This window comes from Cynocephalus volans, chromosome 8 (assembly GCF_027409185.1).
Source record: "Cynocephalus volans isolate mCynVol1 chromosome 8, mCynVol1.pri, whole genome shotgun sequence".
NCBI classification, from domain to species: Eukaryota; Metazoa; Chordata; class Mammalia; order Dermoptera; family Cynocephalidae; genus Cynocephalus; species Cynocephalus volans.
The window spans coordinates 125,281,422-125,425,600 of NC_084467.1; the positions used below are offsets into that span (position 1 = coordinate 125,281,422).

Genomic DNA, 144,179 nt, shown 5'->3' on the forward strand with positions numbered 1-144,179 from the left:
ACTGGCCAAAAATCCCTTTGGGCTTTCAGCAGAGGGAGGGAAAAAGAAACCATTTTGAAATATGCCAAAGCATTCTGTTCTTAATGGAGGCCTGCCCTTAAGAGAAACTATTTTACTAGAGCCTAATCTATTGGCGTTTTTTCAGAGCCTGACTGACCTGGGGGCAGGAAATACCCAACTTCAGCCCACTTTAACTATCCTGTCCCACTAAAGGTGGAGAGGGAGATACTGAGAAGCACCCGTGAAATTCTCAGTCTAGAGGTACAGGCTCATCAAAAGACTGAGACCTAATCATAGGACTACAGTACCCTTTCTCTTTCCCTACATCTTACCGCCATGTAACTAAAGACCCATCGACTGGCCAGTTAACTCACCTGCTTAGAGCATGGTGCTGAGAATACCAAGGTTAAGGGTTCAGATCCCTTACTGGAAAGCCACCAAAAAAATTTTTTTTGAAAAATAAATAAAGGCCTATTTACTGTAGTTTCTTTTACCTGATTCATCACATCCAGCTATCAAGAAAAAAAAATTACAAAGCAAAATAAAAGGTTAGAAAAACACAATTTGAGGAGAAAGCAAGTATCAGAGCTAGACTCAGATATGACAGGGATGTTGAAATTATCAGACCAGGAATTTAAAACAACTGTGATTAAAATGCTAAGGGCTCTAATAGATAAAGTAGACAGCATGCAAAAGCAGATGGACAATGTTAGCAAATAGATGGAAATTCTAAGAATAAAAAAAATGCTAGGGATAAAAAATACTAACACAAATGAAGAATGCTTCTGATGGGCTTATTAGTAGACTGGACATGGCTGAGTAAAGAATCTCTGAACTTGAGGGGATTTCAACAGAATCCTTCAAAACAGGCCCAGCCCATGGCTCACTTGGGAGAGTGCGGTGCTGATAACACCAAGGCCACGGGTTCAGATCCCTATATAGGGCTGGCCGGTTAGCTCACTAGGGAGAGCAAGGTGCTGACAACACCAAGTCAAGGGTTAAGATCCCCTTACCCGTCATCTTTTTTTTTTTTTTAAAGAAAGAAACCTTCAAAACAAAAGCAAAGAGAAAAAAAAAAAAAAAGACTGAAAAAACAAATCCAACAGAATATTCAAAAATGGTGGGATAACTACATGAGGTATAAAATGAGCATAATGGGAATGATTACCAGAAGAAGAAATAAATAAAGGAACAGAAGAAATGTCTGAAAAAATAACGACTGAGAATTTCCACAAACTGATGTGAGATGTCAAATCACAGATCCAGGAAGCTCAGAGAGAACCGTGCAGGATAAAAGCCAAAAAAACTATACCTAGGCACGTCATAAAAAGTATTGAAAGAAGTCAGAGGAGAAAGACACCTTACCTACAGAGGAACAAAGATAAAAATTACATCTGACTTCTCAGTGACCATGAAAGCAAGGAATGCAGCGAAATATTTAATGTTGAGAGAACAAAACTACCAACCTGGAATTCTGTGCCCTTTGAAATTATCCTTCAAAAGTGAGGGAGAAATACACTTTCTCAGGCAAATAAAAATTGGGAGGGGGGGGTGTTGCCAGTATACCTGCTTTTCAAGAAATGTTAAAAGATCTTCAGAGAGAAGAAAAACGATATAAGTCAGAAATTTGGAGCTACATAAAGAAAGAGCATGTCTATATACGTGTATGCATGTATCTACCTACCTACCTATATATCTAAAGAGATTTATCGTAAGGAATTGGCTCACGTGATTATGAAGGCTGAGAAGCCCTCAGATCTGCAGTTGGCAAGCTGGAGACCAAGAAGTGCCTATGGTGTAGTTCTAGTACAGTCTGAAGGTCTGGGAAGCAGGACAGCTGATGGTATGAGTTCCAGTCCAAAAGCTGGCAGGCTGAAGACCAGAGAAGAGCCAATGTTTCAGTTCCAGTCCAAAGGCAGGAAAAGACTGATGTCCTAGCTCAAGTCAGTCAGGCAGGAGGAGCCCTTTTACTCAACCTTTTTGTTGTTTTCAGGTCTTCAATTGATTGGATGAGGCCCAACCACACCAGGGAGGGCAATTTTTTTTCACTCAGTCTACCAGTTCAAATGTTCATCTTATCCAGGATCATTCTCACTTGTACACCCAGAACAGTGTTTGACCAAATGTTTACTTGTGACCCAATCAAGCTGACACATAAACTTAACCATCACAATAGCATTCTAGAAAAGGCAAAACGATTGGGCAGAAGAGTAGATCAAGGGTTGCAAACTTGTGGGAGGTGATGGAATATAAAAGGGTATGAGAGAAATTTTGTGTGGGAGGCACTACGCTATATTTTTATTACGGTGGTGGTTACATAACCATATATATTTGTCAGATTTCATTGAATGATATACCTAAAAAGGATGAATTTCTTGATATGTAATTATACCTCAATAAACATGAATTTAAAATACAAAAAAAAAGAATTTGAGGAACAATTTTAAAAAGAAGAGGTAGTCTTCTGAGGACATGTTATGTAAGCTGAAACCTGCAGGATGAAAATAACTTAGGCATGTGATGTATTTGCTGTGAGAAAAGCTTTGCAAGAGAGGAAACAATGGAGAAAAGTCCTCGAGGTAGGAAAGACTGGCCTATGCCTGGAAGTGGATGTTTTCTTTATGTGTTGCTTGAGCACAAGATGAAATTGAAAGACTGGCTGAGGTCAGACTGCAGCATTTTGTAGACTGTGTTTAAGAAGGATAGATTTTATTCCGATGCCATGAGAAACAATGAAAAGTTCAGCGTGAGGGCAAGAGATCTGACATATTTTAAATTCCCTTTAGCTGCTATGTGGGGGATGGATTGCAGGTGTTAGGAGCAGAAGCAGACGATCGATTTAGGAGGCTGCTGCGTAGGCAGGTGAGTAATGCTGCTATTGAAGGTTGTGGCAATAGGTATGAGGAAAGGTGGACTCAAAATACGCTTTGAAGGTTGAATTTACTGGATTTTCTGATGAATCCAACATCAGGAATGAAGGAAATGGAATAATGAAGGAAGATGTTTAATTGGATTTTTTTTTTTTTTGGTGGCTGGCAGTGCAGGGAGCTGAACCCTTGACCTTAGTGTTACAACACTGCACTGTAACCAACTGAGCTAACTGGCCAGCTATAGGTTTTTTGTCTTGACCAGTTAGGGAAATACTGCTGCTATGTAATGTGATGAGGACAGAAAGGAGGGACAAGTGTAGAGGAATCAAAGTATTGTTTGAACATGTTAGGTTTGGAATGACTATGAGACATCCAAATGCAAACGCTGAATGTGTAGTTTAATGAGTGACTGCATCAGTAGCTCAAGAGATGTCTGAGCTAAAGCAAGAAATGGAAGATTATCATCAATATAGATGGGATTTAGCCATACAAATGAATGAGATCACTTAGAGAATGTTGATAAAGAAATGAAGGAGAACTTTGAGGGAGCCCTGAACAACGCTTAGAGAGATCAGAAAGAGGAGGAAGAATAGCCCATGAGTAGGTAGACACCAGGAGAGTACAGCATCACAGAAGCTGAGGGAAGAGTAGAAGGTTTCAAGGAAATATCTGTTGAATGGTGTTAAGGGAACTAGTAAGATGACAAGTTTCTATTGGCAGCATGGAGGCATTTCTGATTTTGATACCTTTTTGGGGGAGTGGTGATGGCAGAAGCCAAACTGGACTGTGAGAATCAAAGATGAAGATAGGTTTTCGAACAAAACTGCTTTAAAAAAATAGGCCGGTAGCTGGGGGGTTGTGGGGACAGCCATGTCTATGGGAATGGCCCAGAAATCAGACTGTGATCCAGGAGAGGGGATAACCAGTGGAGCAATCAGTGCTATGGAAATAAGGCAAATTAAAGACTCATATTTTATAATCATTTATTAGTCATTTCTCACAGTAACTTTGTAAAGAATCGTTAGTAAGACCAAGGTTCGTGGTTTGATCCCTGTACATGTCAGCCACCAAAAAAAAAAAAAAAAAAAAGACTATCAAAAAAGGTTCCAGATGATCCTGGTTCCTGAAACGATTAATAATCTAGTTTCTTTCCTTATGAGCTTAACCACTTAGCTTCCCTCAGTGATTCACAAAATACTAAACTCTTTCTCCTACAAGCACACACTTAGCTGTCCCTAGGACACAATACTCCTTGTAAATGTGAGGCCTGTTCTTGCTGTAGGGCCTTATTGAGTTGCATTGTAACTATTGGGTAAGGTAGTGCTGTGGAAAACCTGCCTGTACTGGTATCCTCCCCAGTAAAAATCTTTTGATATGTGTGTTTTCCTACCTATGATGTACTTAGGGCACTGGCAGAGAAAATACCCATGTGGATTTTAAGGCTAGACTAGTGTTACAGAGACAGGCCTTTCTCTGAGTATGAGACCTGAATCTGTCTGAAATAGAAATAAAAGCTCATTCCAGCAAATACCACCCCTGTCTTGGTTTGAGTTTTCTCCAAAGCATACCTTGAGACAAGTACTAGGAGGCAGGTGGTTGTTGAGGGGCGCTCTTAGGAAGAACAGGGGAGAAAGTGGGGAAAGTGAGATAAGGGGGAAAAGGAAAAAAAGGCGTGGTAATGAATGAGCGGGTTAGGAATGTGGTCAGGTGGGGCTTAATCTTGCTGGAGACTTCTGAAAAAACTTGTGGAACAGGCTTCAGATTGTCCTACCAGAGGAAGGGGAGGCTGGGCCATTTATATCTCATCCCACTGGTTGGGGGTTGGCTCTAGGGTAGAAAGGGCTTGAGGAGAGAAGCTGTCTGCATGGCAAGATGTCTACTGCTGTGCAGGTGAATTCAGGTGGGAGAGGGAATGTGAGATGGGGCATCAGCGGACCTTGTTACAAACCCCAAAATTCCATGCTTTGCAAAGGGACTTCTCTCCAGTGATGATTAGAAGACTCTTGTACTTATTATCCCCAATTCAGTATGCTCCTAGATTTAAATGGTTTCCTCCATCTGTTAAATAAAAATTATAGGAGGCCATGGTTTTGGACTAAGTTCCTGCACTAAACCCCGAAAGACTAGGCTAAAAATGAAAATGGAGTCAGTCACCCCTGTTAATTTCCACACCACCAAATCTAAATTAAGTTGTGGTCTGACCTTCTGAGAAATCAGGAGAGAGAAATAAAAGCCAATTTCCCAAACAGGCCAGTTTAAATCTTCAATAGGCATGATCATAAAGTTCCCTCTGCTTTAATTCTTACACAAAAAGGATGCCTGAAGGAACCTGATGTTAAATAATCCGTTATTTTTCTATTGTTCTGTCTTTCTGTCCCCACTTTACAAAGAAAGTAACTTTGAAATGACCAATCCACGTTTTGTTCTTCATTTCTGCTTTCTTCAACCTTTTCTGTCTGTAAAACCAATCTCCTTGGCTGGGTTCATTGGGACAGTTATTCTATCCTATGGAATGAAGTGTTGCCCGATTCTACAATTGCAATAAAGCCAATTGAGATCTTTAAATGTGTTGTAATTTTGTCCTTTGACACATTCCTGTCTGTATAACTGTTCCTTTATTAGCTAGCTGTATTGTAATTGGTGAATGGGTCACGGGGCGGTAAAAATAGTGAAGAGCGACCATTAGACATCAAACAATTACTCTCCAACTCCCTCTCCTGCCTTTAAATGATCATGCCTTTCCCCAAAGGGACTTTGGAAAAATTATCTAAACTCTCACCCCACCACTAAAATCAAGTGAACACATAAAGCAATCTAGGGATTAGAAAAAAAGAAAGCTGGTGAATGTTTGTCTGAAAGTTTTCCTCTAAGCCTGGGGTTCTCAACCAGGGATCTGTAATTGATCGCTAAACTTTTCTGCATATGGGCTTATAGAGGCTCTATGACAATCATACTCTCAAAAGGGTTGTGAAACCAAAATAGAAAAAGAACCATTATCCTGATTGGTTCAGCGAGGGCCCTGTCTTAGTCCATTTCTGTTGCTTATAACAGAATACCAGAAACTGGGTAATTTATAAAGAAGTAAGGGGCTGGCTAGTCAGCTCAGTTGGTCAGGCCTGGTGCTAGTAACACCAAGGTCCAGGGTTCAATCCCTGTACCAGCCAGCCAGCCACAAAAAAAGAAAAAAAAAAAAGTTATAGGGCTGGCTGGTTAGAGTGTGGTGTTGGTAACACCAACATCAGGGTTTCAGATCCCCCTACTAGCGAGCCACGGAAAAAAAGAAATGAAATTTATTGCTTAGTTTCGAAGGCTGGTAAGTCTAAAGTCAGGGAACACATCTGGTGAGGGCCTTCTTGTCCTTGGTGGTGGCTCTACAGCAACGCAGAGTATCACGTGGAGAAATAACCAGAAATAGCACAGTAGAGCAGCATATTGAAGGAAGCAAGAGCAAATTCACTATAACTACCCACTGTCGGGATGGCAGCCTGGGGGTTGGTTGAAGAGGGCCTTAGGAGTTAGTTAGATTGCTTAATTTTGAACCTCAAAAACCCCAAGGAAGTTATTTAACCTTTCCCAATTTTCCTCATCTGTAAAAGCTGGATTATCATAATAGTATCTACCCTTCGAGGTTGCTGAGAAGATAAATTGAATATAGTCCATGAAAGGTGATTGGCATATGAATAATAGCACTGCTCTGATTCCAACAGGTGTTCTGGAGTCAGACTCTGGGCAAGGATGACTGGAAAACCATGAGATGGAGCACATTTCACCCACTGGCCTCTGAGCTGCTTGTTGAATCAGTCAACTAAAAGATAGTCATTGTCTGTGCACAGCACCAAAAGAATTCCTGGTTCTTCGTAGGATGTTTTAGCGATATGCCAATGCAGAGATCACCTAAAAGTAATGTTCTTTTAGACTACCAGAGCCTGCCAATTACATGAGACCCTAAATTTGATAAATATTTAGAAGAAATAATGCATCTTAAAATTTTAATTGTATAGTGTTTAAACTCATTTAGTAAATGTTAGTCAAGCAATTACATGCAGAGCATGAAGCTTAAATCATTGTACCTGAAGAAGAGACTGGACAGTCAGCTTAGGGCCATTGAAAGGGGTGTTGAGTTCCTGGTAAGGCCTTCAGGCTTGATGGTGAAGGCAGTAGGGAGCTGTTGAAGGCTTTGGAGTAAAGGGTGTGAGCTATGAAAGTGGCACATGAAGGTGATTAAACCTGTGGTAGTGGCAGGGTGGATCTGAGGTAGAAACAGGAAAAGAGCAGGGGTCCGTTTAGGAAGCTACTGCAGTTTTTCACATGTGAGGTGACTAGGGACTGGGCTGGGAAGGAAGCAGGGGGATGGAGGGGAGAGGAAAGTGGGAAGAGAACTGTACTAAGAAAATTGAGTGTTTGGTATGGATAGGTTCTAATGAGAGGTGATAGAATAATAACAGTACAGTGGTAGAGAGAGAGACGAGTAGGTGGGCAGAGAGTGACAAGTGTGCAGCTGGAGCCACTGGAGATTTTTTATTGCTCTAATGGTCGAGGTGTCAGAGCAGCCTCTCTGGCCTTTGGAAGAGAGAATTACCACTTAGGAGTGACAGAATGAGGCTGTGGAGAATGAAGTTCTGGGAGTCCCTGGAGGGGATCGGGCTCTACACCCACTGTCCTGGAAGTGTAATTGGCCTTTTGTGTTAAATTTTAAAAGGAGAAGCTATTTGGCTATTATGGGGGCCACAGAGCCATCTAGGCAACCAGATGGGAGTGGACCCACATGTGGGAGGGAGGTAGCTGAGCAGTTGAGGCCTTCTGAGAGTGGCTCTGAAGAGGAGTCGAGAGAGGGAGCAGGAGCAACTGTGCTGTAGGTCCTTCCAACAGTGGGTAGTGGAGGCTGGAGCTCATTCCAGTTGGTATGCCAGAGTTAGGGATATACCGTGAGCATCACAGTGGAGAGCCCAGTAGCCAGAGGGAAGCATGACTGGTCGGCTCCAGAGTGTCCTCTTGGGGCCGAGCCCGTGGCGCACTCGGGAGAGTGCAGCGCTGGGAGCGCAAGGCCACTCCCGCTGCGGGTTCGGATCCTATATAGGGATGGCCGGTGCACTCACTGGCTGAGTGCCGGTCACGAAAAAAAAAAAAAGACAAAAACAAACAAACAAAAAAACAAACAGAGTGTCCTCTTGTGCTGCTCCCAGGCCGAGGCCCCTGGCTAGTACCTCCCTGGTCCCTGTGCCAATTGTTTTCTCCCTCATTTCCTTTCTTAGCTCAGGCCACTCTGTGCAAAGCTGTTTGCTCAAAAACCCTCCAGGCCAGCTGCTGCTTTACACTGCGCTGCTGCATCCTCCCTCGCTTCCTCCTTCCCTCCCACCTCTTTCTTTCCTTTTAAATATAATTTATTGAGGTGAAATTTGCATAACCTAAAACTAACCACTTTTTTTTTTGTGGCTGGCCGGTAAGGGGATGCAAACCCTTGACCTTGGTGTTACAAGGTTCCACTCTAACCAGCTGAGCTAACCAGCCAGCCCAAAGCTATCCCTTTCAAAGTCAACAATTCAGCACAGCCTTACAACACCAAGGTCATAGGTTCAGATCCCCACAACCTCTGTCTAGTTCCAAAACATTTCCATCACTCCAAGGTAAAATCCCTTATCCACTTCTATAGCCCAAATGTTTGTGTCCACCTCAAATTCATGTTGAAACCTACTCCCCAATGTGATGATATCTGAAGGTAGGGCCTTTGGGAGGTGATTAGGTCATGAGTGTGGAGCCCTTATCCTCACGTGATTAGTGCCTTTATAACAGAGACTCCTGAGAGATCCCTCTATCATTTCACCATGTGAGAACACAGCAAGAAGGCTGTTTATGAACCAGGAATTGGTCTTCACCAGATGCTGACTCTGCTGATGCCTTGATCTTGGACTTCCCAGCCTCCAGAAATACATTTCTGTTGTTTATAAGCCACCCAGTCTATGGTATTTCTTTTTTTATAAAGCTGAACGGACTAAGACACACATTAACCATTTTCTCCCCATCCCCTCTTCTCCTACTCTCAAGCAATCACCTATCTGCTTTATGTCTGTACGGATTTATCTATTCTGTATATTTTATATAAATGCAATAATACAATATGTGACCTTTTGTATCTCCACTTATTTTAGAATAACAGATACGTTCACAAGGTTCAAAATCAAAGAGTCACAAAAAGGTATACAGTGAATAGTTTTCTGCCCCACTAATTTCTCGCCCTAGAGGTAAAGGACAACCTCAATATTTTTTAGGGGTTATTGTTTTCATTTTGCTATCCTTCCAGATATATAAGCAAATATGCATATACAGACATATGTCTGTCTGTCTGTCTGTCTGTCTGTCTGTCTGTCTATCTATCTATCTATCTATCTATCTATCTACCTATCTATCTATCTATCTATCAATCATCTATCTAATCTTTCCTACAGTGTTTTGCACCTGCTATGGGTTGAATGTGTCCCCCAAAGGTTCACGTGTCAGAAACTTAATTCCCACTGTAACAGTGGGGAAATAGGAAAACTTATTATGGTAATTGAAAGGTGGGGTCTTGAAGAGGTGATTAGATTGTGAGGACATTCCCTCGTGAATGGATTGATCCATTCATGAAGTAATAAGTTGATGGTTTAATGGGTGGTAATGTGCATTGTTCTGATGGCTTTAAAAGGAGAGCAAGTGAGAGATTAACTCTCTTGCTCAGCCCATTTGCCATGCGATACTCTGGTCACCTGGACTCTGTAGAGAGTTCCGTCCAAGAAGAAGGGCCTCACCAGATGTGTTTGGACTTCAAACTGTAAGAAATAAATTTAGTTTTCTTATAAATTACCCAGTTTCAGGTATTCTGTTATAAGAAACAGAAATGGATTAATATAGCACCTGAATCTTTTCTCCCAACAATACATCTCAGAGGTATTTTCATATCAATACATAAAGAGCTTCCTCATTCTTCTCTTTTTAATAACAGTTTAGAATTCTTGTGAATGGATGTGTCATAATTTATTCAAGCATTTCCCTCATTCATGGACTTTTAGGTTGTTTCTAATTTTTTTCTATTATAAATAATGCTACAATGAATCACCTTATACATTGCCCAATTACACAATGTGCAAATGTATCTGTAGATAAATTAGGAGTCCAGTATTCTGGCTTCAGACTGGAGTACATTTAGAGAAAGAAAAGAATGAATGCCTGTTACATTTTACAATAGATAACATTCATGGATTCAGAACTATGTATTTAGCACTGTGCTAAGCATTTTTTTTGGGAGGGGGGAGATTCAAACCCGTGACCTTGGTGTTACAAGACTGTGCCCTAATCAACTGAGCCATCCAGCCAGCCTGTGCTAACCACTTTAAAAATGGCTTTATTGCAATAGAATTCATATTCTATACAATTAACTCGAAGTGTACAATTCAATGGTTTTTAGTATATTTGGAGTTGTGCAAGCAACCATTACCACCACCTAATTCCAAAACATTTAAATTACCCCCTCAGTCACTCATTACCACTCCCCTCTTCTCCAGCCCTAGGCTACCACTAATCTACTTTCTGTTTCAATGGACTTGCCTATCCTGGAGATTTCATGTCAATGAAATCGTACAATATGTGTTCTTTCATGACTAGCTTCTTTCACTTAATGCAAAGTTTTTTTTTCTTTTCTTTTCTTTTTTAAAGGATGACTGGTAAGGGGATCTTAACCCTTGACTTGGTGTTGTCAGCACCACGCTCTCCCAAGTGAGCCACAGTCCGGCCCTAATGCAAACTTTTCAAGTTTCTTCTGTGTTGTGACATGTGTTAGTACTCCATTCCTTTTCATTGTGGAATAATATTCCATTCTATGGAAGTAACATCTTATTTATCCATTCATCAGTTGATGGCTATTTGGATTGTTTCCACTTTTTGGTTATTATAAATAACCCTGCTGTGAACATTTGTGTGCAATTTTTTTTTTTTTTTTTGTCTTTTTTGTGATGGGCAAGGGGATCGCAACCCTTGGCTTGGTGTCGCCTGCACTGCGCTCAACCAGTGAGCGCACAGGCCATTCCTATATAGGATCCAAACCCGTGGTGGGAGCATCGCTGTGCTCCCAGCTCTGCACTCTCCCAAGTGCGCCACGGGGTCAGCCCTGTGCAAGTTTTTATGTATATGTGTGGTTTCGTTTCTCTAAGAGTAGAATTGCTGCATCATTGTAACTCTGTTTTCAAACTTTTGAGGAACTGCCAAACCGTTTTCCAAAGTGGATTCCCCATTTTACATTCCTACCAGCAGTGTTATGAGGGTTCCAATTTCTCCACACCTTCAACAACACATATTATCATCTGTCTTTCTCATCATAGATATGTTAGTGGGTGTGGTTTCGATTTGCATTTCCCTGATGACTGATGACGTTGAGCATTTTTTCATGTGCTTATCGGCCACGTGTGTATCTTCTTTAGAGAAATGTCTATACAGAGCCTTTGTCCATTTGAAAAATTGGGTGGTCTTTTTATTATTGCATTGTAAGAGTTCTTCACACGTTCTAGATATAAGTCCCTTATTAGATAGATGATGTGCAAATGTTTTCTTTGATTCTGTAGCTTGTTTTTTCACTTTTTTGGTGTCCTTTGGGAACAAAACGTTTTAATTTTGATGAAGTTCAAATGCACTATTATTATTTTTGTGTGTGTGTGTGTGTTGAGACCTGCATGATTTATTCAGATTATTTAATATACAATGACACAATTGTGACCCAAGGTGTGCCAAGTTAAAGCCTTTAACTGCTGCTGAGAGGAGAGGGCAGGAATGGTACACGTGGGGCTGGTGGTGAGTCAGGAAGGATGAGCAGGTGGCTGTGATCAGAGTAGCCTCCTCCTCAGGGCTAGGGTGGGGGGAGTGGCCTGAGAAGCAGGGCCCAAGGGTAACTCAGGGCCAGCAGAAGGGGGCAGAGGTCTCCCCCTGGCCTAAGTCAGAGGCCCAGAAGTGTCACATGGCTAAAGGGGCAGCAGCCCGGGAAGGGGCCACAGGCAGGGCTAGGAGGCCACCATTTCTTGGGGTGGGGAGTAGGGAGGGAGGTGCCCTACAGGAGAAGCCAGGAGGTGCCACATGCCCAGGGGTGGGAGACCCATGGGAGCAGGCTGCAGAGAGAAAGACATGAGGCAGGCACCGGGCCTGAGAACCTGGGTTGGCTGGGCACGGGGGTGAAGAAGGGAGAACCAGGGGGCTCTCGGGGCTGCAGGGGATACCCAGGGAGGGGCCACAGACCTATCAGGACCTCCCCTCCTCTTTCCCTGGAAAGGAGCTGGAGAACCCACAGTGCAAATGACTGCTCAGCTGTGGAGAGTAGCTATGCATGAATCGGGACCCTGGGGTGCACCCCCTCCACCTTCTTGGGCTTCACTGCTGTCCTCAGTTCAACTGGTTCTTGTAAAAGTGCAGGCCATGGATGCCAACTCCGATCTGGGCTGACATAGTCTGCTTCTTAAACTTGAGCTCTCTGGAGTACATCATGCACTCAAATGTATTATTTTTTTCTTTTGTCACTTGTGCTTTTGGTGTCACATCTAAAAAGCTTTGAGCTCACTTGGTTAGGGTATGGTGTTGATAACACCAAGATCAAGGGTTTGGATCCCTGAACTGACCAGCCACCAAAAAAATAATAAATAAATTTATTTTATATTTTTTAAAAGTTTATTTATTAATATTATTTTTTTACATTCTATGATATTGTGGAGCAGTTGCAGGGAGAGGAAAGGGGAAGGAAATAGGGTGGGAGAAGGAGGCAGGAGGAGGAGTGGGGTTATAAATAAATTTAAAAACTAAAAAGTAAATAAAATGAAAAGGTTTTGCCTAATCCAAGTTCATGAAGACTTAATCCTATATGTTCTCTTAAGAATTTTATAGTTTTACCTCTTACAATTAGGTCTATGATAGACCTTGACTTAAGTTTTGCTCATGGCGTGAGGAAGGAGTCCATCTTCATTCTTTTGTGTGTGGATATCTGGTTGTACGAGCATCATTTATTGAAAACATGTGCTAAACATTTTACACTGATAATTTCACACACTCCTCATAAAACTCTATGAGTAGGTATTGTTATTGTTTCCCTTTTACAAAAACTAAGTCTTAGAAAGATTTAATAACTTGCCCATGGTCACAAAACTAGTAAGTGGAAGAGCCGAGATTTGAACTCATATCCATATGACACCAGGCATTAATTTGTGCTGTTAAAGAATTTTATAAACTGTAAATCACTATAGAAACGTGTTGTTGAAATCGTGAAAGGAATAAGCTTTCCAAAGGTGAATGTGTAGGGCTGGCTGGTTAGAGTGTGGTGCTGATAACACTGAGGTCAAGGGGTCAGATCCCCATACCCACCAACCACACACACAAAATAATAAATAAAAAATAAAAAACAAAGGTGAATGTGTAAAGAGAGAAAACAGAGGGTAGACAACCCAGGCTTGAGAAACACCCACTTTACCAGTGGAAAAAAGAAAGGTGGAGAAGAACCAGTTACAGGTGTGGATCCATGAGACCAGTACTTCTCAGGCTGTGTAGATTTCATAGACATGGTTTTCACAGTATGAAAACTGATATCTTGACCACTTGGTCAATGTTATGTATATAACTCACATAAACACCCCATGAAGTTACTGTGAATGGAGAAGTTGTGGAAGATCAAAAATATTTAATCTTGCTAAGAATATTTTAAAAACCTATGTTTTTCTATCATCATCACTTCAGAAAATCATCAGTAACTACTGATGGATTTGGGACGTGACTGGCACCATTGTGCACACAATGAGCACAACCATTGTGCACACAATGAGCACAAAATAGCTGCCGGCCTCGTCTTCCACTCCAGCACCAAGCCCCTCCCCGCTTTACGAGAAGCCTCCTGACTTAAACAGAAACCCTTTTGCTTCCACAAGGACACAGTTCTCCACCCCATCCACATTAGCATAATGACCCTCCTTGATGGTATCAGCCAGCCCTTGGCACACTATACAAGCTCTACCACCCACACACTTGGTGCTGTCCCCCATTTTAACGGCAGCCCCCGGCTGCCTGCCACTTTGAGCACAGCCTGGCAGATTTTCTTCCTTTATTAAAGCTTGATTGGTACCCGGCATCTTGGCTCACTTTCTTACAACTACAGAAAAAAGAACAGTCCTTCCCAAGGAGTGTTTATATTATACCATTGTAACAGCCTGAACAGAAGTGACTCCATTTTGTTAAACTTCTAAATTAAAAAGTTTTTTTTCTTACTCTTGTAACCCAAACCGCATAGCTTGCAGCTGGATATTAGAATACAATGATTCTTATTCACATGATTGCTAGGACATAATGACTTTTGCTCATACTGTACACAGAATAATTATAGAAGAAATTATTAGCCCAGATGGCCATTCTTTACTAGCTTACTAACTAGATCTTTTTGAGGTAACAGGAACTGAATCCGTGACTTGACTTCATGGAGGATGGTCACCATGAATCAGTCCCATCTGAGAAGTTCTTTGATGTTTATCTACGATTTTATTATTATGCCTGCACGTTCCTGCTTAGGTCACCATGAAATCAGCCCCTTACTACCTGTTCCTATAAAACCCTTTGGCAAGTCTGGGAAAATGGTCTTTGAGACATAAGTCCGCCATTTCCCCAGGCTGCTGGCTTCCTGATTAAAGGCCACCTTTCCTTACACCAACACTTGTCTCTCAATTACTGGCTGTTGAGTGGAGAAAAAACGGACCTTTGGGGTTTTGGTAACACCACCATACATTACACATTGTCAGATACTGCATGTTAAATATTTCTTAAGCACCTACATATGACATGTAGTTAGCGTTTTGCTGTTTTGGTCTTTTTCTCATCTCCCTGCTAAAACGGTCAAAACCTTATCACAGACTGGCATTTGTAACATTATCCACTTTGGAAACAGAAACTGAATATATATATATTTAACCAGCATACAGCACTCAAATGTTTTCCAAATGAATAACAGATTGATTAAAATCATGAATCAGCAAGCAACCCTGAGAACAACGGGAGAAAAAGTTTTAAGATATGCATGTATGTTTCTCAAATATTACATAAGTACTTGAATAGTGGTAAACTAGTAAAATTGGGCTCCAGTGAAAATTCTAATATTCTGCCTCCCACCTTCTTTCTTCTGAGCCCCGCATCAAACTCAAAGTGTTTCCCTCTTTTTTCCAGCCCGACAGCAGGTTGGTCTCTAAAGTTCTTTGAAGGCAGGGATAATGTCTGTTTAGTTCTGCATTTGTATGTCACGCACCTAGTATAGTGCATGGTAAATAGTAGGAGCTCAAAAATGCAGAAGGAATGAATGACTATGTAAGGATAACGGGACAGGGAGGTGGCCTCCGAAAAGGTAGAGAGGTCAGTTGAAAAGACAGCAGTGTTGCTTTTTTTTTTTTTAATGTTTCTTCAAAGTTTTTCCACAAAGCTTGTGACAGACTGAACTCATTCCAGTTGGCCTCGAACGGTTTTTAAAACAATCTTTTCCAGTGTAGTGCACTCACAGTGTGGACTAGCCCAGCCTCTGTAGAGTGTGCGCCCAGCGTCACCGTCTTTGTTCCTCCGGAGCCTTGCACGTGGTAGGTGCTCAGCATCCTTGGGCTGAATCAGTGAGGGCCTGAGAGGAGGCCGGCTGGCCTCTGGAACACACGTCGCGCTCGCTCGACCATAATCCCAGCTCTTCCGGCCGGTCCAGCCTCCCTTGACCAAAACCAGGCGGTGCAAGCGCGCGGGGCGGAGAGGGCAGTGGGCGGGGGGGCGGCGGGGGGGGCGGCGGCGGGCGGGGCGGAGAGGGCGGTGGGCGGGGCGGGGAGGGGGGCACGCGGGGCACGCCGGGTGCCGCCAGGGGGGCAGGTACCTGGGCGGGGCGCGCCCTGGTTGGCGGCGGGCGGCGGCCGCGGGGACGAGCACCCGGAAGAGCCGTTGACTCAGCGAGCGCAACAGGCGGCCGCGGAGGGGCAGGAGGCGGTGGGGACGAGGCCGGGATGGACAAGCTGAAAAAGGTGCTGAGCGGGCAGGATGCCGAGGACCGGGGCGGCCTGTCCGAGGTGAGTGCGCCCCGGCGCTGGGCCGCGCCCCCGGCCCGGGCCTCGGATGCCCGCGGCGTCCGGGAGACTCCGGGCAGGACTTCCAGGATTTCTTGGAAAGCAGCTCTGCCCGGTCTCCTCTGTCCTCCCATGCAGGGCTCAGCGAACACCCCGCCACACTGGCCGGAGCCCGCGCACTTTGGTGCAGGGCCGTCGGCGCCTGTGTCCTTTTTTGTCCTGCGCCCCTTCAGCCCTCCCGTTCCATCCCCCACCTAAAGAGAGGGCGGTGCTGGAAGAAAACCCCAGAAACATCTGCGAGTGCGAAGGCGGGCTTCCAGGCTGTCGGCCCCATCCCTGCAGACCAGAGAAAGCACTTTAGGGCCAGGCAAGGCCGGGGTCCCGAGAGCCAGGCGCAGGGAGTCCTCGCTGGGTAGGTCGCCTGGGCCCGGGCCGGGGCGGCGGTGGCTTCCCCGGCTCGCTGCCCACCTCGCGGCTGGGCTTGTGGCCGCGCCCCTGTGCTCCGCGCTGGGTTACTGCTCGGTTTAGGTTGTGGGTGTGACACTGCCACCCGACCGTACGCCATCGCCCTGTGGTTGTAAAACTGTCACCCCCACGAAACCGTGAACTCCCCAAGGGCGAGGACCACATCTTGTTTCTGCGTCCACCTGTCCGCAGGTAGATTCTGTAGACACCCAGTGCCTCCGGAGACTGCCTGCATGTTTCTTTGCTTTGTTAGAAAGGTTTCGATCGAGCTGAAACCCGGTCACTAATGCCTGTATTTTAGAACCACACAGAATGATGTACTTCTATTCTGGGTGCTTTCAGCTTTTATTTTCATTTTCCTTTCTGGATGACAAAACAACATTTCTATTTACTTTTTGGTGTATTCCTTAGCCTCTGTTTCCTCATCTGTAAAATTGGGGTGGTGAACAAGATGGTATGGCCACTTTCAACAGGAAACCTGAGTTTTTCCTCTAACTTGAGTCTGTATTCCTCGTGGTTTTCTCTAAATGATGCTTTGACCCACCTTTGTGGTTGCTGATTTCATTCTGAGTTTTGTTTCGTATGATAATGGTATCTCCACCACTTCTGAAATCTCAGGATGTAAAACTTGCTCTCTGAATCTTCATCTTGAAGGAGTAACACTATAGGAATCAAGTTTTATATGAATTGAGGTTTAACTTTTTTTGACATTTCAGAACAACTGTGAGTTCTTTTTAATTTGTTGCCTTTATTAATTGGTCAAGGCTCAGGAGTAATTTCATGGGTTCTCCCTTCTTGATTTCTGTTCTCTATTATAAATTCATGTCGAACCTCAGACTGAACCTAGGTTCTGACACTTAGGTAGTTGACCCTCATTGTTACCTAGAGCTTTATTCTCCTTAGTCAAAAAGCTTTCATGAGCAGTGAGGCCTAAGAGGGAGACACTTTATTTTCATTAAGACTCTTGGGGAGGTGGGATATTGATAGTGGGATGATGCAGCTATTAGACATTTAGAAAATACTCATGAAGCAGTGGACAGATACTAAAAATCAATGATGTAGTACAATTTGAAAATATAAATGTGGAGTTTTTTATCTGAGATAGTGAATGCCTGTGTTGGGTACAGTGAGGTGCTTTATAACATGTAAACTCAGGCAGGCATTAAATCTATTTTAAGAAGAGTATGTGCTTCTCTCTTGTTCTACAATATTGCTGTCAGTTTTCTCTTTCTGAATGAGATTCCTGTTTATATGCAACATTGTAGGCACTTCCGGAGTCTTGAACTCCTGGGAAACATTCTGTAGCCGATGACTTCATTTTCATGGTTGTTTTAGCTTAGTTTTTACCTACTATGTTAGGGTCTCCTTTAAAATGTTTGTGCCGACTTGATCCTCTCACATTTTCCATGGTTTTGAGGCTGGCAAAGCTAGAGGATTCTGTGGTGAAATTTGTCTTTTCTTGTGGTTAGTTGGATTAGGTGGCCTAAAAATCTCTTCAAATTCAATTATATAACCTGTCTGAGGTCACCAGAAGTGAGTACTCTTAAAAATTTTTTGTTCTTTTAATGCAAACCATAAAAGTATAACTTTATGTTTCTCTCACCTCTCTTAGGTAGTTATAAACTTTGCATGGCATGTCTAATAGTAAATAGCCTCATGATGAGTGTTCTGATTGATACCTCATCTTCATAAATGCACCTTATGTCTTTAGTGAACTTCTTTCTGAAACTGTAGGTTTTATGTTTTCTATAAAGGATTCTAGGGACAAGGAGGGTATGATTGGTGCCCGATTTTAAAGTGCAGGGATGAAGCAGTATTCCTTTCTCACTCTGGTTACCAGTCCTGTTTCCCAGAACAATTCTCACTTTTACTTCTTGGCAAGAGTCCCTCTTCTCTCCACATTCTGGAGTCAAAGGGATCTTTCTTTGTGCATAACTGCCACTTAGCTTATGAGCACATTGCCTGTGAATTCTATCCAGGTACTATATTTTAGCTACTCTAATTTCCAAAAAAGTGCACTAGATTGGCTTCCAGCAACTGAATTTATAGAGACATTTTACATCAACTGAGTTTGTTTTCATAAATTGGCAAGAAGCAGTCTTTTGCTTTCACTGAGTCCAGTTAGAAGAAGTGGCACAACAGCTTCCTCTTTCCCTGACCAAGCGTGCATGTGAAAGAACTTGGAATTGTAGTGGAAAAATAGTGGAAAAACACAATGGTGAGATTCTCCCCCTGTTGCCAATTTTGGTTGAAAAAGGTAACATTTGGGTGTATTAAGCTTGAGAAATTTGCAGAACCAAAGTGTCACTTTCCTTTCTGAAAGTAGACATCAGGTACATGTTTTTGGTGGAACTGCTTCTCATTGCCAGTGATTTTGATTTTTATGAGGACTGGAATCTCACTGTCCTATTGAGACTGTTTAGCGTTATAAATGCCAAGGCCAATTCAAATTTTGTACTTAACCTATGGTTTATCTTCTTAAAAAAAAAAAAAGAAAAAGGTTGAATCTTTTTGAATATCCCTGTTGATGCCAAGTAGTGCTCAGACAACAAATCCAATCCAGTACTACTACCACTCTTTCTTCCTACTTGCGACTCCTTTTTTCTTTTTCCTCCCACCCTGGCAAAGTAAGTTCTTTGCATGGGTAGGAAGAGTTGTAGCTTTTCATTTTATTCTGTCCTTGAGGGGAGGTTAAAAATGTTAGTTAGAAGTGGTCTCATTGTCTGGGGCCCAGGAAAGCCTGATAACAGAGCATCACATAGCTCATTTTGAAGCCCAAGAGGGTTTAAGAAACCAGACTCCTCAAGGAGGAGAGGTTTTCCTCAGTATAGAACCAGATGGCTATCTGTCAGGTCCTTCCACCTGCTCCCTACTGCATGTTCCCATCCCGAAGTGTGCCTTCTATGCAGGGTCATGTTGCCACAAATTTATGCGAATTTTGTGCGTGCGCGCGCGCGTGTGTGGTATTGCAGTGTTATGAGCCCACTTTCAATATGTGTGAATATATGGGGGTAGGAAGAGAACCCTTTTTTACAACTTGACCTAAACACCTTTCTCCTGAGTGGAGATTAAGCCATTCTGTAGCAATACCTGCCACACCTGGGGGAGACTCTTGTCCTTCTCTTCAAGCTTCTGGTTTGACAGGTAGTATGGAGACAGGGTTGAAAACAGGTTCCTGAGCAGGAGGGAGTCAAGGCTGAGGGATTTTCTAGTCTTGCACCCTCTGTCACCACCTACCTTCCTCCATTAGACGAGTGGAAACGTGGCAGGCAACTTTGGCCAAATTGCCGAATGGAGACTGTGGTGGCCACACAAGGTGAGCCATGCATGGAATATACACAGGGCCTGGCTGCCTTGCCTTGGCTTTGGTCTTTCAGTGGCAACTATCTGTGTCCAGTATGGAGCAGCTGTGCTGACTTGCATCGGGTGGACAGATCGGGAAGGTCTGGTGCAGAGGCTTGGTTATCATCTTTGACATGGATAAAGAACCATTGGGAGATATTCATAGGTTCTCCTGTTTAGTAGAGTTTTTCAGAAGTCTTTGTTTCTCCTGAACTTTACTCTGGGGACGGATTATTCATGATGGCAGAGAGTCAGGATAAGCAGGGCAGTAATTAATTAACCAGGATCTGTCTCACACTTGGGTGAATTGGCTGATGTAAATACACCTGCACCAAGAGGGAATAACATGGTTGAGAGTCCTGACAAGGATGAGAGCCTTAGCCCTCTGAGGACCCAGAAATGCTGCAGGAGCAGCAATTGCTGCAGCTTGGCTGGTTGGCATAGGAGAGGATGACCAATTGTCCCAGCTGCTTGAGTATTGTCCCCTCATTTTTTTCCTTTTTCCTGGGACCCTGCCTGGTGGAGCTCATGCCTTTCCAGTTGTGGCCCTCATCCTGCCTGGGCTGTGGTGAGGCTCTGGGCTACTCTAGGGTCTATTGCTTGTGAAATGGATTGTGTTTGAGGCAGGGAGTCTCCACTTCTGGAGATGTTCATCCAGAGGCACAATAAGGTCTTAGCTGCTGGAGAGGAGATTCATGTCTGGATAAGCGCTCACAGTTCTGATAAGAACTCTGAGTGTGTAGGATTTCACGTTCCCTGCCTACGAATTAACACTGCTTCTAAGTTTAATTATGTGCTTCTTTTGGTTTTGGTAAATATACATATTTATATATGTAATCAGTTTGTTAAAATTTCAGGTTGTTGAGGCATCTTCACTAAGCTGGGGTACCAGAATAAAAGGCTTCATCGCGTGTTTTGCTATTGGAATTCTCTGCTCACTGCTGGTAAGATTTTCCTCTCTTCTCTATCATTTCCCCCTACGCTCCTTTGTTATATCTTTCCCCTCTCATTTACTTCCTGTTCTCTTGCTGTTCACTAAAATGCATGGATAAGGGGAGAGAGAGATGAGGGAAGATGGAAACAGGCTCCGTAGGGCATCTGTCCTCTGTGAGCTCCTGGGCATGTGGCTGTGGTAGGGTAGGTTGTACATGTGTAAATACTGTCCTTTAAATTCCAGGGTACTTTCCTGCTATGGGTGCCCAGGAAGGGCCTACACCTCTTTGCAGTGTTTTACACATTTGGTAACATCGCATCAATTGGGAGGTAACTTTTTCTTTTTATCTAACCTTTGCCAGTCATTAGATGGGAAAATGGATGTGGATTGTGCTTGAGGGAGGTGAAGGAGGATGCTCCAGTAGTTTTAAGGATTTAGAGAGAAAAGAGGGAGTTAGAATATATCACATTCATATCCAATTATTTCAAAACATTTTATATCTTAGTTTATCTTTGAGACACCCCTGGGAGAAAGTAGGAAATATATGATTGTTGTGATTTTACTTTTGAGGGAACTGTGGCACAGAGTGGTTGAATGATTTCTCCAAGGTTTACAAAACAGTGCTCTCCATTGCTGTAGTCTTACTGCTGTCTGACACTGAGCTGATGGCTTTAAAGGGGTTCACCAGGCCAGTGGCTGTAAGTAAAACTGGGATTAGTGTTAGACCATCCTGGACCAGAGTATCAGCTCATGTGGGCAGAGCAAATGATGGAGTGCTTCCCCCTCATGTGGGCAGCCCATTTCACATGCTGCAGGTGCACAAACATGCCAGGCCACGTTCATTCACTCTAATGCTTCCACCACACCTGTGCTGACAATGCCAAGCCAACCTTTCCAGCTGGGAGCACTGGTCTGGCCTCTACCTGAATGACCCGTAGATGTCTGAACTCAGTTAGCTTTCCTCAGCCTTCCCCCTTCCCTTATATCTCTGTAAACAGCTTCAGAGTCCTGGGGTTCCAAGTTCTCCGAACCCCATATTACTCACCAAGGATTGGTGTTGACCTCTCTTACCTGGGTCCTTTCTCTTTGTCCCCGTGGCTCTTTGTCCCTCACTGATTGACTTACAGGCCCAATGCATAAGCATTGATCACACTCTGTGCTGGACTCTGAGGATGCAAAGACAAATACAGTTTGGTCCCTGCTGCAGTGGAGCTCACTGGTCAGCCAGGCAGAAAGACATTTAAGTGGATGACACAGCAGGATATGGAAAGAGAGATGCTCAGGGAAAGGTAGCTGACCTGATCTGACCCAGAGAGGCAGGGAGGGCTTCCTGGAGAAGGTTATACCTGAGCTCGTCTTGGCTTTGGTCCGCATCACCTCTCCCCTGAACTTCTATAAGATGCCTCTGTTGGGCTTCTCTGCCTCCTTTCTTGGTCCTCTCTAGGCCATGTTCTGCTGAGCTCTGGGGCCATTTGTTTATAGTTCTGCCTAAGCCCCTCGAGTGGCTCCCTGTTCCTCTCCACAGGTGAAGCCCAGACTCCTCGGCATGTGTACAAGCCAGGTCCTTCGAGATCTGGCTTCACCCCAGTCTCATTCCCCAGCCAGGCTGAACTTCTCGTATTTCTCCAAACGTTTTTGTACTTTTGCTGGGGCTGTCTTCTCTGCCTGGAGTGTTGCCCCATCTTTTCCTCCCCCAGTTTGGTGGGTACTTGCTCATTTGTCAAGACCTGGCTCAAAAGTCACCTCTTCTGTGAAGCTCTTCCTGATTACCTCCTCTTCCCCAGAATTGATGACCTTTTCCTTTGGGGCTTTCTGTGTCCCATCTATATTTGTGTGACAGCACAGGCAGCATCTTACTACACCTTTTGAGTTCCATTCATATAGAAGGCATGCTAGGGATGTCTTTTGGAGCTTTGGAATTCAGTAGATGTGGGTTTGAATGCCAGTTCTTTGGATTCCTAGCTGTGAGATCTTGCATAAGTAACTTCTGAGCTTCACTTTCTCATCTCTAAAATAAGTGCAATAATACCTAACTCACAGTTGTTGAGGGGACGAAATGAGGTAGTTTATGTATTACCTGGCATTTAGCAAACATTCAACAAATAATAGATGATATAATAATCATCATTAGAATTATTCCCTGGAGATTATGAAAGAAAAAGAAATGTATTACTTTTTAACAATAAGCAACCTAAGCCTATAAGGTTTGGTTTTTCTTTTTTAGATTTCCTGAGCTTTTTGGTTCATTAGTTTGTTTTGATGGGTAGATTGTGAAGGAGGCAAGGTAGCACCTCTCAGAGAAGTCATCTAACCTAGTGGTATGAATGTGGTTCTAGAGTCAGACCCACATAGGTTTCCAGCCTAAATCTATCATTTGCTATTTGGATGGCCTTGGATAAGTAACCCTCTGGGCTTCAGTTTCCACATCTGTAAAATCCGTATGATAATTGTTCCTACCCTATAGGTTTTTGATGGATTAAATGAGAATAATGCACAGAAATCCCTTAAGCACAGTGCCTGCCACAGAGTAAGAGCTTTTCAAATGTTAGCTACTATTACTGCTGTTCCTGCTACAGGAAATCTTGGGGATGAGACCTGGTGCACCTACTGTGGTTCTGTTCTGGTTGAACAGCTTGTGTGTGTGTTTGCCTCTTAGTACGATCTTCCTCATGGGACCGATGAATCAGCTGAAGCGAATGTTTGAGCCTACGCGTTTGATTGCAACTATCCTGGTGCTGGTAAGTTCTGCTTTTTAGCTGGACTTCTCAAAAGGGAGCTGTTATTTCTGCCATATGGAATTTTTTTCCTCTTAAACCTAAGGACCTCTTTTTTTTTTTGGCTTTTCATCTTGACTTATTACCCAATTCCTATAACCACGTGGCAGAAGGGAGCATTCTGCTAATAGTTACCATGACCTCCTCCCCTACCTTTGTGGTTCAGTTGGTGTCAAGCTACTACCAGTTCTATAAAGCACCTCTAGAGGGTGCTGTTTGTCACATTAGCCCAGCTGATAATGGTAGTAAGAGAGCTCAGACACCTTCCTGGTGATGGTTGAAGCCAAACACAGGCAGAGCTTAGAGGGAATAACTCAGAAATGCAGAGTTCATTATCTAGAGTGGGTGTTCATCTCTAGGATGGGCTCTTTTTTCCCTCATCATTATCTGACGTTGGGATGGTACTCGATGGGATTATACGTCATTAGTCATTTTCATCAGTCTTCCTGAAGTGAGGGCGCTCTCCTTGTGATCTGTCATCCTTGTGCCCTGCTCTGACAACAGTGCCTTCAGTTTTGTCATGTCTTCCTGTCCCATCAACCCAGAATGCCTCTCCATTTTTTTGCTCATTCTTTTCCATGCATCCATCAAAGTCATTCCAGACCACTTTCTCTGGATTCTTATTATAATTACCGGAAAGCAACATTTGGAACTTGATCAACATACTTTTATTTTTAGTTTCATTTCTGTACATCTTATTTGTTCAAGTGGGAGAGTTAGGCAATGATCACATTTGCAGCTTATTTTGTGTCCTTTCAGAGCATTGGGCACAATACTGGATACAGAGGAAACATTTAGGACATACTTACTTAGTAGTTACTATTATAGAAGGATGGAAAGGAAAGGCATGGCTGGCAGCTCGAGCACCAGTTGTACTTGGCCAGCCCTGGATGTAGATGGCCTGGACATGTCTCTTGCACAAAGAACTTTCTATGAAAGGAGTTAGGGAAAGTGTTAGGTGATGTGTAAACAAATAACTGGCTTGCTGACTGTGAGACTGATATCTCATGTTGACCTTTGTCCTCCCACATCCTTTTTACTCCAGAGACTAGTGCCTGGCAAGAGTTAAAATACAGAGGTCTGTGTTAAGCTTATTTTAGTATGTTAGAATGAAAAGATGGATGGACGAATGCGTGGGCCAGAAATGTGATTTTGTTTGCTGGGTAGAGATTCTGAGGAACTTGAAAGTAGAAGAGGATCTTTTTTTAATCTACATGAATCTTTATTGTCAGTTTGATTTCATGGGGATTTTAACACTTCTGCCAAACAAGGGTGCTCACATGCGTTAAATGCTTTGAAGTGAAAATGATTTTGGTTTCTGTGATAATCACAGAATCTGATTACTGCAGCGTAATAAGTATTGTTGTGAGTTTGCTAAGAATAATAAGTCTTTAAAGTTTTAAAAATTTTTTAATATTTTGCTATCTTGTCATTGTGTTAATTAAAGAATGTTTCTCCCTCTAGTTGTGTTTTGCACTTACTCTGTGTTCTGCTTTTTGGGTAAGTGTATATTTTAATTTTCCTTAACCTTTTTGACTTAATGCCTCTTGTCACACACTTTGCTGGAACCATATTATTTTTCTTTCAGTGGCATAACAAGGGACTTGCGCTCATCTTCTGCATTTTGCAGTCTTTGGCCTTGACGTGGTAAGTAACCTTTTGAACAGTCCTCTCCCACATAGACTTCTGACTAATGCAGCTGAAGGAGGTAAAACCCACATGTTGTGAGTAGGAGGATTAGGAAAACACAGAAGCTCTTTAATTTAACAATTCTCAGTGATGCAAGTGAAGTCAGGCTACAGAGCAAAAGCCCATCGACTCGGTCCACTGCCAAAAGATGGCATTAGTGGCCTGAATGGTCATGGGAGGTTGTTTGCCTGCTGCAGTGTTTTTGCTGGGCTTATGGTTGATTTTGAGATGTTACAAATGTTATCAAACAACTCATTTCCGGTAAGTGCAGGCACAATGAAAGTATCATAAGGGTGGGTAAAAAGAGGCTTGTGAGTCAAATAGACATTAACAAAAAAGGAAAGTGGTAAGAAGAATAATGAGTGTTAATTTGTGATGGACTGAATCATTTGACAGAAGGACAAAGAGTGAATTGTCAGCAGGAGATGAGGAGCAGTGACTGATGAAATGGAAAACCATGTGGACGTGGGTTGTAGGATCAGCATATGCACTGGAGGCTGTGGGCTTTTGGTGATGCAGGTGAAGACAAGAAAATTATAACTCAAGGGCCAAGCTACGGAAAACATTTTTTGAGGCCATGGATGAGGCTGTATGTTCATGGCCCCTTCAAACCTGTACATCATTAAAGTGAGAAGGGTGGGGGCATGAATGGAATCTATAGCTTTTGAGACATTTCTGTAATGCTTTCAAAGTTTATCAAGAGAAGATATCTGCCAGAACAGTTTACTATAGATGTGAGTGATTTATTTTGGAAAGAAATGTTTGCTGTAATGCAAAGAAAAGAGAGGGCTATGGAAGTTTTAAAGCTCCTAAGGATCAATTCACTCCTATTTGGTAGAAATGGATTTTGAGACAGTAAGCTTAACACCCACCTCTCCCTTTAGTAATTTTGGACTCTTGAATAAATATACTTTCAAATTGCCTTTTGTAATTTACCATGTTCACAAATAAATGAGATTCTGTACATGGTAAATGTAAGATATGGAGAAGAATGATGGCCTGCTCTAATATGACACACATTTTGGTAGTAGATACTGAAAGGGCCTGGTTTGATGGCTAATGTTTATATTATGGTTTTCTTCTGGGGGCAGACATTAGTACCCGCATACACATGGCTTTCTTTTCTTATAGACTGATTTTGTAGCCAGTTTCAAAGATTCAGCATTCATATGGGTTCAGATGGGTGGTGATACTCCCTCCAGCACTGATGTATTCTGACTACTTTTTTTCTTTGGGCTGACCAGTTTATGCCCTGCCTGACACACAGTGCCTGGTTGTGTAGAGTTATGGAACCCCTTCCCTGTGTGGGTCCCTTCTAGGCGACGGGCTGAGCTAACTGAGATTCGCCAAGATACCTTTGGGCTTGGGTTTTTGAAGAATCATAGCTTTAAGTTTTCATCCATAGAGTAGTTGGTTGTGGTTTTTTCTTTTTCTTTTTTTCTGTTTTCTATTCTCTTTCCTCTTCTTTTAAAATTAATAGGAACGAAGCAGAAAATTTATCCCAATTGGGTAGAAGTTAAATTCTGTTGAGCATTTGTGAAATGTTAGAGGAAAACTGATTTGGATTTTACTTGGTATTTTTTCAGAATAGGATTATGTCATCTGGAAATCTGGAATCTGCCTATTTTAGGTGATTGTTGCTGGCTCACTTGGTTAAAGCAGAACCTCAGTATGGCTGAGGTCACTGGTTATCTCCACATGAGCCTTTTGCCCTCCTTCTGTGGCTAGTTGGCTGTACACATGGCACAGTGTGTGTGCGCACTTGCGCATAAGTGAGCCTTTGTGCGTGTGCAGCCCCAGGACGAGGAGGGGAGAGGGTTTCCATGAATCATGGCAGATGCTCTTACAGCTCAGAAGCCCGTTACTGTGTAATCTTCCACTCTCTTCATTCAATTTGATCTTCTGTTTTGTTTGTTTTTCATTGTAGGTACAGCCTTTCTTTCATACCATTTGCAAGGTAAGTCTAACTTTGTATTTAGAAGTATAATTTCTGTCATTTGTGGATAATGATATGTTTGCATAGGGCCTTTTAGTTTAGATAGTGCTTTCATAGCATACTTGTTTTATTTATCTTTATTAAAGTCCTTTGAGCCAAATAGGCAAACGTTCTATCTATTTTATATAATGGTAAGCTAAGGGTTACCCCTCTGCCCACTCTAATTATACAACTCATGATGGGTGTTAACCCAGGTCCACCAATTCCTTATGCTGTGAACATTCCAGTCTGATATATAGTGCATATATGTACATTATTACTCTTTTAACCTGTAGCTTTGAGTAGGTTTTTTTTTTTTTTTTTTTAAATATTACTTTAATATTATTGAGCAAGAGATGGAGGTATCTCAATTTATGCTTGTTTTCCACTGATGGGAAAGTTTCAGAAGAGTTTATAAAAAGGAAAGTAAAAAAGACCAGGACTGTGGAGGAACAAATTAGCAGTGTGACCTTGGGCAACTCTATTGACCCCTCTGGCCCCAGATGAGGCATCGATCAGTAGAGTGGGTTGAATTCTATCATTTCCAGAGACCCCTTCCAGCTCTGAGGTTCTGATGCTCCAAACCTCCTTAAATAAACACCTTCAATGACAGGCCTCTCAAAGTTAGCCTGGTGATCTTTGCCTCTGACTCTGTTCTAGTGCAACCATTTAATTTCCATTCTTCTCTTTTATTACCTGTTAACTAAAAACAAACTTTTCCTTAATTATGTTGAGGAAATGAAAAATTATACCTGAGCTGTGAGGAGAAAGAGCAAGTCTTATGTCTTATGCATTCCAGGTCTGTTGCTGACAGTGATTTGAAGGTGCTGGGGGAGTGATTGATTAGATGAGAAGTTAGCAAGCCCATCAAGTTAATGGCAGCTCGATGGCTTTGTGGATAGGATTTATGTGGATATAGCAGTTATAAAATACTCCCTGCAGACTTGGCCAGTTTTGGGGGGTCATCTGAAGAATTTGGGCAGGGATATCCTGGGAAACTAGGTTTTTATGTGACATAAGCCAGATCCTATCATATCTGAGCATTCAGTAAGATATTTATTAACCTGCTAACATTTTGAACATATCTTGGTGCCTGAACTGGCCACATAATTTGCAGGGCCCAGTGCAAAATGAAAATGTGGGCCCCTTGTTCAAAAATGATTAAGAATTTTGATATGGTGACATCAGAACATTGAATGAAATGTGGACCCTTCTGAATCTGGACCCAGAGCAGTTGTACAAGTCTCACCCATGCAGGTGGGCTTGCTTGGTGCCGTTCTTCAGGGCTTCAGGCTTGATCTGGCTTGGCATGTGTAGATCTTATCTACAGTGGATGGATGGAACGATGGAATTCTGTTTGAAATAGTGCATTTTGTGTATTGAGCAGATGAAAATTCCCGTATTAGGGAGAGATCACAAAGCTAGGTCCTACCCTTCTTTGTGTAGCTTCCCCTAGAATAGCTTTTCCCATAGTATTCCAAAGAAACATGTGGGAGAAAATGGTTCTATGATCAAGCAGGTTTGGGAAATAAGCAAAATTAGGTAAGTTTCTCATTGCCCAGCTTTCAAGGCCCTTTAATATGCTACATGTCAGTTGAGAGCTGCCATGACAGGGACTTATTTGGCCATAAAACTTCTTATGCAAAACATCTCCTGGGACTATAATGCAGAACATATATCAAGAAATGCTGTTGTAGAATTATCTTGATATTAAAATGTAGCGCCTGCTCATGCAAATGCATTCACTCACCTCCCCCTCCTTTATGTGACTCCCAGCGTCCTTAGTGCAACTGCAGCAGAGAACACAGAAGGAACAGAGCTGGGTCTGGGAAACCCAGTGCCATTTCCACAGTGATAGTGGTGGTGGAAATGGAGGTGCTTGCTTGGACAGAATAGTAATCCATTGAGCACCCACTCCTTCCTTGCACTCTGAATTCCAAAGAGTAAATACCTTTGATAGGGCTGATACAGCATGTTAATGAGTGCTCAGTACCTATAGAGAGCTCCCTGTGCTAGGGAGCTCATGAGACATGCTCATTTACAAGTTTCTGCTTTTTGCTTAAATGAAGAAAGGCCATTGTGACTATTTGACTTAATGCTTTCAGTGCATTTTGTGATTATGGCTGATATTGAAGTATGACAGTCCTGACTAATTTCTTAGTTTCTGATAGTCTGTACTTCCTTCCTATCTTTTCCTGATTATGATGACAGCTATCATTTATTAAATACCCATTCTGTGCAATACACTAATTCCCACAAGCGGTCTATAGGGAAAGTGGGGACATCTTCTCTTACAGATGAGGAATTTGAAACTCAAACAGGACGAGTAACTTGCCCAGGATAATACTACTAATAAATGTCAAAGCTGCGGTTTGATGCCAAGTAGGTCTGACCTCGCAGTCTAGATACTTTCCACTCTGCAGCGTGCTACTCTTGAGTGCCCAGGAAACTCTAAAGGAGGGTCTTTACCACTTGCAGGAGACTTTGGAGTCATGATGTCCCAGTAACCTTTGTGTTTTTTCCTTCCTAGGGATGCTGTGAAGAAGTGTTTTGCTGTGTGTCTTACATAATACACGGTCAGTTTTGCAAAGCTTTGGAAGGCACTATGGACAGAAGCTGGTGGACAGTTTTGTAAATATCTTCTAAACTTCTCTCTTACAGACATGTGCCTTTTATCTTGCAGCAATGTTGCTTGTGATTTGAACATTTGAGGGTTTCTTTTGGAAGCAACACCATGTCTCAAATCCAGATGTCTATAGCACACTGAGAGGTGGGTTCTATATCTTATGGAGTGGAACCTTCTTCATACACCCGTGTCCTCTTTGGATGGTGTCCCACTGAATTCTCATAAATGAAAACCTTGTTAGGTAGCAGCAGATAAGCCTGGGGAGTGAGTGATTCCACGGAGGTGAGAGGCAGCCCCACTGGAGATTGCAGAAGTGCAACAGTAAGAGACAGACTTTTGAGATCAACAGGGACTTTGCAGCTTGTCTCTCAGCATGGAGACCATCACCACTGCAACACACAGCATGGACACATTTTTATTCTGGTGTCTGAGAATGAGTGATTCTGCCCTACACAAGCCCGTGGAGCTCCTGGCCATGGAGTGAAGTAGAAAACAAGCACTTTTTGGTAATCGATGTTGTTTCTTAATCTGAACCTGGACATTCTTGCTGTTCTGATTCCACGCCTGACTATGGAATGTATTTTCTAACATTCAGTGCAGACTCTTTTGCTGTTTTTTTTTCTCCCTCATTTTTTATAAATGTTTACTTTTAAACTGACCTTATTTTTTGTTCTCCCCTGGAGCTGAGCCAGGGGAGAGCAGGTGGGAAGACAGAGCTTTGCTGTGTGAAGCAGGAAGTAAGCACGCCTGCCCAGTGACCTTTAAATAGTCCCAGCGTCTGCACTTCAGCCTGTGCTGGAGACATGGGAGGGGACACTACAGACTGCAGGTGGCCAGATCTCAGCCTCCTGCCTAACCACATAAAAAGTGCTTTTGTATCTGTAATCTTATCTGGTCCTCACGAGAGCCTTGTGACAAAGCAGGGATTGTTATTCCACTGTGCAGTCAAGGAAATTGAGGCCCAGAGTGGTTTCCAGATCCTCTCAAAGCCACAGCTGTGGCAGAGTCAAGCCCCGAGCCTGTGTGCCCCAGCTTTGGTCTCCTTCATGACCTAGTGTTTCCTGGTGTGTCTCTGGTCATGTCTCCTGTCACTGTTTTCCCTGTTGTCGTCACCCAAGGCTGTGCCTTTTCTGGTTCTGATCTCTTTATGTTATTTGTGCCATCTCCTACCCAGTCCTCTCCCACCATCTCCCTTTTTGGAAGCTTCCCCCTCGGTCTGTAGGATGTTCACTGATCCCTCGTGTTCCCTTTCAGCTTCTCCTTGTGCCTGACTATCACCAATGCCCGGTCAGCCAGAGTTCCTGCACTACAGGACTTCCAAAGTCACCCTACAAATGAAGTCTACCCGTTTGTCTTTCTCCTTTTTACCAAGAACCAGCTAGTCCACTAGGGCTCCTGCTCTGGCATCTCCAGACCAAAGGCAGTGGCCCAGTGGTTGTTTCCTTGCTTGTGGCTAGTGGTTTTCTTTATCTTGCTGTGGCTAAGGACTCAAACTGACTGGTCTTTTCTTCTGAGCATGGGAGGTATGAACAGGCCAGATGGGTGCCAGAGGGAAGGCCAGTCTTCCCAGGTCCTTTCTAGGCTGTTGAGGGCATCCTGTCTTATGCCGAGGTCCCTAACCTGCCTTCAGCCAGGAAGGGAAATTATATGGAACTCTCTGGCTTTTGTGGGGTTCTGTCACATCCCAGGTGCCCTTTGGAGACAGTTCAGATTTCAGAAGGGCAATGAGGGAAGTCAGGAGTGCTCATGCTTCCTCCTCTGTAGAGCTGATGTGAAGCTCAGCTGGTCACTACGAGCTCCAACCAGCCTGGAGTAATACACCTAAAAGGCTGACTCCTCTGTGCCCTTTTTAATATCTGGACTTGACTTTGTGGGACATGAGGCTCAGGTACCTTTTTAAGGTGTCACCAGGGGTGTATAGCATAGTGGTAGCGAAGGTAGGCTTTGAAGTCAAATGGATCTGGGTGTGGGCTGTGGCTAATCGCATACTGGTTGTGTCATGTCCAGCAAGTTACTTAACTTGTGGCTCCTTAGTTTGCTCACTTGTTTAAAAATAGTGGGGATAATAACAGTTTCTGCTGGACCATTGCAGGATGTCAGTGAGACGTGTCAAGTGCTTAGCACGGGGCCAGGAGAGGTAAAGTCTCAGTAAAGGGTAGGTGTTACTATTTAATCCCAGAAATAGCTGATGACCTTGGAAGGTGACAGGATGAACATCTCTGACTACTAATTTTCTAACAAATATTTATCTATTGCTATGTATCTGGCATTGTAGACACTGCCTTGGATTATCTCATTTAATATTCACAATGACTGCCAGGTCAGTGGTGGTTTCTCCATTATTATAGAGAAGGAACAGCCTCAGAGAGGGTAACGGGCCTGTACCAGATACCACGAGTAGGAGGAATCAGGGAGGGGGCGTTCTTGGCAGGAGATCAGTCTTTCATGAAGGCTTCTGCTTTGCCCTAACTCTCATGGCCTGTGGCCAGTCGGCTCAGACAGCTCTAGTCAGGACATTATCAGGAGCTTTCGTATGATCCTGCCTTCCAGGATCTTCCAAACACCTAAATTTTTCCGTCAGTTGCCTTATCTTTTGGTTGTTTCCCTACTTGTTTTTGTGTGGACTGTGGGAGGAAGAAATCCATTTCAAATCTGCTGAAATCTGTTACCAAGCAACAGCTCTGGTTAAAAGCAACCTAGTGGATGAGACAGAAGTTGAGAATTAGTGTTTTAGACCCCGCAGCTGGTAGTGGTCTCTGTTTCCCTCCTCCCCTGCCTTCCATCTTACCCTGATCACTGCTGGGTGAAGGAGGGCTCACTTTATTTTCGGAGTGAAGGGAATGGCTGTGGTGACTCTTGTGGATGGGAGTGTGGTTCTTAGCTGAGGGTGCACATCTGCCTGTGTGGAAGCACTACCCGAGTGCCCTCTTCCCTGGGCTGTTCGCTCTGCATGCACTGCATTGTGTGATGTTGGGAGGAGCACTGCCCTCCAGACCACCAGAGCCAGCTCCCAGTCCCCTTGGCCCTCTCGCCCTTCTTTCAAGCTCCAGAGACTGCTTATTTGATGTTGGGCAGGTCGTCTACTGACTCACTCCCATCTCCTGTCTCACTATCTCAAAGGTGTCCCCTTTTGCAGAACGTGCTCAGAGGGAGACTTCGCTTCTCCTGCCCTTCTGCGCGGCTGCTGCTCAGACCCCAGCTGGAGGTATCGTGTCCCTGGGAGGGGTGAAATGCTATCCCTAGCTTAGCATTTTCACTGGGTTGATTATCTCAGTGCTGGAGCGTCTATCCATTGCCCTCGTATGATGGCATTGAGGATATTTTCTCTGAGTGCCACCTCCCTTCCACCCTAATCACTGTATACTCAGGGAGCAAGAAATAACATCATGAAATGCATTCCAGATAAAATTAGTTTTTGATACTTCCATTAGGATAGATAAAAGTGGGCCATACCATAAAAAAGGTGTGGAGGATACTGGTTTGGCGTCTGCTTTTGATAGCCCTGTGAGAGTGACAGCTGTTGCAGTATAAAGCGGTGGGATTTGGAGTGAATTGGGAAATCGAAGCTCAGCCCTGTGGCTGTGGGTCCTCTTTGCTATGGGACAGCTTACGCCAGGCATTCCTTGTCTTCTCTTTTCTCAGATAACTTCTGATTGGAGTTGACTGCAGGATTATAAATACTTTGAAGTTCACAGCCTATCCTAAAACCTCATTTTCAGCAAGTAACAGCAACAAAAAAATCAGTGTTTAAAGGTTTGTGAGGCCATTTGCTAGATTTTTGTCATAGTTTTTTATTAATTTAAAAATCCAAGATTTTTTTTTTTTATGAATTAAGATGTACAGTTATTTGCGACAGCATTTTTTGAAAAGTTAACTGACCTCCAGTTGAAGTTAAGTACAGATTTATGTCAGTGTAAGTCTTGGTAAGATATCAGGAAACAAGAAGTCTAAATTTTTTTGGAAATTTTGTTTAAAAAGTTGGGATGTCAAATTATGTGACTTTGAAGTATGTTCTAATTCATAATTCTCTGAAATTCTGAGATCTTTTGTGTTTTTGAGTCAAGAGGAAAGTGCAATAAAATTGATCTGATCCCAGTTCACTCAAGATAGGGTATTTAGTTGTATTTTAGTTATTTCCAGTTCTACCCCACATACATAGGTGATACTCCCAAGTCTCTGATACTTAGCTTTGCTGTTGGTTTTATCAGATTTCTGTTGCAGGAGGCTAATGGGGAGTAACAGAGCCTTTGTTTATGTAAATCAACAAGATAAAATTACATCCTTTCTAGCAGGAGCTGAGAAACTGATAATGGGCTTAGAAATGTATGATTTTCGATAGACAGTGATCTGAAACCAGGAAAGAGTGAGTCCAGTAGATAGGAGAAAGTTTGCTATTTAAAATGAAATGTCCACAGCATTGTAACAATCAATAGCAATGTATATATTCACAAGTAAGTAATGCCATGACATTTAATAAACATCCTCAAAACAAACAAACAATAACAATAACAGCAGAAGGACAAACGATCCCTCATATAAGTAGGCTGGCTACCTGGACATAAATAACATCCTCACGAGGCATTCTAAAAGATCTAATTGAGGCTGGTATCTGGGCGAGTGTTGCTCTTTGCCTGTTGAATGTCCACACTACAAGAGGTGATGAGCCTTGTTCTAAGTACAAGTGAACTTGTATTTGTGTAATCTCCTGAAGGAGAGCTATAGTTTACATTCAATTTTGTGGTCTTTCTGCTATGAGAAGTGTTTATTTTGCCTTTTTCAAAGCATTCACTTGACTTAGCAACCTCGAATAAGGAAAGGAAAAATATAACCCTTTGAACTGATCTTTTGCTGCTTTTGTAAATTCTGATTGTGAATTTGGGAGTGAGGATGTTCAAAAGCCCATGTGAATTTATATGCCTTCCAAACATTGTGCCTGTTCTAATGTGATGAGCTTTTAAAACACTTTGTTAAAACATGAATCAATTTTTGTAATTATATAGATGCTCATAACTAATTTTGAATGCTGATTGCATAACTAAATTTTTATAACCAAAAATATATTCTTGAGTACTACTTTTCCTACCTTGGGAATCCATTTCATATAATAAATATTGTTTTCTTTTTTACTAACTTATTTCAAAGAGAAAGAACATTGCTGATAACTAAATTGTCTACCCCCAGACTGCACAATTTTTTTTGCTTTTTTTTCTTTTCCAATAAATGCTAGCCTTGTGATCTTTAATAAATCTAGTGTTGTCTCTTATTCATGTCTGTTTTTTCAGAAGTCAGCCAAATGAAGATTGTACACTATGAGAAAAGCCTGTATCTTTAATTTGAATTCTTAATGCATAGCACACATTATAGACACTTAAAGATGTTTTTGGGGGGTTAAATTGATATGTAGTTCTTTCTTTCAAATGGCTTAGGGTTTAACATGGATCTAAGGACTGTTTTGACAGTTTTTGAAAGGTAAGAAATTTCCTTAAGTGTTATTTTGGAATATTCCTGCACAACTAGCTGGTTTAGTTATTTTGTGTAAACTAAATTGTCAAATTAATTGGCATAAAATTGTTCATCATATTCTTTTATTCTTTTGATATCTGAAAGATTTGTACTTATGTCCCTTCTTTCATTGTTAGTAATTGGCAATTTGAGTCTTCTCTCTTTTTGCTTTGATCTGTGTAGCTAGAGGTTTATCAGGTTTTTTTTATTGATGTTTTCAAAGACAAATAACCTGGTTAAGAATATCTGAACACATGTTTAACAAAGGAAGATATGTGAATGGTCAACAAACACATGTAATACACATTGGATTATTGTTATATAAAGATTAAAAAACTCTGGACTTTATTTTTTGGGCGTGGCTGGCTGGTACAGGGATCTGAACCCTTGACCTTGGTGTTACAACACTGTGCTAGAGCACCGACTGAGCTAACCGGCCAGCCCAGACTTTAAAGATCTGTTCTTACGCAGTAAAATTATAATGAAAATCAAGGGTTAGGGAGAAATTAATTAAGGGTCCCAAAGATTGATTATGTTTGGTAAACACGAGTGTAATAATTATCCTGATTTGATCACCACATATTGTACATGTGTATTGATATTCAATTCTGTACCTCACAAATATAAAAAATCATCTTTCAATAAAAAAAAGTGACAAAAAAAAGTAAAGTTTGACCTTAAAAAAAAAAAGGAGGTCATTTGCTATTTGCATAAAAGTTAGCATAGTGATTACTTTAGGAGGGGTAAAGAAGATAGTGTCTGGGAGGGGGCATGATGTGAGGCTGCCTGTGGAATCTGGTCCTGTCTCCTTTCTTGATCAAGTGGTAGTGACATGGCATTTGATAAGTCATTTTGCTGTATTTTTGTTTGTATATTTTTCTGATGTGTTACATTTTATAATAAAAGAACCAGCTTGTTTCCATTGATTTTTCACTATTCATTGTTATTTGAATTTTTTGTCTTATCTTTTTTATTTTCTTCCTTATGCTTACTTTGAGTTTAATTTGCTCTCCAGCTATTTAAGATGGAAACCTAAGTAGTTGATTTAAGACCTTTTCTAATACAATTTAAGCTGTAAATTGCCCTCTAAGCACTGCTTTAACTACATCTCACAAATTTTGATATGTTGTATTTTTATTTTAATTCAAAATATTTTCTTATTTTTCTGTGATTTCTTTTTTGACTTATTGATTACTTAGAAGTGTATTAAACATTTGGGAATTTACCAGATGTCTATTGTTGTTTCGAATTTAATTTCATTGTAGTCAGAACACATTCCAAATGATTTTAATCCTTTTAAATTTATTGGGACTTGTTTTATGGCCCAGTTTCTTAGTCTATCTTGCTGAATATTTCATGTGTACTTCAAAAGAATGTGCATATTCTGTAGTTGTTAGGTGGATTGTTCTATAAATATCAATGTGGTCAAATTGGTTGATAGTGTCTAACCTTACTGATTTTCTGTCTACTGTCATTTGTTGAGAGAGAAGTGTCAATTATAATTCAGATTTAACTGTTTGTCTTTCCCATTCTATCAGTTTTGTCTTCATGTATTTGGAGTCTCTGTTTGTGTGCTATGGCACTCCACAGAAGTGGGATGGATCCCACACAAAATTTGGCTTGATATCAAAACTGATGATGCCACACACAAAGAGGATATGAGAAGTTTATTATATTATTCTGGGGAGAGGAGGGAAGGCTTCCCAAGCAGGTTTAAAAATGGCTTGAGAGAGCAAGGATTCCTGCATGCAGGGGCTCACCTGGTCTGAATCTCCTGTTGGCTCCAGTGGAAGGAGCATCCGGGTTTGCTTATCACTGTACAGTGTGGGGCAGCAGGGGAAAGGGGAAGGTGAGGCTTAAAAGATGTCAGCAGTCAAACATTAAAAAAGAAATGGAGTGAGACTCTATTACCAGGTGCATACACATTTACAATTGTCATGTCTTTTTGATGTGTTGATGTGTATGTAATGTCCCTCTTTATTACTCATAATATTCCTTATTCTGAAGTTTCCTTTGTCTGGAATGAATATAGCAACTCTAGCCTTCTTTATGATTGTTAGCATAGATATCCTTTCCATTCTCTTACTTTTAACCTATTTGTACCTTTCTATTTAAAATGGATTTCTTGTAGACAGTATACAGTTAAGTCTTGCTTTAAAAAAAATCCAGTTTAATGTAAATTATTGCTATGCTATTTATTTTCTATCCATTTATTCCTTTCCCCTCATTTTCTGTTTTCTTTTTGATTAATAGAGTTGTGGTTTTTAAAAAATTTTTATTTTTTTAATGATTTCATTTTATCTTCACTATTAGCTTATACCTCTGTTTTATTTTATTAGTGATCACTTTAGGGTCTACAATATGCATCTTTAATATACCACAGTCTTCCTTCATGTAATAGATTGTATATTATTAGAACTTCATAACAGGATATTTCCACATCTCCACTCTTGTCTTTTGTGAGATTGTCATACATTTTACTTCCACATGTTATATATCCCATAATACATTGTTATTTTGACTTTAAATAACTATCTGATAAAAAGATTAAGAAACAAGGAAGAACTTTTATATTTTCCCAGATATTTACCATTTTCTGTGCTTTTCATCATGTAGATCCAAAAGTATCATTTTCTAAATTATTTAAGAGAACTACCTTTAATAAGTTTTCAGTTTAGGTCTGATAGTGTTGAATCATCTCAGCTTTTGTTTGTCTGAAAAAAAATACTTGCCTTTATTTTTGAAAGTTGTTGAGTTTAAAATTCTATGTTGATAGCTTTTTTACTTTTCCAAAGGTAATGCTCTAATTTTTTAAATGCAATCTTATTTTTTAGGTTCACAGCAAAGGTGAATGGAAAAGACAGATTTTTCTTGCACATGCGTAGCCTCCCACATTTTCACCATCCCCCACCAGAGTGGTACATTTGCTACAATTGATGAACCTATGTGGACACATCAGTATCACCCAAAGACAATAGTTTACATAAGGGTTAACTCTTTGTGTTGTGCATTTTACGGGTTTGGACAAATTATAGTGACATGTATTCACTGTTTTAGTATACAGAGTTGTTTCACTGCCCTAAAACACATCTGTGCCCTGCTTATTCATCCTCTGCTCCTCAAACCCTGGCAACCACTGATCTTTTTACTGTGTCCATAGTTTTGCCTTTTCCAGTATGTTGTGTAATTGGAATCATACAGTATGTAGCCTTTTCAGACTGGCTTCTTTTATATGTAGTAATATGTATTTAAGGTCCCTCCATGTCTTCATGGCTTGATGGTTCATTTCTTTTTACCACTGAATAATATTCCATTGTCTGGATGTACTACAGTTTATTTATTCACCTACAGAAGGACATCTTGGTTGATTCCAAGTTTTGGCAATTATGAATAAAGCTGCTATAAACATCCATGTACAGGTTTTTGTTGGATATAAGTTTTCAACTGCTTCAGGTAGATACCAGGGCACACTGGATTGTATGGCAACATGTTTAGCTTTCTCAGAAGCTGCCAAACTGTATTAAAGTAGCTATACCATTTTGCATTTCTATCAACAATGAATGAGAGTTAATGTTGTTCCACATCCTTGCTGGCATCTGGTGTTGTCAGGATTTAGGCCATTCTAATAGGTATACAGTGATATCTCAGCATTTTAATTTGCAAAAGATATGGTATATCTTTTCTTTCTTTCTTTCTTTTTTTAGATAGCTGGCTGGTACAGGGATTGGAACTATTGACCTTGGTTTTGTAACACCACACTCTAACCAACTGAGCTTGGAACATCTTTTCATATGCTTATTTGCCATCAGTAAATCTTCTTTGGTGAGGTGCCTGTTATGATCTTAGGCCTATGTTCATGAGAGGTATTGGTCTGTAGTTTTCTTTTCTTGTATTGTCTTTGTCTGGCTTTGGAATTAGGGTAATGCTGATCTCACAGAATGAGAAAGTATTCCCTGTGCTTCTATTTTCTGAAGGAGATTGTAGAAAATTGATATAAGTTCTTCCTTAAATGGTTGGCATGATTCACAAGTGAACCCACCTAGGCCTGAAGCTCTGTGTTTTTTAAAGGCTATTAATTATTGATTCAATTTTTAAAATAGATATAGACCTATTGAATTGTCATTTCTTGTGTGAATTTTGATAGATCATATCTTTCAAGGAATTGGTTCCTTTCATCTAGGTTATCAAATTTATGGGCATAGAGTTATACATAGTATTCTTTTATTATACTTTTAATGTCCATGACATCTGTAGTGATACCCCCCTCTTTCATTTCTAATATTAGTAATTTGTGTCCTCTCTCTTTTATCTTAGTTAGCCTGGCTAGAGGCTTACTGATTTTATTGATCTTTTCAAAGTACTAACTTTTGGTTTTTTATTATTTGTTTTCTTCTGTTTACTTTGGGTTTAATTTGTTCTTCTTTTTCTTGTTTCCTAAGGTGAAAGATTATTGATTTTAGATCTTTATTTTCTAATATGTTCATTCAATGCTGTAAATCTCCCTCTAAGGACTACTTATGGGCATCCCACAAAATTTGCTAAGTTATATTTTCATTTTCATTTAGTTCAGAATAGTCATGCTATTTTGTCAGTCACATAACGTTTCTGTCAGTGATGGACCATATATACGATGGTGGATGGAACAATAGGCTGTACTGTATAGCGTAGGTATATATCATGCTATACCATCTAGGTGTGTGTAAGTATACTCTATATGTTCACACAGTGATGAAATCACCTAAAGACACTTTTCTCAGAACATATCCCTGTCCTTAAATGACCCATGACTGTATTTTAAAATTTCTCTTGAGATTTTCTTTGGCCCATAATTACTTAGGAGTGTGTTTAATCTCCAAGAATTTTGGGATTTCCAGCTATCTTTCTGTTACTGATTAGAGTAGACATTGTATGATTTCCATTATTTTAAATTTGTAAAGGGGTGTTTTGGGACCCAGAATGTGGTCTGTCTTGGTGAATATTCCTTGTAAACTTGAGAAGAATGTGTATTTTGCTATTTGGATAAAGTAGCTTATAGATGTCCATTAAGTCCAGTTGGTTGATGGTGGTGTTGAGTTCATGTACTTCCTTAATGAATTTCTACCTGCTGGATCTGTCCATTTCTGATAGAGGGGTTTTGAAGTCTCTACTACAATAGTGGGTTTGTCTATTTCTCTTTGTAGTTCTATCATTTTTCCCTCATGTTTGGATGTTCTGTTGTTAGTCATCTACACATTAAGGATTGTTATGTCTTCTTGGAGAAGTGACCTCTTTAGCATTATATAATACCCCTTCTTTATCCCTAATAATTTTCCTTGCTCTGAAATCTGCTCTGTCTGAAATTAGTATAGCTACTCCTGCTTTCTTTTTGATTAATGTTAGCATGGTATATCTTTCTTCATCCATTTACTTTTTAAAAATTTACAGTTTTATTTTTAATTGATAAATAATTGTATATTTGTGGGGTACAATATGATGCTTTTATATATGTATGCATTGTGGAATGATTATTTCAAGTTAATTGACACAACTATCACCTCACATACTTTACATTTTTTGAGAACATTTAAAAATCTATTATTTTAGCAATTAAAAAATATATAATACATTATTATTAACCATGATTGTTATGCCATGCATTAGATATCAAAAATGTATTCCTCCTGTCTAATTCAAACTTTGTACCTTTTGGTCAACCCCTCTTATTCCCCCTCCTCCCCATTTTTGATAGAGAAATCCAGACCCCCACCACCTCTGGTAACCATCATTCTACTGTCTATGTCTATAAGTTTGACTTTTTAGATTCCACATACAAGTGAGATCATGTGGTGTATTAGTCCATTTATGTTGCTTATAGAAAAATATGTGGAACTGGGTAATTTATAAAGAAAACAAAATTTATTGCTTATAGTTTCAGAGGCAGGGAAGTCCAAAGTCCAGGGAATACATCTGGTGAGGGTCTTGGTGGTGGCAACAGTGACCCAGTGGTCTCACATGGCAGAAGATGGCAGAGCAGAGAGAGCAAAAGACCAACCTCCTCATTCACTCTCTTTTTAAAGCCCTCAGAACCACACCTCTGACTACCATTATTAATCTATTCACTACTGCATGGTCCTACTAATCACCTTTTCAAGGCTCCACCTTTCAATTACCATAACAGGATTTCCTGCCCTTAACAGTTACAGTGGGGATTTAAACTTCAGTGAGGTTGGGGGCAGGGCATCCAGTCTACGGTATGTAGTATTTGTCTTTCCATGTCTAGCTTATTTTTCTTAGCATCAGCTTCATCCATATTGTTGCAAATAACAGAATTTCCTTCTTTTTAAGGCTGGATAGTATTCCATTGTGTATATATACCACATTTTCTTTAGCCATTTATTGCTGATGGACACTTAGTTTTATTCCATATCTTGGCTATTGTAGGTAATACTGCAGTGAACATGGGAGTGCAGATATCTCTTTAACATACTGATTTTAATTCTTTTGTATATACACCCAGAAGTGGTATTGCTGATCATATGGTGAGGTTAATTTACATTCCCACCAACAGTGTGTAAGAATTCCCCTTTGTCCCCATCCTTGCCAGCACTTATTATTTTCTGTGTTTTTGATAATAGCCATTCTAACAGATGTGAGGTGATATCTCATTGTGATTTTAATTTGCATTTCCCTAATGATTAGTGATGTTGAGTATTTTCCCATGAAACTGTTGTCAATTTGTATGTCTTCTTTTGAAAAATGTCTATTTAACTCCCTTGTCTATTTTAAAATCAGGTTAATTATTTTCTTGGTATTGAGTTATTTGAATTCCTTATATATTTTGGGTATTAACCCCTTATCAAATGTTTGGCTTGTAAATATTTTCTCCCACTCTGTGGATTGTCTCTTCTGTTCATTGTTTCCTTTGCTGTGTAGAAGCTTTTTAGTTTGTTGCAATCCCACTTGTCTGTTTTTGCTTTTGTTGCCTGTGTAATCAGGGTCATATCAAAAAAAATCATTGCCCAGACCAAACTTATGAAGCTTTCCCCCTAGGTTTTCTTCCACTGGTTCTATAGTTTCAGGTCTTACATTTAAGTCTTTAATCCATTTTGAGTTGGTGTTTGTGTATGGTGAGAGATAATGGTCCAGTTTTGTTGTTCTGCATTTGGTTATGGAGTGTTCCCAGCATCATTTGTTGAAGACACTGCTGTTTCCCCATTGTGTGTTATTGGCATCTTTATTGACAATCAATTGACTGTTAGTGCATGGGTTTATTTTTGGGCTTTCTATCCTGTTCCATTGCTTGATGTGTCTATGCCAGTACCATACTGTTTTAATTACTATAACTTCATAGTATATTTTGAAGTCAGGGAGTGTGATGCTTCCCACTTTGTTGTTCTTGCTCAGGATTGCTTAGGCTATTTGAGATCTTTCCTGGTTCTATATGAATTTTAGGATTTTTTTTTTCCTATTTCTGTGAAAAATGATATTGGAATTTTGATAGGGATTGCATTGAATCTGTAGAGCACTTTGGGTAGTATAGATATTTTAAGAATATTAATTCTTTCAACTCACAAACACAGGATATCTTTTCATTTTTTTGTGTTTTCTTCAATTTTTTCATCAATGTTTTCTGGTTTTCAGTACACAAATCTTATATTGCTAAGTATTTTATATATATTTGACACAATTATAAATGGGATTTTTCTTAATTTCTTTTACAGATAGTTTGTTGTTAGTGTTTAAAATGCTATTGATTTTTGTATGTTGATTTTGTACCCTGCAACCTTACTGAATTGGCTTATTGTTTTTAACAGTTTTTTGGTAGAGTCTTTAGGGTTTCCTATGTATAAGATCATATCCTCAGCAAACAGAGACAACTTCACTTCTTCCTTTCTTATTTGGGTGGCTTTTGTTTATTTTCTTGCCTAATTGCTCTGGCTAGGACTTCTAGTACTATGTTGAAAAAAAATTCTATCCATATACTTTTAACCTCTATGTGTCTTTATATTTAAAGTGAGTTTCTTGTAGATATATTTAGTTGATCTTTTTGGCAATCTGTCTTTTATTTCAGACCATTGACGTTTAATGTGATTACTGATATAGTTAGGTTAATATACCATATTTGTTACTGTTTTCTATTCAATGCCCTTGTTCTTTGTTGCTATTTTTGTCTCCTCTCTTTTTCTTCCTTCTGTTGTTTTAATTGAGTTTATTTCACACCTGAACACTGGACCTTGGTGTTATCAGCACCATGCTCTAACTAACCAAGGTAACGGGCCAGCCCTAATTGAGCATCTTATATTCCATTTTCTCTACTACTTTAGCATATCTTTTTCTGTTATACTTATTTTTTTTTTTACTCTTTTAGTGGTTGCTTTAGAGTTTGTAATATATTTGCAATTGATATAAGTTCAATTTTAAATAACACTACACTGCTTTAGATTAATATGATAATCCTAATTCTTCCCTCCTGTCCCTTGTATTATTCTTGTCATTCATTTCATTTATATATAAGCATAAATACACACACCCTCTTTTTGAAATCTCCTTTGTTGCTTCATTTTGGGTTGATTGCTTATTTTAAAAATTGCATTCCACCCCCAATTAGTTTGAAAATTATGTACTGTTTGACTATTCTTTAGTGGTTACCTTAGATATTACAACATGCATCCTTACCATATCAAAGTATAATGTTAATTGGTGTTCTTTCCAGACATTGCAAAAAACTCATTTTACTTTAACTTCATTCACTCCCTCCCATCTTATATGCCATTGTCCTTATGTATTTTAATTCCATATATATTTAAACTTAATCAGAATTTTTATCATTGTAATATGTATTTGATACTTATATTTGTTTTTCCACATATTTATCATTTTGTTGCTCTTCATTTCCTCCTATACCTCTTATCTTTCATCTGAGATGATTTTCCTTTCTACCTGCAGAGTACCCTGTATTATTTCCTTTAATACAGGTCTTGCTGGTGGCAAATTGTCTTAATTTTTGTTCATCTGAAGATTTTCTGAACTTCTCTTTCATTCTTGAAGGATATTGTCACAGGACGTAGGACTGTAGGCTATTTTCTTTCAGCACTTTAAAGATAGAAATCTGTTTTTTTACATTCATTGTTTCTGCTAAGTCTGTTTTATGATAAGTGGTGCATGTTTGAAGACAATCTGTTTTTTTTTTTTTTCTTTTTTGACCGGTAAGGAGATCGCAACCCTCGGTGCAATGTCGTCCACACCATGCTCAGCCAGTGAGCGCACGGCCATCCCTATATAGGATCCGAACCCGTGGCCTCGGTGCTACCTCCTGAGTGAGCCCCAGGGCCGGCTGACAATCTTTTTTTTTATTTCCAGCTCTTTGTACTTAGTTTTCAGTATTTTACTGTGATGTACCTGGATGTCAATTCCTTTTTGATATCCTCTTAGAATTTTTAGGGCTTCATAAGTCTTTGGCTCACTTTTTTTCACTAGTTTTGAAAAATCTTAGCCATTATCTCTTCAAATATTGCTTCTGCTCCATTATTTTTTTCCCCTTCTTCTGGGACTCTAATTAATATGTAGACAGTTTTCCTTTTCCTTTTAGGTCTCTTACTCTCTTTTTTTGTATGCTTTTATTCTTCTGTCTCTTCACATTTCATTCTGAGTATTATCTTCTGGCCTATTTTTTAGTTCACTTGTTCCTCAGCTGTGTCTAATAGACTGTTGAACCTATCCACATTAAATTTTTAATTTCAATTGTATTTTAACCCTAGAATTTCCATTCAGTTCTTTAAAAAAATAGTTTTCAGATTTCTGCTGAAAAATCCTAACACTATCTTTTAGTTCTTTTTTTTTTTTTTTTTTGTCATTTTTTGTGACTGGTGGCACGGTGCTTACGGCGCTCAGCCAGTGAGTGCACCGGCCATCCCTATATAGGATCCGAACCCGCGATGGGAGCGCTGCTGCGCTCCCAGCGCCGCACTCTCCCGAGTGCGCCACAGGGTCGGCCCTTATCTTTTAGTTCTGATCATGGTCAGCACGTGTCTGTTAAATCCGTTACCTGAAGCCCCTATAGTTCTTTTTCTAGTGTCTTTTGGTTTTGCATGTTTTCATTCACATTGTCTTGTTTCCTTGTTTGCCTGATTATTGTGTGCTAGGTGTTGCATTTTCAGAATTGTTTGTTGGATAATTTGAGGCCTAGGATCTTCCAGAGATAATTTACGTGTGCTCCTGGAAGGCAGCTGGGGATGCCAGGACTTAGGAGTCATCTCAAGGTGATTGGTAGCTAAGAATCCTGGTTTACTCTATCTCCTGGGGTGTAGCTCTTCAGGGCCCAGTCCAAAGGCAAGGGATCCACCAGTTAGTTGTCCACTGCCATCCCCTCCTATTACCCTCCCCTTCCTACCTTGTGCCCCAGTCTCTTTACCGCTAGACTCAGGAAGCCTTAAGAAAATGCTTGTTACACTTTTAGGTTCTTCATTTAGAATTAGCAAAGACCTCCCTAGGAAAAGCTCTCAAATACCTGGCTCACTTCCGTAGTCTCTGTCTTCTTAAATATTCTGGCCTGGTAATTTTTCATCTTCTTGTTGGTTCTCTGATGCCTTCAAGCAGGTAGTTTTATTTTGTACAGATTTTCTACTTTTCTTTAATGTGAGAGATTATTTAAATTACTTAGTCTGCCATTCATAGAAACAGAAATGCCCTCCTATCAACTTTTGATATTCTTCCTATTATAGTCACAAATGACCTTTTTATGCTTTTCATCTAAATTTTGCCCATGTGGCCTCTTCTTGTCATATGCCTTCTTGCCATATGGTCTTTGTACATGCTGTTCCATCTGCCTATATTACTCCTATTTTTCTAATTATCTCCTGCTTATCCTTCAGATTTCAGTATAAGGCTCACATCCTCAGGGAGGCCATCCCTGATCTCTCTGACACAGTACTGATGTCCTCAGCAGATCCTGAGTTCCATAAGGGCATAGGATATGCCTGTTTTCCTAAGTACCATGTCCCCAGCACTTAGCGTACCACCTAACAGAGAATAGGCACTTAAGAACTATTTACGGGAAAAAAAACCCCAAAAACAAAAAACTATTTGCTGGATGAATGAAATTGTGAATAGGTAAATGAGGTTGCAAACAAGCAGACAGACTTTACCTTGTTTATCCCTATACAATACCTGTATGGGGATATTTAAACTTTCTTGTCTTTTGATGCCTTTGGACAGACATGTACCTTTCCTCCCCCTGACCCCCCCCCGTCTGACAAGCCCAGACTTCACTTGTGTTGGCGTGTTTGTATCCCCTGGTTGAGCTACATGAGGACATGGCAAACGTACAGTGGATAGCTATAGGAAAGTCAAGGACCTTTTAACTTTGTCAATATGGAGCATCAGCCATATTCCTACCCTAAATTTGTTCCTACTCATTGTTATTGGAAACTGCATTGGGGATTTAGAATGACATTCTCATAGACACCTAGAAACTCAGTGTAGAAATCATTTCTGGGTGATGTTTGTAGTTAAAAATCACAGATAGTTGGGGGTCTGACAAATAGCAGGTTGCCAGTGACTTGCAAAACCTAATCTTTCAGACATGGATGGAAAGGGATGAGCTGTTGGCATGGGAGGGTATTGTAGAAAGCTCTTATGACATTGTATTGGAACAGACCCCAGATACTAATGAAAGAGAAATCCTCCCTAAATCACCCCAAAGCTAGTAATCCCTACGGCTGCATGTTGGTGATTAAAAAAGAAAGGTAGGAGCAGCTGTCTTTTTGTTCAGTTTAATTATGACCAAGTACCTGGGTAAGTGTTAATTTCCTGGTGGCACTGGTGGTGGGTGGAGAAAGGTGTTAGGTTTCTGCAGGCTGCAGGGACTGAATGTGCAGACATTGATTCTGCCTGGTATATGCCTAGGGATCTGGGCACAGTTCGGGGAAGCTCAAGCTCATGAGCTCAGGTTGCTTGACTTTTAATTTCTGTCCTTTAAGTAAGAGACATGGGCCGCTATGTGCCAGAGGACACAGCAGTACTATCAAGTGTCAGCTAGACTGCACACCTTAATTAATAGCTCATCATCCCTCTTACCCCCCAACCAGCCGCAGGGCAGCTGCTGGGCCTTTGAGACAGAACTTAAGTTGTCAGGCAGAAGAGGAACATTTAGCCCTCCTAATCCTTTCAGCAGGATCAAGACCAAGAGGTCACAGAACTGAGCATCTCTCTTTCCTCCAGCTCCCAGTTCCAAATATTCAAGTTGGTGTCTGTATTAGTCTGTTTTCTGTTGCTTATAACAGAATACCTGAAATTGGCTAATTTATAAAGAAATGATATTTATTTCTTATAGTTTTGAAGGCTGGGAAGTCCATGGTCTAGGGGGTGCATCTGGTGAGGGCCTTCTGGATGGGAACTCTATAGAGTCTTGTGGCGACCAGAGTCTCACATGGTGAGGATGGCAAGAGCTCTTTAAGGTGCTTACTTGCTCTCCTTATTAAAAGCCACGAGTGCCACTCTTGTGACTACCACTAAACCATTAACCCATTACTCTGTGAATGGATTAATCCATTCATGAGGGCATAGTCAGCACCATGCAGTCATCTCTTAAAGACCCCACCTTTCAACACTGCCATACTCTGATTTCCCACCCTCTTAACACTGATACAATGGGAGTCAAGCTTCACTGAGTTTTTGGGGGACATTCATTCCACAGCAGTGTAAATCCACAGTGTTCGACTGTTCATCGAAATTAATGCCTGTGCTGCTGGTGAATGTGGACTGTCATTCCTCCCAACCCTTCTTGTGTTCTTCTCCTGGAGAATGGTCCTGTCATCTGTGCATCCAACCAGATGCGTGAGCAATCATCCCGGATGCTTTCGCCCCTAATAGCCATATCCAGGGGCGACTACTTCCTATGGACGTTATCCTCTGGGGCTCTCTCCCCACTGCACCCTCTCTTCTCCCTGGCACCTGCCTGTTCTCCCTCACCACCCCCTCAAGGGTTTCTGCAGCAGTCTCCTACCAGCCTGCAGTCCCACTGTTCTCCCATCCAGCTTCCACGCTGCCACCAAAGTGCTCTTCCTCAAATGCAAATCTGATCAGGTCGTCCACTTGCTTAAAATTATCCAGTGGTTCCTAATCACCCATAGCAGCATTTGCTAGACTTCAGCCATTTTCTTACTACCTTTTGTGATTTTCAAGTTTTACCTTCACTATTGCTTTATTACAATTTTAATTTGAACTACTTCTCTCTTTTTTAATTTTACCTTTTACTTGTCCTAAGTAATACTATCCTTAAAGGCATGGGTTTCACATTCTAGTTTCATTTCTCTGCTATAACTATTATTTTCATCCATGTGCCACCTCAAATTCTTTCCTTGTGGGAAATGCTGAATATTCAAAGCCCTTAATCATTTCTTCTCTAGTCTAATATTCCACTGGCTGAGCTTGCTGTTATTTGAATACTCGGTGCTTTTATGTCTTCCACCCTTTTCATGGAATATTCTCTTTTCCTGGAATGTAATTTCTCCTTGTGCCCAAGGCAAACTTCTACTTCAGGTCTGAGCTTGAATGTCTCCACTCTGTGAAGTGTCCCTGGCTCCTGCAGGGAATGGCAGCCTCTCCCTTGTCTGTGCCTATTTAGGAGACTTTCCTTCCAAACTTCCACTGCAAGAAACTTGTCGGTCTATTCATGTGAGCTTTCTGAGGTCGGATGTGGTGCCTCATGCGAAGTCAGCACTCAATAATGTTGGTTGAGTGAGTAGCTGAAATGATGCCAGAGAAATCGCCCCCCAATTGTTGTGAGCCCCATTTATAAAATCAGAGGATGTTTGGGAGATCAAAAAGATTTCGGCATGTGAAGAAAAGGAGGAAGGAAGTTAATTATCCATAGACACAGGGTTATTCACGGCAGAGTCTAGAACCCATGTTCTTTTACTCTTTCCTGTGGACCTCAACACTTTAGATTCCTCCTGAGAAGGTGGCCCACATGGGGAAAGTGGGCTCAAAGAGGCCCCAACCTGAGGAGATAAAGTCCCAAGTGACCAGGGTTCCCCCTGGCCCTGCCATGGCCCTGCTACCCACTAGCGGGAATGCTTGGTATTGCCAACTGAAAAAGCAACTCAGATACTTGCCTGAGTAGTTAGATGTTTACAGGAGTGAAACTCAGCTGTTTAATGTGAGAGCTGGACATGCCAGTGCAGGCAGAGAAGTGGTTCCAGCCTGCCTGGTGCCTATTGATTCACGCCTGTAGTTCATTCTTGGAGTCTTCCCAAGTGAAGACTCTCTAATTCTCCTTCTTTCCCTGTAATGCTTCATTCAAGCCAGAAGTCTAAGGTGCTAAGGGTTTTGTGTGACATCTCAGTTCCCCATCTCCATCCTAATTTTAAGTCACCAGGACACAGCCACTTCACAGTCTTCATAGAGCGGGGTTTTTAAAATTGCATGGACCGTTTTGGGAATATGCACGTGTATGTTTCTTCTTTTTATCTGACTTGACACTTTGTTGAAAGTGCAGCATTCCCATAATCTGGGAAAAAGTATGTATCATTTGACTTAATACTTTTATTATTCATTATTTTATTTTTATTTTTTTGTTTTTATACTTCTCAATGGAAAGTAATCTTCTAACATTTTAAAATCAAAATTCCTTTGGGCTATTAAGATAAGACAGAAAAATGTTTTAAAACAAAAATACTCTTGAAAGAATTCTTATGAAATATTAGCTTTGTCTTAAAGATGCCTCAACAAATATGTTTCTAAAAAGTATGCAATTAAATAAACGATTACCTGATAATATCAGTTTTCACCTCATTATATCTTGATATATTAAACAATAAATGAAGCAGTAATGATAGAGGACCTACCAGTTTCTAGGTGTTATGGTTAAAAGTAACATAGGCTTATGATATTGGAAGCAAAACAATTTAATGATTTAACCATAAGATGCAGATATGAATCTCCATCTTCAAATATTGACGATATGATATTGTATTATGTACTGACTAAGATTTAACTCTGTATTTCAGGAAAGCATTGTGCTATAAGGACACCTCTTGAAGAGAAAAAAAAATTAGTGATTTGTGTTCTGAGAAGTGTGACCAGAACACCTACCTACAAAAAATATATGCCAGGGAAACAGAAGTGAAGCTCTCAGAAAATAATTCAAAAAGCAGTAACCCACTGTAAGAGAAAGACAGAATACCATATCATATCTGAGGAAGTTGAGGCTTCCATGAAATGTCATAAACTTAAAAAAAAAATTGGTCCCTTTTTAGTAAGCAAAATAACAACAATCACAATAGCATCATCAGTGTGTATCAGAGGGAATGCTAGATTGCTATGAGCTGGGAAATGCCCTAGACATTTAGTCCAGGGATTTTGACACACTTTTGAAGTTTTTATATATGTTTTTTAAAATATGAGAACACTTTCCCACCTTTTTTCCCCCTAACGAATGCTTCCATGGCAGCCCAATATATAACATGTAGAAAAAAATTTCTGTGGTTGAAGAAGTCGGTTGAGGGGAGGGCAGCGTAGGGGGGTTTTCTACCTGCTAGTTTCCTGTTAACCCAGGCCAGCAACAGAATTGAGGCCCACTCATGAGAAAGTTTTTCTTCCTGATATTCTAAAAGTGACGATTTGTACACGGATACGCTATGCTCAGGTGGAGATTAATTGGGGGTGGAAGGGTCATTCCTTTTCTCACTCTTCTCCTGGTTCATTGCTTGGTGGACAAGTCATTTTTTCCTTTTTTATCTTTTTTTTTTTAAATCTATATTATGGAGATAATTAAGATCTCCTGATTTTCTCACTAAAATGCTGAATGAATGAACTCCTAAAGATATATGGGTTAAAATAAAGTCTTTCTGTTTGGACTCTAGATTGGCACCCAGACTTTGGAATAAGAATGACTCATTCACTTGGTATGTGTCATGAGCGAGATATGGAATCCCTTAGAGCCTCAGTGCCCTCCCTGTTTTTTAAAAAAGTTGGTGGCAGTGACTCTTTACAAGCTATGAATCTTACAGTAGATCATGTATATAAAGCTTGTAATTTAGTGCCTGGTACATGTTAAGTGTTCAGCATAACAATGATTAAGAGAACAAGCTACTCCTTGGGTTCAAATACTGGCCTTACTACTCATTGGCTCGATGCCGGTGGGCAAGTTACTTATTCACTCTGAACTTCACCTTTCTCACCTATAAAAAGGATATAATTATACTACTTACCTTATAGGATTGTTGTAAGGGTTAAATGAAATATAAATATGCTTAGCATATTTATTCTTGTCACTTGGCACTACCTCTAAAAACACAGTGTAAGAAAACAATCATGGCTGTTCCCAAATATTTATTGTCTGGAATTTTTATCTAATTGTTTAAAATTATAAAACAGAAAAACAGTCAATGTATAAGAATAGAAGACTGATTAAATAAAACATGACTCATTCATAAGATGGGATAATTTGCAAACATCAAAATAGTAACGTAGAAAATTATTTGATGATGTGGGAAAATATAAATTTTTTTATATATTGTTAAATTTAAAAATTAGATGGCAAAATAATAAATCATATTAGTGTTTTATTCACCATGTGGTTGAGGAAGTCATTTTCTGCTCTTTTTGCTGTTGTTTCTACTTAGATATATATGTATATTTTGGGGGTGATCTGAACCCTTGACCTTGGTGTTACAACACCATACTCTAACCAACTGAGCTAACCAGACTACTTTTGATTTCTAAACGTATTTATAATGCTATTTCTTGATTTTTCAATTTTTGACATGTGTTACTGTCTTCCTTCCATGCAAGTTGAGAATTTAGCACTCCTTTACCCTGCGATACATACTTCCCTTTCTCTCGTCATCGCAATTTCATGATTTATGATTCAATCAATATTAAATATTTACATTTTTACAACTGTGTTTCTAGTTGAACTGCAGAGTGCTGTGATTAAGTTTTCTTTCTCAGACAACTTTTTTTTTTTTCACTTGTAGTTTAGTTCCTTCAGTTTTTATCATTTATTTTCTCGTTTGTCTTTAATGTACTTCAGTCGGCAGAATTCTATTTTTTTAGTTTTGTTTTTGCATTTTTTATTTTATCTTTCATTGAAACATCAATTATACATATTTGTGGGGTACAGAATTATATCTCAATACATGTATACAATATGTGATGATCAAATCAGGATAATTAGCATATTCATCATTACAAAACTTAATCATTTCTTTGTGATAAGGACATTTGATCTCTCTTCTAGCCATTTGAAAACATTTCGTGAATTATTGTTAATTATACATGCCTAGCTTGACTGTACACCAATAGAACTTATTTTTCCTATCTAGCTGTTTTGTGTCCACTAATTAACCTCTCGCTCTCTCCCATCCCCTTTCCCCTTTCCCTCCTCTAGTAACCACAGTTCTGCTCTCTTGGTAAGTAGAATTAAAAGATGACTCCCAGGATTTCTGCCCCCTGGTGTACATGCCCTTGGTAATCCTGTTCCCTTGAGTGCTGGCAGGACCTCTGAATATGATGGGATATCATTGCTGTGACTATGTTACATTCATTATGTTGCAAAAAGGACTTTGCAGATGTAATTAAAGTTTCTAATCAGTTGACTCTGAGTTAATAAAAATTATGGTAGGTGAGCCTGACCTAATCAGGTGAGCCTGACCTAATCAGGTGAGAGCCCTTAAAAGAGAAAAGAAGCAGCAGATGTTCTCCCAGCGTGGAGGAAGAAAGCAAACAGCCAAGTTCTAAACTGATGATGGAGACAGGAGCTTTTAGGAACTGAAGGCTTCAGTCCTGAAACCAAGAGGAAAGGAATTCTGCCAACAACTGAAATGAGACTGGGAGAGCACCCGAGCCTCATATTAGATTACAACCCCAGCTGACACCTTAATTGCCACCATATGAGACCCAGGTACACTGTGCCTAGATTTCTAACCCATGGAAACTGTGAGATAATAAATGCATGTTGTTTTAAGCTGCTACGTTTGTGGTGATAGATAGCAATAAAAAACTAATACATGTATCTATCATTAATTTGGCTGCTAACTGTCCATCAAAGCTGTAAATGCCTCTTTATTAAATCAAACACATCAAGTATTGATCAGCTCCATTTTGAAAAGAGACACCCCTCCTTCAGCCTTTCTGGCTCCCACTTCAATCTGGGCCGGTTGTTCTCCAGGCGTGCTACCAGTTGTAGGATGGGGCCTGAACCGCTGTAATAGCCTCTTAATTTGTCTCTTTACTTCAACTCTTGCCTTTTTCTAGTCTATTCTCTGTAAATCAGCTAGATGTTTTACAAACGAAAAGCAAATCATGCTATTTTCCTGCTTAATACTCTCCAGTAGTTTCCTATCTCATGTTGAAGAAAACCCAAATTCCTTATCATGGCTGCTAAGGCTCTGTGGTCTGGCCCAGGCTCCTCTCTGAGCACATCTTATTTGACTCTCACGCGATACCGCCACATTCTGGCCACACTGGCCTCCCAGGCAGATCTCTCACTGGCCCAAGCCAGGCTTCTCACCTGGGGCTCCTCTGCCTGGCACCCTTCCCCCAACTCTTTCCTGACTAAATCCTTGTCAGGCTTTGGTCTCCTGAAATGTCTCCTCCTCCGAGAAGCTTTTCTACAGAGGATTTTAGAATCCTCCTGCCCTGCATCACACAAATTTTTCTCCACCACTTCACCCTTTTTCATAGTCTTCATAGACATAACTATTTTTTTTTTGCGTGCGTGTGGCTGGCCAGTTAGGCCACCAAGGTCAATAGGGATCTGAACCCTTGACCTTGTTATCAGCGCCGGCTCTAACCAATTGAGCTAACTGGCCAGCCCCTACTTGTAACTATTGATAATTACTTAGTGGTTGTTTACTTATTTCATTTATTTTCTCTATCACATTGTTGGGTTTATGAAGGCACTGGCCACTTCTGTTTTGTTCACCATCGTATGTGATGCTTGATAAGTATGTGGTGTTAGTGGGCATGCAATGCATTTTCTGTATCATCCTTCCTCTGACTTTATCTTACCTTTTTGCTTTTACTTTCCCTTTGCTCTGATTTTCTTACTTTCTATTGTAATGAGAGAAAAACTTGCAACCCCAGGCTCTACTGGGGGTTGGGGGCCTGGGGAAGTAGAGACACCTCTGCTCCTGTTTCCTTCCACCCCTTCTGGCCCCCCACCCATCCCATTAATACTGTAAGTTATGCATAACTTCATCAGTTGTACCTTCTCAGGGAATGCGGGGTTCACCCTGGAATGCCAGAATAGGCCGTTGGCTGTTTAAAGAATGCCTTTCTGGATGGAGAATTAAAATTGCTCTGCATAGTAATATAAAAAGCTTATTTTCACTCTCTGGGAGCAGAGTACTTCCTTGGAGAGATTAATATGATACTAACTGCTTTTTCTGTTCTCCCTCCGGGTAGGGCTGGAGATAAGAAAAATTGGGGCTCTGGGTTCTAGGGAGGAAGAACCATGTTCAAAGCTCTTCTGCTTGCTGGAGGCGAGTGGGGCCCTTGCGATGACGGAGCGTGTGTGGGATCCTGCAGGAGAGAGATGACCAGTAGGGGATACCCTGGGACGAAAGAAGTCCTTAGCTCCTTTCTTTCCTCCTGAGCTCTGACCCTTGAGTGGTGGCACACAGAACATCTTCCTTTATTCTCCAGCACATCAGTCATGTTTTTGGCACCGTGCTTTTGACCTTCTATATATGCGATTCTTCTCTCCAGGGCCCCATTGTCTATCTGGGGTGCTAGAGAATAGCTGAGACATTTAGTCTCTCTACTGGTTCAGGACAGCCCGGGTTGGCACCAAGTTTGTTGATTCTCCCCAGGACCTCCTTCCCCAGAGGTGCCACATGCCCTGATTTATACACAAACATGATTTGCCTGATTGTTGCAGTCTGGGCCTGGAATAATTTTAATTAACGGGAAAATGGTCCTCAATACACCGATTAGACCTCTTCAGGTACAACAAGATAAAAGCCTGATAATTTGGATGGAGTACTCTTCTTAAACGTGTACTCTATGCACGACAGCCAATGGGAAAGCCAGGCTCTCTCCCACCTGATCCAATGAGTAATTAAGAGACTGCTTTTTCTCCCCTACCTCTCCCCTTCCTCCACCCTGCTCCCCAACTAAAGCTTAACAGGTTGGTGGTATAATTTGGAGACTTTAAGGGGTGTCATACTAGAAGCTTAGGCAAGAGAAAGGGCATCTTTTCCCAGCTCCTCAGGCTCTGTCCAGCTGGGTTGAAAAGCAGGCAAGTGAGGGAAGGAAAGAACTAGACGCAGACAAGGTAGGAAAAGGCTCTGAGCAAAGTTTGAGAGAGGCCTACGGCCATGAGCGAGCTGGGCACTCAGAAGACTGGTGACGGCACTGTTTCTCGCTTGCTCAATGTGGTGGAAAGTGAGCTTCAGGCAGGGAGGGAAAAAGGTGACCCTACGGAGAAGCAACTTCAGATCACCCTGGAGGATGCTCCTCTCTGGCAGAGATTCAAGGAAGTCACTAATGAAATGATCGTGACCAAGAATGGCAGGTGAGTCTATCTGCCACCTGGCTGGGGCTGGCAGGGCTTGGCAAGGGAGGTGAGACCCCTTGAATATTGAAGAGGCTGCTGCTCTTCACTCGGAGGTGGCGGGGTCTCATTAAACGTGCTCACAAGAAGGACCGTCTCACACGGCTCTCTTGCAGCCAACTTAATTAATTTCTCTGAGATCATCAGAGAAGTGCAGGATGAGGCCACCTGTCTCACATGCATTTTAAATGGAGAAATTCTGGGAAATTACTATAAAGGGGGGCATGCCTCATGGATGGGGGAAATGCACTCAAATATCAGAAAATAATACTAATTTTTGACTGACTGCATACCCTGGAGCAGACCTGAGCCCCAACTCCACTCAGATAAGGTGAAAGTCAATTTTATTTGGAAGCTGGATGATTTCTTCTTATGTATAGCAAACTTGCCAGAAATTTTTGACTAGTTGAAGACTGGGAGCAAAAGGGCAAATTTGATCTCATTGCCTCCATCTGCTTCCCTGTATGTGTTTGTGGTGAGTGTTCATTTGAGATCGTGTGTGTTTGTGGTGATCTGAAAGCCATTGCAGTAATAGCAAAGTAGACCGTAATGCACTGCCTTAGAGAAGAGAAGATGCCTCCTTTTTTTCACTGCAGTGAATAAGAGATTAACTGAAACTGATCTCTGCTGGCATTTCTTGGATTCTATTAAACCTAGTCTGCTAAGGGGCTGTCAACGTAATATTAAAAGCTTTCACTTAGTAAAAAAAAAATCCAAATATTTTGAAATAAAAACCTCACTGCTTACAGCTTGGTCAAACTGGCTTCCAATGTTCAGTTAATGCTCACGTATCTTTTGGAGCACATTGTCACAAAAGTACAAAAAGTTGAAAGGCATTTTCAGTAGAGTTAGTTTTGGCAGGTCTCTAATTGTGACACCCTTGAGAGAAATTCTGCTAATAGAGAAAAGTCAAGGCCAGCTGAATATCCGGCAGGCTTTTGTCCTTGTGCAAAATGCTTCCATTCCTGATGTCTCAGTATTGTATTTTTGAATAAAACACAGTATAGAAAATGAACTATTTCTTGTCTATCTGGGAGAATTATAAACTTGAGAGTTGTTGCTTGACGTTAAAGTGCTTCGAAAGTGAAAGTTGTACCAGAAATAAGGGCATTTCAATAAATTGTGATTATACTATTAGCAGGAATAGCAACCTTGCTTGATATTTATATTTTCTTTCTCTAAATGGATTCCATATTTATTTCATATAGAAGATTTATTGCTTTTAATATTTGTAATTGTAATTACACTTGTTCCTTCCCTTGATCTGCATTTACACATTATTTTTAGCCTCTTTGGTAGAAAGAAATATAAAACATGTTTTTAATTTTAAAGAATCACCCCAAATTCTTAATTGGATTTAATCTCTTTCCTTTCAAAGATAAGTGATGATGTAGTTGTAAAGATTTTATAAAGTCTGATAATAGGTAGAACTTTCTGTTTATTATTCTTTGTACTTATTGGATAGTGGTTTCATTAACACCTAGCCTCACACTATCTATCTGGCTGTCAAAGTGGCCATGTAGTAAGGTAAAAATAAATATAATCACCAAGTAAAAATATGGTTCCTCTATTTCAATAACAAATAAATAAATACATTTCTGAAATCACTATAAAATCCAATTTAATAATATATTATATTGGAATGTACTTTTACCATTTAAGAAGAATTTTCTCTTTCCTTTTTTCACCCATATACATTTCCCCCATATTTAAATTAAAAAATTTAATATTAAGTAGTCATTGAATATTAACTATGTGAAGATACTCTTTGTTAGAAAAGTTTAATTGCGGTCAACTTGGCTATTCTTATATATGGATGTCCTGCTGTCTTTTCCCCTCCTCCTGTGAATGAAATCTTTTTCTGAAATTCTCTTAATGTCTTTGAACCTCTCATGGTCAAGATTTTGCCAGGAGATAGAACGTTCCTTTTATACTTTGGATAAAGGAGAGAAGAATCTGTAAGAAGTTGATGTGGTTGATAATGAATGAGCTTGGTCTGGAATTGCTCTCAATCTCTTTAGTTTCTCAGATTAAACTGTTAATAGCACTTTGCCATTCTTGATGTAGACCTATCTTTTTATTTATTTATTTTCTTGGTGGCTGACCTGTGCAGGGCTCTGAACCCTTGACCTTGGTGTTATCAGCACCACGCTCTCTCCAACAGAGCTAACTGGCCAGCTCAACATATCTTTCTTGTTTCATCTTCTTCTTTATTCCCTTCTTCCTTCTCTCTTTTCTCCCTACCCACCTCTTCCTCTAAGCCTCCCTTTTACTCCTTCTCCTATGTCTGCAGACCAGCTGTGTCTCCTTCAAATCCCTGCCCTCCACACCAGCTCCTGAGACGGATGCAGGTAGATCGGTGGCCCTTCTCTGTGCAGAAGAATGTTTCTGGTCTTCCTTACATGCATTTTAAATGGAGAAATTCTGGGAAAAAGGGCCCTAGCTCTTTTTATTCCCATTACCCACCTGGCCCTGTAGGCAGTTGACTTTTTGACTTTTTAAAAAAGCTTCAGTTGGGGTAAACAAATAGCTCCTGTACACTTGAGGTCTCATTGTTCTGCACAACAGCAAGTTTTGCAATAGCATAAGATGGGCTGATAAAAGAACTAAAAGACTCTTTGTTGAATGGAGAGCTGCTTTCACATATATAAATAGGAGGCTTGACTCTGACATTAACCAGAAGCAGCAGAGAGGATTTTCTCTGAAAAATGCCAAATTATCCCCAGAAACTGGGATCTTGATGGCAGCCTTCCTTCCTTCCTTCCGTCCTTCCTTCCTTCCTTCCTTCCTTCCTTCCTTCCTTCCTTCCTTCCTTCCTTCCTTCCTTCCTTCCGTCCTTCCTTCCTTCCGTCCTTCCTTCCTTCCATCCTTCCTTCCGTCCTTCCTTCCTTCCATCCTTCTTTCCTCTCTCTCTTCCTCCCTTGCTTTCTGCACCCTCTCTCCCTCTGTTTTACTACTTCTTCTTTTCCCTTCCTTCCTTCCCACCCCACCCCCCTTTTTTTTTCTGGTGGCTGGCCTTTTTGATTTAAAACCTTAATTATTCATATTCAATAGTCTTTCAGATATAATGATAACACTTCGTACCTTCCTAGAGCTCGAGGCATCTCTAGTGCATCCAGCCTACATTTTTTCACCTCCATCCTCTAAACTAGGAACTTATACTTTAGGTCACAGAAAAAATTCATTTCAGACTTCAGAGGTGAATAAATTAAACGTCCTGCTCTTGTTTTCTTTACCTGTAACATCTTCACCTAAGGAGAAAATGCTATATTTCATGTGTTTTTCCGTGCAGTTAAATAACTTTGACTTAATTCTGGTTAAATTTGCCATCAGTAGGTTTTAAGAAATTGGAAGCATTCTCTGATGTAACTGGAGAATCCATTTGTTATCATGAAATAAAAGTTGGGACTCACTAAGTTTGAATTTGCCGATGATTACGGGGTGTGGCTGCAGTGACACTACGCTGATGTTTATAGTTTCTAGCAAGGGCAGTGAAAGAGAGGAGAAACTAACCCTGCATGTCAGGCAAACGTATTTCCATCGCCGTGGGGTTTTTTTTTCCTCTGAAACTTTACAATTACAGCTCAGGAGGATCATATGCATTTGTGTAATCTGCCTCTAACCAGACCACTGTGCTTCCCTGATGCTATTCTTTTTTTTCTCTTTCATTTATTTTTGATTGACACGTGCTCCTGTTCTTATGTCTGCTCACCTTCACCTAAGTGTCAACATCCACGTGCCATGCATGTCACGAACACACAACACACACGCACAACACACATACACTCAATTCTGAAAGCTCTGAGGAGTATTTAATGAATATTATGGTTCTGAGGGGAGATGGAGGAAAGTGTTTATGACCTAAACTTCCTGAATTTTGCTTTTAACCGTCACTGCTGTTCCCCTGCCTATGAAATCCGCCTCATCTCCACCCCCTATCTTCCTGCGAACCTCACTCCTCGTAGCCTCCTCCAGCAGTGCTGGCTCTCAAGACTCCCCACCGTTGAAATAAAAACTGGAAAGCCAGCCTCACAGCAGAAGCAAAACAGTGTTTGCAGCAAAGCCAGCACCTGCGGTTCTTCAAGCCTGGTTTTGCGGAAAGTGCTTGTTCACCCTGCCCCCTTTTCTTCTTTGCTGCCCTCTCTGTCTCTCTCTCTGAAGATACTTTCTCTTCAAGGGTGGAGGACGTGACGTTACGATGCTGTGAGCTGGAGACTTATTTACACATTTCTTAGCTCCTCAAAGACTCTTGGGTTTCTCTTTCCACACTTTGGGGAATGTTGAGGAAAAAACCCATTTGATTAGAAGTGCAGTTCATCCCTGAAAACAAAGCCCGCCCCTTAGTGGGGACCACAGGTAAACAGATGACGTACCTCTAGGTAATGTGTCCTTGTCATTGTGAGGCAAGAGAAGAAGGGGGACATGAGGTGAGGAGCTGAGCTTGGCTTGGACCAGGGTGAGTTCTAGTCCCAGTCATAAGGCCTTTGGCAAGTTGACTGACTTTTATTTATTCCTCATTGGCATAATGGGGATTAGAAAATACACGGCCTCTCTTAGTTCATTCAAGTAGTAAAAAAAAGCAAAAATACGTATAAAGCTCTTGGTAGATGAAGTATTAAAGAAAATAAAACAATTAACCATTGCACTGTTTTCCGGATATGTCTTCCTTCTAGTAGGTAGGCCATTGTGGCTTCTTTATTTGTCTTACTAACAGCTTTCTTGTGATATGGTTCACGTACCACGCAATTCATCCATTTGAAGTGTACAGTTCAATGGTTTTTAGTATATTCACAGAGTTGTGCATCCATCCCCACAGTTAATTTTAGAACATTTTCATTATCCCAAATGGCGAGGCTGTCTTGGTGTGTTAAAAGAGAGAAAATAAATTTAAATAGGACAAGTATATGAATTAAATAAAATTTCTAGGAGAAAAAAGTGCATCAGATGATGCATCCCACATGCAGGTCTTGGCTGAGAATTGCATTACGCAGCTCATTACTCCCCTCCCTTAATGAGATGATTGTACTTTCATGTTAACTTAAATGATGAGCCTTCCCTGGGGAGGCTGCCTGGGGAATGTCAAATCTTCCTGTAGCATTTTCATTTATTCTTTCTTTAATAGAAGGATTTTTCTCTCGATATCAGATTAAACTATTCCCCTTTACATTATATTTTGGTGTTTTCAATTATTTTAATAGTATTGGACAAGTGTAGGAAACAGGAGGCCCCTGAAATCACAAATGCCATTTGTAAAGAATCATAAAAGTGGGTATCAGAAATGATCCTGGGGATCATATAGGTTTATTTTGACAGGCAGGAGTCTGTCTTGTTTATATGAGGTATTCAGGGGGATGTTCTCTGTATTCCAGTCTAGTGGTTTTTTTCTGAAGTGCTAAAGTTTATTTAACTTCATTTTATTTGATTCTAAAGAAAATACAAGAGCAACTTGTATAACTGTCATTTCACACATTAAAGTTTAAAGGTACATACTCGGTAAGAATATGTAGTACGTGTAAAAGTAAAAAAAGAAAGCTCCTAAAACATATGTTCCCTGTACAGTAACCTGCCAGAGTAATGGTGCAATTCCTCACGCCTGGCAGCCTGGCTGTTGTCTTCACGATTTGAAACATGAGGAAGTTTCTCACAGGTCTGACTTACGATTTATAAAATGATAAAATGCAAGATAGTTTTTCTAATGACATTAGTTATCATGTACCGAGTTTTACTCTGCACCCAGGACCTAACGTATGTTATATCTCATTTAAGTCTTTACCACGGGGGAGGTTAATGTTGTTATGCCCATTTTATGGATGGAGAAACTGAGGCTCAGGAGGCACAAGTGCATGCTCCTTTTTACTCTGCCCCCCCTGCCTTCTCTTTTATCACATTCACCACACTTTTTTTTTTTTTTTAAAGTCTTGTCTCCTTTTTGAGACTTCTAGAAAGTTGATATGGTTAGGCTACAATGAAAGGAAAAGCCCCCTCAATGTTTTCCCAAATCTTAATGCCTAATTGGAGATGTATTTACTCATTTAAGTGATTTTGGAGTGTCTGCTCTATGCCAGGAACTGTCCTAGGTGGGGATTCAGGTTGTTATTGTTTTTAATGTATAAGGTAATTTTAGATTGCAAGAGTGCCATGAAAGAACAAAGACGGGTGATGTCACAGAGGGAGACTAAAGGACAAGGAGCCACTTTAGCCGAGAGCCACTTCAGCCGGATCTGAACAAGCCTGAGGTAGGTCAGGGGAGTGACGTTTGAGCTAAGACCTAGATAATGAGGAGAAATGAGTCATGCAAAATGCCAGAGGAGGTGCACTTACAGGCAAAGGAAGGACAATGGCCCGAGATTCGAATAAGCCTGGTCTGTTGAGAAACAGAGAGAGGGCCAGAGTGGAGAGGCAAGCTGAAGGGAAAATTCAGATGTTCCTTCCACTCCTTGCAGGTGACACTGCCCTCAGAGAATTGCATATCAAGACTGCAGAGAGATGCACCTTCGCACTCACTAGGATGGCTGTAATAGAAAAGGTGGCAGTGACGAGGGTTGGTGAGGATGTGGAGAAAAGGGAGCCCTCATACAGTGCTGGTGGGAATGCAGAATGATGCAGTCACTGCGGAAAACAGCCTGGCAGCTCCTGATCCGGTGAATGCAGAGTTACTGCATAACCCAGCAATTCCACTCCTAGGTATATACGCAGGAAAATGAAAATATAGTTCCACATACACGTGTGTGCACAAATGTTCATTACTGCATTATTCATAACAGCCAAAAGGTGGAAAAATCCAAATGTCCGTCAACTGATGAATGGATAAACACACATTGGAATTAACATACAGTAGAATGTTATTTGGCAATAAAAAGGAATGAAGTACTGATATATGCTAGAACGTGGACAAACCTTAAAAATATTATGTTAAGTGAAAGGAGCCAGACACAAAAGACCAGATGTTATATGATTCTCTTGAATATGAAATGTCCAGAACGAGTAAATCTATAGAGACAGAAAGTAGATTAGGGGTTAGGAGGTGATGATGGCTATGGGGTACAGGATTTCTTTTTGGGGTAATGAAATAAATTTTCTCTCTTAATGTATCACGACAGCCTCATAAAGTTGCAAGAACTCAGTGAAAAGTGCGTATTCCAATGCCTGGCACCTAATAAGTGATCTGTTAAGTACTGGTTATATTGCCATTATATCCAAGCCCTTCCACTGGCCCAGCCCTGCTTCTGTTCTAGAATCTGACCTTAGGCAGTGACTTTGGAAGCTGGAGCACAAAGGACAATCACTCTGCCTCTCTCCTGCCTGGCTGGCAGGAACCACTTTCCTCTGCTTTTCTTTCTGGAGATAAGATGTCTAGGTAGAATGGAGAGTGACTTCTTCTGGCTATGGGATTTCTTTCTGGGGTGATTAAAATGTTTTAGAATTAGCATCCGGTAATTTGGATAGCTTCTTCAGATATTTATGGGAGTAAACTTGTTGGTATGTTCTAGAGGGTGGAAGAAGGACCCATGAGTCTATATCTGCATATCTCAAAGTATATTTCTTGAACGCAAATTCCCACAAAATACTCGTTGAAAAGATATTTCCACTGTCCTGTAAGTTTAGGATGTGCACAATCCCATACCTTCTTCTCAAACGTTCCTGCTGTGCATTAGTATATTAAAGGCTCTGAGAAGTCCTGGAGAACAGGAATGAGGCTAACTTTGTACTGTCAAGAGTTCCCACCACTTATTTTACCAGGTAACCATGTTTTTGCTATAAATGCAATGATTTAAATGAATGATTACTTGGGAAAAGTGTTCTTTGTGAGACTGGGAAGGGTTGGTTTGTGGCACTAGTATACCAGGGGGAAATCTTCGAAGAAAGCTCTCTGTAAGAATGTGGCATATGATTCTATACCTTGGGCTTCTGGTTCCTTCTCTCTCAAATGACTAGATCAGTGGTTTTCAGACTTCAAAATGGAACTCAATGTTTTAAAGTAAAACCTCAATATCAAATGCATTTATAAAAAGAGGCTCTGGTGGAATTGGGGCTGTGGACTTAGTCCCTGTTTATATGGCCTCCCACCCAGGGCATTCCATAGACGATCTCCTTAGAGGTGAGAGACCTCTGGACAAGGTAGGGAGATCCTCTAACATCCCTCCTGTGGCTAAATTTCTGCCTTTTCTTTCAGACGAATGTTTCCTGTCCTAAAGATTAGCATCATGGGGCTGGACCCCAATGCCATGTACTCCCTTCTGCTGGACTTTGTCCCAACGGATAGTCACCGCTGGAAGTACGTCAATGGAGAGTGGGTGCCTGCGGGCAAGCCTGAGGTCTCCAGCCACAGCTGCGTCTACATCCACCCGGACTCCCCCAACTTTGGGGCCCACTGGATGAAAGCTCCCATATCCTTCAGCAAAGTGAAGTTGACCAACAAACTCAATGGAGGTGGGCAGGTACGAGCGGGCTGCCTGGCCACCCGCCCCAGCCTCCCCTCAACACCAATCAAGAAATATCAAGGGTGCATTTAGGCAATTAGAGGTGTCCTTAGCAGCCTCTTCTCCCACAGAAGCCAATTATTCCCTAGAGTCCAAATGTAAACAGGAATAAACAGCTCTTAATTGGTGCTTTCAGTTTTTAATGGACTTCCTGATGTTTAGAGAGAGAGGGTGGGGGCTGCGGTAGTTTACTTAATCATCAGGGCTCCTTTCATAGTTTTGTCTTGTGTGCGGTGCTTTTTACCCAGCCCTGGCAGGGAGATGTTTGTGGGTACCAAGGTTTTGTTTTTCCCTCTCCCCTTTTTGGTGTAAGTGGCATGTTGGCAATAGACAAATACCTTAATAAACAGCCTCTCCTAAATGAAATAATTACTACTCGCACTTGGGCATTATGATAATTATCAGTAGAATATTGAATCTGCTTTGGTTTTTCAGAAAAAAAAGTAATCCAAACAAATCTTAAATAAAAAAGGTTTTATTTGAAGTCTCCAATTAGAGTAAACAAGATTTGGGGGCTTTTTTTCCCTCTCATTTTCTGTGGTAGGATTGTGGATACTGGTCTATTATATGAGATTGTTAGTTACTTTATAAAATATAGACTCTTTTTGGGGGTTAGAGACACAGCTGGGAGAAAAAGGTCTTGATTTTCTGCCCTACCCCACATACTGGGCTTTGGTCGGCCACTTGCCCTCAGTCTTTGTGGCCCTTCTCTGCTCAGTGCTCAGCTGGTGGGAAGTATAGAAATCCATGTTCTTTGAGGTGGAGGCAATGCCACTTGAGTTTTTGTGATACTCAGAAGGGTCCCGTTCCTTATTAAAACAGGAAATGGAAAAGTAAATAGTTATTGCCTGCCAGATTTCACACGAGACGTTCAATAACCCTTTATTTGAATCATAAAGAATGGATGATGTGTCATCAGATGTTAGATTTCATTACTCTTTAGTCACTGGTAAATGCAGCCATGGTCAGTATTTTGAGTTATTAGGATTCCTCATATGAAAAAAAACCAAAATGTTTTATTGGATTGAAATCCACATTGTTGTGCTGAAAATGGGGGAAGGAAAAAAAAGGAAGCCAGGATTTTGGCAGAAAACTGAACATTTAAGAACGACTCCTCTCTGGCAACCCACACTGCACTCCTATAAGCTTCAGTGTTGTGTTCCCCGGGAACCTCTGAAAACATTCCACCTGTTCCCAAGATGTGGTGGCAGCTCAGGTGACCTAAGATTTGAGGTGTGTGTCCCTAACCAGGGTGGGTGCTGAGCTCGGGACTAACCAAACGTGCCGCGCGTCTGTCACCTGCGATACGCGGCTTTGCTTTTCTTCTCTTTCTCTCCTCCTCCCCCCTCAACAGATAATGTTGAATTCTCTGCATAAATATGAGCCCCAGGTTCACATAGTGCGTGTTGGGGGTGCCCACCGAATGGTAATGAACTGCTCCTTCCCTGAAACCCAGTTTATAGCTGTGACTGCCTATCAGAATGAGGAGGTAAGTGTGTGTGTGTAAGTGTCACCTGGGAGAGCATGACAGGACAGGGAGGGTGTTCCTCTGATTGCCAGGACTAAGCTTGGATGAAAGCAGGTTTTGCAGGATTCAGATATACTCAGCAGACATGAAGTTTAATGATGGGGCAGCTGCTTGCCTCTCCCTCGTGACTGTTTGCTAAAGGCCCACCAGAGTGTCTCTCCTGGTGCCAGTAAAGCACAGTTGTGCATCTGTGGGGACTCAGGAGTCTTTGTTTTGGGGCCCTGACGCGCCCTTGGCTTGCACAGAGCTTGGTGTGTCCAGGGTGGGTACTGCTGGGCAGGGGCTGCTGGGGACTACTCTATCTTGTTCTAGTGGGAAGTCTGTGGGAGTTGATCCAAATGTGTACCCCGCTTTGGGTTTTATTATGCTGTCTGTCCTGTTTGTTCATTTTTAATATCTGAGCACAGTGAGATCTTTTGTTGCCCAGTAATCTGGGCCAATTAGGGTGTCAGAGTTTGTAGTCAGAATCTGGCCTCTCTGTGAGCTGATTTAGGTGCATTCACATACTCTGGGGGTTCCCATACCTGCTGATCATCAGAAGCCCTGGAGAGGGTTGGATTCTCTTTTTTTTGTGTGCCTGCCTGGCCAGTACAGGAATTGATCCCTGGACCTTGGTGTTATCAGCACCACCCTCTAACCAACTCAGCTAAACAGCCAGCCCAGGATTCTTTTTGATTAAACTTTAAAAGAAATTTAAAAGGTAATATGTATTTATTTTAAAAAAATCCATAATAAACTAATAGTCCAGGAGTATGTAAAATAAAAATGAAAACTAAAAGGTAAAAAGGTACTGTTTTTCTTTTGCCTTGGAATCCCACTCCCCATGGACACTGCAAATAAGAGCTTAGAGTGAGTTTTTCCCACATATTTTCTGCATATATATAAATATATATGTGAATACAGATTTACCCGTATAAATTGGCTCATATTGTATATATTAATCTGCAATTTTTTTTTCAATTTGACAGTGTATTACGGATATCTTTCTATGTAATTGTATTCAGGCATATCTCCTTTTCCCTGATGCCTGTAGAGTATTCAGTGGTATGGATGTACCGTATTTCATGTAATCGGCTCCCCACCGACAGACATTAAGGTTGCTTCCAGCTGTTTTATTTTCTATTATAAACAATGTTGCAGTGAATATCCTGGTGATCTGTCATTGGTGGCTTGCATGGGTAAATACCTAGAAACGGAACTGTTCTGTCAAGGGGAATGTATGTTTAGAATTTTGATAGGCCTTGCCGAAGTGACTTCCTGAAAGGGCATCTTCATTGATAGTCCCCACACCATTATCCACACTGGCTATCATCAACCTGTTTCATCTTTGACAATCTGATAGTTTAAAAAAAAATGATGTCTTGTTGTCCCTTTACTCTGTATTTCTCGATTTGGAAGCTTTAAAAGATGGATTTGGGGCTGCCACCCAGCCAACTGAGTCAGAATCTTCAAGGATGGTGCCCAGAATCTGTAGTATATAAAGCCTCCCTAGAGGATTCTAGTGACCATCCAGGTTTGGAAACTACTGTGTTAGTGCCTGCAGGTGAGATTACGTCGCAGATTTAATTCATATCAAGGATGTGCAGAGAAACTGTAATTTATTTTCTGTCCGTAATCCAGCCTCTTGGCAGAGCGCCTGCATCAGACCAGTGGGAACAGAAATGAACTATCTGATCGTTTAAACAGTTCCCCAGGTGGTGGTCGGTCTTTCCGGGATAAACTTGCCCCGTTTCTCAAGCCCTCCCTGCCCTGCTTCTCTCCCTGGCATGGTGTCTGGGTCTGTGAGGGGAGGGCATGGCCTCTGCTACTCTAGGGAGTGGGGAGAAGTTGGAGACCATGTCCCAGCCTCCTCTGGTCCCAGGCAATGTCCCCGGCCCGCTAGTGTGCTGCTTGCTCTCTTAGTCGGTGGCAGATGGAACTTGTCATTTGGCTGCCAGCTTGGTAAATGCTCAGAAGATTTTCCTGGCTGCAGGTGCTGGACAGCTCTCTCTGAACCACACCTGGCTGTGCCGACCCATCCAGTGAGCTCCCCAGCCTGACTTGGCTCCTACTGGGTCTTGAACACGCCCCATGGCAATCAAGCCCAGACCCTCCCTCTGCCAGCATTGCTTCCCTGCCACGTTGATGTAGAAGCACCCAGAGAGGTGCATGGGCATGGAGGTGGGGTGAGGAAGGCCAAAATCTCCCTTGTGCCCACCTCTAGCTTCATTTATACAGGTTTAAACCAGGGGAAAGACCAGGTTGTACTCACCTGACTCCACACCTATCCTCCCTCTTTCTCATGACTTCTTCCCACAGGTTCTGGGCCAGAAAGAGTTGGGTTTTTGTTTTACTTTTCTTTCTTCCACCAAAGAGTCTCAGGCCCTCAGTGACATAAATATTCTTTTCAATATTTATTTATTCAACAAATATTTGTTGGGCATTACTACATGCTGGATATTGTTCTAGACACTGGGATTCTGCAATGAATAAAACAGACGAGTACCCTGTCCTCAAAGCACTTACATCCCAGTGGGGACAGATGAAAAACAAATGTTTATCTATCTCTGTCTGTCTCTCTCGCTCTGTCTCTATGTCAGGTGGCTCTGATGAGAAATGAATCAGGTAAGGATAAGGGGGATAAAGACAGTGACAGTGGATGGGAGGATACTTTGTTTTTGCATTAACATGGCCCAATGGGTAAGTGATTATTTAAGAATGAGGGATCTGATGCTAGACCGTACTCTTCAAGAGAGGCGGATCACACTCGTCCTACTCTTCGCAGTGTCCCACGTCACTAGAAATGTAACTGACGTGGATAGGTGCTCAGTGATAGCTGAAAAAAAGGATGAATGAACGAATAAAAGATGAGCGCTAGGTGTAGCACACCAGGGCTTTGCTCCCTTCCAATGCTTTGACCTTTCTTTTCTCACTTTACACAGCATTTTTCATTTTCACTGCATGCCTTGATAAAATGTCCTTTGCCAGAGACAGTGCAATTGTGATTAGTGCAGGAGTAAGCAAAGAAACATGGAGAGGGAGAAAAAAAGAGACAGAGAATTATACTGCTTTTTCAGAAATTCACAGGTGAAGACAAAGGGCTCTGTCTGCCCACGCGTGTTCCACTTCCACTAACACTTCTTGTCTTTGTAAATGCAAGATAACAGCTCTCAAAATCAAGTACAACCCTTTTGCCAAAGCCTTCTTGGATGCCAAGGAACGGTGAGTAGAGACATTTCAGTAACATCTTGTGAATTGACTTATGCAAATGTGAAATTTATAATCATTTCAAACGTAACTAGACTAGTAGTATTTGTATTACCTTTGATAGAAATATGCTTTCAATATTCAATTCAATAGTCAACAAAATCAACAAAATTCAACAAAATCGTAATTATTAGTTCCTTATTACAGGGGTCCAGGAGGACCGTTAGCTGGCAATGTTTTGTCAGCTCTGTTTTACTATAGATTCTTGAAAGTAGCACAATCGTATTTTTAAAAAATTGATTTAGATTTATAATCCGCCCTTCTCCCAATTACCTCTGAGTAGCGTGGTTTTAATAAGTTGTCGCCTTTTTTTTTTTGCAAACTACACTTGGCCTAGGAAAGGTGAGTAAAGGTGGGAGGTTCACATTTCTCAGGTGAGAGAAGAAGAGAACACAGAGACTTCTGGGGTGTGAGCTATGATTCTACCACTTTGGACTGGTGACTTGCCCTCTCTGTATCTTTCCTTTCAATCTTAGGACAAAAAGATAATGGTGCTTATTGCTGACTTTTATAATAAGTCCTAGAGTACAAGTATGAATACCTTTGAAGTGTTCAGGTTTTATTGCCTGAGTTTCAAATCTTTTTGACAAGTTTTGTAACTGTCTAATCTTTCCTTTTCACCATAAAGGCGCTAGATTAATGGACAGATGTTTATAACGATGTGTCACAGGAACCTGTCCTGTTCAATATTTGATTTAATTTTGATGATGTACAAGACATAATTAACTTTTTCAGTTAACAAAAGATCTAAAGGACAAAGTGGTATGTGAGACGGCAGATTCTATATTCTGTCTGTATACTGTGATATAACAAAAAGAATTTAGGACTTTGAGTAAGAGATCCTGACTTTAAGTCCTAGCTCTGTCATTTCCTGGCTGTTTGATCTTGCGCAAGTCAGTTTTACCTCCCTGAGATCCACTTTTCTAATCTGCTAAATCAGAAAAGTTTAGTAATATTTCCCTCAGAGGGTTGTTGGTGGATCTAGCATATTGCCTATGTAATTGTGCCCTGAGATGCTATCTGTTATTTAAATTTTAGCTGTTATTATTGCTTGAATTTTGTCAGGCAGGAGCATTAGCTACAAATCAGTAAGCTCAAACTAAACAGGGATAGCTGTAAATATGGCAAACAGGGGTAACAGTAAAATTGCAACTCTAAGAGCAATTGTGCAAGCAGATGGAGTGCCCGGGAGGGAGGAGAATGGGGGAAGGATAGCAACTTTGAGAAAAGAGGTGTTCGGCTTTCTTATTCCAAGAAATTGATTGCCCTTCAAAGAGATTTGAGGTATGCTTTATGCTGGACTTGTATAATAAGCTGGACAGCCATGGTGTACTTTTGTTACTCTTTCAGAAATCACCTAAAAGATGGTCCAGAGGCTGTCTCCGAGAGCCAGCACTTGGCCTATTCTCACTGTGAGTTGGGGGAACACCAGGTGGGAGGTGCATGGGGCTTTAAGAGGCACGATCTCCCTCCACACTCAGGCTTTTTACCTGTCCTGACAGCTTAAGGCCTATTCCAGATCAAGACCAAACAGGTTATTTCTTCCACTCAAGACAGATTTATGACCTTTACAGAATTCCCAGAGAACCAGGGTTCCTAGGCTCAAGGGGCTTAACCAAATCTTAGGCAGGAGATAAGAATGGAAATGATGAATTTTTTTAGACTCTCCTTTTCATGTCAGTAAGACTAAGAGCTCTTAGCAGGGCATTCTGGGCTTATATCCTATCTTCATACTCTCTGCTCTTCTCTCTGTTCTGATTTCCCCTGTTCTTAGTAATTGCTAATTTTGGAGGTGGTCACCATTGTAATGCCTCAGGCAGGCTGTGGCCTCATGGAAGAGGAAGGGTCTGCATTTGTTGACTTGAAGGCTGTAGGGAGAGTTGGAATAGTATACCTGGGATTCCAAAGGTAGTGTGTGATATTCCCAACAGGGTGCCACCCTCTCTATGTACTAATGTGGTAGAGGGAGTCCTCTGAAGCTGCAACAGTAACCCAAGGTCAGTGACCTCAGAGTAGAAAAGTTGACCTTGGTGTCTGAGACATTCTCTAATTTGCATTATAAGATCTCTTCTACGGCTTTCCAGCTATGAAATTCTTTATTCCCTCCTTTCCCTAAACCTTAATGTGTCTTCCTTGCTAGGAGTAGTAGGATAGCTCCATAGAGAGAAGCAGCTCTCAGAGGGCACTTTTAAAAGTGACCTGGAGACTTCCGGTCAAGATGGCAGAATAGACAGTCCCTAGCTAGCATCAATCTCTCCCACAAATCAACTGATTTATACTATAAAAACATAACAACAAGTGCATATGGAATGAGGAGACGTCCAGCGGGGGAGGCAGAAGCTCCGTGGAGACCACATGCCCTGCGGGGCCGCCGTCGCACGATCCGGCAGATAGGCTTCACCGCCGCCACCCAGCTCCATTCCCAGCCCAGCCCCATACGCACAGAGTGGGGAGATGTCCGGCAAGGGAGGCGGAGACTTGTCAGAAACCACACACCCAGTAGGGCCGCCACTGCATGATCCAGCAGGGAGGCTTCACTGCAGGCACCCGGCTCCATTCCCAGCCCTGCCTAGTGCGCTCAGAGAAGGGAGACGTCTGGCAGGGGAGGCAGGAACTCCACGGGGACCACACTGCTGCCGCGCGATCCTGCAGCCTGGCCCAATGCATACAGAGCACAGAGACATCCAGCAAGGGAGATAGAAGCTCCGTAGAGTCCACACACCCTGTGGGGGGGACTGCTGCCACGTGATCCAGCAGCAGGTAGGCTTCACTACTGCCACCCGGCTCCATCCCAAGCCGGGCCTAGCACACACAGAGCAGGGAGACATCCTGTAGGGGAAGGGGAAGCTCTGCAGAGACCACACACTCTGCGGTGCCTTGGTGTATCCCAGCAGTCCGGGTCAGAGCACACAGAACAGGGAGAAGTCCTGTACGGGAGGTGGAAGCTCAGCAGAGACCATACACCCTGTGGTACTGCCCAGTGATCCAGCAGCCTGGCAGAGTCCAAGCTGACCAGAGAGGTGGCTCCCCGGAGAGGCCCAAGACCTGAGGCAACCACACACACAAGGCACTAGTGGCCAACTGAGCAGTCACGGAGGTAGCCATACCAAATTGGCAACCACAGCAACATCTTAGTCAGTCAATACTGTCAAACCTGTGAACTGTGAAACCCCCTGCCACAATGAATAAACATCAAAGAAAAGATACCAGAAATATGAAAAATCAAGAAAGTACACCACCAAAGGATAATAACTCTCAAGCTCTAGATCCTATAGAACAAGAAGCCCTTGAAATGACTGACAAGGAATTTCGAGTGATAATTCTAAGGGAACTGAATGAGATGCAAGAAAACTCAGCTATACATCATGATGAAACGAGGAAAAGTATACAGGACCTGAAAGAGGAAATGTACGAGGAAATCAATGCCGTGAAAAAAAATGTAGCATAACTTGCTGAACTGAAGAAGTTATTCAGCGAAATAAAAAACACAACGGAGAGTTTAACCAGCAGGCTTGTGGAAGTTGAAGAGAGAACCTCTGAACTTGAAGATAGGCTGTTTGAAATAACACAAGCAGACAAAAAAAAAAGAAAAAAGAATCAAAGGCATTGAAGAAAATCTGAGAGAGATATCAGACAACCTCAAGCGCTCAAATATCCGAGTCATGGGTATTCCAGAAGTGGAGGAAAAAGGAGATTGCATTGAAAACATATTCAACAAAATAGTGGCAGAAAACTTCCCAGGTATAGGAAAAATCACAGATCTTCAGATCCAGGAAGCTCAACGATCTCCAAATGTATTCAACCCCAAAAAGGTCTTCTCCAAGACATGTTATAGTCAAATTGGCAAAACTCAAAGACAAAGAGAGAATCTTAAAAGGTGGAAGAGAGAAGTGTCAAATCACCTATAAGGGAGACCCAATCAGATTAACATCAGATTTTTCATCACAAACCCTAAAAGCTAGAAAGGAATGGGATGATATATTCAAAATACTAAAAGACAGAGATTGCCAGCCAAGAATACTCTACCCTGCAAGGCTATCCTTCCAAAATGAAGGGCAAATAGTATATTTCTCAGACAAACAAAAACTGTGGGAGTTCAACACCACATGACCACCCTTACAAGAAATTCTCAAGGGAGTACTCAGTTTGGTTCCTGAAAAATAACTACCACTGCCATAAAAACCCAAGAAAAATCAAAACCCACTAGTATAATAAAAATGGCATTCATGGAGAGAAAACAAACAAACAAAAATGCTATCTACAACCTAAGGAACCAAAAAACACACAAAACAAACAGTAAATCAGAAAGCAAGGAACAAAAGACACCTAAGAAAACCAAACAACCAATAAAATGCTAGGAATAAATCAAGACTTTTCAATAACAACTCTTAATGTAAAAGGCTTAAATTCCGCAATCAAAAGACACAGACTGGCTGACTGGATTAAAAAGGAGGACCCAACTATATGCTGCCTTCAAGAGACCCACCTCACCCATAAAGACTCACATAGACTAAGAGTGAAAGGATGGAAAAAGATTTACCATGCAAACAGAAAAGAAAAATGAGCTGGAGTAGCTATTCTTATATCTGACAAAATAGACTTTAAACTAAAAACCATAAAAAGAGACAATGAGGGACACTACTTAATGATAAAAGGACTGATCCATGAATAAGACATAATAATCATAAATATGTACGCACCCAATGTTGGAGCAGCCAGATTTATAAAACAATCTCTATTAGACCTAAAGAAGGAAATAGACACTAATATCATAATAGCAGGGGACCTGAACACCCCACTGTCAATACTGGACAGATCATCTAGGCAAAGAATCAGCAGAGAAACACAAGATCTAAACAATACTCTAGACAAATTGGAATTGGCAGATATCTACAGAACATTCCATCCAACAACCTCAGAATATTCATTCTTCTCATCAGCACATGGATCATTCTCCAGGATAGATCACATATTAGGTCACAAATCAAGTCTCAGCAAATTAAAAAAAAATTGGAATTATCCCATGTATTTTCTCAGACCACAATGGATTAAAACTAGAAATTAATAACAAACGAAACTCTGGAAACTATACAAACACATGGAAACTAAACAGCATTCTACTTAATGACATATGGGTCCAAGAAGAAATCAAGCAGGAAATCAAAAAATTTATTGAAACTAATGAAAATAATGATACATCATACCAAAACCTGTGGGATACTGCAAAAGCAGTATTAAGGGGGAAATTTATTGCATTAAATGCTCACCTCAGAAGAATGGAAAGATGGCAAGTGAACAACCTAACACTTCACCTTAAAGAACTAGAAAAACAAGAACAATCCAAACCTAAAGTTAGCAGACGGAAAGAAATCATTAAGATCAGAGCAGAACTGAATGAAATTGAAAACCAAAAAACAATTCAAAAGATCAACGAATCAAAAAGTTGGTTTTTTGAAAAGATAAATAAAATTGACAAACCATTAGCATGGCTAACAAAAAAAAGAAGAGAGAAGACTCAAATAACAAAAGTTAGAAATGAAAAAGGCGATATTACAACTGATTCATCTGAAATACAAGGAATCATTCGAGACTACTATAAACAACTATACGCCAACAAATTTGAAAATCTGGAGGAACTGGATAAATTTCTGCACACACACAAGCTCCCAAAACTGAACCATGAAGATGTAGAAAATTTGAACAGACCAATAACAATAAAGGAGATTGAAGCTGTTATCAGAAGGCTCCCAACAAAGAAAAGTCCAGGACCAGATGGATTCACAGCAGAATTTTACCAAACATTCAAAGAGGAATTGACACCGATTCTTTACAAACTATTCCAAAAGATTGAAACAGACGCAAATCTCCCAAACTCATTCCATGAAGCAAACATCATCCTGATACCAAAACCAGGTAAAGATATAACCAAAAAAGAAAACTACAGGCCAAAATCCTTGATGAATATAGATGCAAAAATCCTCACTAAAATACTAGCAAACAGAATACAGCAACACATACATAAAATTATTCACCACGATCAAGTGGGATTCATCCCAGGGATGCAAGGTTGGTTCAACATACGTAAATCAATAAATGTGATACACCATATTAATAAAGTGAAGCACAAGGACCATATGATCATCTCTATAGATGCTGAAAAAGCATTTGATAAAGTTCAGCACTCATTCATGACAAAGACCCTCTATAAGTTAGGTATAGAGGGAAAGTATCTCAACATAATTCAAGCCATATATGCCAAACCCATTGCCAATATCATCCTGAATGGGGAAAAGCTGAAAGCTTTTCCTTTAAGAACAGGAACTAGACAAGGATGCCCACTCTCACCACTCCTATTCAACACAGTGTTGGAAGTACTAGCCAGAGCAATCAGAAGAGAAGGAAATAAAGGGCATCCAGATAGGAAAAGATGAAGTCAAACTGTCCCTGTTTGCAGATGACATGATCCTATATATCGAACAGCCTAAAACCTCTACAAAAAAACTGTTGGAATTGATAAATGATTTCAGCACAGTAGCAGGATACAAAATCAACACGCAAAAATCAGTAGCATTTCTTTTCTCCAAAAGTGAACATGCAGAACGAGAAATCAAGAAAGCCTGCCCATTTACAATAGCCACCAAAAAAATAAAATACTTAGGAATTGAGTTAACCAAGGAGGTCAAAAATCTCTATAATGAGAACTACAAACCACTGCTGAGAGAAATTAGAGAGGATACAAGAAGATGGAAAGATATCCCATGCTCTTGGATTGGAAGAATCAACATAGTGAAAATGTCCATACTACGCAAAGTGATATACAAATTCAATGCAATCCCCATCAAAATTCCAAAGACATTTTTCTCAGAAATGGAAAGAACTATCCAGACATTTATATGGAACAATAAAAGACCACGCATAGCCAAAGCAATGCTGAGCAAAAAAAATAAAGCTGGAGGCATAACACTACCTGACTTTAAGCTATACTACAAAGCTATAATAAACAAAACAGTATGGTACTGGCATAAAAACAGACACACTGATCAATGGAACAGTGTAGAGAATCCAGAAATCAACCCACACACTTACTGCCATCTGATCTTTGACAAAGGCACCAAGCCTATTCACTGGAGAAGGGACTGCCTCTTCAGCAAATGGTGCTGGGATAACTGGATATCCATATGCAGGAGAATGAAACTAGATCCATACCTCTCACCGTATACTAAAATCAACTCAAAATGGATTAAGGATTTAAATATACACCCTGAAACAATAAAACTTCTTAAAGAAAACGTAGGAGAAACACTTCAGCAAATAGGACTGGACACAGACTTCATGAATACGACCCCAAAAGCACGGGCAACCAAAGGAAAAATAAACAAATGGGATTATATCAAACTAAAAAGCTTCTGCACAGCAAAAGAAACAATTAACAGAGTTAAAAGACAACCAACAGAGTGGGAGAAAATATTTGCAAAATATACATCTGACAAAGGATTAATATACAGAATAAATGAGGAACTCAAACAACTTTACAAGAAAAAAGCAAGCAACCTAATTAAAAAATGGGCAAAAGAGCTAAGCAGGCATTTCTGTAAGGAAGGTATACAAATGGCCAACAGACATATGAAAAACTGCTCAACATCACTCAGCATCCGGGAAATGCAAATCAAAACCACAGTGAGATACCATATAACCCCAGTTAGGATGGCTAAAATCCAAAAGACTATGAACGATAAATGCTGGCATAGTTGTGGAGAAAAAGGAACTCTCATACATTGTTGGTGGGACTGCAAAATGGTGCAGCCTCTATGGAAAATGGTATGGAGGTTCCTCAAACAATTGCAGATAGATCTACCATACGACCCAGCTATCCCATTGTTGCGAATATACCCAGAGGGATGGAAATCATCAAGTCGAAGGTATACCTGTTCCCCAATGTTTATTGCAGCACTCTTTACAATAGCCAAGAGTTGGAACCAGTCCAAATGTCCATCATCAGATGAGTGGATACGGAAAGTTGGTACATCTACACAATGGAATACTACACAGCTATAAAAACGAATGAAATACTGCCATTTGCAACAACATGGATAGACCTTGAGAGAATTATATTAAGTGAAACAAGTCAGGCAGAGAAAGAGAAATACCACATGTTCTCACTTATTGGTGGGAGCTAAAAATTAATATATAATTCACACACACACACACACACACACACACACACACACACACACACACAAAACCGGGGGGGGGGGGAAGAAGATATAACAACCACAATTACTTGAAGTTGATACGACAAGCAAACAGAAAGGACGTTGTTGGGGGGGAGGGAGGGAGGGGCAGAGGGAGGGAGGTTTTGGTAATGGGCAACAATAATCAGCCACAATGTATATTGACAAAATAAAATTAAAAAAAAAAACAAAAAACAACTACAGTTCCTTGAAGTTGATACGAGAAGCAAACAGAAAGGACATTGTTGGGTGGGAGAGAGGAGAGGGAGGAGGGAGGGAGGTTTTGGTAATGAGCCACAATCATCAACCACATTGTATATCGACAAAATAAAATAAAAAAACATAAAAAAAAAAAAAGTGACCTGGAAGAAAAAGCCTTTTTGTGTAGGTTAGGGCCACATGCAGAACCACACCATTTCAAAGTCACATGTTGCTACCTTCTGACAAACTTTTTGATGTTTGTACATTACATGTGGCAAACTAAGTGGTCCTGGGGGCCACTTGCCTGGTTTTACCCACTGGACACCTGAGTCTTGATTCTTTTAGTCAGGTAGGGACCCGTGGGGCCATAGATTTATACAGCAATGGGAAAATTAAGATGACAAAAGGATTTGTTGGGAATGATTGAACCCACACTTCGTGGTATGAACTCTGTACAACTTGTTTACTTATACTTAAAAAGTATTAAATGAAGATAGTGGGCTCTAATACCGAGCTCTGTTTCCTCATTGCCAAAGCCCAGGTGACAATCCTGAGTCAATGTTCTTAAGGAACCGCGCTGGTGCTGGCTGAATCCCCATCTGTGGATCTCTCAGCTGAGATCTGCTCTGGGGAAGGACATGCTTCTTGTTTCAGGGCCTGAGTTACTAAGTCTCAGTCTTTGCCCCTGAACTCACTTAAGTAGAGTCTTCTGTTTAGAATTCTCAGTAGCCAATTTCTATGAAATATTTTGCAGCCTTCTAAAATATTCTGCAGAATGCTTGCTGTCAGGGAGTGCTAGGCCAGTTCCCTCTCTTTTTCCCTCTTCCCCTCTTTTTTTCCCTCTCTTTTTCCCTCTTTCCCTCTCTTGTGTTTCCTCTTGCTTGGAGAGAGAACCAAAGCCACCTTCCCACTGGGCAATAATACAGACGCCTTCACTTTTTCCATGTAACCACATTAAGCTTTCTCTAGAAACTATAGGTCAGTGAGTTACATATACATCAAATGCCTCCTGACTTTTATTTTCATAAACTTACGTTAGAAGCAACTTAACTTTTGCATTTCTATTAACTTCTGCATTCAGGTTGTATTTTGTATAGCTATATTCCAGTGCTCCTTAAGAGCTTTCCCACACTTTGATAGGACCTGTCGTCCATCTCCGGAGAAGCCAAGTTACCCGCTCATGGGATGGGGGGTGGAGGTGGGGTTGCAGCGGAGGTGGTGGCATCTCTACATGGGCAGGAGGCTGTGTCATTCACAGAAACCATAGCTGTGCAAAGTAGCTGGTCACCTGATTGTTGGTGTGGAAGTTCACAGACTCAGTCTCTGTGTCTTCCTCTTGTCTATTCTAGTGGGAGGCTGGATCTTTTCCAATCCAGATGGAGTGTGCACAGCAGGAAACACCAATTACCAATATGCAGCTCCTCTGCCTCTGCCTGCTCCCCACACCCACCACGGCTGCGAGCACTATTCTGGCCTCCGAGGACACCGGCAGGCTCCCTACCCTTCTGCCTACATGCATAGAAACCATTCTCCCTCAGGTGTGTGCTTCTGCCGATTAAACCCTTGGGGAGTGGTCTGGCGGGGGAGGAGTGGGGAGAAATGGATAAACAGTATAAAGAAGTATCTGAGGATGGAATCCTTTTCATTTACTACATATATATAATACTATTGCGTATTACTATTTTTACGTTTTATTTTATTGTTATTTTATATACTAATATTTGATGACCGAGTAGTAACAGTACTAACGTTTTGTAATTATTTCATAAAACACTCAGTCTCCTGGTTTCTAACGGTGTGAGAGGCCTCATCCCAGGGCGCTGGTGCACTGAGCGGTTTTCGGCTGATCTCCAAAAGCCAAGTCAAGTCGACTCTCAGTTCATGCCTTTGCCTGGCACTTTTCCACAGTGTCATTTATGGCTCATGCAGGGAGTACTGGAAATGGTTTTGGAGAATTATTAGGAAGGGCTCTGGGGAGCTGGATCTCTATATGTTCAGGTCTCAGTTTGATTCAGTTGGAGGCATGCAACCCCCCCTTAATAATTTTGGCAGTCTGATTATGTTTTTAAGTTGATGCTATTGCTTGTGTGCTTTTTTCTCATTGACTGCTGCTTTGTCTACCTTGGCCTGTGTATGCCTAGACCTCGCCTGGTTATTAGATTTGGAGAAAGAAGGGAGAAATGAAAACAAAGGTTATTTTTTCATTCAATTCTTCATGTAACAAATATTTCTTGAGGGCTGTCTGTGTGCCAGGCTTGTTTCAGACACATGAACAAAATGAACAAATCCCCCTCCCTGGTGGAGATTCTGTTCTAATATGCAGAGACTGACCTGGAATAAAACAAATAAGTAAAGTTTATGGCATGAGAGATGGTGGAGAGTGTTTAGATTCTAGCCTCCTTTCTTCCTCAGTGACACCCTGAGCTCTGCATTTGCAGAGGCTTTCCTGGTCCCCACCTACCTATCCCTGTGCCCCATAGCCTGCTACTTTTGGCAACTCAACAGCGGCTGGCAGGAGGGGAGAATATGTAGGTTAATGATATCAGAAATCGAGCAGTGTCCCCCTCTACCTTTTGGTTCCTTCCTGTGGTCAACACACAAATCACATCTTCTGACCACCTGCTGTGCCCCAGGTTCTTCAAGGTAGTAGGGATAGGAAGGCGGGTAAGACTCAGCTTCTTCCCTGGAGAAGCTCAGAGCTTAACAAATACCTAAATAATCATAATACAATGTAGTGAGTGCTCTGATGTGGTCCTCAGACCTGCAGCATCACCTGGGAACTTGTTAGAAATATAGACTCCTAGGTTCTACTCCTGAATCAGACAGAGTGCATTTTAACAAGATCCCCAGGTGATTCATGTGCACATTAAAATTTGAGAAACATTCTATAAAACACACAAGCCAAGGTGCCATGGGAATTAAAGAAAAAGAACAGCTAGATCTGCCTGGTAGGGCAGCGAAGTTCTGCCCAGAGGGGTTAACATTTAAATTGAGCCTTGAAAGATAAGTAGAAAAAGAGAGAGGTAGGAGTGGATGGGGGAGGTGGGGGGATGAATGACATGTAACACAGGCAGAGGTACAGAGCATTCCAAGCAGAGAGCAAAGACACAGAAGGGTGAAAGAGCCAGATTGCCCCAGGGAGCAGACTTGGAACAGGGTGTAGAGGGATGGGGGACAGATGGAAGATGCAAATGCTAAGGCTGAAGAGGTTGCAAGGGACAGATCATAAAAATGAGTGACATGGCCAGGTGTTGTAGTCTGATTTGTGCTGCCACAACAGAATGCTTGAGACTGGGTAATTTATAAAGAATAGAAATTTATTTCTTCACAGTTTTGGAGGTTGGGAAGTCCAAGGTCAAGGTGCCAGTATCTGGTGAGGGCCTTCTTGCTGCATCATAACATGGCAGAAGGCATCACATGGGTAAGAGAGAGCAGAGAAGGAAGGAAGGAGGGGGCAGAGAGAGAGTGAGAGAGAGAGAGAGAGAGAGAAGGGGACAAACTCACTCTTTTCTAAGAAACCCACTCCTACCATAATGGCCTTAATCCATTCATTAGGGCAGAGTCCTCATGGCCTAATCACCTCTTAAATGTCACACTTCTTAACACTATTGCATTGAGGATTAAGTTTCCAACACATGAACTTTGGGGAACAAAAAACCCGTAGCACTAGGGATATATACTGGAATCTTCCTCCTCTCTCTCCTTTTCCCTTCCCCTTTTCCTCTTCCTTTCTCTTATATATACACTATTTATGCAAAAAAGATTCAAAGAAGTAGAAGACACTATTCTTTTTTCCTTCGTAAAAATTGTATATGAATGTATTTAAGGTGTATAACATGATATTTTGATATATATACAAACATAGTGAAATAATTACTATAGTCAAGTAAATTAACATATCCATCTCCACCACACAGTTACCTTTTTTTTTTTTTTAATGGTGAGAGTACCTAAAATCTGCTCTCTTAGCTAATTCCCAGTATGCAATACAGTATTTTTTAAACTATAGTCCGCATGCTGTATCTTAGATCTCTAGACTTACTCTTACTGTATAAATGCAACTTTGTAGGCTTTGATGAACATCTCCTTATTTTCTTACCTCCCCACCCCTGGTAACCACTGTTCTACTCTCTGCTTCTATGTATTCAACTTTCTCAGATTCCACATACAAGTGAGATCAAACAGCTTTTTTCTTTCTGTGAGAAGACACTATTCTTGAGATATTTAAGTCTACTTGGGGATTGCTGAGAAGAATAAAGTCCTGGACCTCAGAAATGTCATCTGGGGCACTGGTGGTCCATAGGCTTAGCTTGTGGGGATGCTGCTCTGGTCCGTTCTTAGAGGGGAGTGAACATGGGGAAATCAGTTGACAGCTATGTCACAGAGGGCAGACTGTCCTACCTCTCTGAGCCCAATCTATAAAATGGAGATGGGAAGTTGTCATGAAGATTAAACTATGAACAGCACCTGGCGTGGGGTTGATGTTCAATAGACCTAAGTTCCTTAGTCTTCTCTGTTTCCCTCGGCAACTATTAACAAACTATTGGCAGCTGTAGCACAAGCCATGGCTAGATTTTGCCCTGGGATAACATCACTGGTCACCGTCTTCATGTGTTCTGCATGCTCCGTCAATTGAATTGTTGTTATTTCCCCAAAGTGAATTTGATAGAAAGCACAAGCAATAATCTGCAAGTTTTGTCGGGACCTGACAGCTGGACGTCCCTATCCTCCACACCCCATGCCAGCATCCTGTCTGTACCCCACACCAACGGACCGATCAATCCAGGGCCTAGGTAAGACCAACACCAGCAACTTGCTCATTGTGGTCTTGGGGGTTTACTTAGCACTGGGCCCATTGTTTTTCTCGTGTGGCATAGTTTAAGCTTTTGTCCTGATTTCTAAGCTGCTAGGAAGTGAAGGTGACAACATGATGGACTTTTGGTAACTGGAGAAGGGGTGGTGGGAAAGCACCTGTTCAGTCATACACTCCTTTGTTTGTAGCTTTGGCATTTTGTATTTAAAAGAGAAAAGACATTACGGCCTGGGGTCATTTGTCTTGAACCAGTCAGAAATACTTTAAACTGTGGTGGTAGCAAATAGATACTGACTGTAGGGGAACTGAAGGGGGAAAGTGTCGATATACACTGAGAAATCAAGACCCTTAACTGTCCATATGCTTATAAGCCACCCGTCCTAAAAGGGGAACAGGTTGCAGGTGCCTGGCTCATGACCCTGGTAACAGGGCAAAGTGTAGCATGTAAGGCCCTGGTATAATTCTCACACTGGAGACCTGCATTCAGTTCTGACTTCTGGCAATCAGTGTGGTGGAGTGGAAAGAGAAGGCACCTTGGAGTCTGACCGATGTGGGTTCGAATCCTAGTTCTATCTCTCTTGACTGTGACTTTGGGCAATTTTCTTAACCTTACTGAGCTTCAGCTTTCTTATCTATAACACGGAAATAATATGAGCTACTGTGTAGAGTTACAGTGAGCATCAAAATGTGAAAATGCATTAAAATGCATTAAAGGCGGCAGCATTCTGTGTAAATGTCAGCTATTGCGTTTGTTATGGATAGGCAGAATTTTGAGAGAGTCCAAAAGGGATTCAAAATTAAAAAATAGGACTTGGGGAGACATCAGAAACCTTGTGATACGTAAGTCTAGAAAAAGTTAGGAGAATGTGATGGCTTTTGGTCTACAGCAGTGCTTTTCACACTTTAGTATGTATTAGAATCCCTTTTGGGGATGTTGTTAAAATGCAGAATCTGCTTGGCAGGTCTGGGTTGGGGCCTGAGATTCTGCATTTCTTTTCTTTTTTTTTTTTTTAAAGATGACCGGTAAGGGGATCTTAACCCTTGACTTGGTGTTGTGAGCACCACGCTCAGCCAGTGAGCGAACCAGCCATCCGTATATGGGATCCGAACCCGGGGCCTTGGTGTTATCAGCACCGTACTCTCCCGAGTGAGCCATGGGCCGGCCCGAGATTCAGCATTTCTAACAAGCTCCCAGGTGCTGCTGATGTTACTGTGGCCCACAAGAGTCTAGAGCTGTGCTGTCCAACGCAGCAGACACTAGTCACCCATGGCTATTGAACACCGAAATGCAGTTAGTCCAAGTCGAGATGTATTTTAAGTATAATATACACACAGGATTTTGAAGCCTTAGTATTAAACAAAGAAAAAAAAATCTCAGTAATGCTTTTTTTGTTTTTTTTACATCAAATGCATGTTGAAATGATAATATTCTGAATATTTTCAGTTACTTAAAATATTATTAACAATAAGTTCATTTTTTTATTTTTCTAAATGTGTCTACTAGAAAATTTAAACTTACACACATGGCTGGGATTTGTGGCTCACATTTTATTTCTGTTGGACGGTGCTGCCTTGAAGGATCCAAGGGAAAAGCATTGATTTGGTGGTGGTGGGAAGTGAGAAAGAGAATGAAGATGAGGGTCCCTGAAGATATTAAATAGTCATGTGCCAAGTTCTGTGCTATATACTTTATGTAAGTCATCCATAGTACTAAAGACATCTGCAAGGCATGTATTAAAATTCCTATTTTACTGATGAAGAAACTAAAGCTCAGAGGCGTTACAAATTTCCTGAAGGTCACACAGTTAATAGTGTAACTCTGAGCCCATGGTTTTCTCACCAGCCCAGAAGGCATCAGAAAGGGTCTCTAAGGGTTATTGCAGAAGAGCCTCTTCTGAAGATCGGGGCCAGAATCCTGGCAAGCTGAGCTGGTTCAGAGAGAGCCCCCAGGATGGGCTTCTGCAGGTTTCATGTGGTCCAAGTATCTGAAATATGGCACAGGCTGGAGGGTGGTATTGCTACCTCTGGCTTCCTTGTTAGCATGTTTAACCCATTCCTGACTCCATAAAGATTTTGTTAGAGAAAAACAAATGTGTTCAGTACCCTCATTGGATAATGAGCCAGTTATCAAGCAATGCAGTATCAGTCAATGCAGAAACTCAAAACTCAGAACATAGTGCTACTAAAGGCTCAAAACATTGGCGTTTATTCCAGTTGTTCTAATTGCAATCATATGGACCCAACTTTTATATGAAGGTGCAAGTTTGCTGCACATTACAATAAACTGAGAAGCTTTAAAAAATCCTGATACCCAGGCTGCATGCCAGACCACTTAAATCAGAATCTCTGGGGTGTGGGACCCAGGCATCAGTATCATTTTTTAAAACTCACTAGGTGATCCCAGTGTGCAACCAAGTTTGCGAACCAGTGCTGTAGAACTGGAGAAGGCAAGGAAAGTGGTCCAACTCCCCAGCCTTTCTGCCAGGGACCAGAGCTGACAGGTGGAGACCAGGAATGGAAGAATTAATTAAAACCACCACCATTTACTGAGTGCCATGTAGTCATCTTCTTATTTAATCCTCATAACAGTCTCTGGAAGATATGTAAAATTATCACTCGAAATACTGAAGATGAGTTAGCTGAGAGTCAGAGATGGTAAGTACTTTGTGGAGCTCACAGAGCTAATAAGCGATAGAGCCGGGATTCAAACCCAGGTCTTCGGACAGCAGTGTAGCCTGGTTATCACACCACAGGCTACACAGTGTAGCCTGGCTAGAGAGAGATGATACTCACAGATCATACAGTTCTGGTATCTTCCTTTCACTGCCCTCTCCATTTTACATAAGCTGCAAAGAAGGCCCAGATAAATGGAATGCTGTGTTCAAAATCGAATGACTTGTTACTGGCGGGGCCAGCACCAGAATCCGGGTCTCAGGACACCCAATCTTATCCTCATTCAACTGTACCTCACTCCTCCTCTTGGCTTTTCTGTAGAAACAAGGCCAATCTGTGTCAAGATAGGAATGAAGCTGTAGTCAGAGCCCTCTCCTGACCCTTCTCAGCACTGTGTACGTGCTTGTCAGGTGGCACTCCTTCATAGTGTCATCAAACATCCCCTTTCTCTCTCTCTGTCTCTGCAGCCCCTATCCGTGCCTGTGGACCATCAGCAATGGTGGCGGGGGCCCCGCCGGACCAGGCCCAGAGGTGCATGCCAGCACCCCAGGAGCGTTTCTCCTTGGGAACCCGGCTGTGACTTCACCCCCCTCTGTGCTCTGCACTCAAGCCCCCGCTTCGGCTGGTGTGGAGGTTCTCGGGGAGCCGTCGCTGACCAGCATTGCTGTGTCCACCTGGACAGCGGTGGCCTCGCATCCCTTCTCGGGCTGGGGTGGTCCAGGTGGGGGTGGGCACCATTCTCCTTCCTCACTGGAGAGTTAGGCAGGGTCTGAGGCTCCTCCACCAGCAGAGAACCTTCTGTGTGTAGAGTGCTTAGAAACCCCATCTACTGATTCCGGTGAGTCAGACTGCAGGGTCTCCCTCCCAGGGGCTAGAGGGCAGGGTGGGTCAAGCAGAAGTCCTGCTGGGAGATGGTGTCGCTTGGATGATGCTAATTACGTCCCTGGCATCTCTCCAGCATCCTCTTTTGCACTCCTATTTCCTCTGCAGCTTATCCTTGCCATGCTAAGGTGATAGTTCATTGAGCACCTTCCTTGTGCCCTACCCCTACTCAGAAATGGTTCTGGAAAGCTTCGCTTCCTCTTCTATGGAGGTGGTGCAAATCTGTTATGTGAGCTCAAAGGTTACCTAGCTAAGGCCACTGCTTCTAGCTTTGTACAGTCTTGGAAAGTAGCTGTGGCCACAGGGCCCAGGTTGGCTTTTGCTTTGAGACCAAGAAAGGGTGTGAGTCCATAGAGTAAGATTAACACAAATGATAAAGCTAACTATGTATTACTCATAACAGTGTCCCTGGAATTGAGCAAACAAGATCATGTCACTCCCTTGCTCTGAAACCTTCAGTGGCTCACCATTGCCTACAGAATAAAACCAAGCTCTTTACCATAAGGAAATCCATCTGGCCTCAAACCACTTCTCCAGCTTTAGCTCCCTCTGTTTTCCCTGTAGCATCCTATGTTTCAGTCAAGGCAGACATCTCTCTGTTCTCTGAACATTCATCGCACTGTCCCACCTCCATACCTCCACCTGTGCCTGAAGTGTCCTTCTGTTTCCACTTCCACCCATGTGAATCCCACCCATGTCCTAGGGACCAGCTGAAACACCACTCCCTGTGTTAAGCATCTGATCTGCCAGTCTATACAGGGGTACTTCAAAAAGTTCATGGAAAGATTCATATTATCTTTTAATTCTCTTTTTCTGTGAACTTTTTGAAGTACCCTCATATTTGATCTTTCCCTGCTTCCTGCTCTCGCACTGTTTTTGCCTCTGTCATAGAGCTCACCTCATTCTGCCTTGTATTTTTGTTACCTGGGAGTGTCTCTCTCCCCACTAGACTGTAAACCACTTAGGGGTGACACTAGCCTTGTCTTTGTGCCCCACGGCACCTGGTACTGTGCCTTGCTGATTGTAGGTGTCCAATAAACACTTGCTGAGTTGAATTGGTGTGAAGTGCCTACGTGCTAAAAGGACAGTGTGGAGCCGGCTGGGAGGCAGAGCTCAGATTCCCGTGTCTCATGACATAGTGGCATATCAGTGTGGGCGCCTGGGAACACGTTGCATGTTACCCTGGCTCCTCATCTGAGGTACAACCAATTCTCAATGACTGATGATGATATATGGAGAGTGGGTATTTCCATCCACTGGTCCTTGGATCTCCTGAGCTGTGATCACCTGGAACACCTGATAGACATAAAGATTCCTGGGCACACCCCACACCTGTTGGATCAGAATCTTTGGAGCTGGAGTCCGGAAATCTGCAGTTCAAAGAAGTGCTGCAGGCAATGGTCTCAGAGGTTTAGAAATTACTTGCTAAGAATAGAGAAATAGAACAATAAATACTCCAGGAATCTCATTGGTCTTTTCCTTTTCTACCTGTTACTGGATGTGCTAATCACCATGGAAGTGAGATTTCCAGACCTGAGTGCTGAGCAGTTCTCCAAGCATCTACACCAGACTGCACCCTTCTCAGGGTCATCACTGAGGGAGTCTAAGGTTCCACCTGGAGGCCAGCAGTAACTCAGCTGCTCCCACCACAATTTCCCCAGCTGAGCCCATGCAAACCCACTCCATTCCAAGGCTTTATCTGAGGGGTCCAGGCATGGCAATTGAGTCCTTGGCTCTTCCTATAGTGACAGTTCCCTTAACATGTTGTGGTTAGAAGTGTAATATGTCTGTCTTGTTCCATTTCTTGGACTTGGGATCTCTGGAAACATTCAAGCTACATAGTATCCTAGGAAGCCACATTAACCCCTTGGGGTTGCCTGGCCAGAGCTCTGGGACCTAATTGGTGTGAGTGACCAAGGCACAATGCACTCATACAACTGTTCTTTGAAAAGCTGCCTGGTGAGACATGCTTGCTCCTGCTTCCCCAGTCTCTCTGGGATACTATTATAGGTCATGAAGACATTAAAACATTAGCATCTCTGCAAGACAGTATTTTAGATAAGTTTCAAAAAGTGGCTGTTTTTCATTCTGTTAGAACTTTAGGCTGTTGTGGCCTCCAAGTGCCCTAGCAGGTCTGGCAAAGGCCTCTTCATCAGTCCCTACAGCAGTTAGTCATGTGCCAAGTGCTTAGCAGGTGCAGTTAGTCTATGAAAACCCATCTTTAGTCTCATTCTCTGCACCTCCCCCCAGCCCTGAGCACACAGAAGAAGGAACCGGCCCAGAGGCACAGAACAGAAAGAAGTCAATAACCTTCATTCTTTTCTTCATTTATATTGTTCAGGTGAATTGGGTCCTCTGCAGGGCTGTAACATGAGTATCAGCTGAGTTCAGGGTGATGACATGTCATTGGTCTTACAGGATGCTCAGCTGGGAATCTGCAGTGTTTTTTTTTTTCTTTCTCTATTTTCATTATTTCTTTGTTCTTCATTTTTTTCTTTTTTGTCTTCCTTTTCCTTTTCTTTTTTTTTTTTTTTCCCCACAAACTCTTGTGTGGAGGGCTGACTCAGTAGATTGCAGTGAGGGGGCTGCTCTGCTATGTAGGAAACCTGACCCAGAAGCAGGTGGTCTAGGAATGGTTTAGCACCAGTTTTCCCACCGACGTGTGTTGCAGATGGGCAAGAGGGCAGCCCCCTTTCTGGCGTGCCACATGTTCCAGGACAAGGGGCTCTCAGCACCAGACACCGATCCCGGCATGCCACGGCCTGCTGGTGGGGATGGCTATCCCAGGCCACCCGAGGCTCTGCGGCGCTGCAGTGTGTGGTAATTCTCAGACACACAGCATGATAGTTGATTGTGCATATAGGATCTCTATTTGCTGTTAGCTATCCAGGCAGAGCTGTTTCTTTCTGGTGTTTTCTCCAATTAGTCCAGGGCTGATTTCTGATCAGAAGGAACACTAACTACTTAATGTCATTCAATAAATGACAGAATCTCTGATGTATTAGACAAACTTTGGAGCCTTTTATACCATGTCCTTGCTCGTGCATCATCTTTACCTAGCTCTCTATAAAACAAAACATTCACCAAGCTGTACACTTATGATTTGGGCACGTCACTGAGTATTACATCTCAATACAAATACAAATTTTAAAAATAGAATGCCAGTAAATTGAGGATAAGTACACTATATCTTGAAAACCAAGTTTTCTAGATGTATGTACCCCTTCGTGTTTAGTTTCCATTTATAAGCACCAAGCCTCTGGAAAAAAGACATTACAGCTCAGCCTGTGCGTCACCGTGGGCCAATCAAAGCTGCACGCCTGAGCCACAGTAATAGAACCCAGCACTGGAGAGGCTGCAGTGATTTTGAGGGATTCCCCAGGAATTTAGAAACTGCAAAATCTAACTGCCCTTCCTCACAGAATGTTCTCTCTCTGCTGCCAGATGAACAGGATCTGGGTTTCATCTTGTTAATGGTAATGGTGGTTTCTCCTGCAGTCCCTTCTGGGTGTGCTATTGTGACCCAAGCCCCTAACCGCAAGCTGAGAACCGAGATGTCTGCAGTGCTGCCAGGCAGACACGCTGAACCATGGGCACAATTAGAGCACACACACGTGGGATTTAGCCACATCGTGGAACTGCTCTCTACCAGTGAACCAGAGGGAGAATGGTATTTGTCCAACTAGCAGTGTGACTTGTGTCACTTCAGGTTTTTAGGCCTATCACATGAAATTTAAGAGAAACTGAAATCCAAAGTGAACAGAGTTATAATATTCTTTTGACCAGATGGTAGAGATTCTTACAGTCCTTAAAGCCTGGTCTATTTGAAAGTGTCCCCCCTTGGGAGACCTTTATTTGAGTCTGTGAAACGTCATCAGTGCCCAATCCCTGATGAGCTGGCCTTGTCACCATCCAACTCTGCTCACTCCATTGACACCAGAAGCTTAGGGGTGACTGCTGACCCCTTCACATCACTCATGGGCACCCCCTAGAACTGGGAGGAAGGGGTGGGGAGGTGGTAATCTGAAAGGAGTGATGTTTTCATCACCTGAGTTATTAGGAAAAAATCTCCATAAAAGTTATTTGTAGCTTGGGGGGTGTTTGCCACTTTCCCTCAAAACTAGAATAAATTTGACCGAATATTAACAAGTGGAAAAGCCACATTTGTGAAGAATATGAATTTGGTTTATGGAACTGTGGGTCAGTCAAAGTTGGGGAATGGCAACTGGGTAATCAAGGGGCTCTTTCTTTGACTCCTTCCCTTTTGTTTTCTCCACCTACTCCCACCTGACTGAGTCACTTGATGGCTCCTGGCCAGGTTGGTAAAGAGAGAGAAGATAGGTGTCCTGGAACAGAGGTTAGAGCAGAGATGTGTGGTGCCAAAAAAGACATGAGGGAAAGACCCCCTGTGGGCTGAAGATACCCAGACTGTTCCATCGTCATCATTGTAGAGTCATCTGTGACGTTATCTTCCCAGCACCCTAACCTTCCTCTGGGAATAGGATCCCCCACTCTTGGGGGAACTACCTCCTCTCCTCCCCCATGGGGGCTGCCATGCTTGTATTTGGCCCTGCCTCTCTGAGCAGAGTTGCTTCTATCACTTGCACCAAAGAGTCCTGTCTACTACAGCAACAAGTCCAGCACAGGCAAATGCACACAGACTTTTTAATTCCAAGTTTCACTGTTGCAGGCTATATTAGGCACCCCAAAATGCACTAAAAGTGCCTCAAAAATGGAGGAAATGGTGCTAAAAATTGAGATTTGTTGTAAACAAAATAGAATTAAAAATAACTATTAAGGCAAGTGGTTAAAAGCATTGGCAAGTAGAAAGCTTCATTAGCATACATTACTAGTCTAGCCCAGAAAAGGGACTGAGACAATCCCTTTAGGTGAAGGTTTTCCCACTGGAGGATTCAACATATGATTTCTGTAGGTCTATAATGGCTAGATTCTGCGTTAAACACAAGTCACACGGCTAGTTGGACAAATTCCATTCTTCCTCTGGTTCACTGGTAGAGAGCAGTTCCACGATGTGGCTAGATCCCACGTGTGTGTGCTCTAATTGTGCCCATGGTTCAGCGTGTCTGCCTGGCAGCACTGCAGACATCTCGGTTCTCAGCTTGCGGTTAGGGGCTTGGGTCACAATAGCACACCCAGAAGGGACTGCAGGAGAAACCGCCATTACCATTAACAAGATGAAACCCAGATCCTGTTCATCTGGCAGCAGAGAGAGAACATTCTGTGAGGAAGGGCAGTTAGATTTTGCAGTTTCTAAATTCCTGGGGAATCCCTCAAAATCACTGCAGCCTCTCCAGTGCTGGGTTCTATTACTGTGGCTCAGGCGTGCAGCTTTGATTGGCCCACGGTGACGCACAGGCTGAGCTGTAATGTCTTTTTTCCAGAGGCTTAGTGCTTATAAATGGAAACTAAACACGAAGGGGTACATACATCTAGAAAACTTGGTTTTCAAGATATAGTGTACTTATCCTCAATTTATTGGCATTCTATTTTTAAAATTTGTATTTGTATTGAGATGTAATATTCAGTGAAGTGCCCAAATCATAAGTGTACAGCTTGGTGAATGTTTATGTATACAGTCGGCCCTCTGTATCCTCAGGTTCCACGTCCACAGATTCAACCAACAGCAGATAGAATATATTCAGAAAAAAACCTCTAATATAAAATAAAAATATAGTAAAAATAATACAAATAGAAAATACAGTGTAACAGCTATTTGCATAGCGTTTCCATCGTACTGAGTATTATAAGTAGTCTAGAGGAGTTTTAAAGTATACAGAGTATATGCATAGGTTATATGTGAATACTATGTCATTCTATATAAGGGACTTGAACATCTGTGGATTTTGGTATCTGTGGGGGTCTTGGAGCCAATCCCCCAGGGATACCTGTTAAACCCCTAGAATGATCAAGATATAGAACATTTCTAGCATCTAGAAGGCCCTCTTGTGCCCCTTTTCAGATGACACCTGCCCCCAAGATCAACAGTTCTCTCACCACTGTCACCATGTATTAGCCTAACCTGTTCTTCACCTTCATACAAATGGAATCAAACAGCAGAGACTCATGTCGATTGCTGTGTCTGTGGTACCCCGTTGAGCTTCCACTTCACCCCCCATTCAGGAAGATCATCTTTTCATCAATAGATATTTTAATTCCTTGATATTCAAACCAAGAGACTTATGTCCAGAAAAGAGCGGGAGTTTCTCCTCTGAGGTTTGCCATCTCCTCTCTGGGTGACTGGCAGAGGGAATGCCACCTCCATTTTGTGGGTCCCCACTCTCTCCTGCCCCTATGTGACCACACACCAGAGCACAGCATTGCACACTCCTAGTGGCTGAAGGAGCGTTTTCTTACAAGGACTTTAGGAAGCATTTATTGTGGTCCATTCACTTCACAGATGAGAAAACGTTGGTTAAACATTACCCATGAATGGCATAGATCATGGCACATGTGATAGGATTTGAAAACCTGGTGAAGAATCCCCAAGTCTCTATCTCCTGGTCCCTGACCTACTCCAATTTTTTGTCTTTTTTTTTTTTGTTGTTGTTGTCAGTTTGTGTTTCTTTTAGTATAAGACAAGAAAACATCTTTAATTATGTAAATATTATCTGTGAAAAGTATCTAGTCAATTTATGATTGCCTATAATACCACAGACAATACAAATGATCATATTATTTAGCTAGCAGTGAAGTGGGTTGCTGGGAGAAGAACGTTGGACAGGTAAGTTTTATAGAGGTGAGGAGATTATTGATGATTGTGCAAAACCTGGCTGATGTTTGGCAGATGACAATAATAAGAAAGCACAGAGTAAACGTGGCAGGGCAGTGAGGAGAAAATCAATAGATATGGCAGGTGTTTTATAGCAATCATGTTTCCTCAGGGTCCACTGTTCCCACCCACCTGCAGTTGTGGAGGTAGCAGAGAAGAGCAGGAGCAGAAGTGGTAAATGAGCAGGGACTCAGCTCCTAGTTTTTAAGTCCCTGTGAGAGGAGCAGCCAAGTGTCTGGAATTGGATCTGGGTTATAGAGCTGGCACCTTTGTTGCTGAAGCTCGGTAGCGCTTTGACATTGACAGGTAGGTGTTTGCACTCGTACAGAAAATTCTTAATTTAATTCTATAAAAAAGAAAGGATTTTCTGTAGTGAAGATCTTGAAGAAGAATAAAATGTCATCTCTGATGAATGCCAGCCTAAAGGCTGTAGAAGAAAGCACTGAGAGCAGGGGGCGCAGAGTAAGACACTGAATTTACATCTCAGCTCTGTCCCTGGCACTGAGCAAGTTACCTCGCCTTACTGGGCAACAGTGCCCTCGTCTATAAGACAGTGTCTCACGGTAGCAGGTTGTACAAAGAATAAGATTGCATCCGTGTCAGTGAGGGTTCTATAGACTATTTTAGGGTTCCAGTAGACTATTTTTTTTTAATTGATCTAACCATTTGTTTACCTAATTGTGTATGATGATACTTGAATTATAGTAGTTAGGCACACCCCTAGGTACCATGCATTTCACCCACAGAAGGGCTGCTGCTCAGAGCAAGCCTGATGAGATTAATAGGGATTGGCATTCTGAATGCCTGGAAGATAGCAAATGTAAGGTGTGTTATGACATTGTGAAAGTGAATGGGAGCCAGATATTTTCAGGATTAAACTATGATACTCTGAACACAAAAACTAAAACTGAAGTCTCCACCTTGAATTTTACTTCCTCTCTGCTCTTCCTTCCTGGTTTTCCCCAGGAACCCTAGGCTTTCATGCTGATACGTCTTTAATCTCAAGGAGATCAACTGGGAGATCCAAAATCCTATCTGAATAACTTCTGTATTCTGGTCTTTACCCCTTTTCTCATCAAATATGAGCTATGCTCAATCTATTCCATCGGGATTTTGCTGTGTAGCAGTTAGAACCAGTAGACTACTGACTGATTGGTTGGTTGATTGATTGCAAGGAATCAACTTTGCAATTGTGGGGGCTTGCGAGGCAGTTCTGAAATCTGTAGGCAAGCTTAACACCGCAGTCCACAGGTGGAATTTCTTCTTCCTCAGGGAAACTTCTGTTTTGCTCTTAAGGATTTTCAACTGATTGGATGAGGCCCACCCACATTATTGAGGATAATCTCCTTTATTTAAAGTCAGTTGATAATAGATGTTAATCATACCAACAGAATACCTTCAGCCTAGCCAAGCTGACACATAACACTAACCATCACAGCACCCACACTTCTTTTCCTTGTCCTTGCCTCAGCAGAGAGCTGGGGAACATCCCTGGGGCACTATTTACGTACGACAAACAAAATGTAAAGATGCCATTCCTCTTTGGAGAAGACTCTGCCCTCTGGTCCTCTGAGAGTCAGTCTAGAAATTGTCAGCAAGGGAACAGTGTTCAGTCCCAAGCATGAAGGCGCAGGGCCCCACCCTCCTCTGCTGTTCTCACAGGCCTGAGACGAGGAGCGTGTCAGGGGTGGGGACCCTGGGGTACCGAAACAAACCTGAGTCTGGGAAACCTGGAGGCCAGAGCACCTTGTCAGACCTGTGTTAGGATTTGGATAGAATGAAACTCATACTGGAGAGAGAAGTTGGTCAAACTCTGGTGCTCAACATGGTCATGACGACTCTGACTTGGAGTGCCTTAAGGGAGTACCCGTGTGTGTGTTTATGTGCATGTGTATGATGAGGGTGCTTATTTGGTGAGGAGTTTCCTATCCCTGGAGGAGAAGCCAATAAACCTCTGGGGAAGATCTGCTTTGTTCTGGAAGAGCACTCTTTGGGGGTGGGGTGTGGGGAATAGGGTAGCAGGGAATTTTGGGTAAATCAGGGCTGGATCTGGAGGACAGAGCTGTGGTATCCTTCCCACATACCTATTAGATGGGGAAGGCTTGGAACTTGGAGGCTGCTGAGGAGGGATTAGACAGATTTAGTTCGGAACATAGTGATCTCTTAGGAAGGAAATGGTTTCAGATCTTGACCTTTTTCTCTTTGTGGATCAAATTTAGTAAAATATAATGGATTGGGCAAGGTTGGGCATCAGGAAGAACATAGTACTATCTCTAAGACAAAACTTACCAAAATGAGAAGAATAGTTTGAGTGGATGATTGATGCCCACACAAGAGCGGCTGGAGGTAAAAGATGCTCCTGGACCCAATGGGAACTCAGGTCGCCACGTGGCCACTGGTCTACCTTGAGAAACACGGCTCGTGTGTGAGTGGAAAAAGGTGGTCCTTAGGAGGTTCAACACCTGGGGCCTGCACTAAACTGCTGAGTGGGATACCTGGAGGAAGAGCCTCCGGGACAGTACCTCAGGAGGGCAGGTGAGGACACCGCCTGGATCTCTATTAACTTGAGCAGGTGGGTGTTGGCAGCCACTGCCGCTGGGAGTTTAAATTAGAGAAATGATTTATTTTGCTGTCACAGGGTGGATGACTGTCTTTATAAGATCTTACCTCCTAGGAAGAAGTTTTTTTGTCTGCATGTTTTTAGTCCCGCTCTCCTGGAGCTGTATCATGCTTCCTGGGAGATCCTGTCCTTCCTTCCTTCCCTCCTTCCTTTTGTTCTCACTGTTCCTCCTTCCTTCCTCCCTCTCTTTCGTTGTTTCCCTTTCCTTCTCTCTCTCTCTTTTTTTTTTGAGTCATTTAAGGTGCTGAGGGGAGCACCTCATGAAGGATGGGGCGAGTCCCTCATGAAGCCATGACCTTCATCTCACCTGGAGGAAGAGGTGCGTGGTAAAAACAAAAACAAAAACACCCAGACAAGCTCGTTGCAGCTCATCCTAAACGAGGTTTGTCTACACTTGGTGCTATTTAAGAACGACTCGCTGAGGCATCCTGAGATTGGACTACTGTGTGCTAAACATGGTTTCTACCACTCGTTGAGCACGTGTTATGTGACTGTGTGCTGGGTGCTGTGCAAGCACGTCACGTGCATTATCTGATTTAATCCTTGCAATAAGCCTACGAGTTTGGTATCATTATTCTTAATAGCTTTATTGATATATAATTTATGTACCGTAAAGTTCATCTGTTTAAAGTGTGCCATTCATTGATTTTTAAAAATATATTGGCAGAGTTGTGCAACCATCACCGTAATCTCATTTTAGAACATTTTCGTCATCCTGCAAAGAAACCTTATATCCGTCATCAGTTACTCGGCATTTCCTTCCTGCTTGCCTCCATCCCGTAGCCCTAGGCAACCACTAATCTACCTTTTCTCTATAAATTTTCCATTCTGGACATTTCATCTAAATGGAATTATGTAATGTATGGCTTTTCATGGCTGACTTCTTTCACTTAGCATATCGTTTTTGAGGTTCATTGATGTTGTAGTGTGCATCAGTACTCCATCTCTTTTTGTTGCCTAATAATAGTCATGCACTATTATTAATCATTATCATAATCATGCATTATGATTAATGACCAGGATTCATTCTGAGAAATGCATCATCAGGCGATTTCCTTGTTATGCATCATAGAGGGTCCTTACGCAAACCTAGATGGTGTAGTCTACTGTACACCTAGGCTATGTGGTACAGCCATCTAATCTTATGGGACCACCACCGTATATGCCATTTGGGTTGTTTTCACTTTTTGAACATTTGTGCACAAGTTCTTGCATAGGACAGATACTATCATTATTTCCATGTCACAGATGAGAAATCAGGCTCAGAGCACCGAGATGGGGTTTTCACGGTCACACAATTACTGGGGGCAAAACTCAGACCTTTCAGATGGAGAGGTCTGTGCTCCCTCCCACAACTCCATATCCTTTCTGCACTGAGAGTGGACCCAAGCCAGAGCAGCTGTGTTACTCCATTGGTGCTTCCTCTTGGATTCTTGTCAATTTACCAGGCCTCCAGGACTCATCAGCAAATAAGGAAAGGGTCTGGGCTCACTCTTGGGAGGAGGCTGGGAGGATCAGGGAAGACTGTGGTTTGAGCAGGGCCTCATGGGCCAGAGACTATCAGGGGCCTGGTGGCAGATTATTGGTTTTCCAAGAAGGACTGGGACAGATTCTGGTAAAAGACTTAATTTCCTGGAGCAGTAGAATGTGGGTGTGAGTCCATTATAATTTGGATTGTTAATGGAAATGTGATCTCAAAGTCCAGTGAAGGCTGGAAAATATTGATTATAATAAGAAAAGTGGCAATTGATTTTAGGATAAATAAAAAAGTGTACTTATTGACACAAACAAAAATGTGTTGTAGCCAAAGCACTTAGAAACCGAAGAATTAACTTTAAATTTAAAAAATTCATAAATGTGATGAAATGGGGAAGGACTTTGTAATCCTTTGTAATGATTAGATTTCCAGTTGGGGGCCCACATATATCAGTTATGCCATTGTTTGGTGAGCCTGCTGCCCGGTTGGCTACCAGCAAGATGGTGCCATAAATTTGTTGCTCTACAGGGAGGATGAGACACAGATCACCACTGATACCTTCTTGTCTTGGAGGGAAGTCAGTGCCTGGGATTGAGGGGCTTTCTGGAATGTGGGTTTTTCAATTTAAAACTGGGACAGCCTGAAATTGCCCAGGATGAGTTGGCCAACCTGTAACAGTGGGACATATACTTGTGGGATGACCAGTGGGAGTCAAGGATCTTGCTGTTCTGACCACATAGGGAATGAATATTTTCCTGAAGAGAAGTATGCAGAGCTGAGCAGAGAAGGAGTAGAAAAGCTGACAGATGGGTCACTCCTTTAATGGCCTTAATTTCCTTCTGCTGCACTTTTCTCAGCATCCTGTAGGTGGGTCTATTGTTTAGCACATTATTTACAGAAGGAAAACTGCTGCACAGAGCAGCCAGATGTGTTGGATGCAGTAAAAGCAGCTGCTTGTTTTATTGCAGATGATCTGTCCATCTGTCCCAGCTGTATCAAATGTAGCCCTTCCACCCCCCCAAATGCTTGTCTATGATCTGAGGCCTAGGACCATTGCATATGATCTTAAGATTTTCTTCTCTCAAATTGCTGTAAAACTCCAGAATTGGAGAATGGCCCCGAATGGGCGAGATTGCATGTAACAGATCAAGAGTCAGTGTTGGTGTGCCAGGCCCACGGCACTCTGAGGCACAGGCAAAGGGTTAGCTCACAGTTCAGACACCAGGCGTTCTACCAGAGGCCCTGGGCTTGTGGTAATGACATAGCCCAAGATAAATCATTAGACTGCTGTTTAAGAGGTGGGAACCCCATTGATATAGGTTTACATGAGGAGGGGATGGGAAGTAGAGAAAGTGTAGCGTTCTTTCAGTGCCCTGATCTCCTGCCCTGTAGTGCCTGATGAGTCCTGAGGAGTTATGCTGCAGGTGGGATAAGAACTTGCGGGTCACTTTCTTAGATATCCTCAGAGCCATACAGAAACCTGGGACATCAGCACCTCCATAAGCAAGTGCTTTGTTGTAGGTCACATTTTATGGGTACATAGGGTAGTTTGGAGGGGAGTTTTGGGGAGACAGGGTAAGAGTAATCTTCTATTTTCCGGATTTCCAGTGGGACCCATCACCCCCCCAAAATTAAGATCTATTGTACTACATGTTTGTTGAGTGATACGTTCAGCCCATGGCTTCAACTTTCATTGTAGATGCTAATGGCTTATAAATATTTCTCCAGAATAGAGCTCTTCTCTTAGTTTCAGACCCCTATATATTATACTACTAACTACAGGACGTTTCCACTTCTGTGTCCTATGGGTGACTCGATGTCAACACATCTAAAATTCAACCTAAAAACTGTCTCTCTTTCTATGTTCCACGTTTAGATGAATGACATCACTATTTACCCAGGTACCAGAAACTTATGAATTGTCAGAGAATTGCTTTCTTTTATCTGCCACTTCTGATTAGCCAATAAACCTGGTCTGTGCTGCCTCAGAAATACTTTTTGATTCAACCCTACCACATCCTTCTCTCAATCTGAAATGCATTACCCTCATTTAACCAGAAATGAACATCACAGTAATAAGTCTTGTGGTCTCTTACCCAAACTGAGAAAATACCTCAGACAGCTGTCTGCTTTTCCAAGGAAACCTGAATCAGTATTTCTTTTGAAATATAGGTGAATCTTTTATGTATCCAAAGACCAACTGTAGGCTCCTTTGTGAGTCTTGGCACCAAAGAGAGGAAGCCTGGAATGGAGGCTCCATTGGCAAAAGGAGAGAAGGTTCTAGAAATGCCACTATGTAAAGGCCTGGGTGAGTAGAGATGGGATTTAGAGTCAAGAGCAGCAAGAAAGCACCTGACTCCAATGAATTTCATCTTTAAGAAGTTTTTTTTATTTTCCTTTAGGGAATATTTCTATTGGTTAAATGTTTAAAACATTCAGAAAAGTTCTCTATCATTTCCATGTTATTGCTGGCTCTCTAACTGCAGAAATGTCTTCCAGGGATACTCCTACTGCTCGTGACATGAAAATAAAGTGCCAGAGGTTGCACTGTGATATAAACACGTCCTAGGGCACATGGCACCAGAAGAATCTGGGTAATGAAAGAGAAGTAAGACCGAAATGTACAGACTCAGAAGCTGCTGTCAGGAATTTTACTTGATCCAGTCATCAGATGCATACATCTGTAAGCAGAGAACTCAGTGATCATTGACACTTAGTTAAAAAGGAAATTATCTCCTGCCAGGAATATATTCAATAAAGCAGCAAATATAACCATAGATGCACCACACTTTATTTCTCTTTTTATTTCTTTTTTGAGAGTTGTCGAAATAGAATGTATCAGAATATCTGTGTTTGTAAGGCACAAACCTGCAGCAGTACCATAAATAGGAAATACATGTGTAATGGCTCAGATATAAAAGATACTTGATACAAGTTTTCCAAAATTTGACAGTTCTAGAAATTTATATGAAATTACCAATAACTAGTTGGGAAGTGAAAAGAAACTGTTCTAAATTACTAATACACACAAAAAAAGTCACCACACCAAATTTTGATTAGTCATGTTAGAGAAAAGACTGTATTATTATTCTAGTTTCTCTACAGAAAATATTACAGACATTATTGTATGAAGAGGAGATAGAGTATATAGCTAGAAAAAGTTGGTAGTTAATTAATATAAATATTATGTAATTTCTGGCAGCCTAGAATCAAGACACCTCCCAGCCTTTCCTGCAGGTGTGTGTGCTCATGTTAACTAAATTCTGGCCAATAGGGTGTGTATTAGTTTCCTAGGCTGCTGTCACAAAACACCACAAACAGGGTGGTTTAAAACAACAGAAATTGATTTTTTCACAGGTCTAGAGGCCAGAAGTCCCAAATCAAGGTGTTGGCAGGGCCATGCTCTTTCCGGAGGCTCTAGGGGTGGATCCTTCCATGCCTTTTCCTAGCTTATGGTATTTGCAGCCATTTTGGCATTCCTCGATTTGTACATGCAGTACTCTGCTCTCTGCCTCCACCATCACATGGTTTCTCTAAGGATACCAGTCTTTTGATTGGGGCCCACCCTAATCCAGTACAATCTAATTTCAACTAATTACATATGCAAAGACACTATTTCCAAAATAATCATGTTCTAAGGATCTGGGTGGATACAAATTTTGGGAGGACACTATCCAATTTGGTACAGGTAAGCAAATTTTCATGTGTGACATCCAGGAAGTGTTCTCAAAGGGAGGGGTGAGAACTTCTTAACTCTTCCCTTCACTTGTTTGCTGGAATGCAGATGTAATAGCTGGAGCTTGAGCAGTCATTTTGAACCATGAGGTTGCATACACAACGTGAGAATGTTTGAGTAGCAAGATAGAAGGAGTTTGAGTTCCCCATCTTCTCTGAGCCATTAGATCTCTTGCTTCTGGGCTTTGTTTACCGAAGACAAAATAATCTTCTATCTTATGTCAGTTATTTTATGTTTTGAGTTATTTGCAACAACTAAATCTATTTATAAGATTTACAATGGCTTGTTATTTCAAAATAAATTGTTTAAATTACTTTACATATACTTATTTTATGTGCTTTTCCTGAGTATTGTACTATTATACCAAGTTATTGGGGTCTAATTCTGCAGCTCGTTGTGCCTGCTGACTTGCACTTATGATTGATTTCTTACTTGTATGTTGGTACTTTTGATCAGTAGCTCATCTTTATTGGGGACACACTCTCTCTCTCTCCCTTTCTCCTCTCTTTTTGCTTCTGTGATTCTCTGTGGTTTGAGTCGTGGGAGTGTCCTTTCAAAAATGTTTACATTTGCTTCTATTCTGTATCCCTGACTTTATCACCAGCTGTTCCAGTTACTATTGCTGCATAACTAACCACCTCAAGCTTAGTGGCACAAAACAACCACCATTTAATTAGCTCATGGATTCTGTTGGGCAGGAATTCAAAGTCAGCATAGTAGGGATGGTTGGTCTCTGCTCTATGGTACCTGCGACATCAACTGAGAAGAACCAAAGGCTGGGGGCTGAATCATCTGAAGGCTTCTTCATGTCCGGTGAACACTCACATCTCTGGTGGTTGATGTTGAATGTCATCTGGGACCTCAGCTGGAACTGTTGGCTAGAATGGCCACATGTGTCCTCTTCAAGTGACTGCTTGGGCTCGTGGCATGGGAACTGGGTTCTAAGATGGGGCATCAGGAAGAGAATAGAAAAGAGCTGTCTTGCCTTTTATCACCTAGTCTTGGAAATCACAGTATCACTTCTGTCATGGTCACAGCCCACCCAGATTCAAGGGGGAGGAAATGTGGACTCTACCTTTTTATAGTAGGTGTGTCAAAGTTACCTTGTAAGAAGAGCATGTGGCATGGGGAATGTTCTTGTGGCCATTTTTGAAAAAAAAAAAAAAACCAATCTGCCCCACAAGCCCAGGATCAATTTTAATGTTTTTATGGGGTTCTCTTGTCCCCTAATTTTTTAAAGGATTTTATTTTTTAATGAAACATATCGATTGTACATATTTATGTGGTAGGAAGTTGTATTTTTATACATATATACAATGTGTAATGATCAAATCAGGGTAGTTAGCAAATTCATCATCACTAAAATTTATCATTTCTTTGTGATAACACTTGAGCTCCTCTCTTCTAGCCATTTAAGAACATACAGTAAATTATTGTTAATTGTAGATGCCTAGCACTATTGTATACACTACTGGAACTTATTTTTCTTGTTTAGCTGAAATTTTGTGTCCATTAATCAATCTCTCACTATCTCTCCCTCCCCACTGCCCAGCCTCTAGAAACCACAATTCTACTCTCTACACCTAAAAGTTCAACTTTTATTTATTTATTTTATTAGCTCCCACATATGAGTGAGAACGTGTGGTGTTTATCTTTCTGTATCTGACTTATTTCACTTAACATAATGTCTTCCAATCTCGTCCATGTTGCTGCAAATGACAGGATTTCATTCTTTTTTATGGCTGAGTAGTATTCCATTGTGTATATATACCACATTTTCTTTAACCGTTCATCTGCAGATGGACACCTAGGTTGATTCTATATCTTGGCTATTGTGAATAGTGCTGCAATAAACACAGGGGATGCAGATATTTCTTTGGTATGCTAATGACCTTTCCTTTGGATAAATAATCAGCAGTGGTATTTTTAGTTTTTGAGGAATCTCCATACAGTTTTCCATAATGGCTGTACTAATTTACATTTCCACCAACAGTGTAAGAGTTCCCCTTTCTCCACATCCTTGACAGCATTTATTACTTTTTGTCTTTTTGATAATAGCCATTCTAACAGGTATGAGATGATATCTCACTGTGGTTTTGATTTGCGTTTTCCTGTTTATTAGTGATGTTGAGCAGTTTTTCATATACCTGTGGGCCATTTGTATGTCTTCTTTTGAGAAATGTCTATTGAAGTCATTGGATCATTATAAAATTGGATTATTATTATTATTATTTTTGCAGTTAAGTTCTTTGTATATTCTGGATATTAATCCCTTGTCATATGCAAATATTTTCTCCCATTCTGCTGGTTGCCTCTTTGCTCTGTTGATTGTTTCTTTTGCTGTGCAGAGGCTTTTTAATTAGATGTGATCCAATTTGTCTATTTTTGCTTTTGTTGCCTGTGCTTTAGATATCTTCTCCATAAAATTTTTGCTCAAACCCTCTATGTTTTCTTCTAGCAGTTTTATAGTTTCAGGTCTTATATTTAAGTCTTTGATCCATTTTGATTTGATTTTGATAAATAGCAAGAGGTACAGGTTTAGTGTCATTCTTCTATACATGGGTCTCCAGTTTTCCCAGCACCATCTATTGAAGAGGCTACCCCTTCTCCAATGTATGTTTTTGGTGCCTTTGTCAAAGATCAGTTGGCTATAGATATGCGGATTCATTTCCGGGTTCTCTATTCTGTTCCATTGGTCCATGCATCTGTTTTTATGCCAGTGCCATGCTGTTTTGATTACTACAGTTATATAGTATATTTTGAACTCAGGTAGTGTCATGCCTCCAACTTTGTGGTTTTTGCTCAGAATTGCTTTGGCTATTCAGGGTCTTTTGTAGGTCCATTCAAATTTTAGAATGTTTTTTTTTATTTCTGTGAAAAATGTCATTGATATTTTGATAAGGATTGCACTGAATCTGTAGATCACTTTGGTCATTTTTGCAACATTAATTCTTCCAATTCATGTGTGTGGAATGTCTTTCCATTTTTTTGGTGTCCTCTTTACTTTCTTTCATCATCATTGTTTTGTAGTTTTCATCTTAGAGAACTTTCACCTCCTTGGTTCAATTTATTCCAAACTGTTTTATTTTTTTGGTAGCTGTTGTAAATGGGATTGATTTCTTGATTTCTTTTTCTGCTAATTTGTTATTGGTATATAGAAACATTACTGATTTTTGTATGTTGATTTTGTATCTGCAACTGAACTGATAAATTAATTAATTTATCAGTTCTAAGATTTTTTTGGTGGAGTTTTTAAGTTACTTTATGTATAAGATTATGTTGTCTATAAACAACATGTCCCCGAATTTTGAACCAACTCTAAATCCAAAGTCTCTAGTCCAAGATTTTAACTAATCAACCCTAAATTCAATATCTCAGTTGCAGTTTTTAAACTATTAAAGGAAGGAGAATTTTTCTCCCTTCCAGAACCCAGGCAAAGATAAAGAATCTTTCACATAATTCTTCCTGTGCCAGTTGGTGGGTTTTCCCACAAACTTGGGAAGTTGAGATTTTTCCAAGTTCACTCCTTTATTGACAATGTAGATTTTAATGGTTCTGGTTTTTATAATTCCTTCAGTTTTATTTTTTAAGGCATTTTTCTCCTTCACTGGAAGAACTTCCCCAAAGGCAGGGGCTATTTCTCCTTCATCTTTGTATTTCTAGCAACTAAAACAAATACCGATTACACAGTAAAGGCTCAATGAGCGTTTCTGAGCTGAACTGAACTCTCTCTCCTCTATTTAGATGTCATGTTTCTGTCCTTTTTGAGTATCTATTCCAGCTGACGTCATTATTTTTATCTTGCTTTTTTTTTTTTTAAAAAAAAACTTTTAAAAAAGTTGTTTCTTGTTTAAAGACTCCCTGCAATTCTTGGAGATATAGGGCCATAGGTGTCCTATAAATTAATAATGCTATGAGATTAGCATTTGTATGATTCCAAGCACTTGCAATGCAGCAAGCATAAATATTTCAGTGTAATGCACTTAAAAGTTACCAGGATAGAAAAGCATCTCCCCAGTTCTGTGTCCCTGTAGGGTGATGCTTCCATTCTTGTTTTTATTCAAATACAAAAGAAAATACAAATTCCATCCTCCCTTACTCCAATTTATCCTCTATAGACATGGAAAATCGTATAAAAAGCCTGAAGCCTCCTATAATATGCTAGTCTTAGGTCTTCAGAGCTGTTCCTCTCAATCCTGGCTGAGAGCTATCAGTTATTATTTCAGCAAAGCTGCAGGATATCAAAGGTTGAGGATCTAAAAAGTGAAGAGTAGAGGATGAGTGAAGTTAGGAGAAGTAAGCAACATAGAAAGTGCACCGTAAATAAAATTTTATGATCACTAAAGATATACTTACCATTATTTATGGAAGAATCTTTTCAATAATTCTCAGCATATCTCTTTCTGTGTTTCTCTCCAACCTCTCATAAAATGTTTCCCATTGGTTCTGATGTGTTTGACTCTGAGTTTTTCATACTAATGGGGAGAACGGCAGAATTAAAAAAAATTCACAATCACAAATAAGTCCCATGTCCTGCTATAGTCATCAGTTAAATCTTTTGCCTCCACCTTCAACGTTTTTGCAGGTTGCTTGATTAAGCAGCCAACATTGGCTTATTGGAATCGTCCTCTTCCTTTTCATTTAATAGCATTAATAGCAATAAAAATAATCACTAATATTTTTTGTGCTTTGGAGTTTACACACATTTTCACATTACCTGGAAAACTAAGATGTGAGAGACCCATGGAGAATTGTCCTGCAACGCTGCTCTCATTCAGATGCTTCTCACCACATTCCTGGATTGTGGCTATGGTGTGCCCTCTCTGCCTTCCAGGCCATCCTTCAACTGCTGTCAGCACCATCTTCCTACAGTCCCATTTAGATTGCATCACCCTTGTACTCAAAAACCTTCAATGACCCACCATGGGCAATGTGAATATAGAGGCCAAATTCCTTCAATTGTCATTTAAAACCCTCCAAAATCGAACTCCACATTCCATTCCAGTTTAATCTCCAATTGTTCTTTTACATAACCTTATGCTCCAACCAATCCACTATGATTCTTTTCACATCTTAGTTTTAGCTCTTACTGTGCTCTCCATGTGGAGCCATCTCCCTTAATATTTTCTTGTCAAAACCCCATCTAACTATTAAGGTCCAGCACACCATCCGCCACCCCAGGGAGCTCTCTTTGATGACAAAACAGATCTTTCCCTCTTTAACATTTTTTACCACATTGTTCATATGACCCCTATTTCCAATTTTAAAAATGGCCCATTTTAAATGAATCTAATTTTCTCTGCTACATGTTATAGATTTGTGTCTTTGTTAAGGACCCTAGCTGCTGCAATAGATAAAAACGTGGATCTCAATGGCTTTACACAGTGAGACTTTAGTTTTCACTTATGCGACATTACGATGTGGCTTCTGGTTGACAGAAGCCGTTTTATGGCTCTACCATTTTTAAGATAGGCTTTCAAGTTTCCCTTGGTGGTAGTGGTCATGGTGGATATCATCTCTCTGTTCTGTCAGCTGAAAGGGGAAAGTACATGGACAATTGTATATGGATGGTTCTTATCAGCCAAAGCTGGAAATGGTGTGTCCCACTTCCTCTCATAGTCCATTGGAAATCTGTCACAGGCCATGCGAGAGGGTGGGAAATGTCTAGGTCTGTGCCCATGAAGAAGAGGAAATGAGTTTGGTTAGCAGCTGGCTGGTATTCCATTATCAGCCCTTCAAGATACACTAGGCAATATGTCTTTCCCACAGCAGAAGTTTTGGGGAGAAAAATTCTGCCCCCTCTCCACCCTTCACTTATTTGCCCTGTGGGAGGAGTAATAGTATATCTTATAAGAAGGTCTGCAACAGTCAGACGTGCACTGGACCAGGATCAGTAGAGTGCTGATTGAGGGAGAGACCCAGGTTGTGTGGTGTCTGAAGCTTAACAATTTTTGGAAGTCAAAAACTATGACTACAAAATTGATAGTGTGCTCCTAAGGCCTTGGAAGAGTCCTTGCAAGTCAAGGCTCTGATACTTAAACTTCATTTGCATTGTGACAATCCTGCCTCTGGGTGCTACCACATTGGTGAGATGGCCTGAACCCCTGTCCCTGGGCTGTCCACTTTGCCATCCCCCAGTATGTAAGGAGGCTGTGCTCCCCTATTGTTGGTCTCCAGCTCAGATCAGCTGCCGCAGGCCTGCCCCAAGGTCTGAGTTGAGACAAGAGCCTTATTTTGGCTTCAGGTCTAAGCCGCATTCTCCAGTTCAATGTGGTGGCTTTGTTATGTATGAATTTGGCTAGTATGAACTATATCTCCCAGAATTTCTTTTGTGTATGTTTCCACTTAGGGTGGGCCCCAAGAGAGATTTGGATGGGCAGAAGTGAAGTGGCCGCTATTTTGTAGCTCACACATGTTCTGGCTTATCCATTGGCTCATCTCATTGAAGTGAGGCAGTGGCTGGACCTGCATTGCTCAGCCTACCTGGCTCCTCCTTCAGCTTCCTTGTGTCCTGGGCCAGGTGTGCTTGTTTAGTTCCAATGAGGAAGGGCCCCAGCTTCCGTAGGACACTCATACCATCAATATCAGAGCAATAAGAACTGACAGTGGTTTCAGTCTATCTCCATGGGCTCTGGCTCAAGCTTATAGGTTCTAGCTTGTTCTTGTTCTTCACTGTGCGTCCACCTTTCCTTCCCATCTGCCTGCCCTGTGGTTTTCAAGCTCCAGCATCAGACATGAAGACAACAACCTTACAGAGACTGCTTAACCAGCTCCCACAATTGCAGAAGGTCAAATCCCTGTAACACCTCTCTATCAATCTATCTATTTATCTATTGATTATCTAGCTTATCATAGTGTGTCTGCTTTTCTTATTAAACCTGATTGATACACCCAACATTATCAATACTTCAATCTCTATCTGGTTATCTGTTTTACTGTATTTATACTCCTCTAGGTTAGAACTCAGAGGAGCGGGTGGTGAGAAACTGGCACCCCCAAGTTCTAGCACTTTGTATGCTCATTATGGGTAAGAATTAAGTTTTTGTAGATGCTCAGTATATAAGCCACATGAAAAAGAATGAACAAAGCAGACAGGCAAAAACACACACATTATGGGTCTCATGATGAAAGCCCATGACTGAAAAACTAAGGAAGCTGTATTAGTCCATTTCTGTTCCTTGTAATAAAATATGCATGATTTGTAAGAAAATGGAATTCACTGTTTATAGATTCAGAGGCCAAGGAACACATCTGGTGGTGTCAACAGTGACCCAGGGTTCTCACATTGCAAGATGGTGGAAGCAGAGAGAAACTAACCTCTCATGTGCTCTTCGTTTTTGGCCCTCAGAACCACATCTCTGACCACCATTTTTAATCCATTCACTATGGTATGGTCCTACAATCTAATCACCTCTTCAAGGCCCTATCTTTCAATGACCATAACAGGATTTCCCACCCTCAGCAGTCACAGTGGGGATTAAGTTTTGGGGGGGCATTCAACCCAAGGCAGAAGCCAACCTTACTTCCAAAGATTTGTATAACACATTGTTTCTCAATGGGCAATGCTGGCATTTTGAGTAGGGCAACATTGTTTTGCATGGAACTGTCTATATCTTGAAGGTTGTATAGCATCCTTGCTCAGTAGTGCCCCCGTGTTACTGAGACAACCAAAAATACACTCAGATTTCCAAATGGCCACAAATAGAGTTTTATTGTGCCAGGTGAGAACTATTAACCTCATTGAGTTCCTCAAGAAAACTTTCTCGGACTCCACCTCTTGAAGGGAGGAGCTGCAAATTCACACTGCAAGGGGCATGGACACAGAGAAGGGTGGCAAAGTTGGGTCATTTTTTTACTCATTCTACTGTAATGAGTGTGCTCCACATCAAGAAACTTAACAAAGGAACATTCAAGTGCTTGGCATTTTGCAACCAAGGCTTCCTCTCTTGCTCTTGGGATAATGTTTCTCTGTCCCAAAGTAGGTCTTTGCTCTAAACTGCATTGCAACTAATCTCTACTACAGATTTTCACAGAATATCGCTAGCTGAAATGGTGACAAGACCATAACTCTACTTAAAATACAAAGTCTTGAAAATGAAAAGGAATGAGATTTCAATTATGGGATTTGAGGAACTCAGAGGTGATTTATGATGCCTCCACTTGTAGGCCCTTAAGTCCTAGCACAGAGATGGATACCTATCTTCTTGTTGGGCTACTCTGGTCTAGGCAAGAGTTACAACATCTTGGAGTATCTTGGTTACAACCATAATGGTCTCCTCTAGAGACAGCTGTCCCTCTCTCTTGTGACAATTTGAATCTGTTAAAAATGCAATCTTTATAATTTATCCCAAATCCACCACAAAGTCTGAGCTGTGTTACTGGGAAAAATATTATTTATTTGCCAATTCATTGTCCAGTGGTCTTTGGACACACCATAATTGGTGTGAACCTCACACAGGATTGAGGCTTTTTGATCCTAAAGTTAGGAGAGCTTCAGGGCCAGGACTGAGACAGAGTTCAGTTCAATAAAACATAGTATGTATACTTTCAACCCCCTCCCCCCACAGAAGACCACCGGCATAATCTGTTGATAAAGCAAAGCAGAGTTTATTACTTATTACGGTAAAGGAGTACATCTTGACAGGAGTACATCTTAGTAATGTCTCAGAAGAGAAAAGTCAAGGGTGGGTATTTATGATTTGGAGTCAGGTTTAAGGTGCATGTTTCAGTGATGATAACTGATTGGGACTGGGAAAAGTTCATGATATAACAGTTTAGGATTGGTGGATACAGGGACGTAAGGGTTTTGAAGCAGGTCTTGGTAAACAGTTTAATAAGCAAGCAGTTTGCCTAGTTGCCTGAGAAAGGGGCTATTTGAGTGATCCATTATTCAGATGCATGGATTTTTAGGAAGCTCTCAGAGCAAACAATAAAGTAATTTGCAACTTTATCTACCTAGGAAAGAATATCCCGGAACAATAAAGTAACGTTAATGTGGACAGTCTTAGTTCTTGATCCTCTCTTGCTGTGTCGTTGCAGGCACTTTGCTCTCCAGTACATTACACAATTATTGAACAATGACTCTGTGCCAGCAAGGGGCACCTGAATGGAAGAAGAACTGAACAAAGGATCCAGTAGCCCTGTTTAGCAAAAGAAATCTCTTTTAGCAAGCTGCATTGAGCTTGTTGGGGCTCAGGATGTGCCATCCCACAATATGACTGTAGGAGATCAGATATGCCACCCCAAAATATACTTCTTTGGTATCTTTTGAGCAGGTTATTTTGAGAAACTGCAGACACAGAAGTAGCTCTGAAAAGGTGCCCTTTTGGAAAAGAAATTTACATCTATAAAGGAAATCTACATTAGTAAAAGAGTCTATCAGGAAGAGGGCTATGCTCAGACAACTTTTATTACCCCAGAGACTTTTATCTGCATAACAAGATAACTTTGTTCACCATACATTACCTGCCTCACTCTCCCATAGCTTGTCTCCCCCTAGCTCCCTACCGCCAAGCCTCAAGTCCCTATTCCTTTATGTAACCCAAGATGCTATGTAACCTCATATTTTGAGCTTACTGAGTCTTATATTTTGTGGGACTCCTGTGCATACATACATAATTAAATATGTTTTTTTTCCTGTTAATCGGTCTTACATCAATTTAATTTGTAACTCAGCCAAAGAACTTAGAAGGATGGAGGCAAGCCATTTTTTTTCTCTCCTAAAAGCTCTAAAGGAGACGCACAAGAACTGAAAATAAAGGAGATGCATGAGAACTAAAAATATATGACTTGTAAATTACATCTCGTGTTTTAACACCTCTCATTTCAGCTCAGTGCAGTATGGTTCAATACATGCTCACTAGGCACTGACTCTGCCAGGCACAGTTGCTGGGGATCCTGAGCTAAAGAAAACCCTATTGCCTCCCACATGGAGAGAGACAGGGACACATAGTGAATACAGTATACCAGCCCTGGAATGGATCTGTGTGCAATGTGGTGAGCACTGAGGATGGAATGATGATTTCGGTGACTAGAAGGCTTCATCCATGGAGAAGCTGATTGTGTGTCTGGGTCTGGGTCCTGGAGAGTAAGACTCATCCCTATATCTGTAGCCACTGGATGGACATTTTGGCTGGAATGTCAGCCATCATGTTGGTCACAAACTCTAACCTCTGGAGGAGATGGTGGTGGTTCCCAAAGAGCAGAGCTTTGGCATGGCCCAAAACAAACTGGACTTCTCATGGGACCTCTGGGAAGGGAATTGAGCTTTTACTGGGAAGAGTAAAGGAGTTATAAGTGTAACAAAATATGGGCAATGCTCTCATTGAACAATTCCTCAATGATTTACTGTAGCAAGAACCCAATGAGATGATCTTTGTGAAGTGCTCTGTAATCAGCAGATATATTTTCAGTTATTATCCTTTCCTCCCAAGCTGGATATATGTAGGTGAATTGGAGACCAAAGCCAGAGAGGAATCCAGTAAATGGGTCCAGAGGCAGCATGGAAGAGATTCGAGGGAACTGTTACAAGGGCTGGCAGTAGGATACTGAGATGAAAAGAGATATGTGAATCCAGGGTGCTTGAAAGTTGAAAATGGCTTGGCCATTTCAAACCTTTAATTCCTGAGCATGAGGAAAGGCAGAGTAGAGTTTCCTTCAGTGCAACCTTATCATATTCAGCTATCCCCTTTGGAAATGCTGGAAGCTGACTATGGAAATAAAAGCTATTTTCTTCTCCCCTTCCTGCTCCTTCCCTTTAAAAAAAATTTTTTTTAAAAAAATCATCAGGATTCCTATATCTCTATCTCAGAGGGAAGAACACCTGGGAGTAACAACTCAAGGATGATGTTATATTCATTATTGCCCTCCTATTTCTAGATTATTTCTGACATGAAGCAGAATAAAATTGGATTCTCCGTCCCATCTCCACAAGCCCCAGAGTTACTGCATGACCATTCTTTGTTGGTAGGCATTACCCTCCCTCCATACTTAACACAGAATAACACAGGGAACTGAGCTCAGCAACTAGCAATTAAGGAACTGAGCTCAACAACTAGCAATTAAGGAAGTGAGTACAAAAAGCAGCTGAGCAAGTGGGGGATATAACTTAAGCAATAAAGAGAGACATAAATCAGAGTCACAGGCTTTAAGAAACAAAGACAGTATCTTGACATGTATCCCTGAGCTATTTTTACAAGGAGTGATGCCCCACCAGATGGTAAATGTTGACCAAATGCTGACTGGAAGCACCCAGAGACTAATTGGAGCCAGAAGACTGATGATCAGAGAACTGGAGCTGTCCCTTTGTCTCCTGAGATCCAATCAATCAGAAACATCCATGGGCAACTCACATAGCTTGGATCCCAAACCATGAATTTTTCCTTTAAAAATCCTTGCTTGTAAGCAATTAGGGAATTTGGGTCTTTCAGCATTTGCTGACCATCCTCCATTGCTGGCTCTATGCAATAAATGCCTGTTTTCCATCACTGCAAACTGGTGCTGGTGTTTTGGCTTGGTTGTGTGTCAGGTGAGCCAACCCAAGTTTGGTAACAGTTGCTGAGGGTTGACCATCTTCTACCCTTCAGTCCTCCATGCCCCCTGTCCACTCCCCTCCCACAAGGCTGAGAGGCAAAAAAAAAAAAAAAAAAAAAAAAAAAAAAAAAAAAAAATCAGCTGGAAGAGAAGCAGGGGTATAACAAGAAGCAGAGGAAGGAAATGGAGTATGAGATGCCAGGGGCTGTCCAGGTCCTGGTTCCAGTCACTTGCTGAAGACTGACCTCATTCCTGCTATTGTCTTCTAAGAGAGCCCTCTGCATTCTTGCAGTAAATGCCCTCTTTTGGCTTAATCCAGCTTGAGTTGGTTTCTTTTACTTTTCACCAAAGGTTCCTAATACAGTGAGTCAAACCGCTTTATGCAAGTATAGTGCTTACATGTACTAGGCACTCTTCTAAGCACTTTATGTATATTAAGTCATTTAGTCCTTAGAACAAGCCTATGAAGTACAAACTATTATGATATCCATTTTACAGATGAGGAAATGGAAAAAACAGAGAGGTTACATTATTTAAGTGGCAGAGCTTGGCTTGAAATCCAGGCATTCTGGCTTGAGAGTCTATTATCTTTCTCACTGTGCATTATTTGTCTGTCCAACATTTATTGGGAACGTCAGATCATTAATCTCAGAGTTGGTGTAAGCTAACATCTACTGAACACAGCACATGTGCCAAGCATTAGATGCTGTACATGTGTTACCTGGTTTAGTTCTCACAACCATTCTATGACATAGGCTCCATTATTTTCTTATAGGCAAGGAAACTGAGGCTTAGAGAGGTTAAGAAATTTGTTTAAGGTCACACAGCTGGTAAGAAGCTAAGCCAGGAAGAGACTTTATTGGGAGGGCTGTGTGTGTGTGTGCATTTGTGTGTTTTAGGCTAAACTCTAACACAGGATAGGAATTATTTCTATGACATCTTACAGTGGTTAGGTTCTGCAAACTATGTGGTGAGCCCCCATTTTCTCATAATAAATTTACTTGATTGCTTTGAACAACTCTTGAAAGTTCTGTTAAAAGTTTTTAAGATTAGGAGGCCATTAGGCTGGGGTGGCTCTAGGGATTTAAGTTTTTATGTAAGCAAATTGAAGCCCAAAATAAACAATAAAACGAAACTAGAAACTTTACCAGTTAAAAACTGCCAACTACCCTCTAACTAAGGTCTTTCTTTCTTTCTTTTTTTAATCCACTTCTGAGAGTCATAGAGTCCTTCCACTGTAACAAATCAAATATATTTTCTTTGTCTTCCTTCTGTGTTCAGCCTATAAAAGCTTATTGCCCATGCTGCTGCAGTGGAGCTCTCTGAACTTTGGGTTTTGAGTGCTGCCCAATTTATAAATTTTTCTTTGCTCAAATAAACTTTTAAAAATTTATTTTGTCTAAAGTTTTTCTTAACGGTCCTGGTGTCGGAAGTGGGACTTGAAGGAGAATTCCTGTCTCCCCCACCTGCCCATGATGACACTGGGAGCAACCAGGGTACAGACATAGGTAGTTCATTGAGCTCCTTATACTCATTGCATCTCACTGCACATTTGAAGATTTCTCTTGGATACACACTCTAAAACTTATGTAGAGTTCTCTGAGTTTATTTGACTATTTTAAATCTGGGTTTGGTCTGGACATGACAGAAACTGAACTGGTTTGAGTAGGGAGGCCCCCAGTAGGTAAGATTATGAGAAAACAGGGAATCATGGGTCCATCTAAATCCTAGAACTCCTTCCATCTGGAACTCTAGCCAATCTAAGAACTATGGACCCAGGCCCTATGCTTTTCTAGAGAAATGGGTGAACCTTAACAAAGGTAACTTAGAGTTACATTGGCCACAATGGAAATTATTCACTTATGCAGTATATTAGAAAATAAGAAGATCCAAAATGCTTCAGAAACAATGGAATGTATTTTTAATTTTCACGTGAGGCCTCTAAAAGACTAAGTGAATAAAAAATTGCCTCTCAAAAACCCTTACAAAAGGCAAATGAAAAGCTTATGCAACTAACTGATGAAGAAAATTTGTATGTTGACTGACTTAATTCTGACTGCTCTTTTCCTATCTTCTTTCTATCCTCCCCTGCCTACTCTAAATCTATTGACTTTTTCCATTAGTTGTCTCTCACCCCCTAAACAAAAAAGAAAGCTAGATAAATGCTTTATAAAATTAGGCTCTCAGAGACTGGGAAGAAGGACGAATCAAGCCCAACGCTGGAAAGGCTGGGGAAAACACCTGAACATGTGGAATCCTAATACCGGGCAGCCAGGGCCAAATCCATATCCCCCCAACGTCAGGTACCCTGGAGGTCCCAATCCTGCCCATCTACCACCTGTCAATCCGGCCTTTCCTCCAGGCCCCTTTCCCACTCCCCCAGGAGCTCCCCAGGGGAATCCAGCTTTTCCCCCAGGTGGGCCCCCTCATCCTGTGCCACAGCCAGGGTATCCAGGATGCCAACCCTCAGGTCCCTACCCTCCTCCACATCCACCACCTGCCCCTGGCATGCCTCCTGTTAATCCCATGGCTCCTGGCATGGTAGCACCAGGAATGATGATGGACAAGAAGATGAGGAAGAAAATGAAGAAAGCCCATAAAAAGATGCACAAACACCACAAGCATGGCAAGCATTCCTCCTCCTCCTCTTCCAGCAGTGACTCTGACTGAATACAGGACCTGGACCCTTCCCTCAAGTCTCACCAGTTCTGCTCTTCCCGTAAAGCTCCAGATGTCATGTTGTACTGAGGGAAATTAGCCCTTGTGCCCCCAGTCCTCACTCCCACCTGAGCCTTACCCTGCTGTTCAGTACTGACTGGCTAGAGAAAATGGGAAGAGGATTACCATCGGCTAGCAAAGGCCATCTTATGGCTTCTTGGATAGATCTTATAGATGATGAGCTTAGCAAGGAGCTGTTTTTTGAAGATGATGAAATTTTGAGCTAAATGCTGAAGTTTAAAATCTGTAAGATGTGATTTTTTTACTTCCTTTTGTAATAATTGTGGTTTGGGAATTTAATTATGAAGACCTGTGCCTATTTTGTAATGGTGGCACACTTTGGTGATTTAGTGGCAAATACATTTCCCAGCAGGCGTTTTTTTTGGCACCATGCTCTAACCGAGTAACCAGCCACCGGCTAGCACACCTTTTATTGATTGCACTAACTAAGGCTGCTGGGAAGTAGAGTCAATTTGGTTGAAGAACTTTGATTTCCATTTTGGAACCTAGTCTCTACTCAATAGCCTATCTCAGGTCCTCCTCTCATTCTCCAACTCTTGAGTCCAAATAAAGCTACTTCTTCTGGTCTCAAAAAAAAAAAAAAAAAAAAAAAAAATTAGGCTCTCAGATCAACCAGGCCTGCTTCTTTAACTACCTTCAGTCCTGGTCAAAATGTTGAGCTCAGAGCAATAGTGAGAGTTTTCCATGTCCTAAAGGAAAACCCCAGAAATTTGGTAAGAAATTTAGAATTCTCATTGGAGCATGTGATCCAGAACTCCTTGATATTTACCAGTTTATTCACATAATACTGACACCTGGCAAAGCCCATAAATGGATGGATGAAGGCAAATGGAAGGTACTTTAGAAAGACATCAGAAATTCAACCACTCAGTCATTCAGGATGGACCAAAAACAAAAACAAGAACAAAACCAAAAACAAAACAAAAGGCTGGGAAAATAGCAAACAATCTCTTAGAATCCATCCCTAAAGCATTTCCTTAAAAAAACCTGGCTGGTCTGTCACTCAGTCTTGTAACCAAAGAAAAGATAAACCAGTTTCTGATGATAAGGAAAGATTAGAAGTACTATTTGTAAAACATGCTGTCCTATCCATGCTGAATCCAGGCATAGAAAATACTCTGTCTGCCCTATTTGTTAATGGGCTCTGCCTTAAAACTCAGTAATCTGGTTAAAACACAAGCTGGCTTGGAAAGATGCCTATCTTGCTGAATTAGTTTCCAAAATAAGCCTTTGTGGCATAAGGACTATTTCTAGCTGGTTATTTTGAGATCGTTTTGTAAGAAAAATTTACTTCTACAAAAGAAATCTCTGTAAGTGTGTCTCCCTCTCTGCATCAGGAAGAGGAGGACTGATCACTAGAAACTGTTACAATGAAGAAGGGATTGGATTAAATCTACATAACAAGACTTACCTTTACTTAAGGTGCTTTTTCTGGCCATCTTGTCTTAACTGGACCTTTACTTACACCCTTTCTCCCCCGCCCCCCCATGATGGCATTTAAGCATGAAGTCTATGTTCTGTGACTTTGAGATGAAACTTCTATCTTGTCTTATCTAAGAGCCATCCCTTTGGAAATGCAAATTTAGGGGAAATGATTTATCAGAAAAAAAGGGAACTATTTGGAAACTGGCAAATACAACATCTTAGAAGTGTTTTTCACAAATATTAGTAAAAAGTTTTAACCATCTGGGTGGACAACATTGTTTCATCAGCCAGAAATAGAATTCTGATTCAGATATTATTTTATAAACTAGTGAGTTTTGTATTATTGTACATGGCACATGACTTATAAAATGAAACTATATGATCTTTGCATTTGTCTGTATGTTTATGTATGTCTTTGTATGTAAGTTATGTATATGGGATGTTTTTCTACCTCCAGATGGTACAGACAAAATTAATTTATAAATGAGCTCTACTTAATTGGCTTGAAGAAAAATAAATGTTTATATAAATTAAGCATTCCTTAAACTCTTGGAAGTATAGAAACTAACCCATATGCTTTTTAAGTTTATGTGGCTTGGGTAAATAAGGCTAGTTCAGTGTATTGGTTTAATAAAAATAGCTGTCTTCTGAGTTATCAGCTTTAAGTACAGGATGAGCATAACATTTTAATTTTATTTGTGTTTACTATTCAGATAAGTTTATGTTATCTTTACTAGATGTTTAAGACTATAGAACTATGAGTTCAACCCCTAAGAATAAATGTGCAAGCAGAAGTGCAGTGTCCATTACTTCATGTATATTGAGTCCAGCAGTAAAACAAAGACACTATGTCTTTAACTTTTTAGAATTCTGCTTCCATGATGACTGCCTAATATGTACACAGTGTAAAACTAGCTAACATGGAATAACTTGATGATAGCTAGCTTTGTTTTGTGTTATAATATGACTACTTAAAAATAGCTTCCCAAATCTCTTTGGTAACTTATTCCCTTGGAGTTTTGCTCAATTAAATTTTATTTTATTTTATTTTATTTTGACCGGTAAGGGGATTGCAACCCTCAGCACGGTGTTGTCTGCACCACGCTCAGCCAGCGAGCGCACCAGCCATCCCTATATAGGATCTGAACCGCGGCCTCAGCACTACCAGCACCATACTCTCCTGAGTGAGCCATGGGACCGGCCCCAATTAAATTTTTTTTTCTTTTAAATTTATTTTTTCTAAATTGACCCATGATAATTGTATGTATTTATGGAGTACAGTGTGATATTTGGGTACATTTATACAATGTGCAATGATCATATCAGGGTACTTAGCTTATTCATCACCTCAAACATTTGTCACCTCTTTGTGTTGGGAATATTCAACATAATATTGACTAGACATCTTGACCAGCTACTTGAAGTTATACAGTAATTTGTTGTTGATGGTAGTCTCCCTGTATTGCTATAGAACTCTAGATCTTATTCTTTCTATATCTCTACAATTTTGAATCCATTGACTACCTCTCCCCATCTTCCCTCCCCTAATTAGTCTCTAGTAACCGCTGTTCTAATCTCTACTTCTATGAGATTAACTTTTTTAGCTTCCACATATGAGTGAGAACATGTGGTATTTCTTTTTCTGTGTCTGGCTTATTTCACTTAATGTAATTTTCTATATTCACGTTGCTGCAAATGGCAGAATTTCATTCTTTTTTTATTGCTGAGTAGTGTTCTATTGTGTATATATACCACATTTTCTTTTTTTTGGGTGGCTGGCTGGTACAGGAATCCAAACACTTGACCTTAGTGTTATAACACTGCACTCTACCTGACTGAGCCAACTGGCTGTCCCTGCCACATTTTCATTGTCCAATCATCCATAGATGAACATTTAGGTTGGTTCCAAATCTTGGCTATTGTGAATACAGTTAAAATAAACATGTGAGTGCAGGTATCCTTTTGATTTGTTGATTTCCTTTCCTTTGGATATATACCCAGTAGTGGATTGCTGGATCGTATGGTAGTTCTATCTGTAGTTTTTTTTGGGAAACCTTCATATTATTTTCCATGATGGCTGTAGTAATTTACATTTCCAGCCACAATGTACTAGAGTTCCCTTTCCTCTACATCTTTACCAGCACTTGTTATATTTAGATCATTTCCAAATAAGATAAAATGCCAAAAATTAATTACTGAATGTAAATTTAAGCTTGCCTACTTTTGGAAAAATGAAAGATATTTGAGTCATGTCCTGTTCCACATTGAAAACATACAGACAGGACATGAACATTATGCAAACACATCCTGTTCCACATTGAGAAATTGTACTATGAGGAAGCATATGCTTCTAAACATTAAAGTTATTAAGAGTTAAGAATTCTAATTAACATATGGTAATTAAAACTAGAAATAATAAGGGAAACAACTCTGTATGAAGGTACTTTAAAAAGTTTATGGAAAGATTCATGTTATATTTTGATTTTATTTTTCTACAAACTTTTGAACTACTATTGCATGTGAAGAGAGTAAAACATGTTTTTTATAAGTGAAACAATAAAGCATTAGGATGTATTTTTTGTCCTTGTTTTGTTGTTAAGGGACAAAAAGAGTAGTTTTTGTCCTAAAATAGAATGACTGGTTTTTCCACAATGGGAAAGGGAAAGTATAGAACAATATTGAATAAATATATGAATGTTGTAGAAGGTTTGTGGAAAAGGGATCTTGGAAAAGAAATTTTATGTGTGGTCAAGCTGGCTAAGATTTAATGGATTTATTTATAAAATATTAAAAACAATGAGCCTTAATATCAAAAGTACATTGATATAAAGGTTTTTTGGAGTATTTATCTGCTCGTGCTTTATTAGCTCTTTGATTGCTTAAGAAAATTGAGTCCTCTCTATTAAAAGAACTAGGGCTTTTCTACAACTATGTAATTTTCCACATTTGCCTTTGAAGTCTTTTAATTATCACTCTGGTTAAATAAATTTCTATTGTTTCACAGTGACCTGTGATCTTATTTTCAAGTGTTTTAAATCTTTGATATTTTGGAAAATCTTCCCAAAATCAAATTCTAAATTAAGTCTTTTTGACTTCATACTAACTTTGGGAGTTTCCAGAGGGCCTCTGGAATATCTCAAAAGAATTTACTCTCTCTCCTTTTAAAAAGAGAAATGTTAAACTAGTTCAGCTTATTTGATATGTTAGACTCATGGGAAGCATTGTCAAATAATAAGAGATGCTGAACCTTCTTTAAGTTACATCTGTATGGGGACATATTCTTGAGGATCCCAGAAATGGTATAAAGTTTCTAAAAATGTCCTGGTATGTTATCAGTTATAATTTTGGTTATGTTTTAATGTTGTATGCCATAGAAATAACCAAATTTCCCTGTTGAGTGCATCAGGATTGTGGTAAACTCTCCCCAGGTTTTTAACGGTGGTGGTTTCATTTCTTGGCATCCACAGACTGTTAATTGTTTTACTCTGGTAGTTGCCTGAAAGCTATTGCAAGCAACTGAAGTGTTTCATCTTCAAGGAGATTCATGGAAAGGATTCTGACAAGTACAAGTTTCTAACTTTAATATCATACCATTGGACTGGGTGAGAATTTCAAGAACTCTAATGAAGAAACTGGTTCATAAAACTGCTAACCCACCATCCAATAGAATGAGAATTAATGACATGGGACTAAATAAACTGATGAAGAAAAATTAGGTTTTTTAATGACTTTTTTGTTTGAAACATTGCTGATTCTCTAATGTTTTGTTTTCCAGATTTAGGAAAACATTTTCCATTTCTCATAAGCTACCTATAGTTTATAGCAACTTGGTAAAGTATACCTTTGTGAACAAAGGTGAAATAATTACTTTTCTCCCTACCCAATCCCTTCAGAATTAGTAACTATTAGTAAGTATTCTTATTTTTGTGGCAATATAGTTACTTGCATAAGTTCAATAAGAATCTGCTCTCCTTATAACAGGATACAATTGGAAACATGGATTATGTTATCAAGACTTTGACTGGAATGTCATATTTCAGAATGTGCATAGAATTAAGTATGACCAGACAGTTTGAAAGAACTAAGGATGACTTTATGGGGCCAATAAAGCACCTTGGAAAAAATGGCCTGGTACCTGGCTTTAAGAATTTCCTGGTCTTATGAAAAGAAGGTCCAGGGACCTTAAAGATATTTTAGGGATCTCAAGAAGAGAGAAATCTAACTACATCTGTAGTTATTGTGGGCAAAATCTGATGGTGAGTCTTGGTTTGCCTTCCTAGTATGGAGAGCCTCCCCCCCTACTATCCCCCACCCTTGCCCAATACATCATGGAGATGCTTTTGAAAGTCCAACTTGAGGTTCCTTATTTAAAAGTTCCCACAAAACATACTTAAAAAGAGCCTATATGATCAATCACTATTCCTTCTGTACTTATGTAAGTAATCAGGCCAAGTTTAATGAGACTGGACCTATTTTGCAACCAACTTGGTCTCAGTGTGATTATCCTTAATAGAAATGGGACAGCTGTAGTGAGAGAAAAGATTATGTTTCACTAGAAAATTACAGTGTACACTTGTGGATATCAGATTCTAGTCTCATTCATTGTCCTTGAGATTTTGTTATCTATAAACTCCTCTGTTCTTGAAGCCTACAAGCTGGAGCTGAACAACTTGATGGATAGTCCTCACGCCTACTGATTCATGGGCCACTCCGGGAGTTCACTGAAATGCCTAATGCCATAACCAGAGACATTCCAACTGCAAACTTGGAAAATATGCTTTGAGTTCAAATCTAGAAATCTTGGCTAACTTCCCCCTAGACTGAGTTACAGTTTGCTCTAGTCATTAACCTTTGTTTTTCATCTATTTATTTCAGTTGATTTGGTCCATGGGGCCTTGGCTAAGGAGCACATTCCAGTCTCTTGGTTTTATCCTCCTGATAGTTCTCATTGCAATCTCCCTGGTGCATTGCATTCTCTCAGATGTCTTAAATGCATGTTTGCAGCCATGCAAGGGTATGTCACATAGCCTAACTGTGATTAGAATGACAAAAACAAGATGAGTGACAAAAGGAATATTTCTTTCAGGAAACTGAGACAAAGACAACCCAGCCATGATGATGACTGGGAGTGGCACTTACACCCAATTTTGGTCAATCTCTCATAAATGAGAGGCTGACCAAAAAGGGGAAATTCTTAATTTTTTTTTTTTAATTGGGAGGTCATTAGGCTGGGATTGCTCCAGAGCTTGAAGTTCCTGTGTAAGTAAACTGAAGCTCAACATAAACAGCAAAATGAAGTTAGAGACTTTACCAATCAGAAACCAGCAGCTAACCTCTAACCACTCTAACCAATCAAATATATTTTCTTAGTCTTCCCTCTGCATTTAGCCTATAGGAGATCTCTGCCCACGTTGCTGCAACAGAGCTCTCTAAATGTCTTCTGATTCTGAGTGCTGCCTGACTCATGAATCATTCTTTGCTCAAATAAACCGTGAAATTTGTTTTGTGTATAAATTAAAAAAAAAAAAAAAAAACCTTCTAAATCTATTTCCATTTCTCATGACAACCTTCCACATGTTTGAACATAGCTCTTCAGTTTTTCCCTAGGTCTTCCATGTTTCCATTCCAAACATCCTCAGCAGCTTCAGCTTTTCCTCAGATGACATGATTTCTAGAATTTTCATCATTTTGGTTCCCCTTCCTTTTGTGCTGTAGCAGGCAGAACAGAACGCAGCATTGCTGACATGATCCTACCGTTGCAGTAGTCAATCAAACTACCACCTTCCCTCCTGCAAACACTACCTTTCTCTATCAGTGCTGCCTAAGACTGTTTTGGCATTTTTAGCAGCTACATCAGGTAGCTAAAACACCTAGGTTTTTCCACTTCAACTGCTATCAAGCCAAGTTTTCACATCCTGTATCTGTGTGGTCAACTTTAAAAAAATCTGCCTTCAAAACTCTAGTCTCCTCTCATAAGATAAGCCTGTAGAATTGTTTTTGAATGAAATTCTGCCATATACTGCATTATCAAACCTTCCCAGCCTGTGCCATATAAAATTTAATAAGCATGTCTCAAAATCTTTTCCCCATGTATTAATTGAAACATTCAATAGGACACTCAGATGAGCAATGAGAGTTGTAACTACCAGAAAAAATTTTCCTGGAAGAGAGATACAAATTTTTTATTAACTTTCAATTAACTAGAAAATTGGATTAATCCAACCGTCTAGCTCCTGACCCTTCTGATGAACTGAAGTTCACAGTATTGTTATTAAAGGTTTGAAGAAGTCTCATATTTTGGGGCGTACATAATATATGTCAGGTGCTACTGGGGGTTTGAACTTGCGGATAGACAAGCAACTGTTAGACATGTTTTGTTAAATTAGCTTTAGCTATTTTTTCTAGGTGTTTGTTTCTAGTTTCAGAGGGTCCTCTCCAGCCCCTTATGGGAAGCCATGCACATCACCATAATGGTTTGCATTTCCTGGACATTTCATTGCTTGGATTTTATCTCTCTCTCTCTCTTTCCCTCTGTCCTTCCCTCCCTCCCTCCCCTTGCATCTCTCCATTTATTCACTAGGGGAGAATGTCTTGTGGGGGAGGGATGCAGGATTCAGTGGAAGGAAAGGCTCCAGCATCGGTTTTTGTTTGTGGGTAGGTGTGGTCGTCCTCCTTAAGTCAGAGCCAACAGTATGACCCAGCACCCTGCACAATCGCCCACTCCCACCGCACAGCAGGTTAAGTCCTTCAAGTCTTCCATCTATGGGCTGACCGTGAATGTGGCTGCATTCGTATCCACAGCGGTCCCTGCCTCTTCACCGCATCATTCTCGTAGGAAGGACACTAGGTGGCAGCAAAGCTCCGATCCACCAACCACCCTCGCTGCTTCCAGCTCGTCTTCTGACGCACAACTTAAAAAAAAAAAAAAAAAAAAGCAAAAAGCGAGATTTCCGAGTTTTCTTTTAAAGAAAGAGCGACCCATGCAAGACTAGAAGCTTTAAAAAGAGCTATAGCGATAACAGAAGCGTTGTCAGGACGAAAGCAGCCTCCTGAGTACGAGAGGCAAAAAACCAAACCAAACCAGACCTCAGAACCAAACCATCATTGACGAAGTTTCTTTGGAGAGGCCGTAATGCAGTTTTGGTGCTGGTGCTTCGGAACTGACAATTTGATATTAGAGGTGTGTGCAAGAAGACAAAGCCTGTGGTTTTCTGAGGCCCCCTTCTTGCTGCCTGGCAGTGGAAATAGGAAGGTTTTATGCTAAGTTGTCGGCTCTGGAGAAGGTAGTTCTGCATGCTTTTCTGAGTCCAAGTTCCATGAGTGTAGAGCCTGAAGTATTAATGAGCATCTTGTGGATAATAAATGGATCCCAGGCAGATGTCGACATGGGGCCAGCGAGAAGCTTTCTAATTGAGAAGGATTAGCACAGGAGGAAGAATCTATCTGCTTCTGGGTGTAGATGACTGAGCCCATCCAACAATACGGCATTGCTATGTTGCATTGCTGCATCCTAGAGGAAGGACAAGGACAGTGGGGGACAGGAGGGAGTGAAAGCAAAAGTAGTCTCTTAGAGCCTAGAGCACCTGAGTCCTGTCTCCAGAGACAGAGCACCAGGAGAACAACTGGTTCTTAGAATTTGGTGACCCACATCCCTCATCCCCGCCCCCCCATATACCCTGCTACTTCAACAGGGTATTTTTTAGAGTGTTGTCAAAGTCCTCAGGAGCCAATCCATTTCATCTGAGGCTGTTATACTTGCAAAAGCCATCTTGCTGAAGATGAATTTTTCAGCTTGCTTGATAGCTACTTATGTAGCTCTGGAGATCCTAAGGAGATGATATAAAAGGCTGGGGAGGAGCCAGAATCAGAGCTAGGATGATAACCCCATCAGATACCTCTTTTCTCTCTCTCCGTCATCTATGTAGCCCTGAATTTCAAGGGCAGTATAAAGCTGTAGTTTTTTTATTTTTATTTTTTACTCTATTGAAACAATTGATTGTACATATCTATGGGGTACAGTGTGGACTATCAATACCTGTGTGCAATATATGATACTCAAATCAGAGTAATTAGTATATTGAACATTATACAATGTAATCATTTTTTGTGGCTTTTACCAATTTCTCCTAGCCCCTGTTCTCCTTTCCCATCTCTGGTGGCCTCAGTTCTGTTCTCTCTTTTTGAAAGTTCAACAAATTATTGTGATTGTTGTATCTTTGTTTCTTTTAAAATTTATTTGTTTATTTTTTCAGCTCCCACTTATGAGTAAGAATATGCAGTATTTCTCTTTCTGTGCCTGGCTTATTTTACTTAACATAATTTTCTCTAGGTTCATCCATGTTGCTGCAAATGGCACTATTTCATTCTTTTTTATGGCAGAGTATATACTGTGTGTTTATATATATACCACATTTTCCTTATCCAGTCATCTGTTGATGGACATTTAAGTAGGTTTTGACTCTTGGCTATTGGAAGTAGAGCTGTGATAAACATGGGTGTGCAGGTATCCCCTTGACATGATGATCTCCATTCTTTGAGTATATACTCATTAGTAGGATTGCTAGATCATATGGTAGTTCTATCTGAAGTTGTCTGAGGAACCTCCATATTGTTTTCCATAATAGTTGCGCCAATTTACAGTCCTACCAACAGTATAGGAGGGTTCCCCTCTCTCCACATCCTCACCAGCATTTGTTCTCTGTATTTTTGATAATGGCCAATCTAACTAGAGTTAGGTGATGTCTCGATGTGGTTTTGATTTGCATTTCCTGGATGCTGAGTGATGTTGAGCATTTTTTCGTGTGTCTGTTGGCTATTTGTATGTCTTCCTTTGAGAAATGACTATTCAGTTCCTTGCCCATGTTTTAATTGGGTTATTTGTTTTGTTACTGTTAAGTTGTTTGAGTTCCTTATATATTCTGGATATTAATCCTTTGTCGGATGCATAGTTTGTGAATATTTTCTCCCACATCGTAGGTTGTCTTTTCACTCTGTTAATTGTTTCCTTCGCTATACAGAAGCTTTTTGGTTTGGTATAATCCCATTTGTTTATTTTCCCTTTTGTTGCCTGTGCTTTTGGGGTTGAATTCATAAAGTCTTTGCCCAGTCCTACTTCCTGAAGTGTTTCCCCTATGTTTTCTTTCAGGAATTTTATAGTTTCAGGTCTTATATTCAAGTTTCTAATCCATTTTGAGTTGATTTTGGTATATGGTGAGAGGTACGGGTCTATTTTTATTCTTCTACATGTAGGTGTCCAGTTTTCCCAGCATCAATTATTGAAAAGGCAGTCTTTTCCTCAATGTATGTTCTTGTTACTTTTGTCAAAGATCAGTTGGCTGTAAGTATGTGGGTTGATTTCTGGGTTCTTTGTTCTGTTCCATTGGTCCATGTGTCTGTGTTTATGCCAGTATTATGCTGTTTTGGTTACTGTAGTTTTGTAGTATCATTTGAGGTTAGGTAGTATAATGCCTCTGGCTTTATTATTATTTTTTCTTCTCAGGATTTCTTTGGCTATTTGGGGTCTTTTGTTATTCCATATGAATGTTAGGATTGTTTTTCTATTTCTGTGAAAGAATGTCATTGGTATTTTGATGGGGATTGCATTGAATCTGTAGATTGCTTTGGGTAGTATGGACATTTTCACAATGTTAATTCTTCCAATGCAAGAGCATGAATGTCTTTCCATCTTTTTGTATCCTCTTTAATTTCTTTCAGTAGTAAGTTGTAGTTCTCGTTGTAGAGATCTTTTACTGCCTTGCTTAAATTGATTCCTAGGTATTTTATTTTTTTTGGTGACTATTGTAAATAGGCTTGCTTTCTTGATTTCTTTTTCTGCTATTGGAGTATATGACTTTTGCATGTTGATTTTGTATCTTACAAGTTTATTTAAATCATTTATTAGGATAGCTGTAATTTTACAGAGAATAAGAAAGTTGGTTTTGCCATCTGTATGGCTCTGAGCTGACTTCCTTGCTTTTCAAGGTCTTCTTGTGACTCAGAGTGAAACAAGGAACATGGTACACATGCTCTAGGTCTTCTCATACCCCTTGTTTTCTCTTAACAGCCTGGGCGACGGGGAGAGAGAAATGTACTTGCCATGCTGGGTCAGCAGAGCCCTTACCCTGCATAAGTGCAGCTTAGGCTCTTCTTTCTGGTATTTAAATATCGCCTGAAATCCCTCTTTCTTCAGGAAATCTTCTTTGACTAAAGAATAAGAGTTGGTTAAATTAATCCCGTATGTTCATGCACAACAATTAATCTCTTTGCTTTCAATGTGAAGGATTTCTTGGTAAATCTGTGTATTTGTGCTAAGTTTGCTCATAGTTTGCATTTTCTGTGTGCTTTCAGAATTGCTTTGTTGTGTCCCAGATTCCTATTTGGTAGAGGGCATGCAAATGAGGAGGTTGACAGGATGAATGTTAAGTAAATCAATGTATAAAACATGATGTTCAAAAATATGGGCATCTGCTTTATAACACACAGGGAAATGTCAGGTATTTTATCTAATTGACTTTTGCCATATCCCTGTGAGCCAAGATGATTATCCTCATGTGACAGGTGGAAAACAGAGGCTCTAAGAGGTTCAGTAGGACACTTTCTCAAGGTGCTTGGCTGGGGAATGGGAGAAAGGTTTTCTGATACTGAAACCCATGCCTTGCATGGTTGGCTTAAACTGTTCTGAGTTTAACATAATTAGGTGCTAGATACAATATTCCTGATCATAAGGGATGGAGCTGTCGTGAGCCAAGTTTAGATAAAAACCAAAATGAAAATGGAGCTGTAGGTGGGTTAATTTGCTATAATGTTTTCCCCTCACTGTCTCCTGACTTTTAAAAGTAGTTTTATTAATTTTTTTCCTGAATACCAAACAGTGTGCTTATTATAGAAAAAGTGAAATTTTCTTTATGAAAAGAAAGACAAGTGCTCTCCAAATTTAAAGGACACTATGAAAGTGATCAGCAAGACTGGAAAAAAGAGCAGACTTGAACCCAAACCAATGGGGCATGTTTTTAATTCTTTTTATTATTGTATTTTATTCTCTGAGCACCTAGTCCCAAATAACCAGGCCCTGCTAAGGCCCAAGCTCTTTTTGCACCCCAGATTCTTTCTCTGCTTGGGTGGGAGAGTGGAAGAGACACCGTCTTGGGAGCTAGTCAGACCTAGTTTAAAACTCTGGCCCTCCATTGCTGAGCTGAACAACTTGGCATAATTTTTAAAGCCTGCCGAGGCTCAGCCTCCTCAACTGTAGGCTGGGGCATAATAATACTTAATTTGCAGGGCTGTTTTGAAATTAAGGGAGATGATACTTGTCAAATGCCTGGCATTTTGCAGGTAGTGGCTCAAACAGAAACGAGTGAGCCGGTGTTCCTGTCTAGACTCAGAGAAGTTGCTAGAATATTATACAAGTGCCTGGGCCTGAGATCTTTGGGGAGAATCATTGTTCTCCTTCAGTCAGAACTGGTCAATGCTCAGGTAGGACAGGAGTGTCTCCTTTAGTACCTGAGGCTCACATACATGCAATCACCTGCCTTTCCATCAGTTATAAGGCTGAGAATGGAAAAAATTCCCTCTCACTTCCACACACTCTTCCCAGGCTCCAAGGTTTGTATGTGTTATTCACTCATGACTGGAGGCACTCTCTGTGTTTAACGAAGTCTGATTATCGCCTGTTTAAAAATGTGTTTCTTTTGCATGTGTTTGGGTGGAGAGAAAAAGATATCTCAGAGCTCCAATGTAGATTCACCGAGCTATAATCTGAAGGGATGCCTGAACTCAGTGCCCCCGGCCCTGCACATTGCCCTATCTTTGGTGATGTGTCAAGCAGGGGCCAATCCTTTTTGTGAATTTCTGGAAGAGTTGATGAATCCTGCTAAACACTTTTGCAAATTAGCCCAGGAAGATAAGATGGCAATGTTAGAGAGGTAATTGTATTTTTAGTATGACTGTCTGGGGGCAAAGTAGATATTCAATGTTAGTGTTTATTGAGACATTAAGATAAATGATTCTAAGTTTCAAGAAGGAGGAATCTAGTTTGGGCAATTCTGTCTAAGTGTGATGTCTGTGATGTCTCCCACAAGGGAAGCCCCCTCTCTTGGACAGTTTAACCCCCCAAGAGTTAACAAAATTACTTTAAAAATGACCATTTACATTTTATCCCAAAGAGATGCAGTCATTATGGAAAACAGTATGGGGCTTCCTCAAAAAACTAAAAATAGAAATACCATATGATCCAGCAATCCCACTTCTGGGTATATATCCAAAGAATTGAAGTTGGGATCTTGAAGAGACACTGCACTCCCATGTTTTTCTGCAGCATTATCCAAAATAGCCAAGATATGGATATAGCCTAAATGTCCACCAATGGATGAACGGACAAAGAAAATGTGCTGTATATATACAATGGAATATTATTTGGCCTTAAAATGGAAGAAAATCCTGCCATATGCAATAATGTGGATGAACCTGGAGGTCATTATGCTGAGTGAAATAAGCCGGGCACAGAAAGACAAACACTGCATTATCTGACTTATATTTGGAGTCTAAAATAGTTGAACTCTTTGGAGCAGAGAGTAGAATGGTAGTTTCCAGAAGCTGAGGGTAGGGGGAGGTGGGAAGTGATGGTAAAAGGGTACTAAGTTTCAGTTATACAAAATAAATAAGTTCTGGAGATCTACTGTACAGCATAGTGCTTACAGTTAGCAATACTGTATTGTATACTTAAATCTGCCATCAGAGTAGAGCTCAAGTGTTCTTACCAAGGGAAAAAAAAATGATAATGATCATAAAGTGTGTGGGAGAAAACTTTGGGAGGTGATAGACATGTGGTGGTGATTTCATGGGTGCATACTTATCCCCAAACTCACTGAGATGTAGATATTGAATATGTGCAGCTTTTTATACGTCAGTCATACCTCAATAGAGTGATTAAAAAAATAAATAAAAAACTCACGGAAAAACTTATCCCAAAGATCTTTGCTGTCTCTTGCCTTCACAGACAGTATATTTTTCTTTCTGTAGAAAGCACTTCTGAAGGGGCAAAGAAAACACAAAAGAACTAAAGACAATTTACTAAACTTATAAAAATTGCTTTCAGTTCTTTCACTTCACATAACTTTTTATTTTAGCATATTATCCTCCTTATGTGTACACATATTTATTTAGTTGCAGTCAATTTGTATATTATTTTGAAATGTAGTACTTTAATTTTATACCATGTAATCTTCCCAAATTTTTATAGATTTTTAATTATAATTTTAATTTCTGTGTAATATTCTATCTTGTTCTGTGTAATATTCACATCTTGTTCATGTGTGAAAAATTATTAAAGTATTACCAGACTGTTGGACTTTAATTTTTCAGCAAATATTTTTGAGTGCCTACCTGGGACTTGGCAAGGCTAACATTTATGTTGCAATAAATATCTTTGTGCATATATATATATGTACTTCAAAAAGTTGATGGAAAAATAGAATTAAAAGATAATATGAGCCTGGGGTCCTTAGGCAGGAGTCAAGGGCCAGCCCCCTTCTCCCAAAGCAGGCAAGAAACAGAGCACACCCAGGGTCCTAGGCAGGAGCCGAGGGCAGCATCTCTCACCCAGAAGCAGGCAAGGAGCACTCTGAAAACACCACTTCTTTGCGGGTGGCCCACCATAGCCACCGCCACAGCTATGGCTGCCACAACAGCAGCTTGACATCACAGCAGTAGCCACAGCCACTGTACAGGTGGCCTGCCAGACATCCGACTGCAGTGACACACGAAGAGTCACCAGCAGAGTCTGGAAAAAGAAGAGGACGTCTCTCACCTCAAAGCCCACTCCAGCTTAATAGAAGCAACTGCTCTACCACACCCCTGCTTTCTTTCTGATTTTAGTAATTTCTGTCTTTCCTTTTTTTCTTGGCCAGTCTAGATAAAGGTTTGCAGATTTTGTTGATCTTTTTAAAGAATCAAAAAAGAAAAAAGACTATTAAGCAGTCTACAAAGCACCATTGATGTAAATAGTTTAACCTAATATTAACTTTACATAATTTTTTATGGTATAATAATCTTCATATATATTGTGTAACTTATTAAATATGTAGCTATCATTCATTTTCTTTGACAGACTTTGTTATGGGAGATTGAAATCAAGCTCAAAACTCCTTTCTCAAAAAAAAAAATTAAAAAAGGATAATATGAATCTTAATATGAACCGTTTGAGGTACCATTGGGTGTGTGTGTGTATTAATTATTTTTCTCTTTATTTCTTCAGGGTGAGTTCCTTGGAGTGGGATGACTGGGTCAAAAGTTGTGAATTTTTTATTGGCAATTGCTTTTCATTAACATCACAAAATAATTGTATCAATTTATCTTATGACAAACAATAAATGAATACACTAATTTTGCCATAAGACCACCAGCATTAGGTATTATCACTTTTTCCTGTTTTTCCGAAGGCATCATTTTATTTCCCATAAAACCTTCAAATGTCTGTGAGAGAGCAGGGTTTCCTGCCCTTAAGCAGCCTGTTGTCAGGTCATGCTTGCATAATGTCAGTGACATCTTAATCAGGTAACTATATACTTGGCCCTCCATATCCGTGGATTTCACTTCTGTGGATTCAACCAACCGTGGATAGAAAACATTTGAAAAAGAATAGCGTTGGTACTGAACATGTGTAGACATTTTTTTTCATCATTATTCCGTAAACAATACAATATAAAACTATTTACATAGCATTTACATTGTATTAGGTATTATAAGTAATCTAGAGATGATTTAAAGTACAGGGAAAGATGTGCATAGGTTATACGCAAATACTATGCCAATTTAATTATTTATTTTTTTTGGCAGCTGGTTGTTACAAGGATCTGAACCCTTGACCTTGGTGTTACCAACACCACAGTCTAACTAAGTGAGCTAACTGGCCAGCCCTGCTATACCATTTTATATCTGGGACTTGGGCATCTGCACATTTTGGTATCTGCGGGAGGTCCTGAAACCAATCTGCCATGGATACTGGGGGACAACCATATTGTCTCTTATTTCTATCACTGTAGTGTACATCTTTTTCTTTTTCTTTTTTTTTAATTTTGGGGGAAATATTCAGCCACTGACTCAGATTCATATCATATTGTTGCTTTAGCAACTCCAACCAAGTTTCTTGAAGACAGAGCACAGGAGGGGAGTGGTGAGCTGGTGGAAGATTTAAGGACAGTAGCATGAATCTGCACAGTGATTCAAAACAGACCACACACAACGTCAGGGAGAAGCCAGGTCTGGCACTGGGTGTGTGGGCTTACCCTGCCCCCTCTCCTGCCCCCATATCCAGGATGCTGCCTGCAGGAGGAACTTTGAAAGAAAAGGACTCCATGCTTGGGGAAAAGCATGATAGGAAAAGGTTCCAGGAAAGAGAGGCTTCTGGAAATTGCTGAGTGTAATAGAAAAGGCTTTGGAAATCTTGTTTGGATCCAGAAATCCTCACTGCATGGAGAAGTTGATCTGAGATTAAAAAATTAATTTTCTTCTGTGATTCTCTTATCACATTTATTCATGCTTATTTATTTTCCAATGTTTTTAAAAAAGAGTTTGATGCAAATCTCCTTTTCACCAGAAGGGAGAATGGAAAATTAGAAAGAGGCAGGCCACTCAACCCAGGTAAGGCAGTGGTGAGGTCTGCTGAAGAAATGTGCAGAAATGACTTCAGAGCATTGCAGATAACACCTGAGAAATCACAGAGAGCTACCGGCATGTACACAAGCTATTGACATTTAAAAGATCTTATGAATATTTTGAAATGGATGCAGTGATCACTTCCTACAGGAAGAAGAGACAAGAAATTAACATCATTCTGCTTTTAAAAACTGAGAAATTCATTTGTCATCTCAGGGAAAGCTGTGGATACAGTGTATTGCTATTTCTGTCTGGCATTTAGGAAAGTGTGTCCCACACTAGCTCAGTGGAGAAGAATTTGTAATATTTGATTGGATGCTAATGTTGTCAGATGTACTCAGACCTGTTGGAACAAACAGTCCCCTTTCTCAGACTGTGGGATGGTCTCTGGTTGAGACAGAAGACTCTGTCCTTGACCTTGGCTTTGTCCTTTTCAAGAATTTTATCTGTTATTCAGTTGAAGACAGAAACATTTTATAATCTAGTAGATGAGATGAAGCTCAGAGGAAATCTAGTAACAAAGATGGCAGGAGCCAGATTTCAAAATCATTTTAGCAGCTTGTAATAATAGGCTGAAACTAACAACGGAATGAAGTTAAAACTTCAGAGTTTTTTTTTCTTTTTCTTTTTCTTTTTTTTAAAGCAATTGTTCAAATATAGAATGAGAACTGTTCATGGGAAAAGATCTGGGAGTAATAAGATATATGAGGATACTTCAAAAAGTTTATGGAAAAATGGAATTAAAAGAGAATACAAATCATTCCATGAACTTTTTGAAGACTCATATTAGCCGCTAAAGATGTAAGGAGAATTCAGAGGCATGCAGGGTCTAGATGAAGGGTGAAGTTACTTGCCTGTGTGTTGCTGGCCCCACATATTGAGTCTGGGGTCTGCTGCAGACCTGCATTTAAGGACGATGTTGAGAGTCAGAGTTGTGGTCAGAGGCTCAGGTTTGTTAGGAGACTGGAAAGCAAGCAATGCACAAATTTAGGGGGTGCTTTACAGAAGAGTAGAGAAGGGTGAGGGGGAATGTGAGAGTTGCCTTCAGATCCTGGAAGAGATGTTATATGGAAGTGGGACTGATTAGTTCTCGGTGGCATCAAATGCCAGAGCTAGATGTTTAAACTCACTCTTCTCCAGTCCTCACCCTTGCAGTTCCCAGCAACTCCATACTAGCAGGCTTTCCCTGAGAATCCTACAAAAATATTAGCCCGTCATTCTTTTTCCTACTTTCTCCCTACTGTGTTTTTCTTCATAGCACATGTTAGCAACTGTATTGACTTGTTTCTGGGCAGTTTTCAAAGGCACTGTTACTGGGCTAATGATGCTGGGCTGTGGGGCCGGACTGCCCGGGTTCAAATCCTGCTCCTGTTTCTTTCCAGCCATGTAACTTTAGCATGTTTGTTAACCTCTATGGACTCCATTTCCTCATCTATAAAATGGGGGATAATAGTTGCACCCACTTGACCGAGTAGTTGTAAGCGTTAAATGAATTAATACTTGCAAAGGGCTTAGATGCATGCCCGCCTAAGTACTCAATAACTGTTCTCTTTTTGTTGTTGTTGTTGTTATTTTTTTCATTACCACACTAGAATGCAAACTCTATGAGAATAGGAACTCTGTTTTGTTTAGATACTAGAACAAAGTAGGTGCTCTCTAAACATTTGATGAGTGAACAGGTTTAATAAGTTTCAAATAGCTGGATGTTATTTTAATGTAAACAGGAACTTGCCCTGATCCAGAGCTCTTTAAGAATAGAAGGGCCATCTGGAGATTTAATGCTCCACGTGCTGGAGTTGGTGGTGGTGGTGGGGCTGGTGGGCCCCTCATTGTGTGGGGTGGGGCGTGGCAGTTACAGTTTATCTCTGCTTTGGGTGGGGTGTTCGACCTTTAAGGTGCTCTGCAGCTGCTGAGTAGGGAAGTCACCTGCTGAAATGACAAAGGTCATCACCGGGCAAGAAGTACAACTGAGGAACTACTGAATCTACTGACTTTAGAGCCAGGTAGAACTCCTTTGAGTGTAAATAACAGAAACAGAATCTGGGGCCTGCAACTCACCGGGAAGCTGGAGAATCAGGCTTGGCAAACAGGCAAGGACCAGGTTGGCTCCTGTGGGTCATGAAGCAGGCAGCACGAGGTGCCTGTACTCATCTGATTCTGTTGCTTATAATAAAATACCTGAAACTAGGTAATATATAAAGAAATAGAGTTTATTTCTTACAATTTTGGACACTGAGAAGTACACGGTCCAGGGGGGTGCATTTGGTGAGTGCCTTTATTTTTGGTGGTGACACATGGTTAGAATGGGCTGAGCAAGAGAGAACTAACTTTCTCACTCACTCTCCTTATAAAGCCATCAGAACCACACCCATTACTCCATGAACTGATCAATCCATTCATGAGGGCACAGTCCTCACAATCTAATCGCCTCTTAAAGATACTACCTTTCAAATACCGTAATTGGATTTCCCACCCTCTTAACACTGTTTTAGTGGAGGTTTCATTTCTAATATGTGAACTTTTGAGGGACATATTTAACCCACAGCAGTGCTTTGGTGATGAGTTCAACTGGGGTGACAGAGTTAGGGGTGATAGAGGTCAGCTGGCTTCTGTGGTGTGTAGGGGTTGGATTCTCTCCTACCAAGACTCAAAAAATAGAAAATTGTCCCAAATAGGAAGTAAGTTAAACCTATGGTTTGAATGTGTCCCCTCCCAAATTCAGGTGTTGCCATGTGATTATGTAGGAGGTAGGGACTTTAAGAGGGGATTAGGCCATCACAACTTCTTCCTTGTTAATGGGATTAAGGCCCATGTATACCTGTGGTTGGCTGGTGCAGGGATTGAACCCTGGACCTTGTTGTTATCAGCACCTTGCTCTAACCAACTGAGCCAGCCAGCCCCAACGCCCTTATGAAAGAGGCTTCTCGCAACATTAGGCTAACTTGCCAGCTTGCCCCTCAGCTTGCTCTTGACCTTCCACCTGCTGCCATGTGGGGACACAGTAAGAAGGCCCTCACCAGACCAAATGCTGGTGCCTTATTCTTAGACTCCTTGGCCTTTAGAACTGTGAGAAAATAAATTTCTGTTCTTTATAAATTACTCAGTCTCAGGTATTTTTTTTGTAGCAGCACAAATGGACTAGCACAGTTAGTTGCTGGATAGCTGGACAGTGGTAAAGTCCCCTGTCCACCTCATTCTCTCCCATCCCCCCACTCGTGAATGCACATCTTCCCAAGGAGCTTTGGGTATCGGGAGGACAGCCTTGCCCTGAGACCTGGCTCATACTGTGGAATTGCACTCAGTGCCCAGCCAGCAACCTCTCCTTTTGCTATTTCTTCCTCTCCCAGTTGCCCTGGTTGATGATGTGTAATGTATCTTTTTGCTGGCCATACTTGAGGCTGGCAGGAGGTTGTTTGGTCTTCACTGTAACCTTAGGAGTCTTGTAATACTATAAATGGTCCTATAATGTTAATAAAAATAATTGCTACCATGTCTGAGAATGTATCAGATGCCAGGCATGGTGCCTGAACATTGACATGTGGTTTCTTTTAATCTTCACATCCTCCAGGAAGGTATTATTTATATTTCATTGTATAAGTGGAGAAACTGAGGCTGGTAACATTGACTAACTTTCCCAAGGTCACAGAGCGAGGGAGTATAGGAGCTTGGATTTCTAAGCCTTTGTCTGATTCCAGAGCCTGAGCTCTAGAGACTGTATTTTATTCTCCCATCATGCAGGTGGAAAAACAACCTTTGCAAAATATCAGTAGAAGATCCTATAGACTAGAGCTTATTCTTTTTTAACTTACTTTATTAAACTAAAATGTTTACTTTTAAAGTAAAGAAACTCAGAATCAGTGAAACCAACGTAACCCTGTCCTCCGACACAGCCATACAGACACACCTGAGTCACTGCAGGCAGATGTAAGACACCTGGTCAGGTGCAGCGTGAGAGCTGGGGCTGGGAGCGTCAGCTCGAACGTCTCTTCTCGGCCACAGCCTTCCTTTCCCCACACCAGGAAGGACACGCGATGTGGTGCCTGCTGCCTTTCCCTGTCCTGTCTTGCTTGCTTTTTCTTCTCTCCTCTCTTCTCTCTTTTCTTTTCTTTTTTCCCTCCTCTTCTTTTGCTTTCTTTCTTTTTCTAGCTTAATACTATTGCGTTTCTTTCCCACCTTTTGTCCAGGCACCTTAGGAAAGTCTCCCTCCTTCACTTACTTCCTTTTCCTGTCTCCTCCTTTTCCCCTTCTATTTTGTGCAGTTCATTTGTAGACAAAAAGAAATAGATCCTAAGTATCATTGATAAATGCATAAATATTGCCCCCACTATGTCTATGTGAAAGAAGGAACAGTTCTACATCTGAGGTGGAATTAGGTAACCGGGGCAGTCAGGATCTAAAGTCCTGGAAGTCATTTCAGAAAGCCCATACATGTCTTCAGATACCCCTTAATCCACATTTAATGAAACTTACTTTATTCTTAAGCACTGAAATTCAGTGAGTGAAAACATTTAGTGATGGACAATGAGTTAAGACCAGGAAGACAGAAAAATAATTAAATAAGAAAAACTTCATGCCCTCAAGGAACTTGCAATCTAATTTTACTCATTATTTAGAATCATTTTTTGATATCTATTCCAAATATCATACTCATTTTTTTTCCTACCTACTAAGTGGTTTTTCTTTTTGCAAGTGTGTACTATTTCAGCTACATTTTGGGTGGAAGTTTGTTTTTGCAGGTAGTTTTAGAACCCAGTTATCTTTTATAAAAATAATTCTATGGGAGAATGCATTTTAAGTTCAAGAAAGTTGACTTAGAGACAAGTAGAGCATAGTCCCTTTGATGTGGGGACAGCCTACGTGAGCTTTGTTGGAGCACTGCTCTGTAAGTCCCGAGGTTGACTTAAGCCTGAAAGAATCTGTATCTGGCACCATCTGGTGTTTGGGGGGAAAGAAGTGCTGCCCTCAGTGTTTATTCCAAGACTTGACCTTATCATGACACTAAGAAAACCCCAAGGTGGTAGATGCAGGTTTCTAAATGGGCCTGTTATCTCCACCAACCGTTCACTTTGATCTTTGGGTTTTAGTTTTCTGCCTGTGCCCCCGTCACAGCCCTTCCCTGTCACTTTTCCTGGCTCCAGCCTTTCCATCTGTCTGCGACACTTTCTTTTACCACATCAGTGAGCCACTTTACCCACAGGAATCATGAGGAAGTCTGGGAAGGCTGTAGCTGTGGAGAGGTTGGAGCGTAGGGCCTCTGGGAATCTAGGTTCTCTGCTGACAGCAGATGGTTCAGGGTGAAAGGAGATAAGAGCTGTGAGAGGGCTTTGTCAACTGTGGCCAGCACTGCTGTAATGACAATTATTATTATGCATGATGGAAAGCTTGGGCAGGAAGAGAAGGAAAGAGGTCAGTGTTAGAGTCTTCTATTCCCTGGAAGATTCATGAAAGAAAGCAACACTGGGTACTTCAGAATAGATGCCATTGGGTGAGAAAACTAATTTCCTGACATTATTGTTGAAAAGAAGAAAATTAGCAGGCAAGAGAGTCTATTTTAGGTAAAAATTGGTCATGAAAAGTAGGCTGGGTCCACAAAGCCAGAGGTGGACTTAAATCAGGCAGTAGGCGCAGAAGGCTCAAAAGGAGATGGGGCAATTTGATAGATTATTCTCGTTTGCATTTTCTTTCAGCTTTTAAAAAAAATCAGTGTTGGGAGCTAAGGATTTATGGGATTGAGGCGGGGAGATAGCAGAGGGAGCAGAATTCAGAATGCATGGATCTCTTAGTCTGAAAGAGTCTCGGGTGCATGAGGGTGGTGATTGCCTAATTACTTATGAGACTATCGGCAAACACTGAGGTGTCCTGGTTTTTGCAAACTATCACCCTTGGCCTTGGTGTTATAACACTGAGCTCTAATCAGCTGAGCAAACCGTCCAGCCCCTGTCTTCATGGTTAATAAGTCAGAGCTCCTTAAATATTACGGCATCTAGCGTTTTTCTCTGAACACACATGAACTCTTGGAAGATGTATGATTCAGTCAAAAAGTTACTTATTTAGCCAACCTGTGTTTTCAACACAATTCTATCAGTAATAATGCAGTAAATATAGTAGCATGTACACAGGCCATACATGTAGAATGACAAGGAAGGCCAAGGCCGCCATGGGTGGGATGGCTGGGGAAAGTCATATGAAGGAGTTGGGATTGGAGCTGGATCTTGAAAGGTAGAGTGGGGGTGGAGGATGTCAGGTAGAACAATGAGCAACTAAAGGAGGAACAGGGAATAGACCTATTGAGCTGGCACAAGGGGAAGGATTCCAACTTTGTGAGAAGCTGGGAGTTAGACAGGTACAGGCCACAGTGAGAGCACACAATCCTGTTAGCCAGTGTGGTATTGATTCTTGATTCTAAAGGTAATGGGGGAGCTGCTGAAGATGTTTGGAATGGGAGAATGACATGACTTGAATCATAGTCTCAAACTTTTTTAGAGTTGGAAGAATCCTGAGAGAATATAAAAGTCAAACCTCTCATTTTATCGGTGAGGAAACTCAGGACCAGTGAGGAAAGATGATTTGTCCAAGGTTGTCTAGGAAGTCAGTGTCAAGGCCAGGTCTGTCATACCAGCCGGCTGTCTAGAGGTCCTTCCCTCAGTGTTTCAGGGTCCTGTGCCCTTTGGCACATTCCAATTGTGAAGATGAAGTTCAGACCTGCTTGTTGTTGCTACCCCACTGCTGACCCAGACTCTGCCCCTGCCCCTTCCCTGCCATAGTCTCTGTTGTCCATCGGGATTCGGACATCCTCAGAAGAGAAGAAGCTTCCTTTGGTGCTGAGACCTAAGTCCAAACAGTGATTGCATTTGGAATGATTGGGGGATTGGAAATATGGCTGATGACTAACTTATCGGACATTCATTCCTTCATCAAATATTTGTTGAGCACCTGCCAGGTAACAGGCACTGTGTGATGTGCTGAGAAGACAACTGGGTTTTTTAGGCTAGTGGAAAACAGGCAGTTAGAATGAGAATACAGCTTAGGAAGTGACAGGAGGGAGGTGAGAAACAGGGAGCCACGGGAGCACAGAGGGGAGCTGCTGACCCAGTGTGGGGCAGGGGGTGGGGAAGAGGGAGGGAGGAGATTGAGGAGGCTCAGGGCCCGCACTTGGCTCAGTGTGTCCGAAGTCCTGTGTGCTGGCTTGGGGGTTCAAGAAATGAGGCTGGAAAAGTCAGTGCAGCAGATAGCAAAGATGTTTTTAGACCATTTCAGACACTTGGATTTTAAATGACGGACAACGAGGAGCAACAAGCACTTACAGAACACATGCTCTGTGCCAGATGTTGTTCGAAGCCTGCTACTAACCTCACTCGGATCTTAAAGCAACTCCAAGAGACAGGCAGTATTATCATGCCCATTTTACAGATGAGGAACTGAGGCACAGAGTCACCCAGTCAGTAATGGGAGAGTCAGGATGGAAACCGGGTAGTCCAGCTTGAGTCCGTGCTCTTCAGCACAGCCATTAGGCTGAGTGGCCTCATTTAAGGCTTTTAAGCAGAGAAATGACATGGTCAGATAGGAGTTTTAGAAAGATCATTTTTTCGCCGCGAGGGAAGACCTGGGCCAGGTGAGGAAAACGGGCTGTGAGGAGCTGCATTGAGAGTGGTAGGACAATAGGAAGGCCGTCGTCTTCGTCAGCCAGCTCGACGACGCTGCTGTGCCTGAATATGGAGGTGGCAGTTGCTTCCTACAACGCGTGGACAGTAGAGCCTCATGACTGTTACCTTCAGGTGAGGTTTGCTAGTTGCTGGAATGGATGCACATTTGTGGGTGTTTAGGAGAAAGCAACGGAGATGAGGGAGGAGATGGAAGAGGGACAAGGAAAGTCAGAATTACCTGCCACTGAGCCGGGTGCCTCCCGAGGGCTCCAGTGGAAAGTGCTGGAGCAAGTCAGGTGGATGGAAGGCAAGAGGGGGTGGGGCGAGATGGAAGGCCCAGGTGACAGTCTACAAAGCCCTGAGGGGCAGAGGACTCCCTCAGAGGACTCCGAGGGAGAGGCTCGGGAACATAGTTTCCAGTAACGGCAGGACCGGGAAGAGAGGCAACACCTTGGCTGGGCACTGGGAATGCTCCCCAGCAGCGAGCAGAAGCTGGAGACGCTGGCCCTTGACTGTCGGTCAAATCAGCTCCTCGGTCAGGTGTGAGCTTCGGTGTAACATCAAGCAAGCAGCCCGGCCTCCCAAGCTCAACGCTGTGCTCTGGCCACACAAGGGCCCCTGGGGCAGAGCCTCTAGGGAGAGGAACTCAGGGAGGCAGAGGGCTGGAGAAGGCAGGAATTCCTGCAACCCGGGCTGATGTGCCAGTGTTGAGCCCTGCCTTTCCACCTGCAGGGCTTCTCTTTTTGAGGGAAGGGAAGATAAAGAAAAATAGCCTACTGGGCCTGATACAGGTATATCCTGTGCTGCAACCTTCACACCCTAAATTCCCTGACACCCAACACAGAGTCAGCAGGCAATCCATGCTCAGTAAGCATTGGGGTCTGAATACCTGCAACGCACATCAGCAAGTCCTGCGAAGTCAAATTTACAGCTGGGAATACTGAACGCATGGGGAACTGACAGGCGTGAACCATCAAAGGTGTATACAGAGTTTTGTATTTTGAAAACACAGACTGGGGAAGAGTTGGCCGGGCATCAGTACTGCTCTGCGAGGGGATAGTTGTTTCCAAGATAGGCCACTTCTCTCATAATTTGGAAGACTTTGGATACTCTTCTTTTTGAAACAGAGAAAAGTGACCTGTTATTGGGTTAAAAGCTCATTTCACAAGAAAACCCAGGTTGGCCAGAGTTACCAAGGGGAGGACGCTGCTCTCCCTGCTCCCTCCCTGCTGTGGGCTGACTCATCCCCCTGGAGACAGGCAGATTGCTTCTTGTGCGTGGGAGCCGCTATGCAGAGCTCAAAGCTGTTCCCTGAGAGTTACAGGAATTGCAACCTGCTGAAGGGAATGATTATTCTAAATATGTTCTTTTAATGAGGCTTATTATTATTATTATTTTATTACAGGGATCCTAAAAGGAAACAGCAGGTACCACTGTGTTCAGAAAATCGTTTGGTTTTCTTCTTGGGGGTTCTTGGTTTTTTTGGCTCTGAATTCTAGACCCTGCAGTCAGGTCAGCCTTCATTTTTAGTGCCTCTGTGTCTGGCTTAAGTCCTGGGCTAAAATCTGTCTGTAAGGCTGCTGCCTTGGGATCAGAAACTCTGGGTGTCCTCCCCCGGCAGATGGCATCTCCCCCTCGCCCCCGGGATCTGATGACTTAAGCAAGGCTCTGAAGAAGCTTTATTGGTTCATTATCATCAGGATATATCAGAACAGACCTGACAGCTGTCAAGGCCTCCAGCGCAACAGGAAAGAGAAGATATTGTGCGTATTATTTTTCCAGGTACCCAGACTGGAGGCTGGGCTGGCAGGGTACTCACTGCTTCTGTGTGGCACCCTTTAACCCTGGATAATTGCTTTTGGTTCAGTTTTGTGGGTGATGTGGCAAGAGCTAGATTTCTAACCATTCCTAGTTTGGAAAGCTCAGGTAGTGTCTGGTGGCCGCTGACAAAGCAGGAGGTATCTAGGCCAATTCTTACTGTGTGAATAGGAGCAAGAGAGGACCCTCCGAACAGTGAGATCTGCACTGGATATTACCAGGAGGCAGACTGTACAAAGTGCCCAGCTAGCTTGTTTTTTAAATATTTTTTAAAATAAAAAAAATTTTTTTCACTGTTCATGTTTAGTTTATTGTTTCAATACATGTGCATATTGTATCATGATCTAATCAGAGTAGTTATAATATCTATCAACTAAACATTGATCATTTCTTTGTGGTTATAACATTCTAAATCTTCTTTTCTGGCTATCTTGAAATATACAATACAGTATTATTAGCTATTGTCATCCCAGGGCACCAGACTTATTCTTCTTATCTACCTGTACCTTTGTAACTTTGTACCCATCTACCAATCTTTCCTCGGCACCCCTCTCACCTCCCTTTCCCTGCCTCTGGTAATCACTATTCTAATATTTCTTTTTTTCCCTCCCTTTTAAATTAATTTTTCTCAATTGACCCATGATAATTGTATACATTTATGAAATACAATATGATATTTGGGTACATTTATACTGTGTACAATGATCATATCAGGGTGCTTAGTATATCCATCACCTCACACATTTGTCACCTCTTTGTGTTAGGAACATTCAACATCACCTCGAATAAACTATTCAAAGACCCACAGTACTTTATTGTTAACTGTAGTCTCCCTATATTACAATAGAACCCTAGATCCCATTCTTCCTATCTCTCTATTTTGTGTTCACTTCTCTACCCTCTCGGCATCACCCCTTTCCCCTTCCCCCCACCAGTCTCTAGTAACCACTATTCTACTCTCTACTTCTACGAGATCAACTTTTTAAGCTTCCACATATGAGCGAGAACGTGTGGTATTTCTTTTTCTGTGTCTGGCTTATTTCACTTAACATAATTTTCTCCAAGCTCATCCATGTTGCTGCAAATGGCAGAATTTCATTATTGTTTTTTTATGGCTGAGTAGTATTCCATTGTGTGTATATACCATATTTTCTTTATCCAATCATCCATGGAAGGACATTTAGGTTAGTTCCAACTCTTGGATATTGTGAATAGAGCCATGATAAACATGGGAGTGCAGGTGTCTCTTTGACTTGTTGGTTCCCATTCCTTTGGGTATATACCAAGCAGTGGGATTGCTGGATCATATGGTAGTTCTAGCTGTAGTTGTTTGAGAAATCGCCACACTGTTTTTCACAGTGACTGCACTAATTTACATTCCCACCAGCAATGTATAGGAGTTCTTCTTTCTTCACATCCTTGCCAGCATTTGTTGTTCTCTGTTTTTTTGATAATAGCCAGTCTAACTGGGGTGAGGTGATATCTCATTATGGTTTTGATTTGCATTTCTCTGATGATTAGTGATATTGAGCACTTTTTAATAAGCTTGTTGATCATTTGTATGTCTTCTTTCAAAAAATGTCTGTTTCAGTTCCTTTGCAAGGTTTCTAATATTATTATTTGTTTTTTTAAACTATTGAGTTGTTTAGTTCCTCATATATTCTGGACATTAATCCCTTGTTGAATGCATAGTTTGGAGATATTTCCTCCCATTCTTCAGGTTGTCTTTTTGCTTTGTTGATTGTTTCCTTTGCTTTGTAGAGCTTTTTAGTTTGATATAATCCCATTTGTTAATTTTTGCTTTTGTTCCCTGTGCTTCTGAAGTATTATTCATGAAGTCTTTGCCCACACCTATATCCTAAGTGTTTCCCCTATGTTTAGAAGTTTTACAGTTTCAGGTCTTACATTTAAGTCTGCAATCCATTTTGAGTTGATTTTGGCATATGGTAAGTCTAGTTTCATATGGGGTCTAGTTTCACTCTTCTACATATGGATCTCCAATTTTCCCAGCACCCTTGATTGAAGAGACTGTCTTTCCCCCAAGGTATGTTCTTGGCTTCTTTGTCAAGAATCAATTGACTGTAGGTACATGGGATTATTTCTGAATTCTTTATTCTGTTCCATTGGTTTATGTGTCTGTTTTTGTGCCAGTACCATGCTGTTTTGATTACTATTACTTTACAGTATATTTTGAAGTCAGGGAGTGTGATATCTTCTGCTTTGTTCCTTTTGGTCAAGGTTGCTTTGGGTATTTGGGGTCTCTTGGTGTTCCATATTAATTTTTAAGTTGTTTCTTCTGTTTCTATGAAGTATGTCATTAACAGTTTGATGGAGATTGCATTAAATCTGTAGCTTGCTTTGGGTAGTATGGTCATTGTGATGATATTGATTCTTCCAATCCATGAGCATGGGATGTCTTTCCATTTTTGTATCTTCTTTAATTTCTTTAATCAATGTTTTATAGTTTTCATTGTAGAGATATGAAGGCTAATTCTAGGTGTCTACTTGGTTAGAAGAAAGAATGCTGAGAAACCTGGTAAAGCTATCTTTTTAGGAGTGTCTGTGAGGGTGTTTCCAGCAGAGATTAGTATGAGAGTCTGAGTGGACTGGGTGGGAAAGACCCACCCTTAATGTGGGTGGGAACCATCCAATCTGCTGGGGGGTCCAGAGAGAACAGAAGACAGAGGAAAAAGGCAAATCTCTCTCTCTATCTGAAGGAGCTGGAATACACTCTTCTCTCTTGACTGTGGACATCAGAGCTTGAGACTTTTCAGCTTTTGGGTTCCAGGACTTACAGCAAGGACACCATCAGCTTCTCTGGTTTTGAGGCCTTCGGACTTGGACTGAGCCACACTGCCAGCATCCAGTTTACAGACGGCCTATCGTGGGACTTTTCTTCACAATCACA

The 144,179-nt window shown here is 41.2% G+C and overlaps 3 protein-coding genes across 4 annotated transcripts; all 3 read left to right on the plus strand.

Moving 5' to 3' along the window:
• Positions 1–15,844: 15,844 nt before the first annotated feature.
• Positions 15,845–34,807, plus strand: SFT2D2 (SFT2 domain containing 2). Of its 2 annotated transcripts, XR_010024264.1 has the most exons (9): positions 15,845–15,943; positions 20,605–20,691; positions 20,925–21,010; positions 23,338–23,419; positions 24,920–24,955; positions 25,044–25,102; positions 27,072–27,101; positions 29,650–29,889; positions 31,000–34,807. XR_010024264.1 is itself a non-coding variant. In XM_063106610.1 (8 exons), exons 1-8 carry the CDS (start codon positions 15,881–15,883, stop codon positions 29,687–29,689), a joined length of 483 nt encoding a protein of 160 aa, XP_062962680.1. In that variant the 5' UTR covers positions 15,845–15,880; the 3' UTR covers positions 29,690–34,807. The 2 variants fall into 2 exon arrangements, 1 of the variants encoding a protein (XP_062962680.1); XM_063106610.1 differs by having other exon boundaries at positions 29,650–34,807.
• A 20,743-nt stretch (positions 34,808–55,550) lies between these two features.
• TBX19 (T-box transcription factor 19) lies at positions 55,551–85,720 on the plus strand. The gene is made up of 8 exons (XM_063106950.1): positions 55,551–55,747; positions 63,960–64,224; positions 65,621–65,755; positions 68,934–68,995; positions 70,391–70,452; positions 78,822–79,010; positions 82,130–82,265; positions 85,426–85,720. Exons 1-8 carry the CDS (start codon positions 55,551–55,553, stop codon positions 85,718–85,720), a joined length of 1,341 nt encoding a protein of 446 aa, XP_062963020.1.
• Positions 85,721–114,187: 28,467 nt separating this feature from the next.
• Positions 114,188–115,295, plus strand: LOC134384860 (proline-rich protein 13-like). The gene has a single exon (XM_063106651.1). The coding sequence runs from the start codon at positions 114,243–114,245 to the stop codon at positions 114,663–114,665; it is 423 nt and encodes a 140-aa protein (XP_062962721.1). The 5' UTR covers positions 114,188–114,242; the 3' UTR covers positions 114,666–115,295.
• Positions 115,296–144,179: the final 28,884 nt, after the last annotated feature.

Coding starts and splice junctions, on each gene's coding strand:
- LOC134384860 (XM_063106651.1), top strand. CDS start 114,243: ATGTGGAATCCTAATACCGGGCAGCCAGGGCCAAATCCATATCCCCCC.
- SFT2D2 (XM_063106610.1), top strand. CDS start 15,881: ATGGACAAGCTGAAAAAGGTGCTGAGCGGGCAGGATGCCGAGGACCGG. Junction 24,956..25,043: donor CTCTGTGTTCTGCTTTTTGG/GTAAGTGTATAT, acceptor TTTTTCTTTCAG/TGGCATAACAAGGGACTTGC. Junction 25,103..27,071: donor CAGTCTTTGGCCTTGACGTG/GTAAGTAACCTT, acceptor TTTTCATTGTAG/GTACAGCCTTTCTTTCATAC.
- TBX19 (XM_063106950.1), top strand. CDS start 55,551: ATGAGCGAGCTGGGCACTCAGAAGACTGGTGACGGCACTGTTTCTCGC. Junction 65,756..68,933: donor CTGCCTATCAGAATGAGGAG/GTAAGTGTGTGT, acceptor TGTAAATGCAAG/ATAACAGCTCTCAAAATCAA. Junction 68,996..70,390: donor TTCTTGGATGCCAAGGAACG/GTGAGTAGAGAC, acceptor TTACTCTTTCAG/AAATCACCTAAAAGATGGTC.